The sequence below is a fragment of the Rattus rattus genome, chromosome 15 (genome assembly GCF_011064425.1).
Source record: "Rattus rattus isolate New Zealand chromosome 15, Rrattus_CSIRO_v1, whole genome shotgun sequence".
Taxonomy (NCBI): domain Eukaryota; kingdom Metazoa; phylum Chordata; class Mammalia; order Rodentia; family Muridae; genus Rattus; species Rattus rattus.
Window position 1 is genome coordinate 9,523,701 of NC_046168.1, and position 141,574 is coordinate 9,665,274.

At 45.7% G+C, this 141,574-nt stretch overlaps 5 protein-coding genes and 1 non-coding gene across 7 annotated transcripts; 2 read left to right on the forward strand and 4 right to left on the reverse strand.

The window, feature by feature from the left end:
* Positions 1-1,435: 1,435 nt before the first annotated feature.
* On the reverse strand, positions 1,436-56,830 carry Kdm3b (lysine demethylase 3B). Its single transcript, XM_032885330.1, has 24 exons — positions 56,575-56,830; positions 41,187-41,354; positions 39,776-39,889; positions 38,104-38,209; positions 36,987-37,111; positions 34,898-34,972; positions 30,465-31,064; positions 25,664-26,912; positions 24,828-25,029; positions 22,610-22,824; positions 21,635-21,787; positions 17,726-17,833; positions 16,572-16,699; positions 15,353-15,632; positions 14,330-14,586; positions 11,781-12,047; positions 10,818-10,989; positions 10,380-10,470; positions 10,116-10,246; positions 9,634-9,753; positions 8,117-8,256; positions 6,505-6,681; positions 5,436-5,570; positions 1,436-2,852 (listed from the first exon to the last, which is right to left on the reverse strand). Exons 1-24 carry the CDS (start codon positions 56,767-56,769, stop codon positions 2,772-2,774), a joined length of 5,289 nt encoding a protein of 1,762 aa, XP_032741221.1. The 5' UTR covers positions 56,770-56,830; the 3' UTR covers positions 1,436-2,771.
* A 5,214-nt stretch (positions 56,831-62,044) lies between these two features.
* Fam53c (family with sequence similarity 53 member C) lies at positions 62,045-73,875 on the reverse strand. Its single transcript, XM_032885672.1, has 5 exons — positions 73,659-73,875; positions 70,521-70,729; positions 70,100-70,157; positions 65,000-65,784; positions 62,045-63,268 (listed from the first exon to the last, which is right to left on the reverse strand). Exons 2-5 carry the CDS (start codon positions 70,596-70,598, stop codon positions 63,017-63,019), a joined length of 1,173 nt encoding a protein of 390 aa, XP_032741563.1. The 5' UTR covers positions 70,599-70,729; positions 73,659-73,875; the 3' UTR covers positions 62,045-63,016.
* Positions 73,876-74,787: 912 nt separating this feature from the next.
* LOC116884537 (oocyte-specific histone RNA stem-loop-binding protein 2-like) lies at positions 74,788-82,398 on the reverse strand. 2 transcript variants are annotated; one of them, XM_032885673.1, is made up of 7 exons: positions 81,798-81,922; positions 81,584-81,686; positions 78,349-78,450; positions 78,137-78,241; positions 76,906-77,058; positions 76,658-76,778; positions 74,788-75,021 (listed from the first exon to the last, which is right to left on the reverse strand). In XM_032885673.1, exons 3-7 carry the CDS (start codon positions 78,411-78,413, stop codon positions 74,956-74,958), a joined length of 510 nt encoding a protein of 169 aa, XP_032741564.1. In that variant the 5' UTR covers positions 78,414-78,450; positions 81,584-81,686; positions 81,798-81,922; the 3' UTR covers positions 74,788-74,955. The 2 variants fall into 2 exon arrangements, with proteins under 2 accessions (XP_032741564.1, XP_032741565.1); XM_032885674.1 differs by lacking the exon at positions 81,798-81,922 and adding an exon at positions 82,199-82,398 and having other exon boundaries at positions 74,829-75,021.
* LOC116885077 lies at positions 79,231-79,337 on the reverse strand. The gene has a single exon (XR_004385950.1). It is a non-coding gene; the product is annotated as a U6 spliceosomal RNA (small nuclear RNA).
* A 39-nt stretch (positions 82,399-82,437) lies between the features above and the next one.
* Positions 82,438-102,259, forward strand: Cdc25c (cell division cycle 25C). The gene is made up of 14 exons (XM_032885675.1): positions 82,438-82,578; positions 82,730-82,955; positions 84,473-84,567; positions 86,118-86,163; positions 88,204-88,237; positions 88,484-88,573; positions 91,265-91,363; positions 92,404-92,553; positions 96,381-96,482; positions 98,012-98,074; positions 100,201-100,299; positions 100,798-100,931; positions 101,572-101,683; positions 101,853-102,259. Exons 2-14 carry the CDS (start codon positions 82,765-82,767, stop codon positions 102,003-102,005), a joined length of 1,368 nt encoding a protein of 455 aa, XP_032741566.1. The 5' UTR covers positions 82,438-82,578; positions 82,730-82,764; the 3' UTR covers positions 102,006-102,259.
* Positions 102,260-111,756: 9,497 nt separating this feature from the next.
* On the forward strand, positions 111,757-139,095 carry Gfra3 (GDNF family receptor alpha 3). Its single transcript, XM_032886076.1, has 8 exons — positions 111,757-112,052; positions 118,802-119,089; positions 124,982-125,074; positions 133,034-133,346; positions 137,399-137,502; positions 137,637-137,771; positions 138,136-138,224; positions 138,413-139,095. Exons 1-8 carry the CDS (start codon positions 111,767-111,769, stop codon positions 138,500-138,502), a joined length of 1,398 nt encoding a protein of 465 aa, XP_032741967.1. The 5' UTR covers positions 111,757-111,766; the 3' UTR covers positions 138,503-139,095.
* The last annotated feature ends 2,479 nt before the right edge of the window (positions 139,096-141,574 follow it).

The following is a 141,574-nucleotide window of genomic DNA, read 5'->3' on the forward strand; positions in this document are numbered from 1 at the left end:
AGGCTGGAGTCCCGGCGGGTTCCCTTTTGGTTCCATCCTTTGACATCAGCTTGGGCCCACCTCCCGCCCTGCCCACATCAGGTTGAAGGTTAACTATCCCACGAGGAGTAATGGTTGCTTTGTTGCTTAACTGTGGGCCGGGCCCCTGTGCTTAGAGCTTCGCGTGTTTCATTGAATCTTCACAACTACCCTATAAGGCAGAAGTTATAATTATCCTCATAGTGAAGACGGGGTTTATTGGTTTCACTACCATGCTGATGGCCGCAAAACCATACTTAAGCTACATCCTCCAAACACCAACTGTCAAATTCTCCTCCCCGTTATAGGCTCCTTAAGGATGTCCACCTGGACGCCTGAGGCCAGGTTCGGCTGCACCTGTCCCCTCCAGTCCTCATCAAAAACTGCTAATTCCCAGTTTAACCGGATGGTTTGATCCGACTTCCGGTGGTAAATTGTGTGTGTTTGTGTGTGTGTGTATAGAGTTTAGGGAGATGTGAAGTTTTAATTCATATGGGAGGTTAGGAGAGAGGAGTGGGTCTCAAGTCAGTGGGTCTCAAGTCCAGAGACCTCAGTTCCACCCCCATCAGCAAGCACCATTGGTAGTGGATGTCCTAATTCTGAAGACATTTATATCCAGAATGTAGGCTAGGCTGCCTCCTGATTTTCAAAGCAGCCACATTGCGAAGCATCCCTCCTCCACTGTCCTCCTTCTCTGTCCCATTTTAAAGCTGCTGTATCCTGGGCCTTCGTGTTGAGATCTAATCCTTTTGGCGACCACACTGTTAACCTGTTCTACTCAGGCTGAAAGGACATGCTCTGAGTTCTGTATTTCAGAGAGTTATGATCATATTCAAACCTAGCATCCTTGAAAAGCACCAATGGTCTGTTTCTAGCCTGGTAACTATCTTTCCAGGATCAAATGCTTTGGCAGGTGTTTTCAAACAGATTTCGGAGAAGCAGCCTCTATGACCCTCCCACTCTCCTTTATAGTCTCCTTCCCAGAAGGCCTCTTTAAACCAGAATGTAGTCTGTCCTACCCAGCAAGAACACTTTAATTTTGCTTAATAAACAAAACCCCAACTGGGTCTTTCCGCCATTTCTAAAGCAACCTAGGGCCGCACACTGTAAGGCAGGAACTGCGGTTCCCACAACCTCGCCTGGAGCTCTGCAGCCAGGCTGTACATTGAGGCGCTTTTCTCTCATCCCACACCTACCCACGAGGACTCCAGTCCCTCCATTTGTTCACTGTGGGAAAACCCCTCTATCCACTCACCAGCTCACAGGGTTCTGTCCCTACTGTCTGTCTTTCTCCCAACGGAGCACCATTCAAACAGCAATGACCGGATGCAGGGCAGTAGGAAAACCTGAGATCAACTCCTACCTCCCACCCATGTGTGGTCAGGTTGGTACAGAAAGAATTTTGTCTACTCCAAACAGATTTGTTAAATTTTTAATAAGAACATGGAAATCCCAATCAGCCCTTCAATAAAATTAAAATACAGAAAGTGAAATTAAAAGTATTCTACAATAAATGACTTTTATTTAAAAAAAGGAAAGAAAGTAACTGTGAACATATAAACAAGGCTGCAGGGTAGCACACCTGGAAAGAGACACATTTCCCAATGTACCTATGGGCCAAGGAATTCCATCATTTCCAAGTAAATTCTTAATAAAAACTTCACTGAGTTGGAAAGTTTTGCTGAAAATATTCTAGACAAAACTCCAAAAAAAACAAAAGCAAAACTTCTTTATATTGGAAATCAAACTTCCCACCCCATTTGGACACATATGAGGAGTTCCAAGGGAACGCTGGTAGCCAGTGACTCAGCTCCCAGGGTCAGCAGTGCACGGGCAGGGAACACTCCGCAGCTCAGACATGACGCAGTTCTTTCTCAGATGACTGCCCCTCAAGATAAGACTGAGAAGGATGGGGAGAAACTAAAAGAATTCTAATAAAAAGCCAATTCTTTTAAATTACGCTTTGGCTGATTTTGTGCTATAAGGGGCAGCTGATTTCTAAAAATCATATTTCTTTTCAAAGAGTTTTATTGAAAGGAAGACTAAATGTAATGTGCCTTTCCTCATAGTCCAGGAAAACAACTGTGTTATTTCAAAAGTTCTAAAAATATCTACTTTCATGAAATAGTAACTATTTCACTACAAACCTATTTTTCACTAAATACACATGTTTCCTAATCCTGGAGCCTCCTGGGAAAAGCAGTGGCTCTCTCTCCCTGGGTCCTGAAGACTCCAGTGTTCAGGGAGAGTACGGGAAGGGCTACACCCCCATCTCCTAGGATGGGCCAGGTCAGAGGTCATGTGTGGAGACACTGCCAGGCTTCCACCAGGCACATTAAGTCATCACCTTACTTTACCAGTTATGACTTCCTCTGCCTCCAAACACATTCTTAGTTAGCTAGGCACAAGAGGAACAGAAAAGGAAGGTGTGCCCACATTCCTGGTTTCCATGGTCTCAAACCAGGAGAATGTGCAGGAGAGCCCAGCGATGTTCAAGCAACCTGGATTCCCAAAAGGCCACCGGATGGGAATGTGGCACACTCGGCTTCGAGTCTGAAACTGTGTGTGTGAACAGTGCGACTTTCTTGTGTCAACCTTCAGTGTTGAGGCAGCATAGAAAGAGTGGCTGGAGAGTTTGTAATACTGACCACACTGGCTGGGGGAAGGGCCTCTGCTCCTGCAGAAAGCCCTGCCGTTCCCTGGTAAGTGTTGTGAGAGGCCTGCTTGACAGGAGAGCCGGAATTCTCCATGCTTTAGGACCTTGCCAGTTTGGACTCGTGGGCCTTGAGAGTGCCGACAGCATCTTTCACTGCATGGTATATGATGTTCTTCACCTGGGGAGCAATCAGCACGGTCAGCTCACAGCAGCGCACAGATGCACAGCCAAGTCCGACCGCTAGAGCTTACTGAGAAGCTATGGGGACACCACAGCTCTAACTGTGTGCTTCCTAAGTCAAGCCCCACAATGAATTACCAGTCATGCAGGATGTGAAATCCTCACTCATGAAGGAATGAGTTGGGAAAGAAGTCATTGGGAAGGCTACACAGCCATTACCCCTGTGCTCACTGGGTGCTGGACGGTGTTACTAAGGTATTATGTGGAGTATTAGTTAATCTTTGCCATGATCATGGAGTACATTTTACCATGAGTCTTCTTTACAGACAAGACTGAGAAAATCAAGTTCCAGGGAATGGAAGCTGGGCACGGTGGCACATGTCTATAATCCCGAAGGCTGATGCCGACCTGGGATAGACCCTGGCTCAAGACCTCAGAGCAACACTCAGTGGAGTGGGTGGCTGAGAATGGGCTTTCTCCCTACTGTGTGAAGGGTTCTAGTGACTAGACCCATCTTGCCAGCTCCTCCTCCCCCCTTTTAAAAACAGGGTCTTACTACTTAGCCAAGGCTGGCCTCTACACTCTCTACGATCCTTCTGACTTAGTTCCTCAAGTAGTGGGATTTCCAGAATGCGCCACCAGGTCCAGAGCTTATGTGCTTTTTCTAATTTATCTAAAAGAAACATAGTTTTCATGTGATGTTCTACGACATGTTGAAAGACACATCAAAACAGACAGCTAAAGACCCCTGTTAGAAGGGCTGACCTGAAGACTGTTTTCTAGGGAGGGACACTGGTGCTTTACTAAGCTGCTGTTGTGGACCAGATGTGCCTATGTGCACTGCATTTATACATATGACACTTACTTCACAAAACACAGGAGGCTTTGTGATGGCATCCAAGATGCCTTACACTTCTACTGATCCTTTATTAACAAAAACACACTGGGTACCATCAGATTTGTGCTAGGGAAAGTTGTCAACGAGACAAAGCTTAATTCAGCTCACATTCTAGCAGGGGTAGCAACAAACAAGTCAAAGAATACGGCATGTCAGATGGTGAAGTCGTTACAGATAAGAACAAGAGACCAAAGGGACCTGGAGCATCAGCAGAGGTGATGTTTTTCGAGACAGGGTTTCTCTGTGTAGCCCTGGCTATCTTGAAATTTACTCTGTATGCCAGGCTGGCCTCAAACTCAGAGAGATGCCTGCCTCTGCCTCGCAGGTGCTGGGATTAAAGGTGTGCGCATGAGTTCTTAACCTCTGGGCCATCTCTGTAGCCCAGACACTATAAAAGGGAGTGAAGGGGTGAAGAGCTGGCACAGTGTTAAGAGCACTGGCTACTTTTCCAAAGGACCTATGTTCAATTCCCATCACCCACAGGACAGCTCATAACTGTCTGTAACTCCAGCTCCAGGGGATCTGGCACCCTCATACATACATACATACATACATACATACATACATACATACATAGCAGGCAGAATGCAATACTCATGAAATACAAATAAACACATCATTTACAAAAGAGCAAAGAGACGTCTGCAGTTGAGAGCTGCAGAGGCAGGGAAGAAACAAGTCTGCTCACACTGCTTCCGTATTAACGTGATTCTACTGCGTCTATCTGCACCAATCTGCAGACTAACGAGCAACCTGTCTGAGGCCCTACAGAGGACCAAGTTCAAGTCTCATGACCACCAGAAGATCCACTTGTCAACGCATGGCTTCACCAAGTTTAGTGCAGATGGATCTGGGGAAGTGGGGTGAAAGCTGAGATGCTGCTCACCCCCAAAGGCTGTAAGGCCCCCGCTATGGTCTCTAGGCAAGTGCAGGGGTGCCACCCATGGAGCCCTCCACTGTAATGATGATGAGTACCTTATCCTATCAGTGATGCTTACTAAAACCTCATATCCAATTAAAAACAAGGACTTTGACTAAGCTGCGCCTGCCAGCACAGGCAGGTTCAAGCTGCTCCTGAAGCTGACGTAGGAGGGTCACAAGTTCTAAGTCAGCTTGAGCCACAGAAGTACAAAGCCAGTCTGGATAACTTAAGAGCCTGACGTAGCTCCATTGCAGAATGCCCGTCTACCATGTACACAGCTGCACGCTTGGGCCCCGAGCTGCCACAAACAAGTTCAGAGGACAGGTATCCTTTCTCAACTGAAACCTTCTACAGTATTGTCCCTGACCAGGAGTAAGTCTACTCAGTTATCAACATGAAACGACACCCAAGGACAGAGAAACGACATCACTACACTGGACATGGGTAGACCCTTACACATAAACAACACTCCAGGAGCCCAGGTTGGCCTGCCCTGCTTCAGGGGGGCATCAACTAAGGTGAGCAGAAGAGCCGGAAATAGGAGAGTCAGGAGTTCAAGGACAGACACTGAGACATTTGTTTCAAAACCAAAGTAACACACCAAACTCAAAACCCCCCAACAAGTGAAATGGCTTGGTATCTCTTCTGAAAGGAAGCCTTAGATGGTCAGTTTCTCAGAGTCCTTTCTCTACCAGAAAACACCCTGTAAGGAGACTGTGATGTACGCTCTATGAGCATCAGACAGAGGGGACATAACGTACCTGTAGCTTATCTTCATGATTCGTGTGAGTGTTGGAGAGATGCCTGAATTCCTGAGTCAGGCGGAAACAGTGCTTCACGTGCTCTGGAGAGACAAAGTCTTCCGCTACCTTTATGCAACTATATAGATTGTGAACCTGGGATGAGAAAATGTAGACATTAGATGTAGCAACTCATAAAAATGCCCACCAGAAGGGGGTTGGGGATTTAGCTCAGTGGTAGAGCGCTTGCCTAGAAAGCGCAAGGCCCTGGGTTCGGTCCCCAGCTCCGAAAAAAAGAAAAAAGAAAAAAAAAAAAATGCCCACCAGAGTAAAGCAGACACAATTTGCCTTTTTTTTTTCTTGGGGGGGGGTGAGACTTGTTATATCTCCCATAATGGCTTTTAACTCCTAGGTTTAAGCAATCCTACAGTACATGCCACTACATTCTGTTAATAATACAAAAACATTATGTGTATAAAATTAAAAATATGGGCTAGTGGGGCTGGAGAGATGGCTCAGAGGTTAAGAACACTGCTCTTCCAGAGGTCCTGACTTCCTTCCCCAACAACCACATGGTGGCTCACAGCCATCTGTAATGAGATCTGCTGCCCCCTTCTGGCATAAGGCAGACACGCAGGCAGAATACTATATAAACATATAGTTAACCTTTAAACATAATAAACCTTTAAAAAGAGGGAGGGGCTGGTAAAATGGAGATGGCTTGGCAGGTATAAATGCATGCCCCCAAGCCTGGTAGTCTGACTTTTATACGCACTTGATACACAGAACCCAATGGTGGAGGAGATCATCCAACTACCATAAGTTGCCGTTGTACTACCACACAGACAGACAGACAGACACACACACACACACACACATACACATTTTAAAAGGCTGGGTGTGACACACACACCTTTACTCCCAGTATTAACAAGGCAGAAACAGGCCATCTCTATGAATTTGAGAGGCTTGCCTGGTCTCAAAAAAAAAAAAAAAATTGAGATTGGATCCTGACATTTATAGCTGAACTAGAAAAGGGAAACATCGACGTCCACGGAGCAGAGGAGCCAGTCTTGACCGCACAGCCCACCTGGTGTGGAGCTCCAGCGGGTATGAAGACAGCATCACCCAGGAATTGCACAATGGCCCAGCCTTGCACACCATACTCTTCGAAGAGTCGCTTTCGAAGGATCTGGTCCAGATACCAACTTTGGTCATGAATGGGGTCATGATCTGGAGGATTCTCTTGACCTTGCTCTTCTCCAACCTGTAGTCATGTGCAACATCCAAACACGGAAGAATTAAGAGAGTAGCCCTTCCGTGCCCAGTTGCTACAGTTTCATTTACACAGGCTACTGTGCTCTAAACACACTACATAGAAAAGTCCAGAAAGGCCTTTTAAAAGTGTGTGGTGCTATTACGGTAGTGTAAAAGACTCATACTGTCCAGCTCCACCTTATGCTAAAGTATCATCCTGACCTAGGGCAGCTGTCCCTCGGGCCCAGGCTCTTAGTCACCTAACAGCTATTCCAGTAAAGAGGGCTACCACAGTTTCAAAGAGCACACGTTCAAGTACCCTCTATGTCATTGTGGCTCCAGAGGACAAAGCTTGATGGCAAACCAGAAGCTTCATGAGCCAGATGACACGGAACACACTGAGAGGGGCGGGGTGCTGAAGAAGGTGGAGGCAGATCACAAAGGCGAGGACAGCCTGGGCTCTATGTAGTTGGGCACTTGTAGGGTGTACAACCTTAATCCCAGCACTTGTGAGGTAGAAGCAGGTGACTCTCTGAGTTCAAGGCCAGCCTGCTCTACAGAGTGAGTTCTAGGACAGCCAGGGATACAGAGAAACTCCACTTCAAAAAAAACCAAAACTAAACAAAACCCCCAAAAACCTTTTTTTTTTTTTTTTTTTTGTCTGTATGTTTGATACATTGCAGTGCCATTGCTGTTGATCTCTTCCTGTACCTTATTATGTTAAAATTGACTACCGGGCTGGAGAGATGGCTCAGTGGTTAAGAGCACTGACTGCTCTCCCAGAGTTCCTGAGTTCAATTCCCAGTAACCACATGGTGGCTCACAACCATCTGTAATGGAATCTGATGCCCTCTTCTGGTGTATCTGAAGACAGCTACAGTATACTTACATATAAATAAATAAACCTTTTTTAAAAAAAAAATTGACTACCAGTATGCGTGTATGGAAAAAATAGAGATAGGGCACCTACTAGGGGCCACAGAATATATTATCCTCTAAACACACAAAGAATATGAGTATCTTCTTTATTCTGTTGAACATGTGTGAGCTCAGGACCCTTGGGCATTCTGCAAAGAGGTTTCTTGGCCAATCAGTCCTTTCTTTTTCCTTCCTCAGTGCTGAAGACTGAACCCAGAGCCGTACATGCTAGATAAGCACTCGACACCTTTCACTCGTCTTACTCATTTTTTGTTTCTTTCCAAACAAATGACTGCGAACGTTCACGTGGTTGTGGGAACCAAGGCTGGGCCCCCCTGCAAGAGCACGAATACCCTGTTTCTCCATCCTCATGCCCTGGCTTTTTTGGAGATGGTCGGTCTCTAACTATGGTCTTCCTGACACAAGCTGCCAAGTGCTAGAATCATCGGTGCGCACGACCATGCCTTGTGCGACGAGGTCTTTACTGCTAACAGACTCGATATCAAAGACCAGCCCAGAAGGCGTACCTTCCGGAGCAGCTCTCGGATCTTCTCGGCATCCTTTGCTGCATAAATGTGCCATAGAGCCCCTGGCTTCTCTTTGCCGTCATGAATCCTCTGCTTGGTCACCTCATCGGCATCCCCCTCGTCAATCGTTCTGAGAACTTCTGAAAAGAACAAAGCGTTGCTGTCTGTAACTAGTCTGCCCAGCACCTCCAGGTTGGAAACAAAAAGTCTAATTAAAACAAGTGGTCTTCATCCTTCTCTGTCTGTAGTAAGAGCATAAACAATCAAGAGTCAAAACTTTCTAGGCTCGGTGGAACACACTCTTAATCCCACACCTGAGGCAGAGACAGGCAAATCTCTGTGAGGAGTTTGAGCTCAGCCTGCTCTACATATGAAGTTTTACAGAGAGACTTTTTTTTTTTTAAATAATTTTTTAAAGATTTATTTATTATATATAAGTACACTGTAGCTGTCTTCAGATACACCAGAAGAGGGCATCGGATCTCTTTACAGATGGTTGTGAGCCATCATGTGGTTGCTGGGAATTGAACTCATGACCTCTGGAAGAGCAGTCAGGCGCTCTTAACCGCTGAGCCATCTCTCCAGCCCACAGAGAGACTTTTTAAATCACACCTTTTATTGGGGCTGGTGAGATGGCTCAGCAGGTAAAGGCTCTTGCCGCCATGTTTGATGACTTTAGTTCCAGGGACCCACACAGTAGAAGGAAAGAACCAATAGGGCCTTAATATGTAGCCTTGGCTGGTCAGGCTCTCTCAGTAGGCCAGGCTGGCCCTAAAGTGTCAGAGACCCACCTGTCTGTACCTCTGTCTCCTGAGTATGAATGTTAGAACTTAAATGTGCGCAGGAACACTCCTGGCTTCTTATGGGAATCAAACTTCAGTTTTCCTGCTTGCCTAACAAATGCTTTACCAACTGAACTTTGTGTGTGGTCTCTGTGCGGACGACCTGGTTCTATCACCTGTCCCTCTATGGCTGTTACAGGGAACTAGTCCAGAAGAGCCAGTCCTTTCTTAATTTTTAAAAAATTATTTCTACTTCATTATGTGTGTGTACCTACATGAGCTCGTGTGCACCACATGCATGATAGTGCCTGGGGAGGCCAAAGGGCATCAAATTCCTTAGAGCTGAAATCATAGAAGGCTGTAAGCCTCTTTCTGTGTGTTCTGGGAACTGAACCCCAGTCATCTGCAGAGGTTGTGCCATGGCTCAGTCCTCTCTGCCCTGTTTGCCAGGCTATGTACTTTGTAGAAAAGGAGAACATTTCCCCAGGCAGTGATCTGCTTAGAGATTCAAAGCAGCACTGCACTAGAACGTCAGCCCCTTTGCCTAACAATCTCCTCCAGGTGCTAACCACACATGAGACTGGGAAGAAGGAACTTAAGCAAAACCCACTAGTGGGATATAAAGAGTGAGAAAGAAAAAGAAGTCGTCATTGTGTCTTAGAGGCCTGGGGAGGCAGCCAGTTGCTACACTTCTTAAAGCTAGCCACACTACAGCGATTTTTCTAGCAAGCATACCTTCATCGTGAGCACCCTCCCCGATAGGGATCCCAACATACACCATCACATTGACAGCATCAGACACATCTAAATGAAGATTCGTTGTACCAACTCTTCTGTCTTCTGCTGTTATCAAACCTAAAGTTGAGAGGAAAATATGAAAGCTAAAGACAGGTATTCCAAAGGACCCACAGCACCCCTGAGAGCACTCCAGCATGCTCTGAAGTAAGTGTCACCGAGAGAGGGAGGGATGTGTGTTTATCAAGAAGTTAGCTCATTTTTTAACTTAACAGAGCATAGGCCTGGACTTGGTAAAGCTAAAGAATATATCTGCTTGAGTAGAATTTGAGAACAAACTATTTCTAATAGATACACAAGCTTATGAATGTCACACAAATCAGTCCTGACGGAGGAAAGTGAGTATGATTTTCTCCAGCACCTATCACCTGCCCCCAACCAGCTCTCCATATAAAACGAGGACACTGTCTTTTCCCTCATACCATAGGCGTTGTACATCTTGGGGCCCAGATCAGGCCTTACAAAGTAGCTGGGTAGCCGAGAAGCCAGATTGAGCCTGCCATCTCGTTTGGTGTATTCTGGCAGAGGAAGATTCTCCATCAGATCTTCAAACCTAAGAAAGGGCAAGAAAGATGACTCAGCTTACTTACTACAGGGAGAAGAGCGAGCTAGAGTTCACTTCTCTCTGACTGTTGTGCTAGATTCACCCGGCACAAGCCTCTGAGGACAGCTCTACATGAAATCACCTTGTAGGCATCATGTCCCGAAAATCTTCCCCAGGGGGCCAGTCTTTGAGTTTGAGCACCATTGGCTGCCCATCTTCTGACCGTAGTCTCTCTAGAAGACAGACAGCATTCTCATAAACCACTTCTGCTTAATCTTCTAGGTGTCAAGTGCCAATGCAACCTCTTATTTCCTAATGGACCAGGTAAGACGAGCCTTGTTTCTCCACCCACGGCTGTTATTGCGTTTCACAGTTCTCGCTCCTTTCCTTAGAGCACTAGACCTCATACAGCCTAAGTCCTCCATGAAGTGCAGGCTGCTCTGGGATGACAGGAGTGTCATGCAGCTTTATGCAGCTGCTGTCAAGACAGAAGGTTCCTCCCTCCATAGGGAAATGGGTTGTTATTTCAGGGGCAGGACTACACTCTGTCTCCGCTTAACCAGAGAACCAAGCTACTTACTGCATATAATCTCAAAGCCATCCCAGAAATCTCGAACTTTAACATCGGAAATTATAGCACAGTTCCTGCAGTTCACCAGGTCCACATCCTGGTCTCCAAATTCCTGGCTAAAGGCTTCTGGCTTCCAGAGTTCAGACTTGAGCTTTTTATGTACCCCTGAAACTAGCACTGGCTGTGGAAACAAAGACAACACAATCAGAACCATCTCTACAGCACTGCTCCCATGAAAACCTGCTGTCTTCTCCAGTTCATAATCTCTAGCTAGGAGAAGGGAATCTGCCTCTACTCTGCTTTTATATTTATACTGTGTTCTTACTCTGGGGACAGCCACTAAATTTCTTTTCTTTTTGTGTATTCTCTGTGTAACAGAGCCCTAGCTATCTTAGACTTGCTTTGTAGACCTGGCTGGCCTTCAACTCCCAGAGATCTGTCTGCCTCTGCCTCCCAAGCACTGGAATGGAAAATCTTACTTGGTATCTACAGTATTTTGAGGTGAGGAGACAGCTGGCAAATGCTGAGAATTCTTCCTCACAATACAAATGCAAACGAGGAAACTCCCCTGAGTTCCTCCTTCCTCAAGCTAAAGCATAAAGCTCACAGAGCACCCTCACAGCATCACATCCACTAACACTCAGGTACTTACCTCGAACCATTATTCCAGCTCACACCTTTACCCTATCAAGCCCTACACTCAGGGATTCTCCCCCAAAGGTGTCACCAACAGCAGCTCAACCCCCAAGAACTGCGCCCTCACAAATACAAAGCCCAGCCTGGTTTTAAAGAGCAAAGTCAAGGTGAAACCACGAGGATATCTCCGAACCATTTACTATGTATGTCCCCCTAGCAAATGATCTTCCACTTGGGCCTGCAATTATCTTAGCCACAGTGACTTCCGGGCAAACAGTAGGCAACAAAACAAAACAAAACAAAACAAAACACCCAACCCACCTTGGCTTTGCTTACCTGGCCTTGTTTCCAACATTCTCGGAAGATCTTCCAATTGTTTTTGTTGCTGGGGTCATGGAGACACAGAAGCCTCCCATCGCACAGCCAGGAATGAGAAGTGTGGGGGTCTAGCACGTTCAACCCCATCACCATCTCCTTCACTTCCTTCTGGGTATCTGTCAAGTTGCAGGACCGCTTTGAAGAATCTGAGGTTTTCTTGTTTTCTACCACCGAGGCAATGATGTGGTCCAGAAAGTTGGGTAGGCTGGCTTTGCTCTTCGCTCCCTTCACAGACAAACCCTCAGGTAAGCTTGACTCAAGCACCACAAGAACATTACAAAAAGAACTGTCTCACAATTATATTTCCAAGTTCTAATCTATCTGATTAAATCTGATAAAAATTAACGTCTTCTGTAATTGCAGAAAGACAAAAAAATTATTAATTTTTAGTATAGTAAATTCCTTAACCTTTGGATTTTCTTACATTTATGAAAGTACAGAGGGAGACCCTGTTTTAACACAAAAACATATACTCCCATAATGTTCTAAAAAAGAAACTTCATGAAAGTAAATGGGGGTATAACAAGTACTTATTTAAAAAGAAACAACCTCTTATCATATATATTTAACCACCTATGGATTCAGACTGCACCCATTAACCATAAATATAATAAAAAACATGTTTGCGTTCTATAAGATAAACACACTGAGAAGTAGAAAGTGACCTGTAGAGCCAAATGTGTACACAGGAAAACTATATACAGTCAACATCTCGGAGATGACACCCAAGAAATAATGCTGGGCCAGTTAGATAGCTCAGCAGGTAAAAAGACACTTGCTGCCAAGTCTGATGGCCTGAATTTGATTCCTACCTACTCCGTGGAAGCAGAGAACGAATTCCCATACTGTGACACCCGAACTGCTCCCCACCCCCCACGTAATAAATGGTGATCTGCACAGAGAAGGGAGGCCTGAAAGACAGCGTCTTTGCATGCATGTTGTTCCTGTACCACGTGCATGCCTGACAGCCTCAAATCCCCTAAAACTGAGGTTACAGCGCTCGTGAGCTGCCATGCGGACACTAGGAAGTGACCCAGGCCCTCTGCAGGCAGTGTTCTTAACCCCTGAGCCATCTCTCTAGCCCCTCCACTCCCTGTTTCTATTCTCTTTAACTTTTTTTTTCTTTTTTTTTTTTTCCGGAGCTGGGGACCGAACCCAGGGCCTTGCGCTCGCTAGGCAAGCGCTCTAACGCTGAGCTAAATCCCCAACCCCCTCTTTAACTTTTGTACTCTGAGAATTCACACATTACATCAATGCTTACTAAAAATGACTACTGCACACTGTAGCACAGAGATATGTACTGGTGAATAAAACATCTTTGGTATGGGCAAGAGAAACAGAGTAGATTACAATTAAGTGCTATGAAATCAATTCTGTGTGGAAGACGAGGGTCCCATAAACCCAGGTGTGCTGGCACAGGCATGTGCTCTCAGAATTTGGGAATCAGAGACAGGAGGATCATGAGTTCAATGTCATCCAAAGCTACACATTAAGTTGAGGCTAGTGTGGTCCACATGAGACCGTGTCTCACAGAACTGAGGTGTAACCTACGACAGAAGCCCCCTGAGTGACTTGTTTCATTTAAGAGGGGCATCAGTGCTGAAGCAAGCCTGTGGACACACAGGAAGGATCTAGGAGCAAGAAACAAATATGAGACCCACAAGGGAAGCTGTATTCAAGGACCACAAAAAGGTGTGTGTGGCTGGAATGTCTATGAGGGGAAAAAGGCCAGAGAGAGGAAGGAAAGAGGGAAAGATGGACCAAGGAGGATGATGGTTGCACCTGACAATCATGAGTAGATCTGAAGATGGAACAGAAGAACTTGCTGACAAGTTACATATGAAATGTAAGAGGGAATGGCAAAGGATTCGAATTTTTGGACTGAGGAGTCCTATGATACAGAACCACTGACAAAGGGAAGAACACCAAGAGAGCAGGTACACAGGTAGAAGACCGGAGCTGTCCTGGACGTTTTAAAGACTTGAATCCAACAAAGCACTCTATGAATGCACTGCTCAGCTTACAAAAACCTAGCGTTTGCAAGGAAATCAAATGAATCAATGTAATAACCTTTCTGCTGAAGGCCAAAAAGGAATGTTTCCATTTTTACTGACTTCCTTAAAAAGTGTGTGTGTGTGTGTCTGTGGGGGGGGGGGGAGGGAGGGAGGAGGAGCGTGTGGCAGGTCTGTATGCACGTGTGCTTTTCTATGGTACCACACAGAAGTGAGAGAACAACTTCAGGAGTAGGTAAGTTCTCTTCTTCCACCTGGGGCCCTGAAGATTGAACTTAGGTCATCACACTGAGCCTCAGTTTTTACTGACTTCAAAAATGGTACCCAAGGCTCACAACTTAAGATGACCTCAAAGAATCCAAGAACCCAATGTTAAAGATTTGTTAGCTTGACCATGCAACCAGGAGACTCTCACTCGATCATCTATATCTGTGATGGTTTTGTCATAAAACAAAACCAAACACCAAAGGCTAGAGCTGTGGAAAGGACACTTACTGCTGAGGATGAAGAGAAAACAGGGGGGAAGGGTATGCCTGTGTCCAGAGGGGTTTGAGGAAGCTTTCCGGGCCCGGAGTGAAGAAGGTCTCGAAGACTGGAGCCTTCCGTCTTGCTGTTGGAGGCAGTGGGGCCCAGCAGCAGGCTGTTAAAAAGCTTTGGAGTCAGCGGAGAGCCCTTTGCAGTGGAGTTGAGTGAGTCCAGCCCAAAGGGCGAGTGGGACTCTTTACTGAGCACCGACCTCAGCGACCCTGCATCTGCGAGAGCATAACAGACAGCATTGGACAGGAGCAGCAGACACCGACTCTGTCAACACGGCCGGGTGGAAAGGGAGAAAGACCTTCCACAGTGCCCGCCTCCAAACTATGTGGGATTAGTAGGTGTTCAGGCTGAGAAGCTCTGTACACAGGTTTTAGGGACACAAAGAAAATTCTCCATTTCTTACTTCTTGCCTATATTTGGATCACAAAATTTCTTTTTTCTCACCTACCTTTTATCTTCTAAGACAGTTTAAGTGGGTCTCCAGATCTCTTGGACTGGAATAATTTGTGATACTTGTTAAAAAACGGAGATCAGTCTTTATCTCAAGAAATTCTAACTAATGGTTCTCAGTGGGGTTAAAGAAAAATAATTTCCATGTGGTTCTCAGGCCCATTTAAAATGGCTTCTCTTTTCAAGCCCAGATGAGACCCTCTTCAAAATAAAATTGCTATTCTAAGTCTAGCTGTCAACTCTGGCTGCAGAAACAACCCAGGGGGAAAGCTCACTCAAAACTGTTTCAATTCTGACCAAGGAGCTAGGGAAGGACCCAGCAATACTCCACCTTCTTAAAAAAAAAAAAAAAAAAAAAAATCAACCAAATAGCCAAAAACACCAAACGCCCTGGAAACAAACCCCTGATTGTATGTTATCAACCAGAGAAAGCAGGCAGCACCTCTCTGAGCGCACGGTAGCGTGTCCGCTTGAACAGCTGCTTGCAGACTTACCCTCACCCTTTCCACAGCTGGGCACAGGTCAGCTCACCTTTTGTTTCTTCTTTAGCCTTCTGAGTTGCTAAATCCGCCAGCCAATGCAGAGCGGAGGAAGGGGGGGCCGTGTCAGGGCACGGGGGCCTGATGGCTTTTAGTTCACTATTGCTATTTGACGCGGAGCCTTCTGCTTTCAGGGGCTCCTCAGCTCTGCTGTCGGCGCCAGCACCTTTGGGAGCTTGCTCCGGCTCTGGGTTTGTGGTCGCCACAGTCCCGCCTCCGCTTGAGAAGGTAGTTTCGTTTCCAGAAGAGGCACTAGGGGTTATACTGGGAAGCTAAAGCATGGAAGGTTAGGGAGTGAGGAGGACTGCAGAGGGCAAGCCTAGGCAGAGAACACTGACCATGACTACTGTGGCTGCGGACACTACACAGGTCTAGGAAGAATAACCTGGAGCTGTTTCCATGTTATTTCATGCCTTCTGTGATCCACAGACATTTATTAAATCTACAATGTGCAAGCCGTTCATGAAAATCAGGTAAACAAGACTTAGAATTTACAATTTAAAGAATGTCTTAGACTGTTCTATGACAGGAAACTAGTGATTGAAGTTAATCCACAGGGGCTGGAGAGTCGATTCATTGGTTAGGAGAACTGGCTGCTCTTCCTGAAATCTCGAGTTCGATTTCCAGCACCCACAACCACCTATGATGGGACATCAGCACACTGATGCTACTGAGGACACAATCTCCAGAGCTCTCCGCACCCACACTTGGGTTTCTAGTAATCAACCCAGGCTAGCGGTGCCAGGAGGTTCAAATGGAAGCTGTGGACCGTGGGCTCTTAATGTTTCCGTTTTGCTTTTGAGATGCGATCTTGATATGCTGCACAGAGGGGCCTCAAAACTAACAATTCTTTCACCTCTGAATCCTGAGTAGTTCAGACTAATTTTCATTTTAATTGGTACACGGGTAACAGGTCCTAATGGCATTTTCCTACATACTTAATTGTGGTTGGGATTCCCCCACCATTCTTGCACTTTTACCCTTCTACCTCAGTGTTGCCCCTTCTGGGAATAATTCTCAAATAAAATAAAAATTTAAAAAGAACCCAGAATAGAAGAAGGAAGAGGAGGAAGAGGAGAAGAAAAAAAGAAAGGAGGAAAGAAAGAAGGAAAGAAAGAAGGAGAGAAGGAAAGAAGGAAAGGAAGAAAGGAAGAAAGGAAGAAAGGCAGGCAGGCAGGCAGCCTCTCTTAGTTGTGGCCCACACATCTTACCTGTGATATCCCATTGGTGACAGCAGGTCTCAAAACGGATTTGCTTTGCCGACTTATACAAGGGCAGTTTGCTTTAATTCCCCACTTTCCCCGGGCAGCGTGTACCATGTCTCCAATATTATAAAGCGCTAAGGAGAGGAGACAGTAAGCATCATTGGAACATTTGTCTGTTTTGAGACCAGGACCCCTGGGCCCAGGTTTCCTTTGAAGTCCTGAGGAAGACGTGGTGCAGAAAGCTGGGATTATGACAAACACGTGCAGCTACTCCTTCCCTCTGGTAGGCTAGTGCTGTCTTCATGGATTCAAGGGTTTGGTTATGCTGAGCTGGATATCCCCATCACAGGAAGCTGAGAACTGAACCCAGGGCCTTGCACTGAGCTACATCCCCAACCCCTTAGCCAGATATTTTTATTATTGTTTTCATGACCTGGAATTTACTCTGGGAACCCACTGCAGCCTCCTACCTCAGGTCCCCAGCACTGGCCAGGCAGCTTTGAAACACCATGGCAGTTCTCAGTGGGGTTTTAAACATATACCTCTAACATTATTGTTATTATGATTGAGACATGTTTCTCTGTGTAACCCTGGCTGTCCAGAACTCACTCTACAGAACGGGCTGCCTTTGAACTCAGAGATCCTCCTGCCTCTGCCTCCTGAGTGTTGGGATTGAAAGTGTGCACCACCACACCTGGCAAAACACATTTTGTTTGTTTTGATATTACTTTACTTGAATGCCCACACACACGTGTGCATGGCTGCCCTTGAAGACCAAAGAAGGAATTGGATGTCCTGGAACCAGAGTTACAGGTGACTGTGATTTTCCTGTGAGTGACTGGAGCTGAACCTAGGCCTTCGGAGAGAGTAGCAAGTGTTCTAGCGACATTTTATGAGCCTAAAACCAGAAGTCTTTCCTAATGTCCGGAGTGATTGGCTTATCATGGTCACCTTGCCTGAACCAAACACACACACACCATCCCCCAAACACACAGCCCCCCTCTCCCCAGTAAACCAATACACTGAGGCTAGGGATGTAGTTCTGTGGTAGAAGTGTTGACCTGCCGTGTAAAAGGCTGAGAATATAATACTCAGCACTACAAAATCAAAACAAACACACGACACTTTTTCACCCACTCTCAAAACAGGAGTTTCTTTACCTGTGCCAGGGATGATCTGTGTGGGCATGAGGTTCTCTGGTTCATGGGACTGCCCCTTTGCACACTTCAGCCAGGAGAAGACCTCCTCATCGCCCATCTCTTCTGTCTCTGAAACAGAAATTAATTTCTGATTTTATGGGGTCACCATCTTTCAGTGAGTCAAAGTTTTAGAGCCTCAAAGTCCAATTTTTTCATGGCCAAAGAAAGCAAAAGCTTACTCAAAAACTGAAACTACGATCTGTTCTACTGCTTTACATTATAAAAAATAAACCAACAATCTAAAGTAGATTCTTCATGTTTCTCCAAATCAACCATGACAAGAACAACCCTATCCCTCTGCAAACTTCAGCTCTTGGCACTTGATATCCTTCCGTCTCTCCTGGCCAGCATTGTTTTTGTTTTGTGCTGTACTGGACAGATTCTCCTTGTATGGCCAGTTGGCCTCAGACTTGCTAAGTAGCCAAAGACAGTTCTGGATCTTCCTGCTTTCTCCTCCTGAGGGTCGGGACTATAGGTGTTTGCTGCCAGATGTAAAGTGTGTTGGTGAATGAGTGCTGTATGTGTACGGGTGCCCGCCATGGTCAGAAGAAGGCACTGGTCTCTTGAGTCTAAAGTTAAAGGTGGCTGTGAGCATCAGATATGGATTCTGGGAAGGAACTGCCTCTGCAGAGGCAGAAAACACTGACAGTGAGTCCTCTCCCCAGCCCCCATGCTCTGACTTCTTAGGAATTGCTCTGGGGTTAGCAGTACTAATGTTTAACTTGTCATAGTCTATCTCCAACCATTATATTACCACTCCATATTGGGTGTGTCACATGTCATCATCCATGCTAGTTTTAGGCATTTTCTCATTTGTCATTTTGAGTTATTGGTCAACTCTGCCTTTTTCTCTTTTCCTTTATTCTTGACTTTGTTGATTGAATGCAGAGTTTTGTCAATATATATCTGGATACTGTTTTGTTTGTTGTTTTTAAATCCTTTGAACTCTGTTAAACCAATTAGTGCAAGAGTCAACAATCAGTTTGAGTCTTCTAAAGCTTGCTTTACAATTCTTGATGGCAGTTCTAGAGATCTGATCTTATATGCACAGGTCCTTTGCCTGCATGTGTGTATGCGGACCATCTGTGTGCCCAGTGCTAATGGAGGCCAGAGAGGGTGTCAGATCTCCTGAAACTGGAGTCACAGACAGTTCTTACAGACAGACATATGGTTAGACACCCAGATGGGCACTGCGAATGAAACCTGGGTCACCCACTAAGCCATCTCTCCAGCCTCCAATTAAAGAAGACTTTAACACTCAATCCCATGACACAGAAGTGATCCTTCTAGACTCTAACAAACATCTCTTTCTGTTGTTTTTATTTTTATTGAAACACTATCTTTTTATATAGTCCTAGAACTTGCTATGTAGAGCAGGCTGGCCTTTAACTCATGAAGATCCACTTGTGTTTGCTTCCTAAGTGTTGGGAGGCCAAGCATCTCTTTACAATTGTGATTCTGACCCCAGGCATGCGGGTGCACACCCCCTAGTACTCAGGAGGCAGAGCAGGCAGAGCTCTGTGATTTTAAGGACAGCCTTGGTCTACAGAGTAAGGTCCAGGGCAGCCAGGGCTGACAGAGAAACCCTATCTTGTGGGGAGAGGGAGGGAAGAAAAAAACAAAGATTTTTTTTTCTAAAATTATGAATTCTGAAAATTACTTGCTGGGCTGGAGAGATGGCTCAGAGGTTAAGAGCACTGACTGCTCTTCCAGAGGACCTGAGTTTAATTCCCAGCAACCACATAGTGGCTCACAACCATCTGTAATGGGATCTGATGCCCTCTTCTGGTGTCTGAAGACAGCAACGATGTACTCATATTTATAATAAATAAATAAATCTTTTTTTTTAAAAAAAAAAGGAAAATTACTTGCCAATTATTCTCTGAAGATCAGTTTTGGGCCTCAGGGAGTTTGATCTAATGCTCATGTAGATCTGTTACACAGAAAACTTGGGACTCTGCATAGTCTCTGCTGCTCCATGTGTGCAGCCCTTTGCTTTACCCAGGCATTCTACCTGACTGTCTGTCTGTCTTAGCCCAGTGGGGCTGCCAAGCTAATTTGGTCTCCTCTGTGCCACAGTTAGAAGCACTAACAGGCAGTGCACAGGCCACTGTAGAAACCAGATTGTTTCTTCCCATTTCTCAGAGGTCACAGTCCTATGTTGCCTGCTGCAAAATCTGGAAAATTAGTTTTAAATGCTGTTTCTTTCTGTTTATGGCAGAAAAGCAATTTCTATAGTGCCAGGGTAAAAAGGCCCACTGTTAACTGTATGCCATGCTTAGGTGTCAGTCCTGTGTGAGCCCTTCAGATATAGTTCATCAAGTTACCTACAACAATGGTAATGCTAATAATATATTTTTCTTTTATAGAAAAAGGAACTGAGGCTTGGAGCGATTAAGTCACTGGCCTAAGATACCACAGTTGGTTTATGACATGGGTACAGGTTTTCAAGTTCTAGTTGCTTAAGCTTAGCTTATACCCACGCCCACCAGGCCAAGAAACAAAACAAAACCCAAACGAACAAACAAAAAATAAAAAACATCTACGGGCCCTGCTGACACCACCATAACACCAGATCAGGTATGGTGATAGAAACCCAAGATCTCTATGTTCAGAGTGCTCAGGAGGTACAGAAAGGAAGATGGAGAATTTGACACTAGCATTGCCTATGAAGGGAGGCCATTTTAACAAAAACCAAAAGCACTACCAAACAACGCAGATGCCTGTTATATTGGATCTCTGAAGGATGAAAGATGAGGACATTAAGGGACGGGGGATTCCTAACCTAAGCTAGAACCAAGGGAAGCAAATAATTTAAATATGTATCTTTAAAAAGAGGAAAACAGACGGACAATATCCTAAAAAGATATGCAACATCACTTCACGCAGAAAAACCAAACCCACGGCTGTAGCTGGGTTTATAACTGTAAGGCCCTTTGGAGAATACTCTGAAGTTCCTCAAAAGACCTTTATTTAGCCAGGGAAGGTGACCGAGACTGGCAAACTGACTGCGTAGCTGAGGCTAGTGCTAATCTCTGCATCCTCCTCCTCTAACTTCCAAGTGCTGGGATTACAAATGTTTATCTGCTACACCTGGCTTGACCCAGAAATTGTCCTCCTCGGTATAGAACCAAGGGAGAAGAACAAGCATCCAGCCACACAAACACTACATACAGTGGCAGTATCCATACAGCCAAAATGAATATAACCCAGATTACACAAAATATACATAAAATAGAGCATCACTAGACAGTAGGAGACATCAAAGGCTCTGCACTGTTATAGACAAGCCTGAGACAACTTTTATCTGCTTGCTGTTTTGAGACAAGTCTCTATAGAGCCATGGCTGTCCTAGAACTTACTATGTAGATCAGGCTGGCCTTGAACTCACAGAGACCCTTCTGCCTCTAACCTCAAGTGCTAGGATTAAAGGCATGTGTCATCATACCCAGGCAGACTTTCTTTTGTGGCTTCTGAGAGCACTGTAGTCATTCCTCTTAGGGTTTCTCTGTGTAGCTGTGGCTGTCTTAGAACTCACTCTGTAGACCAAGTTGGCCTTGAGCTCACAGAGGGCCTCTTGCCTGTGTCTCTGAGTATATGGATTGAAGGCATGTGTCACCATGCCTGACTTTGCTCACAACTATCTGTAGCTCCAGCCCCAGGGGAAGCCATACCTTCTTCTGTAAACCCTGTGCTCACCTGTGCACATATTCCCACAGACAGACACAGTCAAGTAATTAAAAAATAATAAAAACCAATCTTTAATAAAAAAAATGTTATGTGTCTATAAAAGTTATGACAAAGACAAGTGAAGCTAGCAGCTGATTCACCTGCCATGTTTAGAATTACCTGAGAGACAGGATTACTTACCACTCCTTGGACGGCTTTTCCTGAGCCGGTAACAGTCAAGGCAGACCCCAAATCCGCATTTTCGACAAACCCAATGGATGTTGAAGAGTGTCGTCTCACACACATCGCACATTTCCCGCACTCCACGCACCGCTCGCTTCCATGCCACTTTCTCTGGGGAGAGAAGAACACTCTTGGTAGTGACAACTGTGACCAACAGCATGAAACCCATTTTATTGACTGTTACTCATGCATGGCATTTGTCCATAGATAAAAATTTTAAAAATAAAACAAGTGTGTGTTTCTACAATTGTAAGAGAAACAGATGTATGGAACACTGAGTGTTCTTAGGGGGTAGAACAGTAGGTAATGAGACTCCTATTGTCAACAATTAATGCTATACGTTATCAACTGAGAAAAAACGTTTCAGTTGGGCTGTAATCCCTACGTTGGAAGACGGAGGCAGGAAAAGGCCAGTCTTAGATATAAGGAGTCTGAGACCCTATCTCAAAAACAACCCAGACAGTGTAAAGTCTCTGACAAAAGAAAAGAGACTTTTCCTCTTGAAATGTAAAGTATACATTCACAGTACAGTTCCCTTAGTGTGGAAACTGTACGGAGTGTATCTGCATTGTCTCAGTAACAATGAGGACTCTAGGTGAGAAACTAAGCCTTAAACAGCACCGTGTCTCTCGGTGAACCATAGGACACTGGCACTGACGTGAATTTGTTCAAAGCAAACTGAGAACAGCTCAGCCCCACACGGCAGATGTGTGATGACGGACACACGGCAGTGAGGAGGAGATTCTGTTCACTACTTGTCAGATGGACAGAATGGCACGTGCTGGGACAGTGCATCGCTTACAGGATGCTACAAAGACAAATCTCAGTCCTGATTCATCCACAGCAGATGCCTTTCTTCCCAACCTTGCTTTAAGTAAAAGGAAATCAAGACTGCAAGAGAGGAGCAGCTGGGAGCAGTGAAGGGCGCCTTACGGTGTGGCTCCACCATCATCATGGCCTCTTTCTCAGACATTACAAGCTGGCAGAACTGGTCCCCAACATTGGCCAAGATGTATTTTGAGGTTTCTAGGTCTATTCCTTCTGCTAGGGAGGAAGAGGGGATCCACAAGTTCATGGCATCCGGGTCACTCTGCTGGGGGCTCAGAAATCCCTCCACACGGAGTACCCCCTTTCGAGTGAAGACCAACCTAAGACAAAAAAAGGACACAAGTCAAATACAACCATCCCTTGGGGTATGAGGGAAATGGCTAGAGGCCACACTTCCTACCCATTTCCCACATCCCTATCAAAATCTGGGGCAGATCAAGTCCCCCATAGACTATGATACTATATTTATACTACACATTTTTACATGTTCTTTTAAGTCATCAGTAGGTTACTTATAGCAGTTAACACAATGCAAACATAATATTTATATATTTCCTGTAATACTTAAACAGTCTTGACACCGTACTGACTAAGGACTTGGGAGGAAGAGGTAAAGGGATGGACCAGACAGTGCGATGGCTCAGTGGGTAAAGGGACTTCCTACTGCACATGACAACCTGAGTTTCATTCCCAGTGAACTCCTCTAAGTTATTCTGTCTGCCAAATGCTGAGTGCACATGTGCATAGGCACATACACCTCAGAGGTCAGGAAAGGCATCAGATCCCCTGGACTGCCATGTGTATGCTAAGAATCAAACATGGGTCCTCTATAAGAGCAGTCAGTACTTATCCATTGAGCCATCTCTCCAGCCCCCAAACCCATAAATAAATAAGTGTAAAAAACAGAAATGAGAAAAATAAACATCCCGAGACTCCATCTCAAAACCAAGCAGCAAAAAATAAAACATAGACCCTTCCTGAATTCTCTGCCCTTTCCCACCCTAGTCTACCAACTCTGGTTCCATCAGCAACAGTGCAACCTTGAGGACGAGCTCAGGGTGGGCACAGTGCACACACCTTTAACACCAACACTTGGGAGGCAGAGGCAGGTGAGTTCAGAGCCAGCCAGGGATACACAGTAAGACCCTCTTCTCAACCAACCCACCCACCCACCCACACAGAGAGCAGCAGATCCCCTGGCACTGGAGTTAGAGAGCTGTGAGGCTCCTAACAAGTGTGTTAGGAACCAAACTGGGGTTCTCCGAAAGAACTGCAGTCTCTCAAGAGCCACTGTTCTAGCCCCTTGACATCATTTTTTTTTAAAAAAACTTCTTTCTCTTTAAACCGTGTGAGCTAAAATTTGTTTTCTTTGCTTCTGAATCCAGAGGAAGGGAGGGGGCGTGTATGTGTCAGGGGAGGGGGTAGTTGACACAATTAGTGGCCTAATAAATATTTGCCAAATAAAAGAAATTGAGGTCAAACCAAAAAAAAATTTGGGTTTCTTTACTTGATCTTAGTTTTAAAAGCTGAGAAGTAACTGGATTTCTTTATTCAACAAGATTCTTTTTTTTCTTTACAAGTAGAGATTCTTTTTTTTTTTTAATTTATTTATTTTATCTATATGTTAGTACACTGTCGTTCTCTTCAGACACTTCAGAAGAGAGCATCTCATTACAGATGGTTGTGAGCCACCATGTGGTTGCTGGGATTTGAACTCAGGACCTCTGGAAGAGCAGTCAGTGCTCTTAACCGCTGAGCCATCTCTCCAGCCCACAAGTAAAGATTCTTAATCAAGTGTGGTGGCAAACCATGTATTCCCAGCACTTGGAAGGGCTGTGGCAGGAGTGTTTGAGTCCACTAGTTCAAGGCCACACTGGCAATACAAATCAGATGCTGCCCCCAAATCAAACCAACAGAGAAACAAAGGAGGGAAGAGAAGGTTCGCACTCTGTCCTATTCCCACTGCCTACCCCTCAGCTTACTCTAGTACTGAGGAAATGGAGGTGGTCAGGTGATCCACAAAAGGAACTGAGTTTTCCTTATACAACTTTAAATGGAATCAGACTTGAGAATAACCCAGGGGCAGCACAGGGCTACAGCTAAAACTATTCAACTTACATTTTCTAAGGACAAAGCCACAGGCCACTTCACAATCCAACTGAGTGACTGACTACTCTGACAGTCTCAAAACAGACTCTAAAGAGCAAAGGTTAGGGAAAGCAAGAGAGGTAGCAGGACACATCTGTGGATCCAGAGAGCGCGTGCACTGCAGTCACTTAAAGCCAATGAGAGCTGGGAGCTGAGGGGACAGAGGACGCAGTACCTCCGGAAGTGGAAGAAGCGGCAGGCTACAGTGGAGTCGTCCTGCTCCTGCTCCTTGAACTTGCGGTACCTCTCCAGGCGGCACTCTCGGCACTTGTGCAGGTGAGGCGCCACGTTGATGCAGGAGCCATCCTGCAGGAAGGGCTCTCCAGACTGCTTCAGCTTCCTCACTTTACTCACGTCCTTCAGCACTGACTGGCCAACTGTGGGGAGGAAGGGAGGAGAGAGGGCCTTCACCAGAGGTATGAATCGGGTTCAGCATGACTAGACACACACCCTGACCTGAGCATTTCTCTTTGGGCTACTTGGAAAGGTACCTAGAAGAGTGCATGAGGAGAAAAGGCTTCAGTTGGGGATGCAAGCCATGGAGAACTTGTATCAAGTAATCAAGTATCCTCAAGTCTATCAGAGCCTGAAGGAAAGAGCTGCTTTTATCACTAGACTCTGAGTGATGTCCTATCACAGTGCTGAGCTAGGGTATGTCTTGGGGAAGGACAAATAGAGGCTGTGAATCTCTGCTTCATCCAATCTACCAAAGGTTGCTATGGGAACAGTGACTATTTCCTCCTATCTCCCTAAAGCAAATTTAAAGACGGTCTAGTCTTTAAACGAGAAAGGAATGGGATTCTGAAAGAACTTAGTTCCTGATGTTTAAAGAAAAGTTAATGAGATCAAATTTTTTCTTTGTGGCCAGACAACCCTTATAGTGGCAACAGAGAAGCAACACTGCCCAGAACCAGGTCCAAGGAGGGTATGGTGTCATTCTAGAGATTAAGACTTTTCCATCCCAACATTTGATGTCAGTGGAAAGCCCATCGACGGTCCCTGCAGGATCACCTTTCAGGGGAGCAGTCCGGGGCCGGCCCTTAGGGGCCTGCTTCCCTTTGCCCTTGCCCAGCAGCAGCTCAGCACTGCGTTCCCCATCGGGGCCTAGCTTCCCCATCAGGTGCTCTGGAATCCCCTTCAGGCCACTCTTGGCCTGCAGCTGCTCCTCTGAGTCGCTCAGATCTGACAGGTCACTGTTGGTGCTGGAGTCCGAATCCTGTCTGCAAGCCAAGCTTCGCTCATCCAATGAGAACCTTTTGACAGCTTCAAAAGGAGCTTTGTTCTCCTGGGCGAACTCTGCTGGGGAGGACAGAAAGCTGCCTGCGTGCCTGCCAAAGACCGTACTGAATGTTTTGAGGAGAGGATTGTCCTGCTGGCCAGGCCCCACAGTTGGCCTCTCTTCTGTGGGACTGGAGGAGAGAGTAGGCATCTCAATAGGTTGGGTGAGGCTGCTGGTGGGTGAGCTGGAGCGGCCATTCCCCATGGCAGAGAGGCTTGGGCCCCCAGTGCTGAGAGCTGAGCCCAGAACACCAGACACCAGTTTGGAGGAGTCCGTTGTAATAAAGAGGGGTTTTTTCTTTGCTAAAGATGCAGAGTCTGCAGAGGAGTGGGACTCGGGCCAGCTGGGTGTTGCCTTTGAGGTGACCGTGGTAGCAGAGGAAGAGCTACCTGATGCCTGAGACGCAAAGCTGCTGAAAGGGCTGTGTTCCACTTTCTCCACAAACGCCAGGAAAGGGTTAGAAGGTTCTTCTCGGGACAGTTTAGGGGGCTGTAAAAATAGATTTTCATGATTCTCTGAGGTGCGGGTGTTCAGGAGACTCCGTGGGAAGGCTGGAGTAAGGGTGGGCATGGACTCTGCAGGCACTTTTCGGTCCACAGAGCTGCCAGCCTTGGGACCTGGCTTAGGATCTGCTCCAAGAACAGGTCTGCCTTTACCCAGGCCTGAGCTCAGGCTTTCCAGGCTCTGTCTGAACGAGTCCCTGCTGGAGGAGTCATCGGCCACGCCCTCTGAACCCGAGGTGAAGTAGTTACTGCTGGGCAAGTTTTGGGACATGCATTGAAAAAACAAGTTCTTGGAGAGCTCTGAGTCTTTCTGAGACTCCGATGCAGAGCTGCGGCTGAGAGAGAAGCCCAGAGGCTTGTTTTCTGTGGCTAAAACTCCATTGGACTGGCTCCGTCCACTTCCAAAAGTCAATGGTTGTGACAAACTTGGGAGAGACACTCCAAATCCAGAAGAGGCCAGACTAGAACTCCTTGAACTCTGGAAGGAAGGAAGATTTTAGCTTCAGTTAGTGGTGCTAGCTACAACCCAATCACCTTTCTTTATCACAGATATCACATTTCTCTAAGCCACAAATTTTCCGCTCCTATATTTCATGAACCTGCTCTTATGACTGGATTTCACCAGCTCTGGTAGGGAAACAACTAGCCACAGGCTACAGAAGTCATCTTACTTTAGAAAGGTGAGCCAGAGAGAGCAGGATGTCGTCTAATCTGCTGCTTAGTTGGTTATTATCTACTTAATCGGGAGGCAGTGTGATGCTGGGATGTGTGGATGTCACTGGAGGTCTTGGGCATACAGCAGCTGGAAAGAGCTGCCATCAAGGACCGGGTTCTTTGTTATGTGAACAGACCTCGCCAACAGGCATCCACTTCCTTGATGGCCTATTACAGAGAGGTGTTGCTTTTCGTTGTCTTGGAGACAAGGTCTCGAGTAGCCCAGGCTGGTCCTATGTAGTCCAGAAGGACCTTGAACTTCAACTGCTCCTGCTCTACTTCCCAGAAGCTGAGGTTACAGGACAGGCGCACGCTTACATGGCTACCTTATGAGGTAATGTGTGTTCCAGGCAAGCACTCTACCAACGAGCTACATTCTCTTTTATTTAGTTAAGCTGCTGTAAACAGCCCATGTTACAGTCACTTCACTTTCTTACAACTCCCTGTACATTAATGAAAAGAATTTTATTAATTTGAAATTTCATAACGTAGATCTTTTTTAAAAATCAGACCCCTAATGTCATGTTTATGTCAGTTAATCAGTTAATTTTGAGACAGGGTCTATGGACCCCTGGCTGGCCTTGAACTCACACTTAAGTTGAACAGATGCTTCAACTGTGCTACTCTTCAACTAACAATGAACCTAAAGATACTAAATTACCCGAGGCTACTTAGTGAGCCCTCTTGTAATAATCAGCCTCTATTAAGGCTTCCCAAATAAAATTGTACATTGAAATATTTGCCAAACACAAATTTTTAGGGCAACAAATTGGAATGAAAGAAACCTTTTGCTATTTCTTCCTTTACTTTGAAAAGGCTTAACTTCTGTATGTGAATGACTTTAGGATACTTTCATGTGCATTAGGCACCTAGACCCAATATATCTGTAAACAGATATACTCATAGGAACCCTTTTTTATTATAGGCTTAATTTTGTAATCCTAGCACCTATCTTGCAAATCATGTATTATTAAGAAGAGGATACTATACCTCCAAAATACTGAAGAGAAAAATTATCCTATAACTGAAATCTGGTGTATTCTTTTGGTATGGGGGAAATCTCTGGAACTAGTAAGAGTCCCAGCCTTATAACACTGTGAATGTACTAACCACCAGAGAACTAAACATTTTCATAGTTACAGTGGCAAATTTTAGCACAGAAATCTAAAATACAAATATGGATTGTTTCCAACTGACACTGCTACCCAGACCACTTTCGGACATTTCAGAGTTAAAAGTTCATTTCTTCCCACTAACTCCACAGCACTGACACCCCCCCCCACCCATGCGTTAAAGAGAGCAGGCCTACAGCATTGGCTCTCCTGTTGTTTTACTAGTGATATCTGCACCACTGTAAGGAACTCCACCTCAGTAGCTCGTCCTTCACTACTAATGCAAATAGCACACGAGTGAGAAGTAATTTGGCTGTTCTTTTATTTCCCTTCAAATAACTTTTCTACTCCAAGAATAGAAGCTACAGACATCACTTATGCAGCACATAAAACTTGGTTTGTTTGTACGCTCATTTACACTCATACTGCTTTTGACAGTGTTAATTTTAAACAACTCAGGTACTATGAAGACGTATCTGCACTAGAAATCACTAGAGCCACCTGGTTGCTTTCCTAATATTAGCTACCTAACAGGAAAGCCATAAACTGCATTACTTTTATAGGCCTTCTCTTCTGCCTGTACATTTCATCTCCCTCCCTATTCCTGAATACTAAGGATTAATAAATTACATTTGGTAGGAAAGGAAAGAAGTCAGATAAAGTCAAGTGCTTCCCACTGAGCGTCGTCGCTCTCAACCGATTGTCATTTTTATCTGCTATTCCTGTACTTGAAATGATTCCACTTTATTTAGTATGTGAGCTCCTCCTGCAAATAGGGTTTTGTTTTGTTTTGTTTTTAAAAAGACAGGGTCTCATGTAGCCCAGGCTGGCCTCAAACTTTTTTTTTAAAGAATAATTTATTTTATATATATTTAAGTACATTGTAGCTGTCTTCAGACACACCAGAAGATCCCATTACAGATGGTTGTGAGCCACCATGTGGTTGCTGGGAATTGAACTCAGGACCTCTGGAAGAGCAGTCAGTGCTCTAAACCACTGAGCCATCTCTCCAGCCCTCAAACTCTTTAAGTAGCTGAGAATAACCTCTCTAACTTCTCCCTCCAAAATGCTGTGACTATAGGTATACACACACCTCCATGTCTGGTCCTCATATACATTACACAGTACTTAGCACACAGTAACTTTCTGTACACAAGGTTTTGTTTAGGTTTTCTTTTGTTTTGTAACAAAGTCTTAAATCCCCAGGCTAAGTTGTCTCAAACTCCTGCTTCAATGAACTCTTCACTCAGTTTCTGTATCAGCTGAGACTACAAGACACGATATCCAACTTTTATATTTTTAAAAAAAGATTGATTTACTTTTATGCCCATGAGTATGAGTGTTTTGCCTGCATGCATGTCAGTGTATCACATGTGTAGGCCTGCAGAGGAAGGTGTCAGATCCCCCAAACCAGACAGAATTACAGTCAGTTGTAAACTCCCATGTAGGTGCTGGGGATTGGAGCCAAGGCTCTAACTGCTGAGCCGTCTCCCCAGCTCCCAGGCTTTATATGTTTATAAGGTCAAGGGTTATTTCACATTCTAACACGAGTTAACAGCCTGTTTGAAAGAAAATGTGACTTAACACTTTGGTGATCAAACTTGGTTGATTAATTTTTATATTGTCCATTTCAGCAAAAAAAAGTATGTGTATCATAAATTAAGAATACAGTAAACTTGATGCTATTATGACTAATTGTATCAAACTTTATAGTACTGCTCTTTAAAAGAACAAAATTAGCAAGAAAAAACTATAGCCATGTCAAATGATTAGAAGCAGGCTACCCACGAGGAAAACTATCACAGAAAATGAACTGAGAACAGCAATGGTAGGTGGAACACACAACCTTGCTTTGGTGTTCACTGTCATCAACACTGTAGATTCATTAACTCTGCCTCTCAGACTGCTAGCTGGAGGCTCGACTACAAACAGGGAGCTGAAAAAGAAGAGCCCCATCAGATCTTTTTCATATCTCATTAAACTGAACAGTCTACTGGTTTTTAATTAGCTAAACTGTCAGGTGACTTTTAAGAGCTGATAGTTATTAAAAAATACACATTTGCCAAAATGAGCACGAATGGCCCAGAGAGAGCACGACTTAGGTCTGTATCAGAACCCTTCCTTCCTGGGGCATTTTTCAATGATCAGCAATGAAGGAGAGTGGAAGTTAACCCAAATCTGCAGTCTGCCCTGGAGCAACTCACCTCTCCTGGGGCCTGCGACCAGCTGCCTTTCTGTTTTTCCGGCCCAGTCCCTGATGCAAGGCCAGTGTCTGAGATCCTCACCGTGGTTGGGGTGGAGCTGGTGGTAGTGACTACAGCTGCTGAAGCCACCATGCCCTGGCTAACTTGTTCCAGTGTTTTTCCTGCCTCTTTGTTTTCAGCTCCACCTACCTCTGGGGCCACAGGTGTCTGAGCTGTGGCTGAAGCATATGGAGTGAAAGGTACAGGCGTGTCCCCACCCATAGGCTCATCCTGCACCACCAGAGTTCTGCCGTTTTCTTTGGTGTATGTGGCAAAGCGAATGCTGCGGTTAATCTGGGGAGCAAATGTAGACGGCGGCTGCTTGGCTCTTTGTTCCAGCCCTGGCTCTCCACTGGCATTACCTCCTTTCCAGGGCCCTCGGCTTGCCTCACCTCCATCACTCCCATTACTGTCTACTTCACCCCTGTCTCCTTTTAATTTCTTTGTAGCAGGGTCACACCCAGAGTCCGAAGCACTTTTTCTCCTCCGGCCATCTCTCCCCTCTATGCTCTCTCTCTTCTTCTTTCCTTTGGAAGATTTTACTGCTTTTATGGTACCCCCCTACAAAACAAAATTCAAAAAAGGTTTATTGTAAGGGATCTTCCATCCTGTGAAAACATTAGCGATTAATGCTTTCCCATCCTAGAAGCATACGGAGTAGGCACAGCTCTGATGCCGCTCGCTGTAAGACAGGGACAGCTCGTCTCCCAGTGGCTTCCTTCGTATACACCACATCAAGAGCACAGCGGCTGGAGCTTCCTTGCCTTGGCAAGCCCTCACACAGAAGACGCACTACTGCACAGGACTTGATGTTGTTGTTGTTGAGTTTCAAAACTCATGGAATTTCTGCTCCAAAACAAATTGTCAGAGCTGGGTTGGGAGTGCATTTTTAATTCCATTTATGTGTCTGCCACATGAATGCAGGTTCCTTCAGAGGAACAGGAGCCCTTAGCGATGGAGTTACAGACACCTGGAAATGGCCTAATATGAGTTCTAAAAGAGCATCCCTCCAAACATCTTTTCAGGGCCAGGATATTGGTGGTAATAGCTGGAGAGGAGACTCAAGGAAGAGCACTGGCTACTTTTGACTCCCAGAATCCACATGGCGGCTTCGACCATCTGTAACTCCACTTGAAGGGATCTGACACCCTCTCCTCACATCCAAGGGCATCAGGCATGTTCAAGTGTACCAGGCACGTTCAAGTGCATAGACATACATGCAGACAAAACATCTATACACAGAAAAGAAACTTTCAAAAGTTAAAATTTGTTTATTTATACTTATTCTGAGATGGGGGTCTCACTACGTCACCCCGACAGCCTACAAGTCTCTATGAAGACTCAAGTGCCTGCCTCTGCCCACCAGTGCTGGGATTACACGTGTACAACATCTTATCTGCTTTGATACAAGTTTGCATTCCAAGTTCTGAAATACGTGAATCACTCCTAGAAATATGTGAATGGTGACCAAAGGAAACGAACCTGACGAGTGTGAGCACCTTATGAACACTGTAAGACTCCGTTGATTTCTAGACCTTACTTCAAACCATTAGTCAAGGAATGAGAAAAAAATAACAGATTAACACAGGCCCAAACCACAAATCTCCCTGCTGGTATTTCATACTGCCAAAGACATCTTGTGATTTTAGAAGCCAGAACTAAGAAGATAGCAGGTTTTAGGCTGATTCAGAAACACCGAAAGTATTGAGGTGGTAATAGCCTAACTGTGTGTCATGATGAATATTTGCCATTTAATAAATCTACCTTCAGTATTTATAGAGCCATATCTATACTGTGATCACTATATTTGGTATGTCAACTTTTTAAATATTTAAAAATTTCTTAGAGCTATGTAGAGTGGTGCATGCCTTTAATCCCAGCAGAAGCAAGAAGAATCTCTCAGTTGGAGGCCACCCTGCTCTACTGAGTGAGTTTCAGGACAGCAAGGTCTACACAGAGAAATCATCTTGAAAAATAAAACAAACAACATAAAAACAAAATAAATTTTTTTCTTCTTGCTAATTTCTCTCTCTCTATATATATATTTTTTTTTGCTGACTTAATTTTTCCCTCCTTTAATTTCCTTGTAAAACTCATTTTCTAAAAAAAAAAAAAAGATTGGTTTATTTTATGCACACTGCATGTATACCCAAATTTATGTATGTATACCACGTCCATGCACACGCCTGTGGAGGCCAGAAGGGGGAATCTGACCCCTGGAGCTGGAGTTAGAAGGGATCTAGCTGGTGGTTAGAAGTCAGCAAGTAGGTGCTGGGAACTGAACCTAGGGCCTCACAAGAACCACCGTGCTCTTGGCCAGGCACTATCGCTCCAGCTCAAGATTTACTTCTATCTCTCCCACACTTCTGGTAATATTACCCAAGTTTCCCGAAACAAGTAACAGGTATAAATAAATAATAACATACTCATTATGACTAAGTAGCTATTATATTTCTGGTAATATTATCTAAAATATTATCTAAGTTTCCCAAATCTTTTATTCAAGAATTGGAAACACTTTGTTGAACATTGTTTTTATTTTATCCTCATTTAAAACTATTCTGCAAGTTTTCAGTCTAAATGCAGATGAATGTTCACTGAGATATAGTCTTTCATGTTCAATCATCCACACACTTTCTCATCCTCAGTCAGATAGGAGGGTATTATAAAACTTGGCACAATATCAATAATAATTGTATGTTAGTCAAGACTATAGTCACACCGTGACAAAGCCAAAAAGAACCAATATCTTCAGCTAAAAAACACAGATCCAGTTTCTAACACACCTGGCTCAGATCAGTTTTCTACCACTCCCTAAACAACTAATGTGTGTCCTATTATGCTGAGCTGCTCAGATGTGAGCAGACAGACAGCATAGCGCAGAGAGAACTATACATGCTCTCCCGTTTTTATCTAACCAACATAGCAGTGCCAACTAAGTTCTTTTTTTTTTTTTTCTTGGAGCTGGGGACCGAACCCAGGGCCTTGCGCTTGCTAGGCAAGTGCTCTACCACTGAGCTAAATCCCCAACCCCTGCCAACTAAGTTCTTAAGAAAACAAATCAAATCTAGAAAGAACAAAAGGAGAGCTCAACACATCGCTAAAGCAATGGGCATCCTCATCATGCACAGACAGTAAGGGCTTATCCTATTCACAGTAATATAACTAAAGGACTATTCAATCTAATCTGGTGCCTTCCTTTCCTTCTGACCTTGTTTCAACAAGAATGACTCCACAGCAGTGCATGGTGGCATAAACCTTTAAGCCCAACACTTGAGAGACAGAAGCAGGCAATCTCAGAGTTTGAAGCCAGTCCAATCTACATAGGGTAGGTACCACACACACACAGATCCTGTCTCAGTAGAGAAAGGCAGACTGCTTACTTATCCAGCAGGATGGAGAGTGTAACATCTACAGAAGGGTCATTATTTTAAGGACTATGAATGTGGTTAAGTAGACCATGCTGGCCTTGAATCCCTGACACTGCTCGGTGTCAGCGTGCTCAGACTATTTCAGTTCACTGTCGTGTCTAGCTAGCTCAGATTTTTAACACAAACTTTTTAAAAATGATTTATTTATTTTATATGAATACACTATAGCTGTTTTCAGACACACCAGAAAAGAGCATCAGATCCCATTACAGATGGTTGTGAGCCACCATGTGGTGCTGGGATTTGAACTCAGGACCTCTGGAAGAGCAGTCAGTGCTCTTAACCATCTCTCCAGCCACAACATAAAATTTTTTTGTTTGTTACGATAATTTTGAAGGAACCAAGAGTTAGCCTGGTTCATAGTAATTATAAAACAAACCACTGTGTATAGAGTACTGAACCGGGCATTTGTTTGATTTGATCCCACTACAAAATATAGAATTTCCAACTACCTTGGAGCTCAATGGGACCTGACTGGGGTTCAGAAAGACATAGCTTTTCCTTTATTTCCTATTATTAGCATTGTTCATTCCAGTTTTAACTATCTATTAAACTTGTCCTGGGATAATATAAGAAAGAGACTGCAGCTTTAATTAAAAGGGCTTGCTCAAACTAGGTCTCTTTCATAAGACATGTCCTCTCTCTCTCTTTTAAAGATTTATTTATTTATTTTATGTATATAACTGCACTGTCCTTGACACACCAGAAAAAGGTATCAGATCCAATTACAGATGGTTGTGAGCCACCATGTGGTTGCTGGGATTTGAACTCAGGACCTTTGAAAGAGCAGCCAGTGCTCTCACCTACTGAGCCAACTCTCCAGCCTGACATATCCTCTCTTAACTAGACAGAATGGCAGAGCTCAACAGCTTAACGGTATCCATGGAAAACACAGATACAAGAAACCCACATAACAAAATAATAACACAAGCTCATGAGTCTACGTAGACTCTATTACTATACCTCACTCTGTGGTGTCGAATTATCCATCAGCATCACATGGATGAGTCTGGGATCTACTGACTTGATCTCACCAGTCTATGTAGCAAGAAAGCAGAACACATGAAAAATAGGAAAAAAGATTAATTAATTAATACCTTGTCAACCAAGATATAATATTAGATATGTTCCTTAACAATATAGGTATTTATTTATTTTTAATTCCCTACAAGATGGAAAACTTCCTAAGAAGAGTGATCTCCAATAACAGCACTGGAAACAACATCTAGAAGAGTGCAAACATTAATATTTGCTAAGTTAATGAATTAAAGAACTGACTGAGTTTAAGATCTAAGTGTATCTTTTGAGAAACATTCATTTACATTTCTATAGCTCTAAGCTAACAATCATTAAAAGAGATACTCAACTATTAAAGAAAAAATAACTTTAGGAATGGGACAATGTGATCTAAGTACAAATTTATTGTATTTTCTTTGACCTAGCAATTTCACACTAAGGAACTGACTTACTTTTCATTATGTGCACACCTGTTTGTGTGTACATTAGTACAAATGGCCAGCAGAGAACGTGGGGTCCTTGTAACTGAGCTACAATTAGCTGTGAGCCACCTAGACAGGTGCCAGGCACCAAACTCAAGCACCGAGTGCTCTTTGCGGCTGAGGCGTCTTTCCTCCTCCCAACACCAAGGAGTTCATTCTTATAAATAACATCTGTGAAGGAATATTTAACTGTGCTAACGGTGCCCATAGCTGTTAGTGAAAATACTGCACATGATTTAAAAGTCCCCAATTTTAGACGAAATAGTAATATTTCCACTTAGAATATATATAGGTATTTTGAAAGGATGAGTCAAGTTTTAAGTATCTATACTGACACACACACACACACACACACCACACCAAACATACAATCACATTAAAAAAATGTATTGTGCCTATGTACTATATCATACTAATCACTAATGTATAACTAACATAAATAACAATGTACCATGGACATAGAAAAGGAAAACATGAGATTGATGTCCCCACTGTGGAAGTGGGTCCTTGGGGGAATGGTATACATAGATATAATACTTGAAATTAAAAAGAGGCTGGAGTGGGGACTGGAGCAGAGGGACGGCTCTGTGGGTAAGGACTGTTTCTCTTTCAGAGCAGAGGGCCTGGGCTGACACTGGGCTTCCCCACTGCCCACATGGTAATCATAACCGTCTGGAACTTCAGTTCAAGAACTCCTACTCTCTGCTGGCCTCTGTGGGCACAGCAGGCACACTGTGTGCACACATACATAATTTTTGCTCTTTTTTCTCTTTAAGATCCAACTGCCTAAGCTTTTCATGGGCCAGTCTAACTCCATCTCAAGGATGAATGCCATTTTGTTATAAGGTCAGAAAAAGGTTATTTAGGTTTGCTGCAAAATTTCAGCTTGATTGTGTTTTAACCTGTTTCTGGAATTTGGCATGCTCCTCACCCTACGGAGTTGACTCTGATAATCTGGAACATGCTCTGCTAAGTAATTTTGAAATCTTCAGCCAAGGTCCTACATAACCAAAACTCCTCTGGAAATTCCCGAATCCTTGGAAACCTCAAAGCCTTGCACTTTGGGGGGCTATATAAAATCCTAACTTCTCCTATGCTCAATGCTATCTGTTCAACCTCTCATTTTAGGGAGACAGTCCTGTGTGACAAAAAAAGGAAGCCTGCATAATTTGACCAAAGAATTTTTTTTTTTCGGAGCTAAGGACCGAACCCAGGGCCTTGTGCTTGCCAGGCAAGCGCTCTACCACTGAGCTAAATCCCCAACCCCTTGACCAAAGAATTTGGGCAGTGGCCTTTAACCTCATTAGGTGGGATTAGCACTTTCAGAGCGCTGGCCCACATGTATGCACAGGCACACTCAGCTTACAAGCACTTTCAAAGACACTATCCCAAAGCTATGAAATCAATGGGGTTTTTGCATGTTTACCTCTAACTCAGTAATGAAGGAAACAGGCGGAAGTAGAATCCGGTCTTCCTGTGGATCCTATGCTGAGGTAGTTATGTTCTCTATGTCATTTTTAGTTATGCCTCTTACAGAATAAGTTATGCCTCACCTCAGTTAAAGACACTTCCATGAGACGGCTGATTGAGTCCTGGCGGCTTACAACACCACAGAGCCATGCCTCTTCTCCTTCTGGTTGGTAGACCTTGACTCTGTGGCCCTGAACACTATAGGGACCTAAAGGAGAGACCAATCAGAGCTGAATGTTTCGGGCTGAGCTCTAGTCCCTAACCCGAGATAAAAAGTTGGCACTGTCTGTGCAGAACTGAAGGGAGCAACTCTAGTTTTCCATACTTAGCATAAAAATAAAACACATTTTTTCTAATAAGTTTTATAAACTTCTATTTCTAAAGAATCTCCCAAGCCCAATTTTTTTCTCAATCTTAAAAAAAAAAAAATTCTGAAAGGCCAGCCTAAACTTCAAAGCAAAGCAAAGCAAACCAGGCCACTAGACTGAATGTGCTATTAGGTAAAATGGCCATGGGAATGTAAGTGATCATTCATGATCTGCCACCTCCACTTCCGTACCTTTGGGGGGAAAGTTCAATTGATGCTGAAATGACTGGACCCAGGATTCTGTGCATTTTACAGACGCACCCACTTTATCATTGATGACTTCTAGCACATACCTCCCCCTTTCTTCTGCCGTTAATGTACAATAGGCCTATGAACGGATTGCTTTATGAAAACACTTTGTTGGTATTAGCAAGCTTGTAGCTCTTGAAAACTTTGCATATGGTAAGTATAAATACCGCTTTCTCTAAAGGCAGTAACCTTGTAAACAAAGCTGAACATTCTGTTTAGTATGTGGTTAACTCCTTGATAAACACTTAAGAAAACACAACAAAACTTTTTGTTGTGAAATGCAGAAAGAGGAGCTCGGGGTGCTGTATTTGTTGGCTCTATTAACTAGTGGAAAACTGAGTAACTTCTTAAGATGAATCCTCTATCCAGTGGGAGAAAGTCACATAGTAGAATTCCTAGGGTCTGAGTAAGAGCCTTTTTTTTTTCAATTGGTTCTAGAACTATAGCTAACTACAGATAATCAAAAGTTTCCTCAAAAAAAAAGAAGCCCAGAGGAAATACTAAAGTTGCACAGTGCTGTAGTCCACCAGCACTAACCACCCACCTGATCTGGAATCCAAGGACAGAAAACCACTTGTTCTTACCTCGGCTGAAAATCTCTTGTAGTTTTTGGTCACTGACCAAAGCATTAACTGTTTCTCTTAATGCAGCATGTTCTAAAAGAATCTGGTTTTGAACATCTGTTCCCATCTGGTAGAAATAAAAGCAAACACCTGAATATTAAAACGAATGGTAATAAAACTTAACTAGATGAGAAAAATCATACACTAAAAAGCTCTTTAACACACACACACGCACGCACGCACGCACGCACGCACACACACGCACACACACACACACACAGACGCACAGACGCGCGCGCGCAGCATAGAGATGAATAAAGTAAGGATTCTTCTTGATAAGAATAACAAAGAAGGGGGTTGGGGACTTAGCTCAGCGGTAGAGCGCTTGCCTAGAAAGCGCAGGCCCTGGGTTCGGTCCCCAGCTCCGGAAAAAAAAAAAAAAAGAATAACAAAGAAAGAAGCTACCATTAATAAAAAAACATGGAACATAGTTTAGGAAATATTGGTCTCTCAATGTAAGAGTAAAATTGGGGGCTGGAGAGGTGGCTTAGTGGTCAAGAGCACTGACTGCTCTTCCAGATGTCCTGAGTTCAATTCCCAGCAACCACATGGTGGCTCACAACCATCTGTAATGGGATCTGGTGCCTTTTCTGGTGTCTGAAGACAGCTACAGTGTACTTACATAAGAAAGAGTAAAATCTTTACAGTTTTAAGCTTTCAGATAGCCCTTATGACAAGCATGTGCATGCAGTGCCCTCGGGGGTCAGAGGATGACATCAGATCCTCTGGAACTGGAGTCACTTCATGCTGTGGGAACTAGACGTCACTCTTTCCTACTCACCTGACACTAAAGTGAATGGAAGCCCACTAGGGTCCAGCTATATGAGCTGTATCTAAAGCCATCTTAGAGAAGCCCCTTTTCTCTTGTGTCTGTTTGTGCAAATGTGTGCAGGTTCCCCAGAGGCTGGCCAGAGGAGTGCACTTGTTCCCTTGTAGCTGGGGAACAGGCAGAAGCCCGAGGATGGACTTGGTAGGAGCCAAAGGCAAGGTCTCCGGAGAGCAACAAATACTCTTCAACTGCTGAAGCTCAGAAGCCATTTTTTTTTCCTGAAGAAACCCTCAGAATCATGGTAGTTTTAAGTCCTGGGTGGCTTTAGAGTGTGTGGGGGAATATGCAGAAGAAAAAAAGAAGCTCCAGTCACTGAATGTACTTTTAAAGAAGCAGAAAACTTCAAAATGCACAGGGTGATTTATTAAACGAAGCAAAGCAATGCTAAAAGAAGAGAGTGAGGGGTTGGGGATTTAGCTCAGCGGTACAGCGCTTGCCTAGCGCAGCGCAAGGCCCTGGGTTCGGTCCCCAGCTCGAAAAAAAAAAAAAAAAAAAAAAAAAAAAAAAAAAAAAAAAGAGAGTGGGCTGGAGAGATGGCTCAGCGGTTAAGAGCCCTGACTGCTCTTCCAGAGGTCCTGAGTTCAATTCCCAGCAACCACATGGTGGCTCACAACCATCTGTAAAGAGATCTGATGCCCTCTTCTGGTGTGTCTGAAGACAGCTACAGTGTACTCATATATAATAAATGAATAAATCTTAAAAAAAAAAAAAAAAAAAAAAAAGAAGAGAGTAAGCCCCATATGTGAATCAACAAGGAAGTTGCAGGAGGTAATCATGAGCCCAGGATTAGGTAGAGACAAGTACCTGGAACAAATGCAACCCATTCGCGTCTGACATGAAGCGAAGCTCTCGATCCACAAGGTATTCAACCGGCACCACAGACCCCAAACCCAGTTTATCCACTAGGGGGGTGAAAGTCTGTGAAGCACAATGACAAGACACTGATTAGAACTTGGAGATAAAAAGTTAACAACTCAGTCTTTAGCTTCAGAGAAAGCACCCATCACTACTCTCTTCTCATCCCAATGGACAGACAAGCTCAAGAACAAGTCCTTGTGAACATTTTCAACGTAGCCTCTGCTCCTCAAATGACCACAAGGAGCAAACCATAGGACAGTTTGTTCAATATTTTGGTTTGTTTGATTTTTGGGTCAGATCTCACCCTACAGATCAGACCAGGATGGAACTGGAAGCAATCCTCCTTCCTCAGCCACCCAAATGCTGAAATCAGTGGTCTGAGCCACTACACGTGGCCTTAGTGCTCTTGTGTCTAAAAAGGACGTGTGTAATAAATTGCCGCAAGAGACCTGACTAATCCTGCTGGGCTGGCTTCCTAAACTAAACTGTAAAGGTCTAGAGTGAGCGCTGTAGTAAAGGTGCGCTAGCCCACGCCCATCCATAATCCTGGCACTTGGGAGGCAGAGGCAGGGAGATCTCTGAGTTCAAGACTAGCCTGGACTACAGAGTGAGTTCCAGGACAGCCAGGGCTACACAGAGAAACCCTGTCTAGAAAAACAAAACAAACAGCTTTTCTTCCAGAACTCAGAAAGAAAAGATCTGTTGAATTTTTGTGTTGGTAACTTTAGAAATAAAATCTGTTAAGGACACTGCCTGTAGATTTCACAATTTCTGAAGAGTAGTTATGAGTTTATATGAACACATAAGAAAAAAAATGGCAGAGTGGTTCTTCCTCCAGGCCCTGGGTGGGGTCCCCAGCTCCGGAAAAAAAAAAAAAAAAAAAAAAAAAAAGACTATGGGGTTAACAGTGATCCAGATCCCCAGCTCCGAAAAAAAAAAAAAGAAAAAAAAAAAAAAAAAAAAAATGGCAGAATCTTCCTATCCAATAACAGTGATCCAGTCACTGCGTAGCAGGATATAGCTCCGTGGTAGAGCCCTAGCCTAGTATGAAAATGGCCCCAGGAGACCCGAGATTTGATACTCAACACCATAAAAACAAAGAAAATAGAACAACAAGAACAACAACAACAAGCCTTTTTGCAGATAAGAGACATGGATCAATGAGAGGGTGCTTGCCTAATGTGTACAGTTGTGGGTTTAATCACCAGCACCTGTACTCCAACCCTGGAAGGCAGAAGCAGAGTAAGTTCAAGGCAAGCATGGAGTACAGAGATTTGGAAGCCAATCTGGAGAAAAGATCTCGTCTACAACCCATCCAATAAAAGAGACAAGTAAAGATAAAATTAAAGCTACTTACCAGGGCTGGCCACTGTGCAACTGGGACTCGGGTGCCCTGCAGAAGGACCGGGTCCTTCCGGGGAGCCCAAACAAGTGAACCTTCCAGCAGAAGTGCAAGCACTTCTTCAGCATGAACCTTCACCCAGGCGTGCTGCTTCCAGTTACAGCCATCAAATTCTACAAAGATCTGTGAAAGTATTAAAGCCAGTTCAAATATCACACCTTATAATACATAAAAACAATTTTCCTGGGGTTGGGGATTTAGCTCAGTGGTAAATCCCCAGCAAGCGCAAGGCCCTGGGTTCGGTCCCCAGCTCCGAAAAAAAAAAACAATTTTCCTGAGGCGCTTCAGACTAAGAAAATTTCTATAAACTTATTTCTAAGGTCATTTTTTTATTGCTATTTCTTTACTTAAATGATTAAAACAAAACAATGTATTTGGAGTATATGCTGCAGGCTGCATGCATGTGGGGGTCAGAGGACAACCTGTGGAGATGCTCCTCTCCTTCCACTGTGGGTCCCAGAGATGGAATCCAGGCTTGGAGGCCAGTGTCATTACCTGACATTTCACTGTGGCTTTTATTACACTCATTTACTTATTTTGCATGTATGTACAAGTGCCAGAATATCACATGGAGGGCAACTTGTAGAAATCACTTCTCTCCCTCCACAACGTGGATCACGGGAGACAGAGCTCAGGTCAACAGGCTTGGCACAAGTGTGTTTTATCAGCTGAGCCACCTGACTGCTCCAACGTTTCCTTTTAAAAAAAAAAATTATTTTATGTATATGAATGAGTACACTGTAGCTGTCTTCACACACCAGAAGAGGACACCGGATCCTATTACACATGGTTATGAGCCACCATGTGGTTGCTGGGAATTGAACTCAGGACCTCTGGAAGAGCAGCCAGTGCTCCTGAAGCTGAGCCATCCCTCCAGCCCCCAAATGTTTCCTTTTGTCAGACATGGTCTCAAGTACCCCACACTGACTTCACTTAGATTATGTGTGTTGCGGTTTGCCCTGGAGTTATCTGTATTTTGATGCTAATTCCACTGCCCCAAGGACAGTCACTATTGTGGACTCAGGTGACTTCACCAGAACCTTCTCCCCATTGAATTTGTAAAGTACAGGTGAGGGCAGGTACAGGATAGGGAGGCCTGTCATTGGAGGAGAAGGAAGGATGGGGAGAGAAGTTTGAAGGAAGAGGAGACAGGAAGGGAAAGGAGGAGAGAGGAGGGAGCAGAGAAGGCATGGGAGGACAATGGAGGCTGACCTAAAGATTCCGCTCTGTGTATTTACAGGTTGTCATTAATGTTAAGGGATGGATGGTACCGGGCTTGGTATGTTTAAGTGGGCAATTATATCTTATCAATTGGGTCAAAGATTATTGTCTTGTGTGTTCTTTTATGTTTGAGTGTAGGAAAGTGTGTGGCGGCTGGAGACACCGGGCCACCTCGGAGTTGGGATATCTTGGGGCACTGTGGGCAAACCTAGCGGGATAAAAGACACAAAACAAATACTTTTTAAAAATTTTTTATATTTTTACAACAACATATATGCACATGTTGTCCGTCACTCCTGGCTTTTTGTAGCACAGGGGTCCAACTCAGCTTTATGCACGCTAGGTGGAAAAATCATCATAAACCAACAAATGAGAGCTGGAAAGATGTTCAGTGGTTAAGAACTCATACAGGGCTGGAGAAATGGCTCAATGGTTAGAGCACTGACTGCTCTTCCAGAGGTCCTGAGTTCAATTCCCAGCATCCACATCATAGTGGCTCACAACCATGTGTAATGGGATCCAAAGCCCTCTTCTGGTGTGTCTGCAGACAGCTACAGTGTACTCATATACATACATACATACATACATACATACATACATACATAAAATGAAAGAAAGAAAGAAAGAAAGAAAGAAAGAAAGAAAGAAAGAAAGAAAGAAAGAAAGAAAGAATCTCTCCCAGAGAACCTGGGTTCAGCTCCTAGTACTGGGTTCACCTCCAGTTTCTAGGGACCTGGCACCCTCTCTCAATACACGTGTGGCACATATACATACAAAAAGGTAAGCACCCATACAAATAAAAATAAAAAGAACCGGGGTTGGGGATTTAGCTCAGTGGTAGAGCGCGTGCCTAGCAAGCGCAAGGCCCTGGGTTCGGTCCCCGGCTCCGAAAAAAAGAAAAAAAAAAATAAAATGAACCTTAAAAAAAAATTCTGGGTATGGTGGTGCACTTAAAACCCAAAACTTTGGAGTCAGAGGTAGGTAGGTTTGAGGCCAGTTTGAAATACAAAGTGAGATCTCATCCTCCAAAACAAAAAACCCCAACCATGAAAGAAGACAAAGAATCAATGGTGGTTTACATTCGCTTCAGTAACCTTAAATCCCAATTCTAGAAACTCAAAATCAACAATAGTAAGGGATGGTGAGGGGGTCAGTGGGTGAAGGATGCTTGGTGAAGGATGTTTGACCTGCAGGGACATACTGGGTACTAGGAGAGAATCAATTCCAGCAACTGTCCTCTGACCTCCACATAGGCATTACACAAATCTTACCCCATACACAAATAAATATTTTTAATCTTAGCACTTCGGAGACAGAAACAAGTGGATCTCCAAATTGGATTCCAGCCTGCTCTACGTAGCAAGTTCCACATTAGCTAGCCAGGAATACAAACTGAGACATGTCTTAAACCAAACAAACAAACTAAAATAAAATTTAAAAAATACTTCAATTCTGATTAACACTGGTAATAATTTGACTTCATGTCTGTCATGTAATCATCAGTTTTGATTCTGGCAGTCTCCCAGAAGCTCTTTTACTATAACTGATAAGATTGTAGCCTGGAGGTGGTGACTGTTGGTGGCACACACCTTTAATCCCAGAACTCTGGAGGCAGAGACAGGAGGATCTCTGAGTTTGTGGTCAGCCTTGAGGACAGAATGAGTTCCAAGACACCTAGGGCTACACAGAAAAACCGTGTCTTGAAATCATCAAAAACAAAACAAAAGAACAACAACAAACAAAACAAACAAACAAAAAAACACCAACAGAGAGGGAGTAGTGGGGAAGGAAAGAAAGGAGAAAATTGTGTTGTTCTTTTATTCACTAACTTGCCAGGTCCAAGAATATCAAAGTGTAAGATAGCCAAGAGTGGGTGACAGGAATGGTAAGCCTTAGTTCTGTAAGGACAGCACTAGAGACCAGTGACACTGCGCTAGACGGGACAAGGCATCTGTCCAGCCTACAACAGTTTCATCCAACAACTATAGTTCAAAGATGAGGGAGGACGATGCCAACTGCTCCACAGAGACAAGCCGCATTCGTCCACTGACAAAGACTGTCTAGCTGGTAATATCACAGAGAAGCACCAAAGATCCACTGTTCTGGAGAAAGGGGGACGGCAAAAGCATGGCACAGAGGAATGAAGACAAAATGGAATCTGTCCTTTAACTGACAGTTCCTTTTTTCTAAGATGTATTTCTCTCATTCTTAATTGTACTAGTATGAGTACAGGCACACGGGAAGACAGAAGAGCTGGAGTGGTAGGCAGCTGTGGGGGACACCAAGCTTGGATCCACTCCCAGTGCAGTGCATGATTTCTACCAAGGGAGCCATTTCTTCCTCACTATTTTTATGTGCCTACCACCACCAACCCAACCTAACCAACCTATCTACCCACCACCCTAACCCACCTACCTAACCCACCCACCACCTAACCTACCACATAACCTACCTAACCCACGCATCCAACTACCCAACCTACCTACCTAACCTATCTAACCCACCCACATAACCCAGCTCCAACCACGTGACCTAACTAACTACCTAACCCACCTACCTAACCCATCTACCTACCCAACCCACCTACCTAGCCCATCTACCCACCTAACCTACCCACCAACCCAACCTAGTTACCCAACCTACCCACCCCAACCCACCTCCACCCAACCTCACCCAACCAACCTACCTAACTAACCTAACCCACCCAACTATCCTAACCTACCTAACTAACCTAGCCTATCTTTGGTTTTTTGGGATGGGGTCTCTCTATGCAGCCCTCCCTGGTTGGCCTCTGAGCGTTAGGATTAAAAGTGTGCATCCCCACCACCTCCCAGCGTGCCCCACTTCTTATTTTCCATCTGTGTATCTTACCTGAATATGTCTGCACACCACGTGTATGTCTGGTACCACAGAGGCCTAAAGAGGGCAGCAGCTCCTCTGGAACTGACATCACGAATGGCTGATTCCCGACATGACTGTTGGGAATTGAATCTTGGTCCTCAGTGCTCTTAACCACTGAGCCATCTCTACAGAAAGCCCCACTCCCCTTTTATGATTTTTTTTTAAATTTAATTTATTCATTTATTATATATAAGTACACTGTAGCTGTCTCCAGACACACCAGAAGAGGGCATCAGATCTCTTTACAGATGGTTGTGAGCCACCATGTGGTTGCTGGGAATTGAACTCAGGACCTCTGGAAGAGCAGTCAGCAGTCAGTGCTCCTAACTGCTGAGCCATCTCTCCAGCCCTGTTTTTTGTTTTTGTTTTTGTTTTAAATAAGATTTTACTTTTTAAAAAAATTGGTGCCTTGGGGGTTGGGGATTTAGCTCAGTGGTAGAGCACTTGCCTAGCAAGCGCAAGGCCCTAGGTTCGGTCCCCAGCTCCGAAAAAAAGAAAAAAAAAAAATGGGTGCCTTAAAAAAAAGTAAGTGTCTTAGTAGGATGTGGTGTCATCCCAGCAGTTGAAGGCAGGAGCTGGATGGTCTCTTTGAAAAGGCCAGCCTGATCAATCTACATACAGATCAGCTTCTGAGACAGCCAGGAATGTTGCTCACAGAAACTGTCTGGAAAACAAAACAAAAACCAGGCAAACAAAGAGCAGGGGATGGTAGATGGGGTGTGAGTGCAGCTCCCCTGGAGCTGAGCTTACTATACTCAGCTGTGAACAGCCAGTGTGGGCACCGAGAATGAACTCTGGTCCTCTGCAAGGGCAGCAAGTGCTCTTAACTGTGCACTGAGCAGTCAGTCTCTCCAGATCTCACTTTCTGTTTCGTTTTTTCCTTTTGGGGCTATAGAGATGGCTCAGTGGCTTAAAAACACTGTTTGCCCGTCCAGAAAAACACTGGTTGCACTTCCAGAGGACCTAAGTTTAATTCCCAGCAACCACATGTCAGCTCACAATTGTTTGTAACTCCAGTACCAGAGGAACCTGACACCCTCACACATACATACAATGCAGGCAAAACACCAAAGCACATAAAATAAAAATAAAGTAAAAATCATAACGTGTGTATGTGCAAGTTCCTTGAGTGCAAGTGCGTGCCTACAGAGGATATCTAATCCCCTAGAGCAAGAGCATTTGATTGTGAGCCACCTGGTGTGGGAGCTAGGAACAGAACTCAGGTCCAATACAAGAGGCTCCTAACCACTGAGCCATCTCTCCAGCCCCCTTTTTAGTTTTTTTCAGAGAGGGCTTTTCTGTGTAGCCCTGGCTATCTACTAACTGTAGACCAGGCAGGTCTTTAAGATATCTGCCAGCCCCTGCCTCCGGTGTACTGAAAACTGGGCATCACCATACCCAGCTTAGCTTCCCTCATTTCTTCTAATGTACACTTGCATGTTTTTACTGAATTATCAGTAGTTGTTATCAGCTGCTGAAAACTACTACACCCTCTGCTGTGTCATTTGCATTTGTTTTGAGACAAGGCCCCATGTGGCCCAGTTGTCTTAACCTTGGCCTTAACCTCACTACTTACTAGAGGCAGGCTTTATACATTATCTTCCTGAGTCCCACCTTCTGAGTGCTGGGTTGCAGGCCTGAGTGCCAGCACATTCAGCTGTATGTTTGCTTATGTTTTATTCTTCTTTACCCATTTTTCATTTTAATATTTGATCTTTTGAAGGATGCATTATTCTATTTAGTCATCCTTTTTGTTTTTACTTCCCAGCTAAGAAGTCCCTAGATGATTCTAAGGGTAGGTTGCTTGTTTATAGAACTTCAAAGAACCATCATTCTCCTAGTTTTAAAGTTAGCAAGGGAGACATCACAAAATAAATTTTGAAAAGACAATGCTACCTGGTAAAATAAATTCAGTTTACAATGAATCTTATAATTAGATGACTAAAATACAACAGATCCTGTGAAGTGTTACAGAGAAGGTATACCAGAGTTGTGGTACATGCACTTAATCCCAGCATTTGGGAGGCAGAGGCAGGTGAATTAAAGGCTAGCCTAGTCTACGAACAGTCAGACTAAACAGTGAAACCCTTTCTCAAAACAAAACAAAACAGTCACTAACTAAATCAATCTGAGTTTTAGAAAGTGGTATCTACTTTCAGACTACTGTGAAACTCTCAAGACATGGGGATAAAAGAAAGTTGCAGATTATTTGAAGGCAGGTAGATACAAGTATGAGTGGGACAGAGTGGGTTCACATGACTTTTTTTATTTGTTCTGATATTTCATCCATGTATATAATACAGCCTAACTCCTCTCCCCAGACTTACTCTCCTAACCATCCCTATCACACCACACACCCCCCACCCCCAAGCAATGTTTTCCAGATTCATGACTTTTGTGACCCTTTCATTTTAACCAGGGCCAGCCCTGTGACCTCTGGATTGGAACTATCTGGTGGAGCCTGGTGGGTCACCAGTGGGTATACAATTGAAAGCCTAAGACTTTCAGTAGCCAACAACTAACAAAGAGTGTGTGTGGTCTATAAGCCTAAGCCCCTCCTCCCTCTGCACCTGACTTCCGGGGCAGACCAGAGCAAGTATCTGAGGACTTGCCCTGGACCTTGTTACTTCCCCCACTCTGTGCTTGCTTGGTTCCCCCAGCTCAGAGGGGAGCGGATAAACACATGTCTAGGGATGGACATCACCTTTATTCTCAGCACCTTGTGCAGCCATGAGTTTGTACATTCCCAGCAGTTCATTAGAGCGGTTTCTCCGACTAAGGCTGAGACAAGTAGTTATGGGTAGAAGACATAATTGTCGTCAGATGCTTTTTTTCTCTTCAATGAGTGTGTTCACTTATTTACATAACCAATTTTTAAGGGAAAATTAAATTTGGCTTAGCCTTAAAAGATAAACTTTTAAGGGAGTGAACTATAGGAAAAAAGATGAAAAAAATCAGTGAGACTATATGAATGCAAAGTATACTTGAGAATACTAGAGATAAGAATAAAAAGATAGGGGGTTGGGGATTTAGCTCAGTGGTAGAGCGCTTGCCTAGCAAGTGCAAGGCCGTGGATTGGTCCCCAGCTCCTAAAAAAAAAGAAAAACCAAAAAAAAAAAAAAAAAAAAAAGAATAAAAGATAGGATGGGGGTGGGAGAAATGGCACAGTGGTTAGGAGTGTGGACTGCTCTTCCAGAGGACATGAGTTCAAATCCCAGCAAGTTGCTGGGTGGCTCACAACCATCTGTAATGAGATCTGGTGCCCTCTTCTGGTGTGTCTGAAGACAGCTACAATGTACTTATACATAATAAATAAATCTTAAGGGAAAAAAAAGAAAAACTGGGTTGATGATTTCAGAGGGTAAAGGAAATAAAACATTAATTGCTAAGATTCCTGAATTTCTCCTTCTAAATATGAATTATATACAATTTTACAAAACTGTAGGATCTGTGGACAGCTAAAGTGGGTGATGAAACAAGTCTACAGACTGCTATTTTTAAGTAAATATTTTCTCTTTATAGTTTCTTTGAATTTTCAAGAGATATTTTTCATTCCCATCTAATACTGAGTATATTAAATGTAAGGTATTTGGGTGTAACAGGGATAATCTGAATAAAAATTCAAACATGTACAACATCCTGAGAAGCTGTGAAATCAAAGTTGGGTAAGGATCTGCACCCCAACTCCCCCATGTCTTTACCTCAGCCTCTTTGACTCATTTCCCTTTGCCTATAAATAGAAAGAATAAGGGCCTCAAGGGATTGCCTTGGGATTAACCCTCATTCCCTAAGCAAGTTTGTATTACTTACTGGTCATGGTATAAATTGGGATTAGTTTTAAGAAAGCAAATGTTTATTTTATTTTTTGAGGCAGGGTCAAGTAGCCCTGGGTGGCCTTCAACTCCATCTGCAGCTAATAACGCCTTTAAGTGTCTGCTCCTCTAGCCTCTAGCCCTAGTTCTGGGAGCACTGGAGCATGCTACACCTATGTGGGGTCGAGGATGGAGCCCAGGGCTTCATGATGCCAGGCAATCACTCTATCAGTTTTAGTTACATCCCTAGTCCCAGAAAGTTCTGTTTGCATGCAAGGTCAATATATGGATAGTGAACTCACTAGCAGTGAGAGCTGACTGAACTTGAAATGACCCTTTTGGAGAAGCCAAGAGGAACAAAACAAAACAAAGCTGGGCACGCCTTTAACCCCAGCACTTGGGAGGCAGAGGCAGGCGGATTTCTGAGATTTTTAAGCCAGTCTGGTATTTGGAGTTTCAGCCAGCCAAGTCTACATACAAAGACAATGTCTCAAAAGACAGAAAAAAGAGAGAAGGGGAGGGCACATCAGAGCCAGAAAGAAAAAAAAATTTAAGCCCAGACTGAGCATACGGGTGCTTATCTGTGATCCCAATATCAGAAGCTGGAGGGGAAGGCTGTTCAGGGGTCATCTGGGCTACATACCAAGGCTATCTCAAAAAGGAACAGGATTAAAGCACTGGGAGACAAAAGCATTAGGGAAAGAGAAAACCACAGAATGAGGGCTGCTTTCTATAAACATCTGTAAGACACACCCAGTCTTCCTGGTCTATTCTTCCCAAGGCAAAGATCCTTCTTATTGAGCAGATGAGGAGTCTCATCTCTATAGGTATACCCTCTACTGTAAATTAATAACCCTGCATATGGATTTTCAAATCAGTCTCCAGAGAGTTTGGTTAGTGAGTCAGTCCCCTAGAGCCTCATTACCCATCACGTCTCTAAAAATATGGAGCTTAAGGTCTTGGAAAACTCAGAGGCCACACCACGTGAGTCACTACTAACAATCAGGAAGGTTTTACCCATTTGCAGAACAAGAGTAAAGTAAAGAACACTTTAGCAGAGGGCATGATGGGCTTAGAAGGGCTTAAAAGTCACCAAAGTGTCAGAGGCAGTGAATGACAGGTGTTAGTTAGGTGTGCTCAGACCTTAAAGCCAGTGTTAAATCACCAACAACAGAGTTTATTTCCCATTCTGGTCTATTTGTGAATGGAAAACTAAACCAGCAGAACAGCTAGAAGAATATAGAGTGCATACAAGTGGCCAGCAGACAAAGAGTTAATGACATGACTCTCTGATAAACAAAAAAACAAGATCTAGCTTGGTACCACACACCTATAACACCAGGCCAAGACCAGCCCAGGCTCTGACTGTAAAAACAAAAGCAAAACCTAGCCAGGCAGGCACAGGTCGGTTAAAGCAGGTCAGCTCCAGGCCAGCCGAGACTTGGTGAGGGAGTCTAGAAGGAGCCCACCCCACCCCACACAGTGCACAGAGGGAGGGAAACTGTGATGCTGTGCAAGGGGGATGAGATGGTCGCTGCAGGGAGTGGGCAGGCTCGCTCTAAACTCTAAAAAATGGAGTGCAGAGAAGGCAGAGTACACCTGGTATCTATCCCAGCACTTGGGAAGTTAAGGAAAGGGCTTCTCAGATTCCAGGATACCCTGGGCAGCCCGGCAAGATCCTTGGCAGTCTTCTTTTGTGGGCCTACAGTGCACTATAGTTCTGACTGGCCTGAATTCTCCCTCCTCCGGCCTGGAGCAATTCACCACTACACCACACCAGGCGAAAGAAATGTTCTTTAAAAATGAACAAGGGTGCTGGAGAGATGGCTCAGCATTTAAGGCCACTGACTGCTTCTGAGTTCAATTCCCAGCAACCACATGGTGGCTCACAACCTTCTGTAATGGGATCTGATGCCCTCTTCTGGTGTATCTGAAGGCAGGAACAGTGTACTCAACACATAAGGTAAATTTAAAAAAAAAAGTCTAAAAAGAGAAAAGGGGTCATTTAAAAGAAATATATTTAAAAAAAAAAAAAAAACATAAAAAATGAACAGAAGCCAAGAGTGGTGGTCCCAGAACTCAAGGCAGCAGAATCTTTGAGCTCTAGCATGGTCTACACAATCAAGTTACATCCTGAATCCTTGTCCAAAAAAAGAGTAGATCTGGAGTTAACATGATAGGCATTCTTAAAGGGGACCCAACTAAACAGTCTATATTCTTATTAAATGAGAAGAACCTTGTTGCACTTAAAGCTACACTCCAAAATGTTGGGAAATAGAGGCACGAATCTCCTCACCCAGTTTATCTAAAACTCTCTAATCTAGGTGTGGTGGCCACACCTGTATTCAGAATATTTACAAGGCTAAGGCAGGAGGATCTCTAACTTCATAACCAGCCTACATATCAAGTTCCAGACCAGGGATGAAAAACAGTAGGGGTGGGAAACATGAATACACTTTCAAGCCCCATAGACGACTAGCGGATAGGAATCACAAGGAACTAGCCAGAACGAGGCTACACTATGTATCACAAAGGGATTACTTAGAGCAATTCTTACCCTGAAACAGGAAAGATTAAAAATTAAAACAGGTTGGGGATTTAGCTCAGTGGGAGAGGGCTTGCCCAGGAAGCACAAAGCCCTGGGTTCGGCCCCCAGCCCAAAAAAAAAAAAAAAAAAAAAAGAACCAAAAAATAAATAAATAAATAAAAATTAAAACATTGGGTTGGGGATTTAGCTCAGTGGTAGAGCGCTTGCCTAGGAAGCGCAAGGCCCTGGGTTCGGTCCCCAGCTCCGAAAAAAAAAAAAAAAAAAAAAAAAAAATAAAAAAAAAAAAAAAAAAAAAAATTAAAACATTAAGGCAGACACACTTTGCAATGCTACCTTTACAGCACCAGTGCTGTGGCAATAAAGCTTTAGCTAATAAAAATGGTGATGCCAAAAAAAAAAAGGTGATGCCACAACTCATTAGTAGGAAAAAAGGGTAGACTGCCTATTTTATATCCAATGAAAAAAATATCAGGTGAATGGCAGATCCAAAGATTAACAGAAGCAGGGAGTACTGGAGAATGACTTTAATACTAACTAGCACTTAAGTTCACCAGCCTGGTTTACCTAATGAGTTCCAAGTATACCACTGAAACATGGTGGGAATGTCTCAAAAAAGAAAATGAGGGGAAAAAAGATTAAAATGAAAATATTAAGAATAATTGTAAAATCTTAAGGCTTAGAAAGTTCTAAGGAAGGAGAGAAAAAGGGAGAGAGGGAAAGAGAGATGGGTGGGGTGGGGAGCCAGGTGGTGGTGGCACAAGCCTTTAACCCCAGTATAAACTAAGGAGGCAGAAAGAGGTAGATCTCTGTGTTCGAGGCCAGTCTGGTCTACAGAGTTCCAGAACAGCCAGGGCTACACAGAGAAACCGGTCTCAAAACAAAACAAAACAAAACAAAAACAAAACAAAAACAAAAAAAAAAAAAACAAAAAACAAAAAACAAAAAACCCAACCTAACCAATATACTAGAAGGGTTAATAACAATATGAAGAGAAAAACACAGCTCATTTGTCAAGTAAGGGAAAGATGTATAAACAGGACAGAAGCAAAGAGATGAAACACATCCAGAAAGAGACCAGCAGTCATGAAAACGTTAGATACTGTTTCTCACTGCCTAGACTGGCAACAACAATAGACTGATGATGTCTCTGACAGAGAAGGAAAGTAAGACCTCCACCACTGTTGGTGACTGGAAAACATCCATGCATTACTTAATAAAAGTACACACATTGCACCTGACAATCTCACTCTTGGATGCCTATAATCACAAAAGAAACCTGGATCACAAAACTAAATCACAAGAATATACAAAAGACATGTTAGAATATTCCCTATTCCTCCAGAAAAAACAAAGACAAAAAAATTAAATAAAGTGGATTCTACCAAGAGAAATAAAAATAAATCACTAAATAATGGCACACCCATTCTGTGAAGTATGAAGTAATTATTAAATGATAAAGATTTGGGAGTGTTACTCAGTAGTACAGCATTTGCCTAGCATGTGTAAATCCCCTGGGAGGGTTGAGAATTGGGAAGAGTTTACAATATATATAGCTATTATGTCCATGATATATAATGTTCAACTAAATAAAGCAGGGCTGGAGGGGCTGCTTAGTGGCTAGGACCACTGGCTGCTCTTGCAAAGGACCCAGTTCTGTTTCCAGGACCCACATGGTGGCCCACAGCTGTCTATAATTACAGTTCCAGAAGATCATGCACCCTCTTCTGACCTCAGGCACCGGGCCTGCACTGCTGTATATGTACATATGCAGGCAAAGACACTCATTTAAAGAAAGTAAAATAGGCTTGTTTGGTTTTAGAGCTGGTGGCAAATATTGTGTATTGAGCTAGCGTCTGTTTAAATGTGTGCAGAGAATAATTTCCCAGGTGTGCACCCACCCCAGTGTCAGTCTCTACAGCAGGACTTATGCACAGAGACAACCCCCCCCCCCCGCCACACTGATCCAACCCTATCTTTGTCCTCATTTTTTTTTTTGTAAGTAGAAGTTATTTTTTATAAGAAAAAAAATCATACTCTTCCTTGGTAAGTTGAAGCTGGCACGGTGAAAATACACTGCTCTCAGGGCTACAACTGACATTCTGTAAATAGTTTTACTATTATAACCAAGAGAACAATCCATGGTATTTTTGTCTATGTGTCTATTACCCCTATATATGTAATAATCTCAAAAGACTCTGGGACTTACATGGACCAATAGTGACTTAGGAACTCAAAGTGTACAACTAGATTAGAAAATAAAATAAATGCAAAAATTCAATAATCTTGCAACATAACTTAAAAAACAAAACACATATTTTGAAAGACAAAGTCAACAGTCTGAAAAAGGGGAAAATTGCGTTTGTATCCGGATAAAAATATCAGTAGCTGCTTGTCAAAGGGAAGCTCACTGGTGAAGACACCCACTCTTAAGACCCTCAAGAACAAAATTCCCAAGAAATGGAGTATTGATTTTCTTTTTTTTCACATCAATTCTTAAGGCAGCATACGACATTAATAATGAAATTTAAAAAAAAAAAAAAACAGGTTCATTAAATGTATAACTAGTATACTCTTAAATATTTCTGGGTCAACAAGTATTTAGAAAGAGGGTATTAATGGAGCCTAAAATTGAGCAATGTGTTTTCAATCACTTGAGAAACTCATTCATCCAACCCTCAATTACTCATCCTTAACAGGGGGCGCCCTGCTATGCATTACTCAAAACTAAGCACGCCTGAAAACCTCTTAAACATGACTGAAAGAAAATCTGCCCAATCACCGGCCAGCAGCTGGCAAACTCCACCCTTGAGTACAGGAAGAACACTTTTGATTGGAAGACAGTTGTGTTTACTACAATGTGGTGCAAATTGGAAAGGTCCACATGCCCAGAGTCCAAGACATTCTCGTCAATGAAAACGGAAAACAAGCCGGCAAATTCAGATCCCTCGCTAGTCACTGCCATTAAAAGAACCTCAGAACAGTTCTGCAAAATGGCTTTAAAAAAACCTTAAAGGCCCAGACTTTTGTTGTGACTTTTCTTATATATGTGCCTGGATAAAAGTACAGGGCAAGAACAAATGTACCCAACCCGAAGTTACCTTTACTTCTGTATTCACATTGCGTCATACAAGACCTCAATACATTTCCCAAGAACCCCTGCAAGTTTTTAAAGGGTTAGGGAAGACCCACTTCCTACTGGTCAAGAGGTAAACTTATTGAGAACTTAGCCATAGTAGGTGTCCAACTCTATGTGAACTTCAAAACCCTCTGCCCTCAGGGAGACCAACAGCACCAAAGTGAATGGGTAGCCATTTCAGGTGCATAGCTCATTAGCTCAACTCATCTGATAGTGGAAACACGGAAACAACTATTCAAAGAATTGGGAAGTAACTCCCAGTCTAGAAGCTAGAATGACAAAGCCTCAGGTCAGAGTATGCTCATATGGGTGGATCTGAAGAAGGGTTTGCTCCGGAGGGTGAATTTGTTAATCAGAAAGAAACCGCCTCGATCTGAACACAAGGGCAAAGTAATTTGGAGTCAAACGCCATTTTACTACATCCTGAACCCCTTATATCTGCGGCATCTTTTAAAAAATTCACTTCACTAAAGCTTCATAAATACCCTTAACAGGCCTTCCTCATACACCCCGGAGAATGAGCCAAGAAAGTCAATTGAAGCAGGGGAGGTAAACTTGATCCAGGGAACAAGTCGTAAAACAAACACCCCAAAGACTGCTGATCAGAGAGAAGACAGTCCAGAGAAACCAGCAGCACTCAACTACATTAATCCTAAATCTCACAAAATACGTTTCTGTTTAGTGAATAAAATGTCTACTGAATTCAGTTCATCAAGAATATTCACTTTCTGTTTACTGATCTATAGATAATCCCAAAACACCCTCCCCGCCCCGTTTTTCATAGCTCTATTTCACCAGAGAAGCTAGAGCCGCTATCAGAATGAGGAGAACATAAGAGGCCTGGCAAAATTCAAAGGTAGCATTTTGCCGCCACATTAACAACAACAACAAAAAGCTCAGGATCTCGAATGCTAGTTAACTTCTTACCGAGCAACTTTCACCACAAAATATAACGAGGCAAGCGTCCAAACCCTAATACAAAGTTTCAAAGCAAAAGCTCTCAAGGTTAGTTAGGGGAGTAACCAAGTTAGAAGCCAAAAGCACCACTCAGCAGCCTCACTAGGCTAGCACAGACCTCAAACTTAGCAAAAAGCTAAAACTGCAGCTCGAAGCGCCAAAGAAAAGGGCGTTCGAAATCAGACCACAGAACTGGTCTTTCTGGGGATCGTCAGGCCGAGCACTGCTCCAACAAGAAGGAAGTAAGTGCCAGATTAGAAAAAAAAGCCCCGAGCAGCTTTAACTGCAGCCTCAGTGCCTCCCGCAACTGCCCACATTCCGGCCGCTCTGAGAGCTCCGGGAGGAGGGGAACCCGGAGCGAGTCCCCGGAGACGGCCTGGGGATCACAGTCCGCGTCTTCTAGCCGAATTTTGCGGGACCCGGGAACCCAGGGTTCCAGAGCCTGCTCCGAGGGCGTGTAGGGGGTGGGGGGGTGCGCGGAGCAGGGTCGCCCAGGAGGCGGGGCCTGCCGGCTAGAAGCAGCAGCAGCAGCTCTTCGCACCCCGGCCGCCCCCCAGGAGAAACTGGGGCGCGCACCCCGACGCGGAAGCAACGCCGGCCAGAGCCCGAATGCCCGGGCGCCCAGGTGCCGGCGGGGGGCGCTCAGGAGAGCCAGGGGCGCGGAACTGGGTCACCCCCGCCTCACCACCCCCTCACAAAGGCCCCCGGGGAGGCCGCCCACAGGCCCCGCAGCCCCGGCCTCGCGTGCCCGCCTCGGCCGCCACTCACCGCTAGGTCCTGGGGCACCGCCCCGCTCATGGCCCGCACCGTGCCGGCCCTCCAGGCCCGAGTGCGCAGCGCAGGCCCAGGATCTCCGCTCACCGTCGCCGCCGCCGTGGGGGCCGAGGCCGAAGCTGAGGCCGTAGGGTCCGCGAACAGAAGCAACAGCCGCTTGCCCACCGGGGAGGCCGCCGCGTCCGCCATCGCCAGGGCCGGACGGACCCGCGCTCCCGCCCGCCGCCTCCCACCACCTCCGCCGCCAAGCGCCCGATCCACCCGCAAGGCCTCCCTCCGCACCACCCGCGGCCGCCGCTCCCCCCCACCCCCCCCAACAGCCACCACCAACCACCGGCGCCGCGCAGCGCCCCCCGTGGCCGGGAGCGGAGGCACAGCCAGGGCGGCGCACAGCGCCCCCAGCGCTCCGGAGCTGGGGAGCAGCTCTCAGCCCCTCGCAGCGCTCCGCCCTAACCTCCCCGGGGCCTGCAGTGCCCCCTGCGATCCGGAGGGGAATTGCAATTTCCGCTGGGGGGCGGGAAGGTGGGCGGGTTCTCATCGCCCTTCCCTCCAGTCCCACCATTCCTAGTCCCAGTCTTTCTTCGAGTGGTCCTGTGTTGAGTTTAAGCTTGCTCTCCTCAGACATCACCAAAGACTTTTAAGAAGGTGGGGAGAGGATACAAGGTACCTAGAAGATGGATGTGTTGAGCGAAAACTACTAACCCCAATAAAAGAGTGAACTACCCTAAAACGAGTTACCCACCCTGGATATTTTAGGAAATATCCACCCCATTGTTCCATATGAGACATTATCTTCCTTCTCCTTGGCCCATCAGTAATTCAGTACTGGATAGGTTCCTTTCCCATTGACCAATGCTTAACATCCATTGGATGAGATTATGGTGATTTTCATTGGCTAAAGACCAACAATGTGCTTTTAACATCTTAGTGTTCTGCCTTGAACCTGTAGAGCTTCTTCCCTTTTCTAATGGGCCATCTTTACTGGGTTTTGAAGATTTATTTTAGCTACGTGTAGCACATGTTCTTAACCCCAGCAGAGGCAGGAAGATCTCTTCGAGTTCGAAGCCAACCTGATCTAGGAAGATTTAGGCCAACCAGGGGTGACAGAGTGACAGCCTGTCTCAAAAAACAACACACACAAACAAAAACCCCTTTTACTTACATGTTGTCTCTTAAATATTTCCCCTGCCTGATGTGTGTGTGTGTGTGTGTGTGTGTGTGTGTGTGTGTGCGTGCGTGCGTGCGCGTGCGCGCGCGCACGCGCCCCCGACTGTGGAGGCCACTAGAGGGTGCTAGATCCCTGGAACTCGAGTTATAAAACAGTTGTCATGTGGTGCTGAGAACTAAACCCAGATCCTCTGCAAGAACAATGCAGCAAGTTCGCTTAACCTCTGTGCCGCCTCTCTAGCTCATCTTTCAATGTTATTAAGCTCAGATGTTACTCAACTTGTAGGGAAATGGGAAGGACACCTGATTTGGTAGCATTTCATTTTGCCATGGAAATGACGGCATTGCAGGCAAAGAAAGCACAGTCCATGGATTAGAATTATTTCAGGTGTGAGATACTCTTCATTCCCATTAGAAAAGGAGGGGATATAGAGGGAAGTTGCTGACTTTTGGCTATGCTAATTCACAGTATGCAGTAGAGACCCTCCAGCATTTAATGTTGGTGATGCTAGCCTACCTTCTTTCTAACAGTCTCTTGAATGCACAGACTAAGGCTATACAAGCCAGAGACAAGGTCTAGTAATAAACCAGGACTGTTGCTAGTTCTTCCATGAGCCCAAAGCTTCTGTGACTACCTAGTCATCTCCTTTTCCATAACCTTGTTTGTACCTTTGACCTTCTTTTCAAGTAAACACTGGGATGGGAGACACCAACCACCAACTTTATATCTAGAGAAGTCTTCCTAACACCAGCCTTGTGGAACTCTCCAAGGAAACAAAAACTCCATCCCTATGCTTTGCAACCGTTAAAAGGGGAGATGGGGGAGTGGGGGGGGGAGGTGGGAGTGTCTCAGTCTATGCCTCAGACTGGCCTGGAATTCGGTATGTAGACCAGGCTGTTTCTGGGATTAAAAGCATGCCCCAGCCCCTTATTCCTTGTAACTTCTATCTCCCACAGCAAACCTAAATCCTTAGAGCACATGGTCCATAAATTATTCATAGAAGGAAACTGGTGAATCTATGTAGGACCTATCTGCCTTGCATCTTTTCTACCAAAATTAACTACTGAAGGTTTTTCCTCCCATATGGAGCTTTAATCACCCCCCAGTATCTAAGGCTGGTTTTCCACAGCACCAGTGACAATTATATTTAAACTTAGGATGGGCTGAGCAATGGAGAAATTCATCCAACAAGCAAAATATGCCAGAAAATTTCCAAAGCATTGAGGCCACAACACTGAATAAAACAATCCCTGCCCTCATAAAATTTACTTCTTTCCTATAAGAGACTTGAGCAGTGAGCAATGAAAGTGATTAACACATTTAACCTCACAGAAAATTAACAGAAAACAGAACCATAGAGCTGGGGATATAGCTAAGTGAGAGAATATGTGTATTCCCTTTCTTGTTTTTGTACACACACACACACGCGCACACACACACACACACACACACACATACAAACACACACACACACTCCCAAAGAAAAAAATTAAAAAACCAACTATAAAGCTAAAAGTAAAAAAGAACAGGGGCATGTCCATCTCGTTTTGGTTGTTCAGATTTTCCCCCTTGCTCAGGCGAAGGTGAGATAGAACAGTCGTAAAGAATAAAAAGGCTGTAATCGACGATTTTTAAACCTGTAAGATCATCTCCCAAACCCCTCCTCCTTTGTTTCCAGGGCAAGAGGCAACTCCCACTCTAGGGTATATTTTCATCCAAAGGTTCCTGCACCAGGTCGCAAGGTCAACTGTGCCCTGCACACTTCACTGGTATTGCAAGATGAGTACCATAAATGTGAAGCAGGAAGGTAAGATGTTAAGCTAAGCACCTTGTCTCCTCCTACAGCCTGGTAAGGAAGGCAAAACTTTACGGGCAGAGGCCCTTGCTTGGCTAAGAAGCTCTATTTCATCCATTCGCATTAGGAAACTGTTAAAATAAGAAGGGTGGACTAGGAATGGTGAGGCAAGGCTGCAGCAACTCTTTCAGGAAACAATACAAGCATGAAGAAGGGTGTCTTTTTCTAGGACCAAAGAGCTTTGCAAACAGGAGTAAGAGGGAGAAGTCACTCACCCAGGTCTTTGCAATCTGAATTCTATGACTAAATCCCCATCTCTCCAGCATATAGCATGTGAAGAGACTTTCCCTTTCTCATCCAAAGCCTATGAACCAGTCCAGTCAGGTTTCCCACTGCTCCATGAGGCCTATCTCAGGGAATTGGAATGTATTAGTACTTGACTCTTAACTAGCTGGAAAAGGGAATGATGATGTCCAAAGAGACAATGTATGTATGAGGAAAACAGGGACCAAGGCTTATTGACAGAATCCCAGGCAACAGGGGCTGATCAGTGACCAGTGGTCTAGTGACCAGATTACTGCCCTTTTGGAAAGGCCTGGCCTTTAAAGGGATTGGGAAGTTAAGTGACCTTCACTGTTTCTTCCTCTCCCTCTTGTGTGTGTGTTTGTGTGTGTGTGAGCTTGTGCACGTACGTATGCACACATAAGGGAAAAAGACACTATAGTACACAAGGTTGCTTGGGAAAATGGATTATTCTAATAAAACTTTATTTTTTTCAAACACAGCCACAGAGGCAGAACCTCATGTTTTAACACACACAGACTTATGGATTTTTTAATATAAAACAAAGTTTACAAAAAAATTTTTCCACTTTTTGTTTCTGTAATCCCATGAGCACAGGGACTTTGGCAGCAGGTGGGAATGAAGGGCAGCGGGAGCTGCCACTGGGCACACCGGGCACAGGAGGAGAGCATCAGCCTGGGAGTGGCTTCACTCACACACGCAGTAATACTCACCTGCTGGCCAGCCACACCACACACGCAGCACAGATGCAGACATCTACAGAGCATCAGCCACAAGCCCAGGAGGTGTGCTCCACTCTGGGTGAGCCCACCATGGGAACCCAAATGATGAGACTGGCTAAAGGAGAGGGAGGCTGCTTGCTTTACAAAAGAAGCAATCATAGGCTGCTTTTACATGGTCAGCAGTCCAAATGCATTAAAAAATAGCGTTTGGTTTACACAGAACTGTTGGAACAGATCTACTGTGTAAAACAAATGATTCACGTCTTGAAAAGGCTTGTTCCAGGGCCAAAGGCATTTAAACTGGGAAGCAAGATGATAGTTCTGCCGAGTTTAACATTCCAGACTTAAAGTAATGGAATTAAAATATGACAATTGTAGGCCTCCTTCCCTAAGGGTGGTGACCTAAGGGCTTTGGGAAAGCCAGGGTGGAGGCAGAATCACTGCCGTCACTTAAACTTAGGGCCTGCAGAGACCCCACTGGCACTGCCAGTGACCTACTGGAGGCTGACACTGCCATCTGCAGCAGAGAACCCAGGGATGAGGATGCCCCAGGTGGAAAGGAAGCTGGCACCAGGGAAATTATGGACCAAAGAGGGAGAACCAGGGAAAGATGAAACCTACAATAACTCCTGGGCTCAGTTTCCCTGGGTTCTCAGGAGAGTCTCTCTTAGGCCCTTAGAGACCGGTAGCCCAGTGGTAAGACGTGGTAACTAGCCAGGAGATAGGGAGGAGCCTTGGAAAGGTAGAACCTCTGAGGGCCACAGGTTTAAGAAGACATGGCTACCTCCCCTGAAGTGGAGGCAAAGAGTCTGAAGCCTCAACAGCATTCCTATTAACATGTGGGAGACATTACACATCAGGCTCAATTCCACAAGGAAGAAAGAACATGACCTTGGTCGTCTTCTGTAACATTAGAAACTGGGCCTTAAAACACCATTGAAATTGAACAGAACTATGCCCTTACTACAATAAATGGGAAGGGCAGGTCCAATTTCGTTATACAGGGCATTCTAAACAAAGCCTCAAAGACTGCAGGAGTGGCAGCTTCTACATGCATGCCCACAGGTGCCAACCTTACGAATGTATCTGCAATCTTTAAGTCCATCACTCTAGTCACTGGGATCTGCTGCACTGGCTGAAGTTGTGGGTAAGAAACAAAAAAAGAAATTCAATCCAACAACAACAAACTCCCAGCTGCTTCCCATAGCCTTTGCTTTATACATCCCCAGCCAATCCCTCAGTGAGCCCCAGCCTCTCTGTGGTCTCTCAGGGCCAATTAGAGGCAAATAAACATTTCCTGGCAAGAGTGGAAGACAAGCAAACTATTAAATGCTGAACACCCTTCCTCTTTTTCAAGCAGATCAGAAAGAGACTGGGCCTAGATCTTGCAAGAATAAGTTTCCCTACAGCCAGCTTCCAAAAGGCAGTGCTGGGGTGGCCTCAAGGACATGTGGAGAATGAATGTCACTGCTCCTGCTGCTGGTCTGCCTCAACATATTCTGGAGATCAACTTTGTCTCTGACTTGTAAGATCAGAAAAGGAAAGGTCCACTTGGTGAAGGAAAGAGAGCTGGAGCTCCTCAGTCTGCCTCAGTTGTACATCTGTTGGCACCTTCTCAGAGAACAAGAGAGGCAGGCTACATACAGCTTAGAAAAGCTGATGAAAACAGGAAGTGTGGTGACTGCCTCACAAGTCCTCAATATGAGATTCATCTAGGGGAGGAGGGCGGGACTTAAGAAAAGACCATTAGCTGAAATCACAGTACTCAAAAGATCCTGCTAGCTAGACCCCACAGCAGAGCCATGTGCAGAGCAGTGACACTATGAACTTCAAAGCCGGCCTCCAGAGCTATTAAGACCCAAAAGAAAAAAAAAGCTCTCTCCTCATGACACCTTGAACAAGCCCCATGTTATAGTAAGAAAACAAGAAACCAAGATTCTTGGGGCATCCTGATGCTCTGCTGTTAAAGGAGCAACTGCCTTCCTCCCCTAAGGCTACACAAACACACCTTTCCTCAAGTACACAGCCATGCACACACACACACACTCACACAATTTCTCCAAGGAGGCTGACTGAACCCCCCACCCTGGCCAAATTCTAAGACACAAGTGCCCTTTGAAGCAAAGGGGCTAGTGAAATTCCCCGAGCTGGGGTCAGCAGACCCCTTCCTTCCCTGCCCATCGCTCTCAGTGGCAGGGATACTCACACTCAGGGCCGCCATGGGGAGGGTCTGCTCTGGGGCTGTCCCTCCCGCCACCAGCTCCGTTTATCTTGTCCCGGCCAGTCTCTTGGCATGGTCGAGTTTGCTGGAGCAGGAAGACTTGGGCTGCCCTGAGTCGGAGCCCTCCACTCATCCCCTTTCCCAGGCTGGGCCCTCAGCCTTGGGGCCTTCACATGTGTTAGTAGCCATTAGACAGTCTGCGCGGCCCAGGAAGCAGCCTCTCCCTTTTAGTTTTCTTCAATCAGATTCAGGTCCAGGTCCCCAAAGTCCTGCTGGCACACTGTCCGCTTGTCCTGCCGTCCCCACCGCACAGACCCTTCTTCCTCCTCTTCGCTTTCGCTCAGCACCTGGGATGAACCCTCAACGGGACTGCAGGAAGCAGAGAGAGGTGGGGGACTACAGGCCATGAACCACGGTGGAGAGACGCTGCTGCCTTCTCGGGCTGTTTCTTGGAGACAGAGACCTCCTGAGTATGGTTTCTGTCAACAAAGTTAAAACAAAGAGAGTAATTTCCCAAAGTAACTTAAATTAAAAAAAAAAAAAAAACCAACTTAGATTTTCTTCTTCCTGTGTATCTGTGTTCTGCCTACATATGTGTGCTCCACACGCTTGCAGAGAGCAGAGGGCATCGATCCTCTGGAACTGGACTTAGCCACTATGTAGGTGCTGGGAAGCAAATTCAGGTTCTCTGGAAGCGCAGCCTATGCTCTTACCACTGAGTAATCTCTCCTGGCCTTCCAAAACGTAAAGTTTCTCAGTTACACTTGAAATTCTAGGTTTTAGAGTAAGGTTCCAAATCATAAAATTTGGAACATTTAGTATACATGTACATTCTCTGGGGAAAGAACCCCAGTTCCCACCTTTTTGTTTTGTTTTTAAAGATTATATATAAGTACACTGTAGCTGTCTTCAGACACACCAGAAGAGGACATCAGATCCCATTACACAAGGTTGTGAGCCACCACGTGGTTGCTGGGATTTGAACTCAGGACCTCTGGAAGAGCAGTCAGCGCTCTTAACCACTGAGCCACCTCTCCAGCCCTTACATTGTTTTTTTTTTTTGGTTTGTTTTTTTTTTTTTTTGGAGCTGGGGACCGAACCCAGGGCCTTGCACTTGCAAGCGCTCTACCATTGAGCTAAATCCCCAACCCCCTTACATTGGTTTTTAAGGCAGGGTTTCTCTCTGAAGCCTCAGCTGTCCTGGGACTTGCTCTGTACGCCAGGCTGGTCTCAAACTTACAGATATCCGCCTGCCTCTGCCTCCCTGAGCAGAATTTAAAAGGCCTGTATCACCACCTCCTGGCCCAGTTTCCAGCACCTGTGAGGTAGAGGCAGGCAGATCTGCAAGTTTAAGGGCAGTCTGCCTACATAGTGCATTTTGGGTCAGCTAGGACTGTAACTATGAGACCCTGTCTCGAAAAAGCAAACCAAAGCAACAAAGTACAGTTCCAGAAACTCAGCAGCGGAGCATGCGTAAAGACACAGGCTCACTTACAAGTGCCACAGAAAAAGAAAAGAGGCTGAGAGTGACATCTCAGCTGAAATATCTGAAATCTCATAGTTTAGAAGGCTGAAGCCAGCCTGGGCTATATAGAAGGACCTTATCCAACAACACAACAAACAGCAGCAAACCCCTCCTTTATCAGCTCCAGCGTGGCAACACCACCATCGGCCACTCTGTCTGCCAGTGCCCAAGCAGACTCCGGTACATAGACTTTGCCGGGAATGATTCCTGAATGGCTGGATACTAACGGAACAAATTCCCAGAGCCCTATGACCAAGGGAGAAGTGGGCAAGTGCGTCCACAGCAACTGCTGCTCTCAGCTTCGGGCTTCAGGAAAGTGCCTTCGAACTCATTTAAGCTCCCAAAGGCTTACCTGAGGCAGGGACGCCAGGAAGGGAGCAAACCCAGCCCTGAGCACACAGGGTAGGCACTGAGGACAGGAATTCTGTGGCTTAGACTTCTTAGAGAGAAGGCAAAGAGCCTCTGGCAGGACAATTAGGGATCCCTGTGTGAAGGTTAATGCCTCAGCCTAGTTTTTTTAGAACACCAAGGACAAACCTGACAGGGCAGAGACATTAAAGGCTAAAATCCAATAGTTCAGGACGGTTTTCTTGTATAACTCTGGACAGAAGGGTTCCCAGGGAGGCCTTGCCAGAAGGTACAGAACTAGGAGATGTTTAAACCGTTTCTGGTCTACCAGTCCCACCTGATTCATCTTGTCAAAGTCCAAGGAAGGCCGCAGGCGCCTGGAGTCCTCCTCATGACGCCGCTTGACACCAGTTTTGCGGGCATCCAGATCACAAGGCTGTGAGCGGCTTCGGGGAAGGTTGCGGAGACCTCGGGGTCTCCAGGGCAGCTCTGGGGAGGATGCAGGGGAGCTCCGGGCAGAGGGCAGGAAGCGGCTTGCCTGTGGGCCCAGGCTGGGTGACAGGGAGAAGCGGCGCTGGGGTGGGCAGGGTGACAGGGACTCGCCATCACTCTCCCAAGAACCACTCTGAGGGGAGGTGGCGCAGGGTTGAGAGGAATCTTGGGCCAGGGCCAGGCTGAAGAAAGGAGGGCTGTAGGGTCTGTGGGCGGGGGCACACTGAGAAGAGGCACTGGGAGCTTGGAGGAACCTGAGGCTGGAGACCCGCTTCGGAGGGCTCTGGTGAGGCACCTGCGGCCCACCCCCTCCAGCATTGCCCCGGTGCTTGATGGGAGTCCACAGCTTGGAGGGGGCGGGCCGCCACACTGGCTGCCAGCGAGACAGGTCCACAGGCACCGAGAGTGAGCGGCAGTGCCTCTTGGATGGAGGGGCAGGGGGCACAGGAAGCTTCTCTGGGTCTGGGGGTTCAGGGCTCAGTACTTGGGAGAGGGGCTGCTCCTGTGGGGAGTTTCCCCGACTGGGTGGTCTGAGGTGCAGGCTTAGGCCTGAGGGATGGTAGCTGAAGTTGAGGCTGTCCTGGAACTCAGCACAGGAACAGTGGGGCAGGCCCCTCCAGGAAGCACCTTCTGAAAGGCATTCATAATGAGAAGTGTTAATGGCTAACACGTTATAAGATCTTCTGTGCCACAGAATGTTTCACAAACGTCTCCATGAGGGACGTATTATGATTGTGCTTGTCCAAGGTTAACAGGCACAGCTATTAAAGGAACAAAACAGGCTCTAAACTATGCTACCCTCATCCTAAGAACCCAACTGGCACAAAGAACGTTTATACACTGTCTGTCAAGAAATGCAATCAAGAAACCTGTATAATCCAAGCACTTGGGAGGCAGAGGCAGTGGATCTCTTGAATTCTGGGCCAGCCTGGTCTACAGAGTGAGTTCCAGGACAGCTCAGATTATACTGAGAAACACTGACCCAAAACAAACCAACCAACCTGTATGTCTGTGTCTATTCCCACTTACCCCCCTTCCCCACCCCCAATGTCCTAGGTCAACCTACAACCTAACCTTCCCCCTCCCAGCCTGCATTCTGAAAAGCAGGCCCATGTTCTCCTCCTCTGGCCCTTTCCCTTCTCCTGTGTCTCTAGGGTAAGGCGGGCAGCGCTGTCTGGAGAGGTGATCGAGCGAGTAAGAAAGGCAGAGCGTGTGCTTGAGAAACCCTGAGACTCTGGCTGCCTTTGTTCCTCTGTACTGGTTTGTGCAGACTCTGGTTCCCATCTCCTCAGGACTTCATTATACATTTTTGAAAATTATTTTTTGAGTCTATGTATTACTATATAACCCTTGTTGCCTTAAAACTTACCCTTCAGACCAAGCTGGCCCTGAACTTAAGAGATCTACCTTACTTCTGCCTCCCAAGGGCTGGGATTAAAGGTGTGCACCACACTGCCTAGTTTGAGGCCTTCTTTTAACCAAACTTGGAGGAAGCCAGGCAGGGCTGAGGCCTATGATCCAGGAATCCAGAGATGAAGGTTAAAAAAATGAGTTCACAGGACTTGTAAACTACAGACTGAATTAAGGCCAACCTGGGCTACATAAATAACACGCGGCAAACTCCCTGTGCCTGCCAAAGGTAAGGAAAACAAAAGGAAAAGAAAAGGGCCTAAAGGGAGGGTTGGGCTTTACTGCACTCTGACCAGAACTGCAGCTTTTGGAGTATGTGTGAATATTTTTATTCACGTGTGTGTACATGTTCATGTGGGTATGGACAAGAGCCCACGCATGTTGAGCCAGAGGTCAACATCTGATGTCTCTCGCTCAATCACTGTCTACCTCGTTTTATTTTTCACATTACATTTATTTTTTGGTATATGCACGCGTTACATGTACTAACATCACAATAATGTATGTGACAGAGGGCAACTTGGGGAAATGTCTCCAGGTGGGTCCTATAGATGAACGTGAGGTCACCAAGCACTTTAGGACATCCTGCCTGCTCCTTTTTTCTTTTTGAGATAGAGGCTCTCACTGGACCTGTTGCTCATCGATCTGGGTAGGCTGACTGGCCAACCTTAAGGTGCTAGAATTACAGACTCTGCCACCATATCTGGCTTTTATGTGGATGTTGGGGACCCACACAAATCCAAGTGCTTACAACACAAGCACTTTACCAACTGAGCCACCTTCCCAGTCTCCCCATGTGGTGACCTTTTTTGAGACAGAGTCTCATGCAATCCAAACCAACCTCAAATTTGCTTTATAGCCTCTACTCCCTCTACCTCTCAAGAGTGGCTTCAACCTCTTGCCTCCACATTCCCACACAAGACTGATTTAGGGAAAATAGTGAACTAGTTTCTAGTTCTTTCAAGAATTCTCTAGAAAAAGCACAAATCAAAGTAATAAGTGAAACTTGATGGCTGAAGTACGTGGTCAACAGCTCCTCACCTTACTAACCTTCCTAAGGCAGGGATCATGGGTCCTCATGACATAACACCTGGCTGTCAACAAGTACTTCGGAGACAGAGCAACCATGGTGGCGTCTGCCCTCTCACCTCCCTTGCCAGGTACCCAGGAAAGGGTTGTGTAGAAGCCCCGCAACAGGGGCCGAGATATGTCTTAGATATGCTCACGACCACAGGCCTTGGATTAATTCATAATCAAGGACCTGACATTTCAGATATATTTTCACATATCAAAAACGACCCAGGGAAAGTTATTCTCTGCAGTTCTGAAGATATGGCGAGGCAGGTGACAACCCTCATGTGTAAGCATGAGGTGCAGAGTTTGGATTCACTAAAGGTCTCTGTAAAGAATAGAAAATGTGTCTGTAAGGTGGAGACAGGAGGCTCACAGCCCTGCTGACTGCTAGCCTCCCTCCAGGGTCAATCAAGACTGCCTCATAGGAATAGGTGAGGGATGGAGCAGACCATCTGGAGCGCTGCTCTGGCTTCTGTGCTTGTTTTGTATCTATACATACACATGCATTAAGAGGGAGGTAAGTAAACTAATGCAGAGCCACGGTGCACTAAACTTTAATGAAACACAGACTAGTAAAAAACTTTGTGCCAAAAAATAAATAATGAACATAGACTCATATTCGCTTCTACTTGTATATAAATACCCGGGGGCTAGCCATGCTAAGTTTGATGACCCGAGTTCATCCCTGAGGCATACACAGTAGAAGGAAAGAACCAACCTGACCCCACAGGCCATGGTACACACATGCCTGGCCCCTCTATAACTTTAAAAACTAGAAACTCTAAGCTAGGCCTGGTGGCATCGACTTGTAATCCCACAGGCCAATGCAGGTGGTTACGAATTCAAAACCAGTCTGCAAAATTAAAAACAAAATAAAACCAAATCCTATTTCAAAATAAAAAAGTAAGCCAGCCACAGGGGCTCACGCCTATAATCCCCGTCCTTAGGAGGTAGAGGCAGAGGATTGGGAATTCAATGCCAGCCTCAAGTACACAGCAAGTTCAAAACGAGGTAAGGAGAGCTGGAGACGCAGTCCTGTCATAGGGCCTTGCTCGGGATGTCTTAGTCCTAGGTTCAATCTCAAGTGCTACCAAAAAAGAAAAGAATTCTCCTTGGATCTGTTTAAGAGACCAGTTAACAGAGCCTAGGCAAGACGTCTCAACAGGTAGATATCCATGCTGTGAAGGCCGATCACTTCACTTAGATCCCCAATCCCTAGTATTAAGAGAGAAAACCTGACTCCACAGGCTGTCCTCTCACGGTGGCATGCAGATTCCACATCTGAGCACATACACAGCTTGTCCACCCCACCCCACCAATGTAAAAATAAGAAAGAAATGTATAGGTCAACAAGATGGCCTGAGGGGAGAATGCTTCAGCCAAGTCTAATGACCTGAGTTCAATCATCCCTGGGACCCACATGGTGGGAGAGAACTGACTCCTACAAATTCTCCTCTGACCTCCACACACTGCAGCTCACCTGTGCATACGTTTTACATAATAAATGTAAAAACAAAAAACTAGTAACAGGTGTTACCTCTCCATGCCACACACAGGTCTTAAGAGCCAAGGAAGGGGGGCTGGGGATTTAGCTCAGTGGTTAGAGCGCTTACCTAGGAAGCGCAAGGCCCTGGGTTCGGTCCCCAGCTCCGAAAAAAAGAACCAAAAAAAAAAAAAAAAAAAAAAAGAGCCAAGGAAGGGCCTCATGGTGGCCAGATGTCCTTTCACCAAGCTACTGCTCTCAGAAGGCACTTTTAGGGAAGAGCTAGGAGCTAAGGGGACTGGTAACACAGGAGGGTGACCTTTGTCAACATGGTATTTTTGCTCTTTGTAAACTACATAAATGCATTACCTCCTCGAGCGAGTACATTAGGAAAGCTGAACTGTTCTGGGTTCACACTGTAACCTAGCACTCAGTAGCAATACTGTCTAGAGTTCTAGGTTAGCCTGGGCTACAAGATCCTATCTTAAATGCAAAAGAACAAACTAACAAATGATTTTCCTACAGGACAATAGAGATAAATAGAACTCAGAAGTTGGCACTGACAAGAACAAAAGATTAAAAACAAAACAACAAAACCAAGCTGGTGGCCAGGCAGCGGTGATGTACCTTTAATCCCAGCACTTGAGAGGCAGAGCCAGCCTGCTCTACCATGCACATTCTAAGACAGCCAAGGCTACACAGAGAAAATGTCATGAAAAACAAACAAAATAACCCAAGCTGCTGTGAAGGCTGGACACCTTCAATACTAACACACTGGAGGAGAGGCAGGAGATCTGTAGAACTCAAGGCCAACCTAGTCTACATAGTGAGAGCCTGTCTCTAAACAAAACAAAACAAAAAGACCATCAGAGAACTAGAGCTAGGCTCATCAGGTGTGGTCATTGAGAATCAACAAAAGGCATGTGTGGACAGAAGCACAAACAAACATATAGTATATAGAAACCGCAGATTCCTTACCAGACACAAGCTGGAAAGGGTCCCCACAGTTGGGTATGTCTGCATGATCAGGCAAAGGCTGAGAGAGAGATCATCCATCATTATTTGGGTTCAAGACAAGGACATTTCTAGAGAGACCTCTTACATTCTTCCTATATAAGTCATGGGCTACAAGGACTTAGACTTCTGTGTTGTTCTCTTCCTACAGTCTTCCCCAAGTTAGTGAGAAACAAGCCACACCTCAAACATCACAAAGCCCCTTTCACCCAAGTTTTAGTGTCCCTGCCCCCTTCTTCCCTTTTGGGCTGGGTTTTGAGCGGTTAGTAGGCTTTTCCACTACAAGCAGGTTTCATACAACACAGAACATGGGTAAAATTATAGCAACACACAGCCTCCAAAAAAGGGGGTTAGATGATGGAGCAGAAGAAATACTGGTCTTTACCAGACTGAGGCTGAAGCGTGTGCATTTCAGCTCATCCAGCGTCTGCTTCTGTAGCTGCTCAGTGATCAGGGTTATCATGTTTCTGCCCGGGACTTGACTCGCACACTTGATGGATGTCTTCCCTGTGGTTCTTCTGGATCTCACTCATGAGCCACCTTCTGCCACTGCAGCACCATTGGGACCTCCCTCTCCAGTCATGCCTGCGGCGTCTGCCAATTACAGAGGGGTCAGCCCCCAAGTAACATTAGATGGAGAAGGCATGGCACACATACCACAGTGTTCCTATGCCAGGCCTCTGGCAGACATCGTTAATCGATCATAGTACTTTCCTGGTGAGCTTAAAGACAGCCTCAGAAACACTCTGAACTTGGCACTCTTGATATCCAGTAAAATAAACTGGAGTTGGCAAGCAAAGTGAAACCTACTTACCATTTCTAACCTGGCTTAAGTTCTGTTGTGTCTACCTAGAATATCAGCACCACCTAGAAAACGGCTCAAATGAGAGAGATGCCCAAATGGTTATTTCCACACTGAGTTAACACAATATTTTCTTTATCTTACAGCCAGAAGCCAAGAAAGAAACCCTTCTAAACCACATGGGTTTAGTACAGAGAGAGGAGCAAAGGCTGGGCTTTCGGTTTCAGATCAGGATAAAGAGGATTTTAAATGAACAGCTGATATATCGCTATTTCCCAGTAGATGCTGCTGGCTATTCTCTTATCCAATGAGAAAGAATGGTCAGGTAGTCAGATAGTTCCAATCACAATCACATTTCAACTCTACAGATATTAAAAACAACTCATGACTTCATCCAACCAAGTTTTTTTCTTTTCATGAACCCACTCGAAGACCATGGATATAATTAACAAAGATTCTTCCTTATGACTGAAGCAAACTGATTTTTAATCTGAGCAGCTTCTAAACCCCACACGATTACCTACCTAAGGGACTTTTGCCTTGTTCAAAGAGGGAAGCAGAGGGGAGGTCAACAATGTCTTTTCTACCTCTTCCCATAAATGACCAACAGGCAAGACCAGAGTATATGGAGCATTAACTGGTACAGAAAACCATCAACTAAGACAGCTAACTCTTGAGCAGACGCCTGTAATCCCAGCACCTGGGCAGTGAAAACAGGAGCCTAACAGTTCTTGAAGGCCAGCCCGGAAAGAAAATGCTGCTACCGTCACCGAGTCTTAATCCACTCTGCTCAGGCAATTTTGACTAAGCACATAACGTTCCTGCTTGCCCATACATAAAATGGGTATAACGATCTTACTCTATCACAGGAATGAGGCCACATGAAATATCAAAATAGCTTACCAACTGGCCTATATAAGATAGTTCACACAGACTGTTGTTTCTTATCTCTCCCTTTGCTGTTCTTCAAAGCCTTGGTATGCCTAAAGAGGTGGTATCACTACAATGACGAAAGCTATGTGGCTCTCTCTGGCCAGATGCCAACCTCCTTCACTTGCTCACTGAGTTGGAGCCTAAGGGCTCTTCCTCCTGTGACCTTTTGGAGAAGCCCACCCCTTGCAAAAAAAAAAAGAAAAAGAAAAAGAAAAAAGAAAAAAGAGGGTATCAGAAGAACATGACAGAGAAGAGCTAAGTTCCTTATGATGCATATGGCGTTCTTTGGAAGAAAGGCGCAGACGTCAATCATCACTATAGTTAACTATCGTTTCCACACATAATTATTACTACCACTCCGAACAAAGTTCCAGCTTCCTGAGAACTCCCTTCAGCTGCTTCCCCTGTGCTGTGCTCTAGTGGGAGAAGCGAAGAAGCTTGAATCACTTCTACTCCTATTTTCTAACTCTGCCCTCAAAAAACCAACAAGAAGGGAACTAAGTGGAGAATTTACCCTAGAGAGACCCCAGGCTCTAAGCTGACCAGCCATGAGGAGCAGGGAGAGAAAAAACTTTCAATCTTTTCATGAGGCATTTGGACAAACAGCAAACTCCCAGCCCTCTCCAGGAGCAGCTGAAGAGGGTGATTTTCTATTTTTCTGCATTTTAATTGTTGGGATGTGGCCACACACAGCGGTAATTGGAACAATGCAACTACCACCACGCAACTGATACTCTCAGCCTGGGTTTCCTAAAACAGGCCAGGCTGAGAGGGGCAACAGAACGGAAGCCATAAGTAATCAAACCAGGACACAAAAGAAGGCAAACCAGCTCTGCAAGGGGCCTCCTCTTTCTCAAGCAGACATTTAGAAAAGTGTGAGAAACCCTCTCTGGCGGCCTTCCTTCCCCTTCCATTTTGTGTATCTGAGAGGTAGACAGCTCTCAACATTTCACTAAACAAGTTAAAACTTCTCAGCTGAATGTTACTGGCACAAGGCTCAACCCTTCACTGAGCAAGCAGGCCGCTCGGCCCTCCCAGTAACCCCACCAGGCCTAACTCTCAGCCCAGGATCTCCCTCCACCACAACCCCCTAAGATAACGACTAGACACCCCCCCCCAATCCTATTGGATGGAAGCAACCCCTGACACTTGCGTTTCAGATATTTAGGTTGTGTTGAAACCTGGACAACCTAAGATCCAGTCAGGCCAGGGGAAAAAGAAAGTCACAAATCCCCTGGGGGCATTCCCCCAGGTCTCCAGGTCCCACACCTCTGGGAGAAACTGAAGGAAAACATAAGCGAGGCAGGGAGATGCAAGAAAAGGTAAGTGGGTATTAGAATGCTCTTCTTCCATATGGTTCTAGTGAAGATAGGGGTGACAAGTGGGGTGCACCCATCCCCCCACCACGACGAAAAAGCAAACGACTAGGCTCCCTCTAATCTTCAACCTCTCCCTCTGTTGCCCTGCCTGTCCCCGCGGGGTGGGGCATGGGGCATCTACTGGCCCCCGGGGGGGCACTCCGGGGTTTGCTCAGAGAGACTGTCGCTCTCCTGTATCCATTCTGGTTTCCTCATCTGACCGCGGGAAGCGAACTCAGGACGCAGGGGATGGGAAGGGTCTGGGACATGCACTCTGCCACCCCCTCCCCCACCGGGTCCCGTGCTCTCCCGCCGAGACGGCCTGCAGGGCTCCGCCGCACTAGCGGCTGGACTGGGGGAGGGGAGAGAGGGAGGGACAGTCGCGGTGCCCGCCCCGAGGCCCCAGCACCACCTGCCCTCCGCTACCTACCGCGGCTCTTACAGCTCCCTGGGCCGCGGCCGGAGCAGCTCTGAGCGCTCCGTTCGCCCCACGGTGCCCTTAAAAGGCGCTGGCAAGAACCAACCGGTCTTTGAGGAGAGTCGAGGGGATCGCGTCTAATCGCAGAATCCCCCGGAACCTCCCGAAGAGGCCCGAGCCCTACGTGGTGTCTCACGCAACCTTTCTCAGTAGAGTGCTGTCGGAAAGAAGCCTAGAGCTGTGGTTTGGGAACCGGATGGTTTCCTCACTAACTATTCCCCCCCTCCAAAATATCGTAGAAAGTGGACGGGCCCAGTTGGAAGCACATCACGAAGCCCATAGGGGAAGCCATGTCGGATAAAGGTAAACAAAGCCATTGTCCACTTCTTCCATTACACCATCCTCCCAGCTGAACTGTCTGACTCAACTCAGGCCACAAAACAGTATTAGCCACAGTCTTCTCACCTGGACTCCTGTCCCTTTCGATACAGCCACCTTTCTGTAAGCATCCCCCCACCTTCCCCCGGCAAGGACTGATCCTCGGCGTGAAGGCTGCTGGGAAATGTAGTCCAAGCGCCGGTCAGGGCCTGCTCTGAGTCCCCGAGCCCCTCTTCTAGCTGCCTGATCTGCTGGAGCTTTTATAAATCTGAGATTTATAATGGTTGCGGAGCTGTGTCCCCTTGCTCTGTAATTTGTTCTCAAAATACTTTGTAAAGCTGAGGCGGGCCCGAAGCTGTTCACTCCCTCCCTTCCCTATCCTCCTTATGCCCCCCCCCAAGCAGGATGAGGTAATGGGATTGTGATTATGACATCATAGGTGGTTCAGTTGCGGGGTGTATAGGGGGTGGAGCAGGATGATTATGGCTGGACCACTTAAAGACAGAGGGAGGGAGGAAGCTGACATATGAGGAACCGATGTCAACAGTACTGTATTTCCTCTCCAGGAACTGGAAACCACCTTTTTATTAAGTTTACACCACTATTACCACCTCCCACCTCAGCCAAAGTTTTAAGTCCTTTTTCAATAGCCTGAATGTTGATGTAAGTAGAGAAGAAAGCCCATAGAGGTTCCTGGCCTCTTCTGTAAATTGGAGGTCTCAGCTGAGAAAAAAAGTTTTCAATAAATGCTTTCATGCGCAGATGGAGTTTTAGATTCCTTTTTTAATCGGTTAAAGTGGTAATTAAAAAAAAAAAGTAATTCCAGTCATTTCATTATTATACAGTTGTAGCAGCAAATCCCTAAAAATCAAGTGTTCGCTGTGAATGCTTTGAATCCCCCCTTGTCTGGGATAGGTAAACAGCAGCAGACTTAGTGATGGAGAAGTTCATCTTTGAGCTGGGGAGGGCAGGAAGCAGGAACCTTCAAGTATGCAAACTGAAAAAGAAGAGTAAAAAAAATTATTAAAAAGTTGAGGTGGGAAGCCAGGAGCAGCGGTACACATCTAAAATTCCAGTACTTAAGAGGCAAAGGCAAGAAGGCTGCGTCTGCTTCCAGGCCAGCCAGTCAGCATTTCAACTGCAGAGGCCAGAAAAGGGTTACACAGTGAAACAAACAACTGTGCCCTGCACAGTTTCCTTTGACAAAGAGTAAAGGAGACATGGTTCCTGCAACTGCAAGGAGCTACATTCTTTGTTTGCTTATCTTTGAGACCGGGTCTCATTTAACTCTGGCTGGTCTCAATCCTACTATGTAGCTAGAGACGTCCCTAAACTCTGTTCTTCCTGCCTCAGCCTCCTAGGTCCTAGGATTACAGACAAGAATTACCATGTCTACTTGCACTATATGCTTTAAGTAAACATATATATTACCGTTCTCCTTTCAATTACCAGATGGAAACTGTCAATAACAAACCCTCTGAAAGGTTAAATAACTGCCCAAGTGGTAGGTAAAGTTATATCAAAACTGAGGACTCTTAACCCCTTGGTTTGGTGAGGGGTTTTTGTTTGTTTGTTTGTTTGTTTGTTTGTTATGAGACAGGCTCTCATGTGAACCCCGGCTGTCCTGAAACTTACTAACTATATAGATCAGGCTAGCTTTCTGGTCCCTGAGCTCCTGACTCTGTCTCCCCAGTGCTGAGATTATGGGCACGGGTCACCTTGTTCCCTTCTTATTACTAACCATGCTTACTAAAGTTAAATGGCTGTGTGAAAGTTAAGTTGGCATTGGCTTATTTGCTAAACACTGAAAGAAACTGAGTCAGGCTTTTTGGTTCAAAATTCTAATCCCAACACTTGAGACACTGAAGGAGGATTGCCAAGGCTCAAGGCCACCCTGGGTTACACTGCATTCTAGGCCAGCCTGGACTACGGAGTAAGGTGCACTCTTACCCCCTCACTACCACCACCAAATAAAATAAAATAGAAAATAAATAAGAAAGAAGGAAAGAAGGAAGGAAGGAAGGAAAGAAGGAAGGAAGGGAGGAAGGGAGGAAGAAAAGGAGGGAGACTAAAACAAGGGCAAGGATTGCTATATCTCACTACTGCAAAAGAAAACCACTGCAAGTCATGTATGAGGACTCACTTGAAAGGCCCCAACTGTTTCCTGTGTGTACGATCTCAGACGGCCAACTGTACAGTACAACGCTGCCTGCCCATAGTTATGCCTCTCTTTATTTTCAAGGACGTTTTGGATTGCTTTGCTTTTTTTGTTGTTTGTTTGCTGGTCTTGTGTTTGTTTGGCAAGCAGTTCTCATGTAGCTGAGGTTATTGGCTTTAAACTCCTGACCCTGTTAACTTCTGTAATGAACTCTGGTTTTAATATTTTATTAAAAATCAGCTTTAAATGACATAAATTAAACTCCTGCTCCTCTTGCTTTCACCGTCCGTCCCAGTATGGAGCTTACAGGAGTGTACCACCACGCCCAGTTCCTTCATCTGCGGTGAAAAGAGATCAGACCCAGGGAGGCTGTATAGCTCTGGCCCCATCTCCTTTGGACTATATCTTACTTGTGCCCTCACAGGCCAGACCCCATCTATTTTCCTGATCCAGTGGTTTTGTCAGAGGTCACTACCTGGGCCTCTTTCTCGCCTCTGTTCCAATTCTCTGAGGATTCTGGGTCCTGGGGCCAGTTATTCAGGAGATCATCTAAAGGAGCAGAATCCACTGGCCTTAGGAAGTTCCCTGCTGCCTTCCTAGAAGGGCAGCAGAAAGAGAACATACACTCATGCAGATAGTGCCCCCTCCCTCCACCCAATAGTACAATCTAAATGTTTGCAGGGTGGACCACGCCACTCATAGGAGCCGGATTAGTGAACACACCCTTCAGCCTGTCTGTCATGGAGAGGCTGGCTTGGGGGGTCCCAGGTATGCAGGGCTCTTCTCCATTGCCTGATCTGGGCATCCCAGGATCTGCGGCTGTACCTCCTGTTTTTGTTTGGTGTTTGAGGGTGAAAACCCGGCTGTCGCTGTGCCCTGACAAGGACAAATATGGGTCAGATTGAAGTCAAAGGAGAGGGACGCTGCTCATTGCTTATCAGTGAGTCAGAAACCTAGACAGGATTAGCCAAGGACAGGACAACACTTCATTCCAGCAAACACAAGGAGTCAGGCCTGGTGGCACACAGCAAGGGCCCTGAGATGTTAGTCCTCAGAGAGAGAGTTTGAGGCCAGCTGAGGCTACAGGAGACTAAGAGACATGAAGGAGAGGGTGGGCGGGTCTTCTCCATTACACATTATCATCCACATGTAATGCCCACTTCAGCAGCAATTGTAATGACACGGAAGCTTATACTGGCCCTTGAGTAAAGATGATACCCAACTTTTGATACATTTCGTGTGTGTGTGTGTGTGTGTGTGTGTGTGTGTGTGTGTGTGTGTGTGTGTGTAGGGCATGAAAATAGAACAGGAACTACAGAAGAAGAAGAGGGGAGAGGTCTGAAGGGAACAGAGGAGAGAATAAGAGATTTTTGGAATGCATGGAAAATAGAAGAGGGGGGCTGAGATGCTCGGAGGACCTGGGTTTGATTCCCAGCACCCACATGGAAGCTCACAACTATCTGTAGTTCCAGTTCCTGAGAATCTGACGTCCTCTTCTGGTCTCCTCAGACATGCACGTGGTGTACAGACGTACACGCCGGGGAAACCATAATGCATAATAAATGGAACATGGGGGCCAGCAAGATGGCTCAGGAGATAAAAACATTTGCTAGGAAGGCCTGACTGATGACCAAGTTTGATCCCCAGAAGAGCCTGTCCTGGAAGTAAAGACCCCTTGACTTCCACGAGCATATCTGCACTCACACAACACACACACATTAAATGATTAAAAAGAGGGGCAAAACAAAACAAAAACTTTAGGGGAAAAAAAACATGGACAAGCTTTGAAAGTCTTCTGGGCTAAGACTTTCTACTTGAGAGAAATCTCAAATTTATTGGGGACCAGACCGCAGGAGAACCAGTCCCTCTGCACCCAGGTACCTTTCAGCACTTGACAATGTGCTACAGCCATTTGGTTGGCATCCTTGTTGTGGCTGCCCCCAACTGCACTCACCTGGGGACCTGCTGCAGAAAGCTCTGGTACCCAGGTGTGCACTTGCCATAGTCTATCTGCTTCTGCCGTCGCCTCAGGACCACTTCATCCGTCTCAACTTCCCACCTACAGGGAGGGATACGGGGTGCCTCTCAAAGCACATGACTACGGCCGTCAAAGTGCAACACCTTAGCTCACGCTACCTCAGACCCCGGCCTTGCTTCCCAGCTTACCTGGCATGACAAGGCTCTGTGGTGACTCCCACACTTACCATCTCCATCCTAGAGGACAAAGACATTTCACACACCTTCTTTCTGGGGAAGCAGCTTCTGCAGCTAAAAGGGATATTAATAAAGTGACAGGCTGAAGATGCTAAATTTTCCAGCCATTGTAACTGCCAAAATCCTCAGAGTAGAGAAAGGTTATGGGTTTTTTTTTTTTCTTTATTAACTTGAGTATTTCTTATTTACATTTCGATTGTTTATTCCCTTTCCTGGTTTCCGGGCCAACATCCCTCTAACTCCTTCCCCTCCCCTTCTCTATGGGTGTTCCCCTCCCCATCCTCCCCCCATTACCGCCCTGCCCCCAACAATCACATTCACTGGGGGTTCAGTCTTAGCAGGACCCAGGGCTTCCCCTTCCACTGGTGCTCTTTTTTTTTTTTTCGGAGGTGGGGACCGAACCCAGGGCCTTGTGCTCGCTAGGCAAGCGCTCTACCGCTGAGCTAAATCCCCAACCCCTCCACTGGTGCTCTTACTAGGATATTCATTGCTACCTATGAGGTTGGAGCCCAGCGTCAGTCCATGTACAGTCTTTGGGTAGTGGCTTAGTCCCTGGAAGCTCTGGTTGCTTGTCATTGTTATTCATATGGGGTCTCAAGCCCCTTCAAGCTCTTTCAGTCCTTTCTAAGATTCCTTCAACGGGGGTCCTGTTCTCAGTTCAGTGGTTTGCTGCTGGCATTCGCCTATGTATTTGCTATATTCTGGCTGTGTCTCTCAGGAGAGATCTACATCCGGTAACTGTCGGCCTGCACTTCTTTGCTTCATCCATCTTGTCTAATTGGGTGGCTGTATATGTATGGGCCACATGAGGGACAGGCTCTGAATGGGTGTTCCAAAAATATGGAACGCTTCACGAATTTGCCTGTCATCCTTGCGCAGGGGCCATGCTAATCTTCTCTGTATCGTTCCAATTTTAGTATATGTGCTGCCGAAGTGAGCACAGGTTATGGGGTTTTGTTGGCTTTTTTTTTTTTTTTTTTTTTTTTTTTTTTTTGAGACAGAGTCTTCTCCATAGCCTTGATTGGTGGTTTGAAAGGAACTAGCCTCCAAATTGTAGTGATTTTACATCAGCCCCCCAAGCTCTTGGATTACAGGAGTGAGCCAAGTCCAGGTTCTTCTCCTTTTCATATGTGTGCTGTGTAAGTCTGTTCACATGTATGGGTGCATGGGTGTGACCGTGCATTAGATCAGGTGTCTCAATCTCCACCTTCTATATGGGCATAAGTTCTCTCGATTGATCCCAGAGCACAGTTAGGCTAGCCAACTTATTCCAGGTAGCCATTGTTTCTGCCTCCTGAAGGCAAAGATAACAGGCAGCCCATTATACTATCCAGCATTTATGTAGGTTCTAGGAATCCAAATCTAGTCCTTCTGCTTGCCTTTATCCACTGAGCCATTTCTCTACTCCCGAAGTCCACCTTTAAAGGTTGTATTTCTGGCTGTTTTCAAAAAGTGGTCTGCAGGGGTTGGGGATTTAGCTCAGTGGTAGAGCGCTTGCCTAGCAACCGCAAGGCCCTGGGTTCGGTCCCCAACTCCGAAAAAAAGAAAAAAAAAAAGTGGTCTGCAAACTATTAGCATGAGCAGCACCTCACAGCCTCAATCATTCCTGGGCCTCTATAGATCCATTAGCCGGCATTTTAAACAGTAAAGTTTTAAATTAAAACATTTCTTTTGTTTGTGAGGCAGGGTTTTGCTAGGTGGCCCAGGTGATATAGAATTTGTGATTCTCCTGCCTCAGCTGCACAAGGTTTTCGACTGCAAGCTCTCCCCACCAAGTTCCCACCATTTTCCTTGATACTGGGTCTTGCTATGTAGCTAAGACTGGTAATTATCCTTCCTTAGCCCCTGCAATGCTGAGATTATAAGTAGGCATTACCATACTCAGGTTAAATGTTTTTAGCTATGAAAAATTTAGGTTAGTGTGGTAACACATGCCTGTGATCCCAGATTTTAGGTGGTTAGGGCAGGAGAATCATGAGTTTGGGGCTAACCAGGGCTATATTACAAGACCCTGCCTCAACTCACCATGGAAGGAAGGAAGGAAAGGAAGGAAGGATGAATGAGAGAGAGGGAGGGAGACTGGAGAGATGGCTGAATGGTTAAATGCACTGGTTGCTTTTCCCAAGGGCCTGGGATCAATTTCCAGCACTCACATACATGACAGCTCATAACTGCCTGTAGCTCCCACCCCCTTGCACGGACATTCATGCAGGCAAAACATGAATGCGTATGAAATACAAATAAAATATTAAAAAAGGAAAAAATTAAAATGTATTCTGAAGTAGAGTACAGGAAACTGGGTGGGTGTGGCATTACCCCTGTAATCCCAGACTTCAAGAGGCCAAGGGATTTCAAGCTGAAGACAAGTTTAGGCTACATAGCGAGACCATGTCTCAAAACACACAAGAAGCGTATCATAATGCTTTGCTACTCATGATTACGGTCCTGGGACCAAAGACAGCATCGTCAACGGAGAATTGCTTACAAATGTAAAATTTTAGGTCCAAACCCAGACCTACTGAATCAGAGTTCACATTTTTTTTTTAAGATCTCCAGGTGGTTAGTATGTACATTAATTGAAAATTCGCACCCAACCACAGTCCCACACTCACAGCCAATTACTTCATCTATACTCACACCCACGCTCCAAAGCTTTGAAAAAAAAAATACCAACACTAAGAATTTCTTGGATTTCTTGGAAGAGATGGTTCAGTGGTTAAGAGCACAGACAGCTCTTGCAGAGAAATTGCTCATGGTGGGCAGCTCACAACTGGCAGTAACTCCAGCTCTAAGGGATTGCCTCTGGCCTTCTAACTGGCACAAATGTTCATACATCTAGACACATAATTAAAAATAAATCTTAAGGGCTGGAGAGATGGCTCAGCGGTTAAGAGCACTGACTGCTCTTCCAGAGTTCCTGAGTTCAAATCCCAGCAACCACATGGTGGCTCACAACCATCTGTAATGAGATCTGATGCCCTCTTCTAGTGTGTCTGAAGACAGCTACAGTGTACTTATATATAATAAATAAATCTTTAAATAAACAATTCTTAAAATTTTCTTGACTGGGAACTAACAGCTAAATGACAGTGCTTGTCTAGTGTGCTCTGGGTTCCATACCAATTACCACCACCACCACTACCACTACTAGTATACTCGCCGCCTTCTTCTTCAAGCAGGGTCTTACTCTAGCCCACGGCGATCTGGACTCACTGCGGGATGTCCTCAAACTCACGGCGACTCTTCGATTACAGTCTTCTAAGTGCTGGGATTATAGGCATGAAACCCTCCTGTCATAAAGAATACGTCAAAAAGGTTCCGTTCCTCTACTCTCTAAAAAGGAGTTTCTATCCAGAAAACCTCTTGGGAGGGACCAGTGACAGCTCAACATCAACGCACACCTGTCATGCCCCAACCACTGTCACACCGGTGGCAGGAGCTCCATTTCCAGCCGAAAGGTAACAAAACCCAAGAGAAAGAAGCAAGGAGAAGCGAGCACTGGACTCAAAAACAGTTCCTCAAGATTGGCAATATTAAGGGGACTCAATTTAAATCTCCCGGGGTTGCTGGGGCGGAGACAATTGAGTGCAGGAAAAATGTAATGATTGGCCAGAGGGAGAGCCAATGTGCACCAGAGGCTCTCTCCGTGGCGGAGCCAACTAGGTACAAGCCTAGCGATTGGTCAGGGGGCGGGGTCTGCTTCTGATGCGATGATTGGCTGACGCTGCTAGCAGGAGGGCGATGATAGGTTATTGTGAGAGCGGAAGGTTTGAATGGTCAGGCCTATGGCTGTTGGTTTTACCTTCAGGCCATTTCCGGAGAGGAGCAGCAAAGCTGAACCTCAGGCTACGTGGATGCAGTTTTAACCCGAACAGCCGCGTCTGTTCCTCAGATTCCTTGTCATTCGGTGGAGTCTTCGCTTCCATCCAGTCCTGCAGGATTTTTTTTTTCTCTCACACAATTCAAGTCGGCCTTTAAACTTAAGGTAAAACCGGGAGCTGTGTCAGTCCGGGAATCTCGGATACCCGATTGTCCCTGCAGGGTTCATTCGGGACCGGAGGTCCGAATAGCCTTGTTTTGTTAGATCCGTTTCTTCTGGTCAAGAACGTGAAAGTGGGTGGTCCGGATCAAGCCAGTCTTCTCTGCATTCCACCTTTGAAGTCCTGAGCTTGCCGGAAGTCTGTAAGTTTTCGCCCTGAGCAACTGCAATGTAATATAATATTCCAGGAGATTATACTTCATCCTACGGGGATGCTCCTCCACCCGTGCTCAGCCGGGCACTGAAAAGGGTGGAGAGAGGAAGTGTTGACTCTCTGGAGTGTTCTTCTCCTAGATAGCTCCACCTCGCTCGGTGAAGACGCTGAGGTCATGTCTACAGTACCTTTCCCATCTGCAAGTGAAGAGGGGAGTTATGTCTCAGCACCCAGTTTTAGGTCCAAACAAAGGAAGATGTTACACCTACTTTTGGAGAGAAACGCTTCTTTTACCGTTGGTTCAGATTTCCCCGAATCTCCGGGTGACAAACTCCATGACTCGGCAAACCTAAGCCTTCTGTCCGGGTAAATTAATTTTTAAAAAAGATTTACTGTTAATTTAGGTGTGTGTGTGTGTGTGTGTGTGTGTGTGTGTGTGTGTGTGTGTAGTCAGCATATGGGAACATGTTTGTGCTTGTAGGTGCCCTCAGAGGTCAGAGGCATTATATCCCCGAAGTTACAGGTGGTTGTGAGTGGGGGGAAGAACATCATGATCTTAATCACTGAACCATCTCTTCAGTGTGTAAATTAATTTCTATTTTTACACCTTATCTTTGATTTTATGAACAAGTTTGTTTGCTGAATTATCCTGTTTCAAGGCTCAGGGTCTGAGTCTCAACTATGACCTGGATGAACTATATGACTCTGAGTCTTGGGCTTCCTTTCTATGTAACAAACAACCAAAAATTCTCTTTCTAAATGGGGCTTGGTTTGTGATCTCACCATTCTGCAGGCTGAGAAAGGGATGATCAGTAGGTTGGCGGCCAGCCTGGGCTACTAGTAGTGAATTCCAGGACAACTAGTGGGCTGTATATAGCGTGACACCCTATTGCAAACAAACAAATAACAAGAAGAAAAAAAATTAATTCTCTTTCTTACCAGGAATAATCTTTCCCTGTAATGTGGGACTTGATGTGCTGTGTAGGAAAAATTGTAAAAGCTCTATTAGTGTGTTATAGGAGTTGTCACTTAAATTGTATCAGTGTTAGTGTCATACTTTAAATTCTGGTAATGCTGTCTTTACACCTCATTAGCAAACAAGTATTTGAGGAGTAGAGATTCCAGGGAGAAATTTGAGTTTATGTGTTCAGGGTGAACAGGCTAGACAGTCGGAGGTAAGATTCTATTCACTGGCCAGGTAAGATGGCTGGCTCAGCATAAAGGCACCATCACCAAGCCTGATGGCCTGAGCTAGGGCCCCTGTCTATTGCAAGCAGTCTTCTAACCTTCACACACAAGCACGTGTTCACACCATAAATAAAATGTGGTAAAAATTCTTAAAAGTGATCCTTTTAGATTGTCATCAAATAAATCCTATCTCAGTATATTAGTGAAAAGGAAGCGAGGTTCACACTATTGAAATAGAGAAAAAGTGTGTATGTGTGTGTTTTGGGGGAGGGGTTTCTTCTCAATCCAGTCTGAGCTGATCTGTTTGGATACTGTTTAGTTTTTTTGTGATAGTAATTGAGAGAGATTCAGATAAAGGCATGGTCTCTCTCTCTCTCTCCTCTCTCTTTTTTTTTTTAAAGATTTATTTATTTATTTTATATGAGTACAACTGCTAGGATTACAGGTATTTGGCACCACACCAGCTAGGAATTATATTACTTACTGAGCCCCTGTCTTCAGACACACCAGAAGAGGGCATCAGATCTCATCACATATGAGTTGTGAGCCATCATGTGGTTGCTGGGATTTGAACTGAGGACCTCTGGAAGAGCAGTCAATGCTCTTAACCACTGAACCATTTCTCCAGCTGGTTTCTACCTTTTAAGGATAGTATACCCTAATGGGAATCTTGATATATTCTTATGTCTCAACAGAGGAACCCCAAAATGTTGCCTTGACCTTTCGAGTCTTAGCAATGGAGAGGTGTCTGCTTCTCACCTTTCTACTTCTGCTGACATTGAGGAAAACGGTAGGGGTATAGTCTTTAAAAAAAAAAAACCTAGCTTTTAACCTAAAAGTTATATTTATTAATTTCTTCTGTGTATGAATGTTTTGCACGCATATGTGTATGTGCCCTACATGTGTGCCTGGTGCTGGCAGAGGCCAGAAGAACTAGGTCTTCTGGAACAGGAGTCACAGACTGTTGTGAGCTCCACAGGATGCCGGGAAATGAGCAGCAGGCACCGTGTGGATGCCGGGCCCTTTAAGAGCAGCAAGTGCATGCACCTAACTGCTAAACCATCTCTTGGGCTGCAGAGATGGCTCAACCTTTAAGGCTAAAGTTACAACTTAAGGAAAAATAACTTTTCAGAGAACCACGCTAGAAATGGAAGATGGAGAACGTGAACAATACTACATAGTATGTTCGCTTATATAGATCCAGCCCTTGGCAGGCTGAGGCCAGCCAGGGCCACTGTGTACCAAAACCCTGAGAGAACACTGCCTAAAACTAGGAATTTTGAGGTAAGAATTTTTTTTTTAGTTAAATGATGAATGGAAGGAGAAAATATCAGTAATAGAAGAAGAAGGAATATGTTTTGTTGACTGTGTAGTGTTGGGAATGAAAGTAAAGTTTTTATCATTTATCATTATCATTATTGTTGTATCCCAATTTAATTAATCTCAGTAGAAGCAAAGAAACTGGCATAAAAATACAAGGCCCTACCTTCAATCCTTAGTACCTTCCACATATAAAAGAAAAAGAAATTACTTGTGTATGTATGCACGTGTGTGTGTGTGTGTGTTGTCAACACTATCTCTTGTCTTTTTTCCCCTTTGTCTAAAACAAAAAGCTTTGCTAGTAAACCATTCTACCATTTATTCTTAATTTCCGATTTCGTAGGTAACCATTTTCTTTTCTGTTTGTTTTCTTGGGGAGGGGAGAAGTTGGGGGCCTGAGACAGTATCTTGTGTAGCTTCAAACTCACTGTGTAGCCTTTGAACTTCTGATCTACCTAATTTTACCTTGATGGTAAAATGAGGCTTACTTATTCTTACATGTATAGTGACTGCACGTATGCTTAATGTGTACTTGGGGCCTGAAGAAGCTAAAAGGGATCAGATTCCCTGGGACCTAGAGTTAAAAATGGTTGGGCAGCACCAGTGGGTGCTGGAAACCAAACCTGGGTCCTCTCTGAGCCATCTCTCTGGCTCAGTTAATGTTTTAAAAAAAATTATTTATTAGCTGGGCGGTGGTGGTGTACGCCTTTAATCCCAGCACTCTAGATGAAGAGATAGGGAGATCTCTGTGAATTCAAGGCCATCCTGGTTTACCATCTGGTTTACCAAGCAGGATACCCAGAGCTGCACAGAGAAACTGTTTTGAAAAACCAAACAAACAACAAAAATATTTATTGCTAGTGTGTGGTCAGGTAACAAACTATGGGAAACCGATGTGTGCCTCCATGTTTTTACAGAGGTAAGGATTGAAGCCAGGGCTTTGTGCATGCCGGGCAAACACTACCAAGTAAGCTATGATTCTTCTATCCCCAGCCTGTGAGTCTTCATATCTGATTGCAGGTTCCTTGGACTCCTCAGGACCTCAGGATATTCACTTACCTGGCAAGTAAGTTCTGCTGCTAAATGGTCTGCATGCTGTAGCCTTTCTGTATGGACCACAGGGGTGTTACCCTGTGTGGGCTCTGCACACTATAAAGGACTTTGGGGGGCTGGGAGATGGCTCAGCGGTTAAGAGCACTGACTGCTCTTCCAAAGGACCTGAGTTCAAATCCCAGCAACCACACGGTGGCTCACAACCATCTGTAATGGGATCTGATGCCTTCTTCTGGTGTGTCCAAAGACAGTGACAGTGGACTCACATACATGGAATAAATAAAATCTTTAAAAAAAGAAAAAGAAAGTTTGGTGGGGGTTTTTTTCCCCAATATTTAAAAAAAAAAAAAAAAAAAAGGACTTTGGATAATAGTGAACTTGGAGGGCTCCATTCTCAATTGACAGCTTTTAAGTTTTCCAGTTCTAAATAGTATTGTGAAATCTAGACTATTTTAAACCAGCATTCCTGGAAATACCTTGTTTTTTTTGTTTTTTTGTTTTTTTTTCCCCGGAGCTGGGGACCGAACCCAGGGCCTTTCGCTTGCTAGGCAAGCGCTCTACCGCTGAGCTAAATCCCCAGCCCCTACCTTGCATTTACATGAAGGAAATGGTGCCCTGCACTCACGTTAGGGCTTCTCTTTGCACGTGAGAAGTGCTGTATTTTAGTGGCTAAGGATATGGGTGGAAAATGAGTCTGTCTGGGTTTTGGTGGCTTACTATTTCATACTGGGACCCACAGTTTTTTGGGGGTTTTTTTTGTTTTTGTTTTTTAAGATTTATTATTTATTTATTATAAGTACACTGTTGCTGTCTTCAGACACACCAGAAGAGGGCATTGGATCCCATTATAGATGGTTGTGAGCCACCATGTGATTGCTGGGAATTGAACTGAGGACCTTTGGAAGAGCAGTCAGTGCTCTTAACCACTGAGCCATCTCTCCAGCTCAGACCCCAGTTTTTTTTTTTTTTTTTTTTTTTTTTTTCAGAGCTGGGACTGAACCCAGGGGCATTGCGCCTCTAGGCAAACACTCTACCACTGAGCTAAATCCCCAACCCCAGACCCCCAGTTTCTTGCACTTTCTTTATTCATATGAGGTGACAAAAGCACTTATTAAGGACAGCTATTGCGGGTTGGGGATTCAGCTCAGTGGTAGAGCGCTTGCCTAGCAAGCGCAAGGCCCTGGGTTCGGTCCCCAGCTCCGAAAAAAAAGAAAAGAAAAGAAAAAAAAAGAACAGCTATTGCAAAGACTAAGTAAAAATGAGAGGTGGACTACGTGGGACGTTGTCTCAAACAAAGCAAAACACCACCTAAGCCAGAAATAAAAACATAGCCAACAAGAACCAGGTAATATGGTTTGCATCTGTAATCCCAGGACTCAGGTGGGAGAGGCATGAGAATCAGAAAGTCAAGGCCAGCCTTAGCTACATAAAAAGCCTGAGGCCAGCCTGGGCTGTGTGAGACCCTACCTTAATGCCATCTCCCACCTCCATCCCCACCCCAAAAAAGAAGGAAATAAAACAAAACATGTATCTTGCACATACTAGACATTTTATGTTTGTTGTTAGAGCTATCATGAAGTCTCTTCTGGAGATCTTAAAGTAGTTAGCCAGGGGGTATACATAGAGTAAAAACTGATTTGACTCCAACTCTTTCAAAATGTGAATAGCCTGTTTTGTACAGACTAGATAAAAATTTGGGAGGGAAGAAGAAATTAAAAAAAAAAAAATGTAAGCCAAGAGTGGGAGGCGCCCTTTGGCGAATGTTCACCTAGCTTGTACAAGGCTCTAGGTTCCATCCCTAGCACTGAAACTGGAACAAAAGATGTAAGACAAACTCCCCTTTGGTGCATGTTTATCTTGTAGAGTTAGGCTGGTGAATTGAGGGCCTTTCCCCCAGGACACCACTAAGTCTTAGATATCCCAAATATTGTTGGAAGACACATAGAATCACGAAGACTGGGGCCCCTTAAGCAGAAGGAACTGGGGAGCCCCCAGCCACTGAAGAACCAAGGTGTATGTGGTGATTAGCTGACTAGTGCTTGTTTTTGTTCAGGGATTTTCACCAGGACCTTATGAAAGGCATCCCAGTAAGTAGACCTCCCTCCCTCCCTCCCTCCCTCCCTTTCTTTCTCTTTGCCTTTCTTTTAAGAGAGAGCCTCACTGTGTTTGGCTAGCTGGGCTAGAACGACTGTTGAGCACTTAGACTAGAGGCATGTGTCACCAAGTCTAGATTTTCCTTCTTGACTTTGGTTTGTCTCGGGTGGGAGGGAGGCAGAGCCAGCTGGCCATGTGGCCGTGCCTGCTGGGTGCTTCCTGTAGACAATGTCTTTTAGGCACAGCTTCTCTGTAGTACTCCAAATGCTTTGGATCATGGCCACAGAAGGAAGGATGCAAAGTGTAGCACATCTGCAAATAAAGAAAATGTGAGTATTGCTTCCTGAAATGCGAGCTGTCGGTTATGTTCAGTTTATCCGCTTAGATCTCACTCACTTTACTGTCGTGTACATAACTGTTGGGAAGTCTTCATCGTGCTGTGCATGAGTGCAGGCTCCTGTGAGGGCTGCTGGGAACCAGTACTGGCCTTTGCTTCTGGGTCCAGGGGTGGAATCAAGGTCATTAGGTCTCTTTCCCACCAAGCACTGTCTCCCACTGACCATCTTGCTAGCCCTAAATCACTTTGCTTTGTGAGAATATACCTAACATAATATGTTTGCAAATTCTTTGGGGTTTTTTGTGCTTTTATTGCTAAGTATTGAGTGTAGTCCTCATTCAAGCAGCCCTCTGACGTCACTACGCTGTACTCCTGCCTCTGTACTTTTTTGTTTCTTTGTCTTGTATTCCTGAGGATGGAGCACTGTATAGCCCTAGGGCAATGCCAGGCAAGCACTCTACAGCTCACTTTTTGTGCATGTTTTTTTTTTGTTGTTGTTGTTGTTGTTGTTGTTGTTGTTGTTTTTGTTTTTTGTTTTTTTTTTTCGGAGCTGGGGACCGAACCCAGGGCCTTGCGCTCGCTAGGCAAGCGCTCTACCGCTGAGCTAAATCCCCAACCCCCCTTGTGCATGTTTTTAAGACAGAGTCCATGGGGCTGGAGAGATGGCTCAGTGGTTAAGAGCATTAACTGCTCTTCTCAAAAACCTGGGTTCAGGGTTGGGGATTTAGCTCAGTGGTAGAGCGCTTGCCTAGCAACCGCAAGGCCCTGGGTTCGGTTCCCAGCTCCGAAAAAAAAATAAAATAAAATAAAATAAAAACCTGGGTTCAATTCCCAGCACCCACATGGCAGCTCAAAACTGTCTGTAACTCACAACCTCACATAGACATACATACAGGCAAAACACCAATTTACATTAAATAACAAACAAACAGGGCCCAGTTACCCAGGCTTCCCAAGTGACTGGTGTTATAGGCCTTCACTCGCAGGCAAAGCTAAACTTTGGGATTGCATGGAAGGCTTCAGCAAACACTGTGTCACTGGACTGGCTCTATGTCTGGCCTCCTTTCGCTTTTTATTTTGAGACAGAATGTGAATTAAGTTGTGACCTGAACTTGAGGTTCTGCCTCAGCCTCTTAGGTGGGAGTACAGATGTGCACTAGCAGGCCCATATTACTTTGTCTGATCTCTCCTTGGTCTAACTCTTTTGACACTACCTAATGGTCCTTTTAATATCGGCTTTACACCATCCCGACCGAGGTGAAAGTGCCCTTTGCTGAGCTGCCCACTCACTACGGTGATTCTTTTTTTTTTTTCTTTCTATTTTTCGTAGCTGAGGATCGAACCCAGGGCCTTGTGCTTTCTAGGCAAGCTCTCTACCACTGAGCTAAATCCCCAACCCCACTACGGTGATTCTTTAATCCGTCATCTAAGCTGCTTGTCTTGCCATCTTCTGTCTTCTGATCCTCCCCTAGATTGGTGTGCATGCTGTAGCTGCTTTCTTTTTTCTTCCAGATTCATGTATTTTTATTTTGTATGTATGAGTTTTGCCTGTGTGTGTTTCTGTGCACCACATTAGTGCGGTGCCCACAGAGCTGGAAGGGGTCACTGGACTTTCTGGAACTGTTGCAGGTGCTTGCTGGCCACCATGTGGGTGCTGGAAATTGATCCTGGATCGTCTCTAAGAATAACACGTGCTCTTAACCACTGAACCATATCTAGCCCCCAATATTTTATTCTTTTCTTATACTAGAGAAGATATGCCTGTTTTTAGCTTTTTATAATCAAATTTTAAAAATTACTACTACCTCTGCCTCTTTTTTTTTTTAATTTATTTTATTTATTTATTTATTTTTTTTTTTTGGAGCTGGGGACTGAACCCAGGGCCTTGTGCTTGCTAGGGCAAGCGCTCTACCACTGAGCTAAATCCCCCAACCCCACTACCTCTGCCTCTTAAAATATTTTTTACTGCATTTATTTATTGTGTGCGTGTGTCTCTGTGTCTCTGTGTATATTTGTGTGCTCATGTGCCCATAGAGGTCAAAGGACAAGTGACCTCTTTGAGTCTGTTCGTTCCTTCTGTTCCTTCTACCACTTCAGTTCCAGGGATCGAATGCAAACTGTCAGGCTTCGTGTCACGTGCCTTTGTCAGCTCAATCATCTTCCTATCCCTGTTATTGCTGTTTTAATCTCCCCGTTAGTCACTCTTTAAAATGTCACCATCCCGGGGTTCAGTGGTTAAAAGCACTTATGCTTTTCCAGAGGATGCATTCCCATCACCCACATGGAGGTTCAGCACCATCTGTAAGTCTAGCTCCAGGGTCTAGTGTCCTCTGGCCTCTGTGGGGACCAGGGGCACACATGGTACATACATATACGTGAACAAAGCTCATATACATAAAGTAAACAAACTTTAAAAACAATCAATATCTCAGATAAGGCTGCAGACCCCTCCCATGCACACTTTCTTTCATCCCTGTCCATTGCTTCTGATGATAGAATTTGTGTCCTCCAAAGCAAATCTGCGTCAGACATCAAATCCACAGCGTTATTGATACAGATACGATTTAATGTTTACGCTTATGTGTTTCATGAGAGTTACTCATGGTTTGATCAGATAGATAGTTTTGGCAGACAGCATTGCTTCTCTTCCTCCAGCTGGTTGATGCAGGTGTTTCTTGTGCAGATAAACACCACTTTTAAAACATTGGAATGGGAGGCACCTAGGACCCCGAGGCTTCAAAAAAAGCCTGGCGATCCTCTGGCTTCTCCTCTCTGTGAGCTGGTGAGTTACTATCATCAAGTGGTGGCGGAAGTATCTTGGGCTCCTGGTTGACTTTTCCTAAGCTGCCTTAGCTGAGAAGAGGGTGGGGATGGTAAACTCAAGCATAGAGGAGCTATGTGTCTCTGACCATTTTGGGTGTTTAAACTGCGGGGGGGGGGGATTTTTCTTAGCCTTTGGTTCCTTCTTTTCCTTTCCTTTCCTTTTGGGGATTTCAGGTAAGGTCTTACTCTGTAGTCCAGGTTGTCCTCAAGCCCAAGCTTTCTCAGACTAGGTGTTAGGTTAACAAGCATGCGCCACAGTGTCTCTCTCTGGTTTTGAAATCTTTCCTCTGCTCGGCTCAGCCTTGAACTCCTTTCTTCTGGCCTCCTCCTCTCCTCCTCCTCTCTTTCTCCCTCCTCTCCTCCTCCTCCTCTCTCCCTTCCTCCTTCTCTCCCTTCTCTCCTCCTCCATCTCCTCCTCCTCCTCCTCTTCTTCTTCCTCCCCTCCCTCCCTTCTCTTCCTCCTCCATCTCCTCTTCTTCCCTTCTCCTCCTCCTCCTCCTCTCCTCTTCCTCCTCCTCCCCTCCCTCCCCCTCTTTTCTTCTTCCTCCTCTCCTCCTCCTCTCCCTCCTCCTCCTCTCCCTTCTCCTCTTCTTCATCCTCTTTCTTCTTCCTTCTCTTCCTCCTCTCCCTTCTTTTCTTCTTCCTTCTCATCCTCTTCTTCTTCTGTCTCCTCCTCCTCCTCTGTCTCCTGAGTCCTGTAGGTTTCTGCCTCTGCACGCAGCTTATTCTAAGGGTTGTACAGTTTAATTCGTACATTTATATTGCTGCTATATTTTGAGTCAGTCTTTGTACATGATGTATGAGTTCTGAATAAGGTAAGGATTTCTTATTTTTTCTAATATTTTAAATTTCATTTCTTTTTTCTCTTATTGAGTCAGAATTTGAATGTGTAGCTCAGGCTTGCCTGAGACTCCGGATTCTTTTATGTCAGCCCCTGGATTAGTGGGATTGTAGACATGCTTTCATACTGGGTTTTAATCTTGTCAGTATACTTGACAGGAAAATGGAATCTTGCTGGAAAGTGAAATGAAGAATCTGGGCAGTCCCATTACTACAGTTCCAAAACTGAGTAAAAATCTCAAGCTAGGAGACCAAGAAGGGATTTCAGAAGACCCAATGGAGTGTTCCCTGGAAGACCACGATACCAAGGTTTAGTGTTCTGTTACTTTTCAGTTTTCAACCTTTCTTTTGCATTTGCTCATGCATGTGTCTGTTTCTGTGTGTGCATGCACACGCATGGCATATATGTGGTGGTCAGAGGACAATTAGTGAAAGTTAGTTCTCTCCTACCTTATGGGTCCAAGCATCAAACTCGGTCATCAGGCCTCACAAGCTGAATCATCTCAGTGGCTTTTGGATTTTTGTTATTGTTTTTGTTTTCTCTTTTCTTAAAAAATTAGGGTCTAATTGTGTAGTCCAGGCAGTTGACATTGCTGTTTAGGCTTGAGTGGCTTTGAATGACCATCTTCTGTCTTAACCTCTTGAATACTAGGATTATAAGTGTGAAGTTCTGTACTACCATACCAACTTTAACTTTTCATTTAGTTTGTTGGTTTGAGGTTGGGTCTCACGGTGAGGCCCAGGCTGTCCTGGAGCTCACTTGTAGCCAAGGCAGTTCTGGAATTCACTGTGGTAGCCTAGGCTGCCTTGAAACTCTTGGAAACCCTCTTCCTTCCGCCTCCCAGGTGCTAGGGTTACAGGCATGACTTCTGCACTTGATCTTAAGTAAACAATATTGTTTGCCTGTTGGACTAGGGCTGTGACGAAACAAAACAAACAAAGGGGCAGAGTCTTCCTGGTGATGCATACCTGTAATTCCTTTGCTTTGTAGGTGGGGGCAGAGGGCTGGGAACTAAAGGCCAACCTTGATTCCGTAGTACGACCTGGTCTCAGCAAGGACAATGGGGTTGGAGAGATGACTGCAGTAGCGAGCCCTGCTCTTCCAGATGACCATGGTTTCAGTTCAAATTTTTTTTTTTTTTTTACTTAAAAAAAAGAAAAGAAAAATCTTTAGACTCTGAAGAGATACCTGACAGACAGTGTCTTATCACCATGGAGATCATCCTGTTACTGGGTGAGAAGTTTTGGTCAGGAATTTTAGTCACTATCAAAGCAGTTGGCTGGAATAACCTAGCAGGTTCTTGCCAGTGTCTTCCGAGGCACAGGGAGACGGTCTGAAGCTGTGTGTGCCTTGTCGGTGTGTGATGGCACCAGAGGTAGTTTCTGAGGTGTTTAGCACTTGTGAGTCAGCTTTGCTTGTTTGAAAACAAGGTGCACAAAGATGGCTTTAAATGCATTCATTTAAATGGAGGGAGTTGTGAAGGGCACAGAGCTGACTGATGGAGGTGTGAGAATTAGAAATAAGTGATTTGCCAGCCTTGGCAGTTGGTTCATACTGAGAATGCTTGCACTTGGTCCATTAAGGCAGGAGAGTTCAAGCTTGAAGTTACTCGGGGTGACAGGAATGCCTGGTTCCACACAAGGCAGGTGTGGTCTCGTGGAGTTAGCTGTGGGCTCCAGCTCTTGCCCACTACTAGTGCAGACTATTTGCCAGACTACTGCAAACTTGGACTTTCCCTGTTAAGTTGGACAGCAGGGCTGGGCAGGAGGCTCAGCTCAGAGAGCACGGGTTACTTAAGCAGAAGGCCCACTTCAGGTCTTCAGAGTCCACCTAAATGCTGCATGGGCCCACCAGTAATCAGCTCTAGAAAGGCGAAGCCCGCAGAGGGGGAGTGGAGCACGCTGCCTAGCTAGACTTAACCTTACCAGCAAGTTCAGTTGACAGGCTCTGCCTTAGTGACTAGGAAGAGGAGTGACTCCTGGTGTTCACCTCGGACCTCCACACACATTTGCAAACATACACACATGCAGATGGATTACATGAATACACGTGCAAAAAAATGAAATGGAGAACACGATAAACCTTTCATAGAATCGAGGTCCATTTGGTAAAGTATTAAGAGCAGTTTGTGGAATTCCAGCACTCAGGAAGCTGAGGCAAGAGCGTCCAAATTCAAGGCCAGCCTGGCGACATAGTAGTGCCCAACTCAGTCTCTGCTTCTCCCTGAAGTAAAACAGGTTCTCCTCTCACCCCTCTGCTGTCCGTCTGTCTCTCTCTCTCTCTCTGTCTCTCTCGTGTGTGTGTGTGTGTGTGTGTGTGTGTGTGTGTGTGTGTTATGTGGTGTGTGTGAGTGTGTGTGTAAACACAGGGGAGCAATGTCTGATGAAGAACATTGATTTTTATTGTATATCTTGAATGTTTACAATTTTTTTGTTTGTGAAATATAATAAAATAGGTTTGGGTTTTTTTTTTTGTTTTTGTTTTTTTTTTTGGCTAGGAGTGATAGCACATGCTTTTAATATCAGCATTTGGGTAGTAGAGGCAGAATGAGCTGGAGACTAGCCTGGTCTACATAGTTCCAGCCCAGCCAGGGAGGGATACATAGTGAAACCTTCTCTTCTCCTCCTGACCCCCCCCCCCCAAAAAAAAAAAGAGAAGAAAGAAAGAAAAAGAAAAACTTAAAAACAGTTTGTAACTTTTATTTATGTGTCTGTGTAACTATCTGTGTAGGCTAGAAGATTGTGTCAGATCTGCTGGAGCTGCAGTTACAGGCTGTGGTAAGCCACCATGTGAGAGCAGCAAGTGCTTTTAACCACTGAGCCATCTCTGCAGCCCTACTTTATTATTGTCAATAATAACCGATGAGGGACCACATTCAGAGAGCATTCTGTACCAGGGTGAGCTGTTACTACAGCCAAAACAGTCATAACTTAGAGAGGATCTCGTGGGCTAGAAAGAGAGTTCCGTTTGGCCTGGAGATAAGGCTCTGTGGTTAAGAGCACTGGCTGTTCTTCAGGAGGATACAGGTTTGGTTCCTAGCACCTACACTGGTGGTTCACAACTACCGGTAACTCCAGTTTCAAGGAATCTGATCACCACTTCTAGCCTCTGTGATCAGCAGGCACAAACATGGTGCACATACTTACATTTAGGCAAAATATACATAAAACAAAAATGAAATAAATCTTTAAAAAAAAAAGATAGCTCAACTGGTAAAGCACTTACTGTGTAAGCATGGGGGCCCCACCGCCAGCCTCAGTACCCACATGAAAAGCCAGATGTGGTAACCCTTACAATCCCAGTGCTGGGGATGCAGCCACGAGAGGCTGGCCACCCTTGCCTAGTCAGCAGGTCCCAGACTTCTTTGCAAAACCCAAGGAGGACGACTTCTGAGAAATGACACCAGCGTTGACCTCTGGCCTCCACCCCAGGAGCACTCACATGTACAAAGAGAAGATCCATCTCATACAGGAGGTCCCCAGTTCAGTCCCTGTCATGGGGTGGGGAGGGAGAAAGGCACATTTCTCTCTGGAGTGTCACCTTTACTGCTGTTTTTAAGGCAGAGCCTTATTATGTAGCCCTGATTGGCCTTGGCATTCTAATTCTAAATGCTGGAATCACACGTGTGTACCAACATGCCGGGCGTGTAAAGAATGTCTTGACACTGGTCAGTTGAACGCAGGTCCTAGCAGACGTTAGGTAACTGCTGAGCCCTTGAGCTTTACCCAGTCTACATAATGTTCAGACAGGACAGTTTTATACCTAGATTCAAGGACCTGCCCCGCTGTGGTTCATCACCTAACAAAGTTACACTTATTTAAAACTTCTTTTAGATTTTTATTTTATTTATATGTATGTGCATTTAGGTGTGTGTGTGTGTGTGTGTGTGTGTGTGTGTGTGTGTGTGTGTGTGTGTGTGTGTGTGTGTGTAGGCATGCACGTGTATATGGAGGTCAGAGAACAGTTTTAGGGATTGGCTTTCCCTTCCACATTTATGCATTTATATAGGTTCTGGGAATTGAACTCAGATCGCCAGGACCCAGCAAGTATCTTTTTTACTGAGCCATCTTGCCCGTCTAGTTCTTTACATGTTTAGCATGAGAACTGGGAGTAAGTGGGAGTTTTGTTTTTTCAGGGCTTAAGTCTGAAGAAGACGGTCCCTCTCTGTGGCATGGATGCCATTGAGATGGAGGAGGAAGATTCTGACTCAGAGCATCTGACTGGTGATTTCTCAAAGGTGAGTTTGGTTGTACATCTCTGCCTCTTCCTCCCCTTTTCCCTCCTTTCCTCGCCCCCTCGTGTGTGTGTGTGTGTGTGTATGTTGGTTAATTAAAAAAAAATGGTAGAAAATGATACCATTTATCCCAAACCTTATCAACCAGAAAAATTATTTTTTGTATGTATTTTTAGACTTTTCTACACAAATACACACAAACAAGTGAGTTTTGTTTCCTCCACCCTGCAGCAGCAGCAACAAGAAAGCCTCTTACCCACTGTGGGTCTGTCGAGGTTTTGTGTTTCTGTGTTCCTTTGTATGTCTCACCAGATAAGACACAGTAGTAGAGTGCATTTATTTTTTAGAATAAGTGTGTGTGTGCATGAGAATGTGTGTGTGTGTGTGTGTGTGTGTGTGTGTGTGTGTGTGTGTGTGTGTGTGTGTGTGATCATATTATAATACAAAAGGAAAGCTTGTGGGAGTTGGTTTTCTCCATTTACTGTGTAGGTCCTGGGGATTGAACTCAAGTTTTCAGGCTTGGTGGCAAGCACCTCACCAAGGGGTCCTATCTCTGGTCCTGTGGTCCTGTTTTTTAAAGATAGTATTTCATAGCTCAGGATCTTTCTGCATCAACCGCCCAGCTGCCAGGATTGTGGAGGTATTCTGATGTGCTTGCACTTTTACTCTTGGTTTGGGGTATGTGGGGTGCTACGTGTGCTTCAGTGTGTAAATGCTTGTGGACACCATAGGTCAGCCTCGGATGGAGCTCCTCAGGAGCTGTCACCTTGTACTTTGAGACAGGGTCTCACTGGGACCTAGGGTTTGAGGTAAACTAGACTGGCTGGCCAGCAGCCCCAGGGATCCTCGTGCCCACGCTTCTCCAGCTCGGGGTTACTAATGCATGCCATCCTACCTAGGTTTATTTGTGCATGCAAGGATCAAACATAGGTCCTCAAACGTGCATGATTTACCAACTGTTTACCCAGTTTACCCAGCCTCACCATGTTATCATTAACAACAATAGTAAAAAGACTTGTTTTCACACACACACACACACACACACACACACACACACACACACACACACACACACACACACAGATATATGAGTGCACATTGGAAGAGGGAATCAGATCCCATTACAGATGGTTATGAGCCATTTCTCCAGCTCTTTGAATATATGTATGGGCAAGTGAGCTGTAATGAGGTGCTGAGACGTGAACACTGGTCCTTCAAAAGAGCAGCAAGAGCTCTTAACCACTACAGAGGTCTCTAGCCCCTCATTTCACCACTAAAGAAATAAAAAAGATGTAGCCAGACATGCTTGCCTTTAATACAAACACTTAGGAGGCAGAGGCAGGCAGATCTCGGAGTTCAAGGACAGTCTGGTCTACAGAGCTAGTCAGGAAAGCCAGGGCTACACTGAGAAATCAAATAAAAAAAAAAAAATGAACAAGAAAAGAATCGCTTGGAAAAGGCAGTTTGGGAGTGTCTGTTGTGATGCTTGGGTGGGAAGTTCCTGCAGTTATTTCAGTCTTGCTTCTTTGTAGGCGTGTGTGCTGCCAACAGTGCCAGGGAAACACCAGGATCTGAAGTATATCAGCCCGGACACGGTGAGCATGTTTCTGGAGATGGTACCTGGTTAGATCATATCATCAGAACTCTTTCACTCCGCCCACTCCCCTGGGCCCTTACTCAACTGGAGCTGTATTGAAGGCTCCTTTCTATTCTTTCTTTTGTAGACAGGGTCTCTCGGTGTAGCCCTGACTGTCCTGGAACTCATTCTGTAGACCAAGCTGGCCTTGAACTCAGAGATCAGTCTGCCTTTGCCTCCCAAGTATTGGGGTTAAAGGTGTGCACCACCACTGCCCAGTTCCAATTTCTATCTTTTTAAAGTTTTTAGTTAAGGGGACGGAGAGATGGCTCAGCAGTTAAAAGCACCAGATGCTTGTCTAGAGGTCCTTAGTTCAGTTCCTAGCAACCACGTGGTGGCTCACAACCATCTGTAATGGGATCTGATGCCCTCCTCTGACATGCAGGTGTGCAGATAGAGCACTCATATATATATAAAATAAGGCTTAAAATTTTTTTTTCGTTAAACAGATGATGTATTATTGTAGATAAAGGAGAGAAGGGAAGGAAAATATAAAAAGAAAAAAATCACTCAGTTGGGTTCTCAGCAGCTACGAATCCTGATTTATATGTTAATTCTCTCTCTCCCTCCTCTCTTCTCTCTCTCTCCTTTCCTCCTTCCCTCCCCTCTGTCTCTCTCTCCCTCTGCTTCTGTCTTTTTCTCTCTCTCTACACACACACACACACACACACACACGATGACTCTCCTCTTGAGACAGAGTGTCTGATTCTCCTTCATCCTGACTGGCTGTAAATCACAGTGTATTTGAGATGGCTAATGATCTCAGAGTGTGTGCCTTCTGCCTCGACTTCCTGAGTGCTGGGATTATGAGCAGGTGGCACCACACCTGATATAAGGAGTGCTGGGATTATGAGCAGGTGGCACTGCACCTGATATAAGGAGGGCTGGGATTATGAGCAGGTGGCACCGCACCTAATATAAGGAGGGCTGGCAGTGTTGCAGGGTAGGGGAATAGGCTTGGTGTGTGTACTGTACCACCTGAGGTACTCCAGCCTCCTACTCTCCTCCTTCAGACAGAATCTGGCCTGGAACTTACAGTGTAGACCAGACTGGTTGTGATTATTGAGATCCGCCCACCCAGCTTATAAAAAATGAAGTAACGAACTTGTAGTGTTGCGGTTAATTTGGTGAGATAATCAAAAGCATCCGAGATGAGGCCAGCCAGGGCTACATAGTGAGGTCTAGTGTCAAGGAAAAAGGTCAGGTGGTGGTGGCCCCACATACTTTTAATCCTGGCTCTTGGGAGTGAGAGGATGTCGGATTCTGTGAGTTTGAGGCCAGCCTGGTCTACAGAACAGATCCAGGACAGCCAGGGCTACACAAAGAAGTCCTATCTCAAAAACAAAAAGTCTATGTTGTCTTAATAGCTATGAAATCTGTTATACCAGAATATGCAATGTTTAACTAAACCCTCTTAGTGAATGTTTGAGTGGTTTGTAACATTTCAGTATCCTAAGACATTGCTAAGATGAGAATCAATTTGTGTACTTTTACTTAAGGGGTTAGAAACTGGGCACGGTGGTACGTGCTCAGAATCCCAGCAGTTAGGAGTTGGGGCCAGGAGGATCAAGAATTCAGAGCCATCCTCTGGTACATAGTGAGTTTGAGGACAGTCGGGCTACTTAAGACTTTATCTCACAAAACAAAGATTTTAAAATAGGAAATATAATTCCATGTATTTTGTATGTCCTTACAAAGTTCTTTCTTGAAAGGCTGGACAAGTTTATTCTTCGGGACTTGGTGACTAGGGAACTGTCCCTCATGTCCTCTTACATTGGGTTGTCTAACCTCTGCTACTGCTCTACTCCTTAGCTGTCACCTGAGAGGCTGGTCTTAGTCATGCTTTCTTCTAATAGACACCCTCAGTATCGGCCATTTGGGTCGTCTGCACAGGCCATTTCCACGTGACGCTCATGTGGGGTTAGGCTTACTCCACTGCCCTGTTACAGCAAATACAGGCTAAGTTTGGAGGTTGTACATATAGTGCGATTCTGGGTGACTAATGGAAATATTGCTAGAAGGAGCTGTGTGGCTCCTCTCTCAGAGCAAAGGTGAACAGGATATTTAATCATTCTTTGTGTGCAGGTGGCTGCATTGCTGTCTGGGAAGTTCCAGAGTGTGATCGAGAGGTTTTATGTCATTGATTGCCGTTATCCGTATGAGTACCTGGGAGGACACATCCTGGTGAGGTTACATCGTGGGCATGGGAAAGGAGAGGCTGCAGAGAAGAGTGTGAGGGCAAAGTCCGTGAACTCTAGCACTAGGACAGAGATGATTGATACATTCAGACCCCATCAAAGGAAGCCCTTATTCCCATTGTCATCCTGTGTACCTTGAGCAACCCCTTTCCCTTCTTGACAGTCTCCCTCTTTCCTGTGGGAACCTATGAAACCTAAAATCCAGGAACCAGGAAGTACTTTGCAAACATTTAATGTTCATAAACAGCTCTCGTGGTTTATCCTGTACTCTGGGTGGCTCTGTTCTGTGAATATTTATTGAGCAGCTACACACCAAACTGACAAATCCTGGCGTAGGTACAGAGGGAGGCTTGGGTTCTTAACCTGGAACTCCTTGTTGCCTGTTTTTTCTGGCCTCAATGTCCCAGAAAAGTATCCCAGTCATTCCCGAGTACTGACTGTACCCAAGTCCTTGAGGAATACTTGCTAACATTCTTTTCTGCAGGGAGCCTTAAACCTGTACAGTCAGAAGGAACTATACGAGTTCTTTCTGAAGAAGCCTGTTGTCCCTGAGGACACCCAGAAGAGAGTCATCATTGTGTTCCTCTGTGAATTCTCCTCAGAGAGAGGCCCCCGAATGTGAGTGTCTGCGATGATGGGAACAGACCTTGAGTGAGATTTGGCACTTCAGTTTGGACAGAGATGAGCCTGAACGAATGCCTTCCACTGCAATTCGATGGGCGCTAGGGTGACTGAAGGGAGGCGCTCCTACAATTCAAAAGTTTGAGCGCTAAAGCACTGGGCACTGAAGATGTAGCTCAGCTGGCAGAGCGCTTGCCTGGAATAGAAACTCCTTGGGTTTGATCCCCAGTGTTGCATAAAAGTGGGCATAGCTATACACACCTATAATCCCAACACAGAAAAGTGGGGGAAGGGTTGGAGATTTAGCTCAGTGGTAGAGCGCTTGCCCTAGCAAGCACAAGGCCCTGGGTTTGGTCCCCAGCTCCGGAAAAAAAAAAAAAAAAAAAAAAGAAAAGTGAGGGAGTCCTGGTGTTTCAGGGATACACAAGTGGGAAAATGAGAAATTAAGGTCATCCTGGGTTCTAGATCAGCCTGGGCTAGAGACCCCGCCTCAAAAAAGATCCAGATGTGGTATTCCATGTCCCTAATCCCAGCACTCAGGAAGCTGTTCTTTCCCTCCCTCCCTCCCTCCCACTGAAGGACCATAGAGTCCTGACTTTGCCTCCTTCATCCGACCCATCTTGGACTTTCCTTACAGGTGCCGTTCTCTGAGAGAAAAAGACAGGGCTCTGAACCAGTATCCGGCATTATACTACCCCGAGCTGTATATCCTCAGAGGGGGCTACAGAGATTTCTTTCCAGAATATATGGTAAAAGGATGTGGAAGGTCTCAGACATGGCGGGAGGGGCTTCAGTGTGCAGTCTCCAGGGGCTGGAAGCCGCCTGAGAGAAAACCTGTTCCTCAGCCTCAGTGAGCATCTCTTCTCCTGAGTAGGCAGAGCTCCGGAGTCTGAGAAATCTTTGTCCCCTACCTTTCAGGAGCTGTGTGAACCCCAGGGCTACTGTCCTATGCTTCACCAGGACCACCAGGCCGAGCTGCTGAGCTGGCGCAGCCAGAGCAAAGCCCAGGAAGGGGAGCGGCAGCTGCGGGAACAGATTGCCCTCCTGGTGAAGAATGTGAGCCCTCAATAGTGACTGACGGTGGCAGTGAAGACACTACAGCCCTGAACAGGGGTCCTCGTCCATGTTGCTAAGCCTATAATTGTATCTGCAAACACATGCATAGCCGGGCATGCTGCAAGGGCCTTTAGTCCCAGCACTACGGAGGCAAAGGCAGGAGGATCTTTGAGTTTGAGGCCAGTCTGGTCTACATGCAAAACAAAGCAAACAGCAAGCCCATTAAACAAAAACCTCGAGATGTGTGTGAGCCACAGCCTGTCATGTGCTGAAGCCCTCCTGAACGGGCTTGGTTCCTGTGGAGCTGCTGGCTGGATCCTCGATGATGAGCAGAGAGGGCTGCATGGCTTTAGAGGTTCATAGAGTTCTCCATGTCCCGCTATAGCCAAGCAGTTCCTTTGCACGGGCCTCTGGTTTTTCTTTTTTTTTTTTTTTTTTGGTTTTTTTTTTCGGGGCGGGGGCCCGAACCCAGGGCCTTGCGCTTCCTAGGCAAGCGCTCTACCCCTGAGCTAAATCCCCAACCCCATGGTTTTTCAAGAACATTGCTGACCCTCTTTGTGTTTTCTTCCCTTTTCAACCTCTACTCAAATGGGAGAGTAAAATCGAAGTGGCTGGGAACCCAGGCTCTGCCTGGAGGATGTGCATGAGGAGAGCAGTCATGAGAGGAGGCTCCTTTAAGGGCTCGTCTGTTCACAAGAGCCCTGACTGAGGCAGAGCTTATACACTATGAACAGTTAGGAAATAGTCAGTCTGGGGGGATGGATCATTGGCTGTGTGAAGGTTGCATGAGGGTTGGGTCCCAAACCTAGGAAGCTAATATAAAGCTGACCACTCTACTGTAATCAGTAATCCTAGTCCTTACCATGAGAAGGGAGCTGGGGACAGAACCGTGGGAACTCTTAGGCCAGGTAACCTGACCCACAGAAGAGATCATGTCTTAAGTAAGGGGAAGACGAAGACCAACACCTAAGGTTATCCTGACCTACACATACACACACACGGTCCATGGTTCAACAGCATATATACTCAAAGTGGAACAGAAGCATGACCTCTGCAAGAATCATAATGCAGATTTGTTAAGGTGTGTGTGCGCGTGCATGCCTGAGTGCCTCTGTGTGTGTGTGTGTGTGTGTGTGTGTGTGTGTGTGTGTGTGTTTTCCTGCGTGCGTGTTTAATTCATGGCTCCAGATTTTAAGCGAGAACTGAGATTCTGAGTTTTAAAACTGTCTGCCAAGTGTGGAGTAAGTGCCTATAGTGAGTACTTGGTGAGTCAGACCCTGTGGTTCAAGGTCACACTCAGCTCCCTGCCAGTGCAAAGCCAGCCTCAGCTTTGTGAGGCCCTGAATTACAAAAGAAAACCAGATCCTCCCTTTTCAGGTAATTTGATGCACCTTGGGACATAGTAACAATTGCTCTGGACCTAAGGCTAAGTCTGTGGCTGTACTGGCTGGCTTTGTGTGTCAACTTGACACAAGCTGGAGTTATCACAGAGAAAGGAGCCTCCCTTGAGGAAATGCCTCCATGAGACCCAGCTGTAAGGCATTTTCTCAATTAGTGATCAAGCAGGGAGAGCCTAGCTCATTGTAGGTGGTACTGTCCCTAGGCTGGTGGTCCTGGGTTCTATAAGAAAGCAAGCTGAGCAAGCCAGTAAGTAACATCCCTCCATGGCCTCTGCATCAGCTCCTGCTTCCTCCCCTGTCTGAGTTCCAGTCCTGACTTCCTTTGGTGATGCACAGCGATGTGGAAGTGTGAGCTGAATAAACCCTTTCCTCCCCAACTTGCTTCTTGGTTGTGATGTTTGTACAGGAATAGAAACCCTGACTGAGACAGTGGTGAACTTTTTTATTTTAAATTTAAGATTATGTGTATGTTTTCCCTGTGTATATATGTGGTTGTGTGTATATGTGTATGTGTGTTACATACATACATACATACATACCATACATACCACTTCCATGCCTGGAGAGACCATCATAGGACACTAGATCTCCTGGAACTGGAGTTAAAGATGACTGAACTGCCATGTGAGTGCTGGGAAGGGCAAGTGCTCTTAACCGCTAAGCTGTCTTAGCAGCCCGTGTTTCTCATTTAAATTTTGAAATGATTTCACTCTAGTTCAGGCCAGTCTGGAATGACTAAGTTGGTGAGTGCTCGCCTAGTGTGTGTGAATCCCTGGTTTGTCTCCATGCACCATAAAAGGGCATGCTGGTCCATGCTTTTAGTCCCAGTAGTCTGCAGACAAAGGTAGAGAATTAAAGTCAAGATCATTCTTGGGTACATACCAGTGTAAGCTGTATAAGACCATGGCTCTAAAATGGCAAGGGGATGGAGAGGTGGCGTGGCCGTTAAAAGTATTTGCTGTTCTTCCAGAGGACCCAAGTTCATTCTCAGCACAGTCATAGACAAGCCCACAGCTAACTGTAGCTCCAGCTCCAAGGATCTAACGCCTTCTTACAGCCTCCATTGGCACTTACACATGGCAGACACTTAGAGTGTTTTTCTTTGACTTACCTTTTTTTAAAATATCTGGGGAGGTGGCTCGTGTTTAAGAACACGTGATGCTCTTACAGAAGGCCTCCACATGGTGGCTCACAACCACCTTTAATTCCAGCTCCAAGGTATCTACAGCCTCTTCTGTCCTGGGGCATCTGGTGCACATTTGATGCAAATACATACCTGTAAGCAAAACACTTAAAATTCTAAAGTATATAGAATGCATATATGGGCAGTTGCTCGTGTGGAGACCAGAGAGTAACTTGTAGGATTCCATCTTACCACCTGACTGGGAGTTGAATCGGACATCAGGCTTAGAGGCGATGCCTTGACACACTGAGCCACCTCACCAGCTAATTTCTATGTTAACTTGACACAAACTAGGGTCACATGGAAAGAAGGAATCTTAAGTTTTTTCCGGGCTGGAGATGGCTCAGTGGTTAAAGCACTGGCTGCTCTTCCAGAGGTCCTGAGTTCAAATCCCAGCAAACCACATGGTGGCTCACAACCATCTGTAATGGGATCTGATGCCCTTTTCTGGTGTGTCTGAGGAAAATGTACTCATATATAATAAAAAATAAATCTAAAAAAAAAAAAAAAAAAAAGAAAGTTTTTCCACACAATTGGCCTATAGGTAAGGGTCAGGTATTTTCTTGATTAGTGATTGATGTGGGCAGGCCCAGCTCACTCTAGGTTTTGCATGGGTTAATAACAGTAGTCTGAGCAAGCCAGTAAGTAGTGTTCCTCCGTGGCCTCTGCATCTGTCCTTCCTCCAGACTCCTGCCTTGGGTCCTGCCCTGACTTCCCTCAGTGATGGAGTGTAACCTGAGAGTTGCACAATGAAATAAACCCTTTCCAACCCAGTTGCTTTTGCTCATGGTGTTCATCACAGCAAAACCCCAGCGTGACAGCAAAACAAAACTGAACACCTACTCTTCAGCTGGACAGTGATGGTCCACGTCTTTCATCCCAGCACACAGGACAGAGGCAGGTAGATCCCTGAGTTCAAGGCCCGCCCGCCTGGTCTACAGAGCAAGTTCCAGGACAGCTACGGGTCTTCAAAAACCAAAAGGAGGGATGGGTTGGGGAGGGGGAAGAAATTAGAAGTGCAAAGAGAGATCAGTCAGCCTTAAGACTGTTCTGAGCTCCAGGGCCCTTTGAGGTTGGCAGGCTTTCATCTGTGTGGGAAGATACACAGCTCTGGTACTAGTGACGAATGACCCAAGATTAGGGAAGGAGAAAGCACTCTGAAGCATAGACAGTCAACTGGGGGAAATCAATCTTCCCAGATCTGGAATGGTCTAACATTCTTGATGTAAGTGCACAGGAAAGAAGGTTGTAGCCGTGGAGTAGCCCATGCCTGTGGCCAGACTGGTTTCTTGTTAAATGCAAGCTTCACAGCAGAGGGCACTGCTGTATTCTCAAAGACAGCTAGCAGCCTCTACTCGGAATTGCCTTCAGAACGAATGCCACCTTGCTTGCCACTAAACCTTGAGCTCGGCTTCAAAAAGTAGAGAGTGAGGGCAGAGTGGACGATGGCACTGCCCCTCAGTTATACCCACACAGGGGCTGAGACCAAGCAGAAGTACCCAGTTGGCTTGAAGAAGAAAAGGAAAATGCTAGGACTTTATCTGTGAGAAATGGTACTTGTCTAAAAGGCAGCGTTTCCCCACAGTGTCTTGTCACTTGGTGGGCGGGGTAAAACTCAGCAAAGGGCTGGGTACTGAACATTACAGGCTAAGCAGGTGTTGGATGGGTGGGCTTCAGCTGTCTCCTAGGACTTATTTTGTGTGTGTGTTAAGTACCAGATATAAGTGTGTATGCCATACACGCTCCTGGTGGAAGCCCAAATGAGTTACAGCCACAGTGTGAGTCCCAGGAACTGAACCTGGGTCCTTTGCAAGAGGAATCAGTACTCAACTTCTAGCCCAAGATTTCTTATCTCCCACTGTATTGGGCCTGTTTATTCATAGAAATAGTTAGCTTGCAGCTGCTTGCTACATATTTTCTAAACTCATTTACACACACACACACACACACACACACAAACTATTTCACCACAAGACCTTGGGTTTGAGCACAGCTGTAATCCAGTATTATGGGTGTGGAGACAGCATCGGAAGTTCAAGGTTATCCTTGGCTACTTAGTGAATTAATAGGTAACCTGGGCTACTTGAGACATCTCAGGAGCATGCACACACACTAAACAAAAAAGATCACCCAAGTACTAAATAGTAGTTACCCTTTGTGTTTTGTTTATTTGTTTTCAGGTTTTTATGCAGTATTAGAATCTAAAAATCTTGTTCACTGACTTTCATACATACTTATAATACATTGTGATTCCTTTCCCCTTACCCACCGCTTGTATCCCTCTCCTACTTCACGGATTTTGCTGTTATGGAATCCTCATCCAACGACGATGTGGCTTTGGGAGTGGGTAATGTATCAGGCGTTTTAAGTTTGTATTAGATTTATAGGCTCTTGAGAACTCATAGGGGTTTAGGGCACGGGCAGACACAAAAGCATAAGGCTGTGTAGGGATATAGCTCTCACTGGTAGGCTTAACTACCTGATATTTGTCAGGTAGTAAAGAATGGAAATCTTTTGGCCTAAAAATGGAGTAGTTATCAGTCTCAGCTCAGTACCTGGCTAATCTTATTAGGAACATAGAGTGGGAGGCATAAGATATTTCTCATTCAGTTCAGGCAAATATTACCCAGAGTACCACAAGGTGGACAAGGTGATACATGCCTATAATCTCAGCACTCAGGAGGTAGATGTAAGAGAATCTTTGCAAGTTTTGGCCAGCCTGGTCTGCATAGCCAGTTTCAGGTCAGCCAATGGCTACATTGAAAGTCCCTGTCTGGGAAAAAAGAAAGCAATTGCTTCAAACATGTATATATGGAATTGATGATTATTGGTGCTCCTAGTATTTAAATTTGACAGAATCCCTTAGGACGAGGGACAACCCTTAAGGAACTGACAAGATCAGGCAGTGGTGTGCACGCCTTTAATCACAGCAGAAGCAGAGGCAGGTTGAGTTCGAGGCCAGCCTGGTCTACAGAGTGAGTTCCAGGATAGCTAGAGTTGCACATAGAAACCTGACTCAAACAAACAAACCCCCAAATTGACAAGGGGGCTGAACAGGATGCCTCAGCAGGTGAGCATTTGCTATGGAAGCCTGACCAGGATCACTAAGGAAGGAGAGAAAGCCTGAGTGTCATTGTGGTTTAAGTAAGAATGGCCCCCATAGGCCCGTTTGTTTGGATATTAGGTCCCCAGTTGGTAGGATTGTATGGGAAGATTAGGAGGTGTGACCTTGTTGGAGGAGGTGTGTCACTGAGGGTAGACTTTGAGGCTTTTCTTTTTTTAAAATAATTTTTTATTTATTATATATAAGTACATTATATACTGTCTTCAGACACACCAGAAGAGGGCATCAGATCTCATTACAGATGGTTGTGAGTCACCATGTGACTACTGGGATTTGAACTCAGGACGTCTGGAAGAGCAGTCAGTGCTCTTGACCACTAAGCCATCTCTCCAGCCCGACTTTGAGGCTTCAAAAGCCCACCGCATCCCCATTTAGCTCACTGTCTCCTGGTTGTTCTCTCAGTCACTGCTGCAGCACCATGCCTGCCTGCCTGCCTGCCTGCCTGCCTGCCTGCCTGCCTGCCTGCCTGCCTTCATGCTCCTCACCATGATGGTTATGGACTTTAGCCCTTGAAACTGTAAGCCCCGCCAACTCATTTTAAGCCCTTACAGAAGAGCTACCTTGGTCATGGTGTCTCCATAGCAACAAAAAGGTAACAAAGTCAGTTGTCCCTCGTCCTCCACACATGTAATGTGGTACCCTCTCACCCAAGTCCACACACACAATAATAATAGGTAATAGAATTTAAAAGGAAAAGGTAAAGTCAGGTATAACCTGAGCACTTGGGAGGTGGAGATAGGAGAGAACTTAGAATTCAATATCATCCTCAATCACAAATGGAGATGAAGACCAGCCTGAGCTACTTGGGATCCTGTCTCAAAACCAAACCCAACTTAAAAAAAAAATCAGCAGGTCAGGTGGTGTGAGCTATCAAAGTTCATAGGATGACTACCTTCTGGTCTCGAGAGAATACAATTCGTTCAGTGCTCACTCTGTCAAGGGCATTTGCTGAACTCCAGGCCTAATGTGTACTTAACTCTCAGACATTTTATAATATATTGTCTGCGATTTTACACGTGAAGAAATGGACCACGGGAAATTGACATTGTCACCCTGCAAATGCTGGCGAGACCATTGAACACGGGCAATCCTATAATGTGTGCCCCTGACCATTCTCTACACTCTCATCCCGACTTAGAAATTAAAGTTCAACAGGGAGGGTAGATGACAGAAGACACTTTGTGAGGACAGAAGAGGAGAAAATCAACACTGTAAATGGAAAGCAGTAAGACATAGGGACTTTGGACCTCTGGGCGCCATCGGTAGATCATAAGGCCTCCCAAGGCCTTTGTGTCTTAATCACTTTGTACTAGCCAGAGCTGTGCATGTGGTCCGATATTGCATTGAATGCTGGCTGAGTAACATCTTAGAAATGACTGGCTCATTTATCCTTATGTACAAGTTTTCCAAAGGCTAGGCCATACTCAGCAGGTGTTGGCAGTCTGAGTTGGTGGGGAGAGAGTGTGCCGGAGGGCTGTCAATATTGGCCTTAAAGTCGTGTTTAATTGCTTCTTCTAGCCTTGGTTACCGATCCTCATTAAAGCCCAGTGATGGTGAGCTCAGACAGAAATAATGCCTCAGTGCCTTCTTCGTTACCACTGAAGGCTGGACACTAACGTAGACAAGGCTGACACTAAACTCATAGAGCTTTACTTGTCCCTGCCTGCTGACTGCTTGGATTAAATGTGTGTACCACCATCACAGACGACCCCCAGATTCTTAGTTCGGTCTATGGGAACAGTATTGGAAAGATACTTTTTGTACTCTTCTGCAATGAACTGGACATAGCCTGGTCACTGGGGAACAGGTTACCCTTGGACTATCCACATCTTGGTGAGTTCCTAGTAGGTCGCTAGGGAAGGGTTGTCCTCTGACTATTCCACATCTTGGCAAGTTCCTGGCACACTTCTAGCATCCCAACCACCTGAAAATTGTTTCCTTTTGCTTTGTAAATTCTTTTTGAAGTTCCTTCAAGATTAAGTGAAATGTCGAGCCCTCAGCTGCCCAGCTGCACGTTTCTTGATGTCAGTGGAGGGAAGAAGGAGGCTTGGGTACTTAGGGATGGGGGTGGAGCAAACCGGCCCTGTACAATAGCTGGATAGCCAGATGTTCACTTTCACAGCTCTCCTGTAAACTGGCAGGGCAGATATAGATTAAAACGCAGCACAAACTCCATTTAAAGTGCATTACAGATCAGGAGCCAGCTCCCCGCTGGGCAGGAGAAGAGAGGGAAGGGCACAGAGGCCACTTCAATCCTCTCCTTATCTAGGGCCACATGTCTCTCTTCTAGCTTTGTGAAGGGTGATTTACACCCCTGGCTGGAATGACTCTTCTTTCTGGGCTGATTACATCTGCAAATGCCCCCCAGAGGCCACAGCAGGATGGCCATATTCAGACTAAGCAGTCAATAAATCTCGGGTTTAGATTCTACTTCACCATACCCTCCCTGCTGGCCCTCTGCCAGGCTGTGGAAGGTGGGGGTGCTGGCGGTGGAGGGTTAGGGCATGGACCCTCCTCTTGCACCATCCTTTGCTCTCGTCTTTCTTTCTCCACTCTGCTAATTTTTCCAAGTCAGTTTTTACTCTGGAAGCTGGTGGGAATCAGGCCCAGGCCGGATGATTCTCCACGTCCTCACAGGTGACAGGCTGCCACCTGGACACGGCAGCTTCTAACCAGTTTAATCCTGGTACAGTACCTTGCTCACAAACTCTCCTCATCTGACAAAGGTCGGGAAAAGTGGTGTCTTAAGGCACTCTCTTCAGTGACTAGAGGTGGGAGGAGGTAGGATACGATGGGGCGGGGTGTGTTGGGGGCACGGTCTCTAGTCCAGACTGCTTTAGCTTTGTCCTAGCTCCTCCTCTGAGTATTGTGCTGGGCTCTCACTCTACGAACTGCTACATCTTAGTTTTGGTCAGTACTTACTCTGTTTAGCTGGGATTGGGGGAAGAAGTTGCTAGAGTATTCGGAATACCCTTTGGACTGCTCTCATAGGTCAGAGGAGCTTAATTCTGGAGTAGCGGAGTAGCATAATTTAGCAAAACTCCCGAGATCTGCCCTGGTTATGTTCCTTCAGTCATTTCACCAGTGTGGGGACCAGTTTTCAGAATCTTGATTTTAATAATCATAAAATCTTACCCTTAGAAATACTTAAGGGAGTTGGGGATTTAGGTCAGTGGTAGAGCGCTTGCCTAGGAAGCGCAAAGGCCCTGGTTGGTCCCCAGCTCGAAAAAAAAAAAAAAAAAGAACCAAAAAAAAAAAAAAAAAATACTTAAGGACAAATGAGATAATAGATGTGCAAATTCACACACATACACACACAACCACAACCACACACAGACACAACCACACACATACAACTACACACACACAACCACACACACATAATCACACACATACAACTACACACACACACAACCACACACACAGACACACATACACCACACACACATAAGCACACACACACACACACACACATACAAACACACACACACAACCACACACACACACACACATACTCACACACACACACAACCACACACAGACACAACCACACACAGACACAACCACACACACATATAAGCACACACACACACACACACACACACGAGCACACACCACACACACACACACACACAAAACCACACACACACATAACCACATATACACACTAGAAAACAAGATACTCTGGTGATAGTTCAAGGTTTTTTGGCTTGGTTTGGCTTTGGTTTGTTCCCAGACAGGTCCAGAACTCATTATGTAAGTCAGGCTAGGATCAGCTCACAGCAGTCTTCCTGATTTCACCTCCAGAGTACTGAGATTTCAGAAGTGAGCCACTACACCTGGTTGGTTCAAGTGTTGTTACAATATTTCATTTGTAGAGCTTATTGTTCCTGGATGGGCAGAGGGGGTCAGAAAGAGGAGCTTTGTTTCTGACAAGACACTTAGCAGCAGTACTGCCAGGGTTAATTGGCAGCTGACAGTAGGTAGGCAGACTCTAGTGTGCACACTGTTGACCCCAAGCGGCCCTAAAGTCTCGTCCCACTCTGGGTCCCAGAGTAATAGCCGCCCGATGCTGCCGCGAGCGCTTCAGAGTTGGAGGGCGGTGCCCAGGACCCTAGTAGGAGACTGGTGGCGCCGCGAGGAGGGCGGGAGGCAGCGGTGGGAGGTGTCGGCCGAGGGAGCCCAGCTCGCCCGAGTCCCGTGCACCAAGGCAAGGGAACGCGGCGCCCAGCACAGGCAGAGCGCTGCCGCGTCCGGGGCGTCCAGAACCGCCATGGGGCTCTCCCGGAGCCCGCGACCGCCGCCGCTAGTGATCCTGCTACTGGTGCTGTCGCTGTGGCTACCCCTTGGAACAGGTAAGTGTCTCCGGTGCATTCGCTCGGCCAGAAACCCCTGGGGCTGTAGGGCAGATGGTGACCGAACACAGGTTGCTGCTACTGAGAAAGCTACAGCTTTTGGTCGCGTTCCTCTGTCCCTGAGTCTCGGGAACTGAAGTAGGAAGCCCAGAGTGTTAGAAAGGGTCTGTTTTCCAAGACTATACAAGAGTGTGGACTCATGTAGGTAGAACCCTAGAAAATTCTGGCCACCCAAGCGTCTCCTCGCCCCTGTTTCTACTTCTTCCCTCTTTTGAGGTGCATCTAAAGCAGTCATGGGACAACCTGCAACCAGGACACGACCAAGTCAGTACTCCGGGGAGGTGAGGAGAATCTGATCAGAGGCAGCCTCTCGCTCTTAAGTGGCCTTCAACTCTTCTATCCCGCTTAAGGGAAGCAGAAGCTAGGTAGAGGTAAAGAAAGAATTTGCCACAGAAACAGGCTTGGAAATTTCCTAACTTTGCTAATCTCATCACCTGGTTTTATTGTTGAGAAGTTTACTGCCAATCTGCTCTCTTCCTACACTGGGATGTGCTTTTTTAATTAATTTATTTGGAGACAGAGTTTCATTCAGTGGACCTATCCTGGAACTAGCCGTGTCTAAGAAGATGACCTTGGACGCCTGCTTTCTGCCTCCCAAGTGCTAGAATTACTGATGTGTGACACCACACCCTCCTGGTTTATGCTGTGTGGGGATGGAACCAAAGGTGCTGTTGGGTTAACACACAACTGAGCTACAGCCCCAGTCTCACTGAGTACAGGGTGGTTGTTGCTTGTTTACTTGTGGGGACTTCTCTCTTCTTTTCTGTCTTCCTTTGTTTCTTTCTTTATTCTTGTTGAAATCCATTTAGTTGATAATGCTTTTTTAGAATTGAAAACAGATTCTTCTGTCACAATATACAAGCTGAACAGAGTTTCCTCCCCTCTCAACTTCCCCCACCTTTTCTCTTCCCCGAATACACTCCCCCTCCATTTCCTTTCAGAAGAGAGCAGGCCTCCAAGAGAAAACAACCAAACATGACAAAGTATGATGCAATAAGGCCAGGCAAAAGCCTCATATTGAGGCCGAACAAGGCAACCCAACAGAGGAAAAGAGTCCCAAGAGCAGGCAAGAGTCAGAGACAGCCACTCCCACTGTCAGGGGTCCCACAGATTCGGTGTAGGGAGCTCCCTATCAGGTCATATGGCTCCCCCAGCAAGGTGCCCAGTACAGTGCCTTCCCCAGAGCGTAAGTGATATACAGTACCAGGTTTTTTTTGGCATTAAATAGTTCAGGACCTGATGTAGAACCATGTCTACCCCAAGGAAGAGAAGCCTAAAGACCATAATAATCCATGGAAAGACTCTCAAGACTTTAGGAATGAGGAAGGGCACTCAGAGCTGCATTGTGGGTCTCCTGCCAGAGGCCTAGTGGGAAAACAAGGCAAAAACAACCACCCTAGCCTGTATGGAAGGAATCCCAAGCGAGAGAGTGAGGAGCACATGAGCCGTAACTCCAGCCCTCTCCAGGCTAGCCTGGGCTACATTCACAGCAACACCCTGTCGCCAAAAAAAAAGTTCAGGGAGTAGGGAAGGGTAGCATATGTATGTGTCTGGGGAGATGGCTTCAATAGGCAGTTTTTCCTGTGCAAGCATGAAGCCCTGAGTTCTCAGCATCCTGCACCTACGTTAGAGCTGGGAGCAGCAGCTCACATATGTAACACCAGCAGTGTGTGTGTGTGTGTGTGTGTGTGTGTGTGTGTGTGTGTGTGTGTGTGTGTGTGTGTGTAGGTGGAGACAGGGGCTTGCTGGACAGCCAGGCTAGCCAAAGGGGTGAGCTACAGGTATGGTCAGAGCACCTGTCTCAAAAACTAAAACTGGGGGTTGGGGATTTAGCTCAGTGGTAGAGTGCTTGCCTACAAAGCGCAAGGCCCTGGGTTCGGTCCTCAGCTCCGGAAAAAAACAAAAAAAAACCCCAAAAAAAAAAAAAAAAACCTGAAACTGGGGAATCATAAGAGAAAGGCACCTGACATTGATTGTGGCCTCCACAGGCACTTCATGCACAAACACATCCATGGACACCCAGTCACACATTCATACATGCACATATAACATGTACATACAACATTCACACGAGAACTAGATGAGAAAGGATAAAAGGGAAAGACTGGTCTGTACGGCCTGCCTCCGTCAGTGAATGTGGGCAGCAAGAACTCATTAATCGGAGATTCCACTACTCATCACATGTGGCTGCGTGTTGGGGTCAGAGACAAACGTTAAGTATCTTCCTCATTGACTGCTGAAGTAGACTGAATGGCAGGTTCACCCCACAGTCATGTGTAATAATTCTTGCTCACATGGTCTTCCCAGGGCCTGAGGATGGAGCTGAGGTGGAATTGTAATCACTTTATATCATTTATGAGGCCCTAGAGCTTAATCCCCAGCATATCTCTCTCTCTCTCTCTCTCTCTCTCTCTCTCTCTCTCTCTCTCTCTCTCTCTCTCTGTCTCTCTCTCCACACCCCACACACACACATACACGGATACAAATACATATGCGGGCTGGTGAGATGGCTCAGAGGTTAAGAGCACTGGCTGCTCTTCCAGAGGTCCTGAGTTCAATTCCCAGCAACCACATGGTGGCTCACAACCATCTGTAATGAGATCTGATGCCCTCTTCTGGTGCGTCTGAAGACAGCAACAGTGTACTCATATATATAAAGTAAATTAAAACAAACAAACCAATTCACATGCCACACACCACTACCATCCAGTAGCTGCCAGGTGCTGTTTATGAGCAAAGACCAACAGGGAATGCAAAGAACGCCATTGTTCACCCTAAGCCAGACATAAAGGTTCTGACACTGAGCTAGGCTTGACTGGCTACATCCCTCCATGTTCGCTCCTCTTCTTGACTCATTCATCCATAAATGGGTATCCATGCAAGGAACCACACTGGAGAGGAACCAATGAGGCTCTTGTTCAAAGAAGAGGCTGACAATTAATCCCTCTTCAATGAATCCAGTTAGAAAAGGCACAGCATGCTTAAATGGGGCTGCCATCGCTTAATTCTGGATGTGAGATTATAGGCATGGAGCCTGAGTGTACTCACTCTTTCAGAGGAGAAACTGGGACACTGTAGTATAGAACTATGAAGTCATCTGGCTTCTTAAATTTTCTTCTTGGAATAGTGTCTCACTATGTAACCATAGCTGGCCTAGAACTCTCAGAGAACACGTGCCTCTGGAGCCTGAGTCCTGGGAAAGGGTACATGCCACCATGCTATGCAGCATCATACAGTGTTGTTGTTGGAGACAGGGTTTCTATACCCAGCCCTGCTGTCCAGGAACTCACTTTGTAGACTAGGTGGCTGGCCTCGAACACAAAACTCCACCTGCCCCTGCCTCCTGAGTGCTGGGATTAAAGGCATGCACCACCATGCCTGGCCTATCTGACTTTTAAATTGCCACTAATTACATCTCTAAAAGACTTTTTTTTAAAGGTGGAAGTAGGTAAAGAGTGAGGAAAAGTTGGTGTGGTTGCACACATCGGTGATCTCAGTACTCATCAGTCTGGCTTGGCTGCCTCCGGGAGACTCCATTATTCCTAACATGAGGCTACATGTTAGGGTCAGAGATAAACATTAAACAGTACGGTGAATGACAGGTCTATTTGACAAGATCAGCCTGATTGACAGTGAGTTCTAGAGCAGCTGGGCTATACAGTAAGTTCCAACCAGTCTTGACTACTAAGAAGACCCTGTCTCAAAAATAAATGAATAGGTTGGGCAGTAGTGGCACATACCTTTAATCCCCACACTTGGGAGGTAGAGGCAGGCAGATCTTTGTGAGTTCAATACCAACCTGGTCTACAAAGTGAGTTCCAGGACAGCCAAGGCTATACGGAGAAACCCTGTCTTGAAAAACCACAAATAAATAATATTAAAAGTAATATTTAAAAGGAAAGGAAAGAATCTGTGGTAGCACTTGCCTGGCATAGGTGAGACCCTGGGTTCGATTTCTAATCGTCAGCATAGAACAGATAAACAAGAAAGAAAAAAAGAACAAGGTTTACGGCTCTAACCTGAGAAGGCCCTAGATCCAGTTTCCCAGCACCAGCCAAGAAGAGAGAACATATGTGTCAACTAAGACAAACATCTGTGCCTTGTATACATTTATGACCTTGCCAGGAATTAAAGCCCAGGTTTCACAATCCAGGAAGCAACCTCTGCTTTTCCCCCTTGAAATGTAAAATGTCTTCCAAGTTCTTTGGGACCTGAAGCTGGTAAATCCAGGGCTCAGGAAGAGTCCTGAGGGAGCTTTTTGTTGTTGTCGTTGTTCATTTTTTGTTTTTGGAATGGGTTAGGACTCCACATTTGGTTCTGTTAAGTGTTTATTGAGTTCAGTGACTGAAATGAGACTAAAACCTAGATTTCTTTCAATCAGTCACTAACTCGTATTTATTTGTAATAAATAACTTTCTAAAATTCTCAGCTTGCATCCCCCTTTTGGTAAAGATTTCTTTTCTCCCCCCCTCTTCCTCCTCCTCTTCTTCTTCCTCCTCCTCTTTCTCCTCCTCCTCCATATTCCTGGCTGTCCTGGAACTCACTGTGTAGACCAGGCTAACCTCAAACTCACTAAGATCTCCCTATCTCTGCCTCCCAAGTGCTGGGGTTAAAGGTGAGCTCTAATGTGTCTAGCAAGCTTTTTCATCCTTGTTCAACATCCTTGGTCATTAGGAAAGTGCACCACACATTTTTACACACTCACACACACACACACACACACACACACACACACACACAGTGCACATATATACATGAAGGCAAACATATGCACAAAGTAAATAAGAAGGTAAATCTGGGGGCTGGCAGGGTAGCTCAGTGGGTAAAGGCCCTTATCATCCAGGACTGAGATTAGTTCCTGGGACCTACATGGTAGAAAGAGAGACCCAAACCCTGTAAATTGCCCTCTGACCTTCACACATGTGCTGTGGCACACATGCCCTTCATAAATATAATTTAAAAAGTCTTAAAGGAAGGTACATTTTATGTTGTATGAAATGCAGATATCTGATATGCAATAAAAGGTTTTTAATAAAAAGTTTTCTAGTTTACCAAAGGGGTTCACTCAAAAAGATATGCAGAAGGTATGAGGGAGTGGATTTGGAAGATACAACCGGGGAAGCCTACGTGGAGACCTGGTCAAGGAAAATGACAGGCAGGTTCCAGATAGCTTGTTGAACTTATGATAGCACTGGGTGGGCAGAATTAACAATGACTGCTAAAACTTTCACTTAAGTTTTCAAAAGTGTCCTGGAGTCAGGACATGTAACTTTTATATTAGTTTATGTATAGGACAGATTTGCCGCATGTGTGTCTGTGCCCCACATGCCTGTCTGGTGCTGGAGGGGGCTAGAAAGGAGTGTTGGATCCCTTAGGACTGGAGTTACACATGGCCGTAAGCCACCTTGTGGGTGCTGGGAATTGAACCCAGGTCCTCTGAAAGAGCACCCAGCACTCTAAACTACTAAGCCGTCTCTCTAGCCACAAATTGTAACTTTAAACCAGTGGTTCTCAATCTTCCTAATAAATCAACCCTTTAATACAGTTCCTCATGTTGGGGTGACCCCCAACCATAAAATTATTTTGTTGCTAGGTCATGACTGTGATTTTGCTACTGTTATGAATTGTGATGTAAATATTTGATATGCAGGATCTCTGATACGCAACCCCTGTAAAAGAGTCTTTTGACTCCAAAGAGGTTTCCACCCACAGGTTGAGAACCAATGCTTTAAACAGCCATCAGGAAATGATGTGCCCTGATGCATAGTGGGTACAGTAAGTCCTAGAAGCAAGAGCTTCTTCCAGGACTGGACTGCAACTGATCTTGGTATTTCTGAGCAAATCTCCCCCCATGCACAATGTTTGATCTAATCGTGGGTGTGAGGACGCAGGTCACAGCACAACTGTTGAGGGTTGGTTTTCCCTCTCCTCCATGTGGGTCCTAGGGATTGAATTTAGGTCATCAGGCTTGGTGGCTAACACCTTTACTCACTCAGCTATCCCGCCTGCCTACCTTAAGGTGTTCCAAACACAAGACTCAAAGCCGTTGCTAACTTTCGTTCAGAACTCCCATAACACCCTCAACCCTGGCTATAGTGGAAGCCCTGCCGGTGGTATGGCTCAGCCCGGGACCCTCTCCCAAGCCAGGAAGGATCATTAAGTTTATTTCCAAATACCTGGCCTCCTCTGTCCTTAGAGACTGAGCAACCTCTTCCCTTCCTCATCTCTTCTTGGGCCTTGTCTGCATCATGTATATCATGATGTCTGCAGATTGTTCAGTACACACACACACACACACACACACGCATATATATATACACATATATATGTATATATGTATATGTATATGTATATATATATATGTGTATATATATAGCAACTCAGAATGTATATACATATCATTTTTATGTATATAAATGTTTTGGTTGCATGTACATCTGTCCACTACATGTGCCCAGTACCCTTGGTAGTCAGAAGAGGGTGATGGATCCCCAGAAACTGAAGTTATGAGCCCACCGTTTAGGTGCTGGGGGTTGAACCTGGGTCTTCTTAGCTTCAGCACCCTCCCCCTTATTCGTAAAGGGCTTTTGTGGTATCCTAAGGTTTCATTGGAAATCTCCCCTGCCCTACCTCGTGACTTAGGATTCTCAGGCAGACTTTGTGGACTCACTTGATTTCTGCCTTTGCAGGAAACTCCCTTCCCACAGAGAACAGGCTTGTGAACAGCTGTACCCAGGCCAGAAAAAAATGCGAGGCTAATCCGGCTTGCAAGGCTGCCTACCAGCACCTGGGCTCCTGCACCCCCAGTCTCAGCAGTCCACTGCCCTCAGGGGAGTCTGCCACATCTGCAGCGTGCCTGGAGGCAGCACAGCAACTCAGGAACAGCTCTCTCATAGACTGCAGGTGCCACCGGCGCATGAAGCACCAAGCTACCTGTCTGGACATTTATTGGACCGTTCACCCTGTCCGAAGCCTTGGTAAGGTCATTGTTCCACAGTGAGCTAAGCAGGGAGGGTGGGTTTGGGGAAGTCATTTCTGGATGGTGTATGTAGAACAGGCCATGTGGTTAATATTTGGTGGGGATAAATGAGTTCTGCATGTGCCATCAGTGAGAGATGGAGGGAAAATTTGGCATTGTCTTCTTGCTCCTTAACACTTTGCCCTCTACTATACCTATTTCTACCTTTCTTTTACAAATATTTTCAGCTGGGCACAGTGGTACATGCCTTCAATCCTGTCAGTCGGGATGCAGAGGCAGACAAGTCTCTGAGTTCAAGGCCAGCCTGGTCCACAGTCAGGGCTATGTGGGGAAACCCTGATTCAGAAATTTATCTATTTATTCATGTGTGCAGATGTGTTTTTATGTGCATGCCAGGGTGAGCATGTGGAGGTTGGAAGACAGTTTTGTGGAATTGGTTCTCTTCCTCTACGTTGTGGGTTCTGTGAATCAGACGCAGGCTGTCGGGCTTGTGGGTGAGTCCTCTCACCTGCTGAGCAATGATGCTGGCTCCGCTTTTCTCACCTGTGTCGTGTCTGTGTCTTTGTCTTCACGAGATCTAAACCAGGGAGAGGCCTGGCCTGAGGAGTTCCTGAATAGGATACTGAGAGAAAATGAGGAAAGAGGCTAACTCATAATAGGTTCAGAAAACCAGAATCGATTGGTTCAGAGAGAGCAGGAAGTAGTCATTACAGTCTAACAGAAAGACTATCACTAACCAGTCAGGAGACAGCCAGAGCGGAGGCTCATGGAACCAAACAGAAGATTCACATCTGTCTCCTTTCAGAGGCCCCTGTCTCTACTGGTCAGCTTTGTAATTATAAACTAATTAATTAATCAACTTTTGGTTTTTCAGGACAGGGTTCCTTTGGATAGTCCTGGCTGTCTTAGAACTCACTCTGTAGACCAGGCTGGCCTTGAACTTAGAGATCCACCTGCCTCTGCCTCCCTAGTGCTTGGTTTACTAGTCAGCTTTTAATGGACTATGTTGTGATAACAAAAAAGATTGCCATTGTCACGATTTGACTAAACACACCCCACTGATGAGCACGGAGAGGCTTGTAATCCCAGCATCAGAGACTGGGGAAGGAGGATTCCCCACACATTTGAGGATAGCCTATGCCAGTGAGACCCTGTCTCAAACAACAAAATAAAAACTCCAATCAAAAAGAACTAAAAAGGGCTGGGGAGGTAGCTCAGGAAACCTTAGGAACATGAAGACCTAAGTTTGGTCTCAGAGCCCACATTTTAAAAAAACAAACAAACGGGCAAATGATATTTGTAATTCAATAGACAGGCCCCTGGGGTGTGTTGGCCAGACGGCTGAAAGTGCTTGATGGGCCCCAGGCGGCAAGATGTCTTGTCTCCAAAAAAAGGGTGGGGATACGGAGTTGGCTCAGCAGTGAAGAGCAGTGACTGCTTTTTTGGAGGACCTGGGTTCAATTCCCAGCACTCAGGAGGAAACTCAGGACTGTAACTCCAGCTCTGGGGATCCGACACCATGTCTGGCACCTGGACACTTATGTTTTTGCCCAAAGGTCAAGCTCAGACTGGTCTCAGACCTGTGGTCCTCCTGCCCTCAACCTTTGAGTGCTGAGAGCCTAGGCTCATGGAAATTTCTTGGCTGGGTCTGCATCGGGCTCCTCTTGATCTAGAAACCCATAAATCGAAAAGGCAAGTCACCTGCCTTCCATGCCCATGGTAAGGAACAGAATTGAGACACAAATAACTTTTGAAGAAAGGGATGGAAGGCACCAGCACATGCGCCTCACAGCCTCTTCCCTGGACGAGGAGTTGCTCCCTTCGCTCGCAGTGGAGTTGCCCACTCCATTGTTCTCTAGGGCTCTTGGCCCAGCCCTCTGCCAGGTTCTTGCTTTTCTATTATTCTCTTTGGCCATGGTTAAAATGGGCACTAGAGACTACAGCCTCCTTGGGGACTGAGCAGTATTCTCGGCCTGCTTCCTCCCTGAAGGATGTTGGGGATTTTTGTCTCACAGTCTCTTTTAATATGGGTTGGTAGCTCTTGGCTGAACAACACATAATTGCTTTTTATATTTTTGATTTCTGCCATCTCATGAGCCCAGTAGCCTTTCCCACAATTTAAAATATGTACCTCCTTCTGGACCTAAGTAAAAGTTCCTTGCCTTAGCCGTGTGGTGGTGTGATGGCATATGCCTTTAATCCTAGCGCTATGGAGACAACTGCAACTCCGTGAGTTCAAGGCCAGCCTGGTCTACAGTATGAGTTCCAGGACAGCCAATGCGACACAGAGAAATACTCTCTCTCAAAAACAAAACACAAAACAAAAACAAAAAACAACCAAACCAAACCAAAAATGTCTCCTGCCCTTGTCAGACCTCCATGGGAGAATCATTGCTCTAAGCTCTTTATTTTTTTGGTTATATTTGTCCAACTGGCAGAATTTACTGGCTTCCCCTTCCACTGGAGATCCCAGTGAGTGGCAGGGTACCCATAAGGTTTGATTTGTTCTTCCCAGTTGGCTTATCACCAATCTTGTAACTCTGAACCCTTTCCAGCCTTATATTCATCCTATGGCTGAATCTGAGAGACACTGGCACCTCTTAATCCTGTAAGTGTGTATGTGTGTGTTTGGAGGCCAGTGATCATGTGTGTGTGAGTGTGTGTGTGTGTGTGTGTGTGTATGGTATATGGTGTATGATGTGTATGTATATGTGATGTTTATGAGTGTGTATATGCATGTGTGTATATATATGGTGTGTGTACGTGTATATTTGGAGGCCAGCAATCATGTGTCTGTATGTGTGATATGTATATATGGTGGTATGAGTGTATGTATGAGTGTGTTTATGAATGTGTGTACATATATGGTGGGGCGCATGTTTGGAGGCCAACAGTTGTGTGCATGTGTGACTGTATGTACATGAGTGTGAGTGTAGGTGAGTATGTGTGAGTGTATGTGTTAGTATGTGTATGTGCATGTGTGTGTGTGAGTGTATGTATGTGAGTGTGTGCATGTATGTGTGTGTATATATGGTGGAGTGTTTGCATGTGTGTGTGAGTATATATGTATGTGAGTGTGTGTGCACTGTGTGTTTGGAGGCCATTGGGCTAGTGGTGATGTCAGATTATCTTCCCCTATCTCTCTCTACTTTATGTTTTGAGAGAAGGATCTCTTCCTAAATCTGAATGATGTGGCTAGACACACCCCACTGATCTGCCTGTCTCTATACTGCAGCCCTGCCAAGGCTCCCATGCCCAGCTTTTAATGTGGTGCTGGTAATCGGAGCTCAGATTCTCACGCCTGCACTGTGAGCAACTTTTAATTGACCAAGGTTCGATTATTATTGTTCTTGTTATTGGAGATGAGATTGCACAAGTTGCCCAGGCCTGGGCTTAAGCAATTCTTTTGCTTTAGCCAAGTGGCTCATTCTCTACCTTTAGACCAAACTGGACAGTTCTTTTCTGAGCCTCTATTAGTCTTGTAAGACTTGCCAGTCACAGCCAATAACAACCAATACACAGCAATAAACTTCTTTGTCTCAGCTTCTTCCCCAAAAGTACAAGCGCATTCGTAGTCTTCCTCCTGTATCATTTTCCCAGTCACCACAGGTAACAGTGTTACCAAGAGCTTTGCCTTTGTATGGGGACTGTTGTCCTTCAGCCTAAGTAACAGCCTCCTTACCTCCCACTGCCCAATCACAAAGCAAAGCCATACCCTTTTTAAATGTTACTACCTAGAAATCTATTTCTAGATACTAAGTACATTCAATTTCATTTTCTCCCCCTAGTTGAAATTTTTTCCCCTTTTCTAGATCTAGGGATCTAACCCAGGGCCTTGCCCTTGTTATGGGAGCATTGAGACCTCAGCCCTCCCACAGCACTCCCCAGACTACCAGCTTTTGAAAAGGAAAATGTATTTCTTACTCACCTGTCACATCTGATGCCAGCTTTCCATCCACTGACTTTGTTCTACCTTTGGTCCTCATGGAGGATCCAGACTGGTAGAGAGAAAAGAGGAGCACCAGAAACATGAAATGGTTAAAACTTATGCTCCGGGGGGTGGGAGATGGCTCAGAGGTTAAGCACTATCTGCTCTTCCAGGGTCCTGAGTTCAATTCCCAGCAACCCCTTGGTGGCTCCACAACCATTAATCAGGTCTGGTCCCTCTTTGGCCTAAACATCCATTGGCCAAAGTTAAAAAAAAAACAAAAAGTCACATTGACATCATTCTTGCCTAAACTCCATTGGCCAAAGTAAGTCACATGGCCAAGCCTGACACCAGTGGGCTGAGCATGTCGTCTCATAGGTGGCTTGGAAGTTGTGGTGTTTGAATGTGCTTGGCCCATGGGAAGGGGTACTATTAGGAGGTGTGGCCTCGTTGGAGGAAGTGAATCACCGTGGGGGTGGGCTTTAGGGCCTACAACTTAAGCTCTGTCCAGGGTGGGAAAAGTCAGTCTTTTCAGAGCTGTAGTTGGATCAAGATGCAGAACCCTCAGCTCCGTCTCCAGCACCATGCCCGTCTGGACACTGCCATGCTCCTGCTATGGTGATAATGGACTGAACTTCTGAAGCCAACCCCAGTTAAATGTTGTCCCAGTAAAAGAGTTGCCTTGGTCATGGTGTCTGTTCACAGCAGTAAAACTCTAAGACAGAAGTACCATGGCAACAGGTGGGAGGTGTAATGCTCCCATAGGCTTGGGTGACTGGGCAGTCACTGGAAGTGACATCACCATCATTCCTACTTCCTGCTTTCCATTCCTCACCCCAATCGCTTCTCTTTTTGATCTTTTGCGGAGGCATTTCTGGGTTCTTCAACCTCCTGCTTGCCTTTTAGGAGCTCCCAGGTCTTCCTGTCTTAAAGCCCATCCTCTTCAGTTTAGGTGACATCACCCATGTTCCTCCAGTCCTCAAGATGCACATTTACAAAGGCCTCGTGGGTGACACCCAGCAAGCCCACATCTTTTTTCCAGTCTGATTGATTTAGATTTATTATTATTTATTTGACTTATTAATTAGAATTAATGTATTAATTAGCATTTATTGAGCACTGGCCATGCTTATAACCTAATTATATCCCCGGTAGGAGCGTAGAGTCCCAAGGGGTGACTGGGAGAAATGTGTTAGTCGTACGGTCACTGTGGCTTTTCTTCCTCTGGTTTTTCTACTTTTGGTCCAACTCAGTCCCTGGCCTCACTCACTTCCATTTTTGTGCTATATCACATGTCTCCATGGCAGTTGTTAGGTCTAGAACATAATCTGTTCTGTCTCCTCTCTAATGGTAAGAGAGAGCATCTCCTTGCCTGATTGTGTGCCCACAGGCAACGTCTATACTCAGGAGCACTCATTCTGAATGGGTGTAGATTTTTATAGCCCACCTATAGTCCCACCCCTTTTCTTTGAGACAGAGTCTTGCTCTTAAGCTCTGGTGAGCATGCAATGTAGTATATAGACCAGGCTGGCCTCTCATTCATAGATGTGCTGACCTTGTCCCAGAGCACTATGCAGTACCAAGCCTAGCCCAGTTCCCCTTGTTAAGCTGTGATTCAAAGCAAGTCACTTAAACCCCCATCCTGTTTATTCTTACCAACTCAAAGTCTTATAGGAGAGATGAAATGACGTGCGTGTGTGCATGTATGTGTGTGTCTGTGTGCCTGTGTGTGTGCATGTGTGTGTGCCTGTGTGTGTGTGCATGTATGTGCATATGTGTGCGTGCATGTGCGTGTGGACTTTAGATTCCCATCTCTACATGGTGTGCAGCTGTAGGTAAGAAGAACCTGTAGCTTTTCTTTTGCTGTACAATGTGTTAGAGTCTGACTCAGCAGGTTCAGGTCCCCTGCTCTCCTTCCAAGGTCCTTGTCCTTGGCATTCACACACCCCCTATCCTCTCTAGGTGACTACGAGTTGGACGTCTCACCCTATGAAGACACAGTGACCAGCAAACCCTGGAAAATGAATCTCAGCAAGCTGAGCATGCTCAAACCAGGTGCGGAGGACAAGCCGAGGCTGAGGAAAGGGAGGCTGGGCTCTGAGGGAAGGGCGCGTGAGGGGAGCACTGCCAAGGACTAGCCTTGGCTTGGAGAAGGGGCTTCTGAGAGAAGGGGGATTTGGGAGCAGTGAAAACAAAGGACTCACAGTGGAATTGTGGGTCTAAGCTGGCAGACTAGGTTCTGCCTGAGACAGCTCTCCAGCCTGCTTTCTCTCTGTGTTCTGCTCTCTCTGGAGATCTCCAGACAGCTCTCTCACTCTATTTTCTGCTCAGGACAGTTCTGAACAGTTCTCTCTTGCTATTCTAAAAATTTCTCTGGACAGCTCATCTCTCGCAGATCATAAGCCCAGCCCTTTATTTTATATATCGATCCAGACACTGACTCCAGGTTCCCTTTGGATTATCCTGTGGATCAGCAACCCATGGCCCAGCCCTTTGATTCTCAGTAGACAGCAAGCACATTTAAACGCTGCACAGAAATTACCGTCTCTACCAAGCCTAGGCCTAACCTTGCTCTGTCCCAGGCTAACCCTGCACTCAGGAATCTGCCTGCCCTTGTTAGCTGGGTGGGGTCTCCTGCGAGTGATCACTGGTCTAAACCGCCGTTTCCTTCCTTCATTTCTTTCTGATGTGTCGGCTCACAGTGCAGTCGCTTCTGTTCCTTTAGATTCGTGAAGCTCCTCATAGGTCACATTGTACCCTTATTTTTGCATAGTTGAGAAATTCTATACTTTTGAGCTTGTGTTTTTAGAGTTTAAGGGCTGTCTAGATGGTCCCAGTGGTTACCATTTTGCTGAGACATTAGCCACATCTTCGCCTCCCAGACTCCTGCTGTTTCTGACCATCATGGAGTTATTAATGTTAACAAGGAGGACATTCCTCAGGGTTGGGGATTTAGCTCAGTGGCAGAGCGCTTGCCTAGCAAGCACAAGGCCCTGGGTTCGGTCCTCAGCTCCAAAAAAAAAGTAAAAATATGTATATTATTATACAAACAAGCCTTATTCCTACAGAAACCATCATGGAGGCCCACGCCTGCTAGCCCTGTCCCAAGGGCAGAAACCCTGTCATTCTACCCCCACCAAGGCCATGTCAGACCCAACATCTCCCCCTTTTTTTTTTTTTTTTTTTTTTTTTTTTTTTGTTTTTTTTTGAGGGTGCAAATGTTGACCATGAGCGCTTGACTTGCTTGATGCCAAGTGGAAGGAGAAACGAAACCAGTAAGAATAAACCAACTTTGACTCCCCCATTTATCAGCAAAGTCATCCAGGAAGACGAAGCTGTGTGCTCATGCACAGCAAAGGCAAAAAGCTGCAGACATTTCTTCAATGGAGGTGAACCCAATCTAGAGCTATTAATACCCATGATCCTGTGATGTAGGGAATCCATATCAAAGCTCAATTAGAATTGTTCCAAAGCCCCTTTAAATGAGACTGAACTTTAAACCAGCCATCTCAGAGGTGTTATACTCCAAGGAGGGTTACATAGACCCAATGAGCAGAACAGTGAATGGCACTGCACTGAGAGCCTGACCTTAATGTTTTGAATTTGACTTCCCACAAATAGGACTGCTTCCTGTACAGCATTAAGCCTACCCTGGAGTCAGTCCCCTGTCAGTCGTCTCCTGGATCATGGATGCTATTGACTCAGTTTTACATAACTGATCTAAATGACGTGCAATGTGACTCTCTAACCGATGATGTAGTGGATAAAGTAAACCTATTAAGGCTGTGCTCCCCAATATCAAGGCTGCAACAAATCTTTTAGATCTCTTGAGAGCCAAGGGATCCCTATGCAAAGCCTCTATAAACAAATCTGGCTGAGAAGGGCAATCTCCCCTGAGAAAATATGCCATCATGGGTGAGACCCAGCCCAGAGTATACCAAGCTCTGGCTGTCTCTTTAGGCACGCAGTGTGGGTCTCTCCTGGCCAGCGAGCTGCAGGCGATTGAGAGTTTCCATCAGGACAGTTGGAGATCTCCATCCGTCCGTCTGTCTGTATTGCTCTTGATGACTGATCGCAGCCTCCTTTCCTCAGAGCGAGAGACCTGTGGCATAGTCACTGCGTGGTGGAGAGGGGATGCCAATGTGCATGTGAAGCCTGTAACAGCGCGATTGGTAGTGTATCCGTGGTCTGTCATTATAGGTCTAGAAAAGAGGCTAGGGTGTTAAGGGAATCTTGGTTCTGGAAGGAATCCTTTAAGGGGGAAGTCACCTGTACTGCATTAAGGAAAGCAGAGGGAAGCTGGGATATTTATCTCACCTGCTGAAGGAAGAGGACCTAGCTAAGGAAGAAGCGACCATGTTAATTATGTATCTGGGATAAGCAGAAACAACTTGTCTGTGAAAAAGAAACTGGCTTGGGTTGGGGATTTAGCTCAGTGGTAAGCAGCCCTATGAAAAAACAAGGCCCTTGTTGGTCCCAGCTGAAAAAAAAAAAAAAAAAAAAAAAAAAAAAAAAAAAAAAACTGGCTTAAGTAGATACTGTTATTTTATTAGTAATAGATTAAGTAATGGTTATTAATGTAGTCAATTTGGCCTGTGGGAGGGAGGTAGATTTGAGAGGAGTCCTTGAAGTTTATTAAAAAAAAATTTAAGTTTTAAAAGGTAAATCCCTTTCCGTTACCATGTAAGTTTTTTTAATCCATGTCCAATATGATTTTCTGAAGCTCAAAAGAAATTTTAAACCAATTGAAAAAATTTTAAGCAGTTTTGGGTTAAAAGGCACAAACATTGTTTCAGGTGTTTCTGTTACCAGGGAAGAACAAGCATTTCAACAAATTTTAGACAAAAAAACAAAACAAAACAAAAAAATAATGCCACTTTTTAAGTTTTGGATGAGAGGTGTTGTTCCAAGTCGACAGCAGCAAGTTGACATTGCTCCCCCTCCGTTCTCTGCCCTGCCCGTCCTTGCCACACAGATGTCACCTGTGTCCTCAGGGTGGGGAAGGGGCCGGCTCTCCCCCGGCTTGCTCTGGCCACTTCTCCAGCTGCTGGCACGGCTGTGCTGAGCAGGTCCCGATTTCCCCGTGTGTCCCTTGGCTGTGTGTCTCACAGCTCAGGGAGTGGCAGGTTGTGCCACCCTCTGCGAGCCCTGGGAAGTAGAGCAGGGAGGGAAGAACCAGACTCACCCGTGGCTCTGGCTCTCCGGGGAGGGGGAGGAGGGGTCGGGGACACTTAGCTCCTTCCCTAGATTTTCTTCGTTGTGGCTCAATGGGCATGAGTGTGCTGTTGCCTTTTGCCAGGGCCTCTGTGAGGATCAAAGCCCGTCTTAGCATCTGCTACTCTACAGGATCTGAAGGACTCAGCAGGAGAGCTCCGGTTTGACTGACCCCACAGTGTAAAGGGAGGGAGGGTAGGTATCACACAGGGCTGGATAGTTCCTCTATTTTCTTGCTCCTCCCAGAGCAAAATGGGCTTTGGGCAGCACTGGAGGTTTGTCCCACACCATCGAGTGTGGAGGGAGAAGATGTAATGGGGCCAAATTGCAGGCCAGTCTTTGCCAACTACGTGAGAGACATTGCTCTGGTATCCAAAAGGCCCCTGGACAACTTGTCCATTTATTGTTGTCACCTTAAAAGGCTTGGTTTTCTTTACCTCTCCCACCGAAAACACTAGATTCCTTGAACCTGAGTTTGTGTGACTGACCCCTCTCACATACTGGCAACAACATTTGAACATCCCTCCGTCCTGCATGCTAAATCCCCAACCCCAAATCTGTAGTATTTTTTGCGGGCAACTGCAACATGATTTTTATTTCTCTTGTGTACTCAGAATCAATGACTCTTGGAATTGCATGTAAACCTTGTAGGGAGATAGTGCTTCTGCCTAAAATTAGCTCTACTGTGCCTGTGAGCGATGGACCAAGTGCCCCCGTGGGCATGGTCACTGGTGGAGAATCGTGAGTTAATGTGACTGAGGTCAAATCCTGCGCTCGCTGGGGTAGCTGACATAGGGAGTCTACTGACATCCTTGGTGGACTGGAGCAAAAGGATTCATGCTGGCCCCATTATTTGGGACCTGAGACTGGACCCTCTGAAAGTTTCCCCTCTGAGGACAATTCCCTTTAATGGGAAGTGGCATGTTATTTTTGTGAAATTTAGATGTACATTCTCTTTGCCAATGGTAACGTTTCTGGCCATAACTGTAGGGGCGGCACCTGCTTGGCCCATAGCGCTCTGCACTGGTTCTTTTCTGTTTTGCCTGTGAAGTTATTAGCGGCTGATGTGCCCAGGCTGTCCACGGTTGAAACAAAGGCCAGAGCTTGGGGCTTTACTTTTAGGTCCCCTTTGAAATGGGACGCCCCTGGAAAGCTGTCACCATTGCAAGACCTCACACCAGCAAGGGTGTGAAGTCAGCACAGAAGCGGACGAAACCTGTAATATTTCCAGAACACCCTGTAGGCCCAAGCAGATCTCTACAGGTTTCACTGGAGTTCCTGTAAGCTAATTGTCTCAACAATACACTTGCTACCTCCTCATTAGGAGAGGAGCCACAAAATCAGCATAAGGCTCTTCTCTGCCAAGGTTTGTGACCCAGAAGAGGGTACCTTCCTCCAGGGAATAGCAAGGGTTGAGATAACCAAATTTTCTTTTGCTATTCTTTTTTTTTTTTTTTTCTTTTTTTTCGGATCTGGGGCCCGCAACCAGGGCCTTGCTCTTGTCCAGAAAGCCCTCAGCCCTGGGCTTGGTCCCCAGCTCCTTAAAAATGAACCCTTTAAAAAAATTTTATTTTTTTTTTATTCTTTTTTTTTCACAATTCATTTCTCCTTCTTGTTTTTCGTTTTTTAAATTTTTTGAATTCTTTTTTTTTTTTTTTTCAGTGGGGACCAACCAGGGCCTGATATGCTGTGTCCCATTTTCCTCCTGAAGAACAATTCTTTTCTGACCTCCTCCTCATACTTCATTTTCCACAACAAAAATTGTCCTGAGAGGCAAGCCACTGCTGCCTGCCCTGCCGCCAGTCCTGTGGTGTCCGGTAGCGCTTATCAAGAGAGGAGGCCACTTCTCGTTATGATGAAGACCAAATCTTCTGAACCTAAAGCACTGTCGGGAAGCGGGGTGGGGAGGGCTCTTCCCATTCGGTTCCACTTTCAGAAATAGGAAGATGAGCTTGTGAAGCCTCCAGCATCAAGGGGGCTGGTGGCGATCAATCGGAGCAAGCCGATTCCACCGAGGCAGGGCTGGAGTGAGGCAGATCACCAACCCCCTCCATCCCTGAGGCTCGCTCACCTGAGCTGCCCTAGGAAAGAGCATGTGGGCATTTCCTCAGGCTGTGGGTTTGTATCCACTTGTGAAGGTCTTTACCAACCTTTCACTATGTGTCAGGGATCCTTGGCCCTTCTGCAGGGAACAATGGATTAACCTTCTGTATAAACTGAGAGAAATCTTGCAAAAGCCTTGAGTGCAGCTTGACATTTTTCTTAGTAACTGCTTGTTTTAAAACCTTAACATCTATTTCTCTGCTTTTTTAATTTTATGTTTATTTACCAAATCTTTGTTCCTTTACCCAACTCTATGTTACATGGCAGAGGGGTGTTACAGCACCCTAAGTGAAATCCATTCCAAACTAAACTTGCCCGATATACTTACCTACCCTCTCCCTGTCACTGTTTGAGCCTCAGCTTGGAGAGGGGCTTCTGAGAGAAGGGGGATCTGGGAGCAGTGAAAACAAAGGGCCCTAAGTCAAATGGTGGGTCCAAGCTGATGGACTATGCTCTGATGGAGACAGCTTTCTAGGTTACTCTCTCTGTGTTCTGCCTTTTCTGGAGATCTCCCCTGTGGACCAACTTGTCAGAAAGATACTAAGGAGAAAAAGAGATTTCGGGATCTCAGGAGATCCCATCCAGCTAAGGTTTTTGTTTTTGCTTACAAGGGCAGGCAGATTCCTGAGTGCAGGGTTAGCCTGAGACAGAGCAAGGTTAGGCCTAGGCTTGGTTGAGATGGTAATTTCTGTGCAGTGTTTAAATGTGCTTGCTGTCTACTGAGAATCGAGGGGCTGGGCCTTGAGTTACTGATCACAGGATAATCCAAAGGGAACCTGAGAGTCAGTGTCTGGAACTGATATGTAAATAAAGGACTGGGCTTATGAGAGAGAGAGAGAGAGAGAGAGAGAGAGAGAGAGAGAGAGAGAGAAAGTATGGAGGGAGGGAGAAGGAAGAGACAGGCAGAGAGAGAGGAGAGAGAGAGAACTTTAAGACCGAGGGGCTTTAAGGGAAGTTTCTGGTCTGCTGCATTAGGATGGACGTCTGAGCTCTGGTGTGTGGTCCACTTTCACAGGAGTCATCCAGAAGCAACCATCGCTAGGAGAAACCTCCAGAGCCTCTTAGGCCCTGGTCTTCAGAAATGGTGTGTTGGAGCAGTAATGGAGAAAACACACTGAAATGGAGTATTTACCACATTGGAGGTGGCCAGTAAAGTTGTTTTTCAAAAGTCCCTAAGGACTATGAAATTGCTTCTTATCAACCATTCTAATGGGGTGGGTGAACTGTTGGGCAGAAAAAAAGAAGCAAGCGCTTCATTCCCCACAGGGGTCACTCAGGGTGGGAGCCATCAGTCCAGCAAGCGGGGAGATGCATTTTCCCCAGGACAATAAGGCTGTGAACCAATTGAGAGAGAATGCATAGTGCCCAGCTGGGTGTGGTGGGCCACGTTCTTGAGAACATGAGAGTCCGAGTTCTTGAGAAGTAGAGGCAGGCTGGTCAGGAGTTTAGGGTCATCCTCAGCTACAGTGTGAATCCTGGGCCAGCCTGAGCTGCCGATCTAAAAACAAAATACATACAGGCACTAGATTTTAAGATTTTTTCTGACTTTTTGTGACAGGGTCTGGATATATAGTCCAGATTGAGTTCCTGTGCCTGGGTGAAAATGACATACCAGCATCACCAGACGCCGCTTAGAGTTTTACAGTATTGTCAATTATGTATATTAGAATTGGTATTTTGAAGGAAACCCCATATATTTATACATGGTGAACTGTTAGGAGGAATCAGTAAATAGCCTGTTAAAATCACAGCTGCTGGAATATTCGGGGTTGGTTGATTGTTGGAATAGTGTGTTAATTGAACTATCATCAGAAGCATGGGGCTGTAGCTCAGGGGTGCGTGCACAGCATGTACAAAACGTGTTTAAAACACGTAAAAACGGGTTGGGGATTTAGCTCAGTGGTGGAGTGCTTGCCTAGCAAGCGCAAGGCCCTGGGTTCGGTCCTCAGCTCCGAAAAAAAGAAAAGGAAATAAATAAATAAATAAATGAAGAAGAAGTTCAAGGCCGATCTGGGCTACATGAGTCCCTGTCTGCACAAATGGCGGACAATGAGATGGCTGGGAGAACGAGGCACTTACTGCCAAGCCTGACCTCCTGGGACCCAGATGCTAGAGGAAGAGAGCCAACTCGCTCAAGATATACTCCAGCCTCCACACCCCTTCATAGCAAGCATCACGTGCACACACACACACACGCCCAACACACACTCACACTTACACATACACTCACACGTTTAACACACAAACACAATTTTAAAAAATACTCCCCTCCAAAACGAATAAACGAAACAATCAAATAAAACCCTGAACAGACTAGAAGGTAGAATTTGGTCATGTGCGTGTTTAGCAGTCGGGAAGTTCCCTGGAAAATCGCGGAACTTCTGAGTTGTGATTCCCACCATCAGGTCTCACTGCATAGGATCCCGGAACCCGTTTTGGTTTTCTGAGCTGTCAGCTGCCTGCATGCCAGATGTATTAGATGTATGTGGATGGTGATGATGGTGGTGGTGGTGGTGAGTTTACCAGACAAGATGAAGACAGGGAACCAGATAGAATTTCTGAGAGACGTGTTAGGTAGGAATGGCTTAATCCAGGACAATCCTTCCTCTCTGCCACCTCAACAACTTGTCAACATCAGGGGCTTGCTCGGTTTCCTAGTGAGACTCTGCTTGGTGACTGGTGCTACTCTCCCCACAGACTCCGACCTCTGCCTCAAATTTGCTATGCTGTGTACTCTTAACGACAAGTGCGACCGCCTCCGCAAGGCCTACGGGGAGGCGTGCTCAGGGATCCGCTGCCAGCGCCACCTCTGCCTAGCCCAGCTGCGCTCCTTCTTCGAGAAGGCGGCAGAGTCCCACGCTCAGGGCCTGCTGCTGTGTCCCTGTGCACCCGAAGATGCGGGCTGTGGGGAGCGCCGGCGCAACACCATCGCCCCCAGTTGCGCCCTCCCGTCTGTGGCCCCCAACTGCCTGGATCTGCGGAGCTTCTGCCGTGCGGACCCTCTGTGCAGGTGCCCCGCGGGGGTGGGCGAGATGGGCAGGGATGCGGCAAACCTCTGCATCTGGGTCTGGCTGTCCTTCTGCAAAGGCTGGATCTGATTCCTCCACGGAACCCTGAGCCTACTGGCTGTTTTTCCTAAGATATTTTGTGAAACTCATCCTCCTGCCCCCTCCTTCCTTCCTGCAGCACCGGCTGTCCACTATATTATGTGGCCTAAGCTTTCCCCTCAGTTTCCTGAGTGTGTATGTATGTGTGTGTGGGGGGTTATTAAGATGCCCCACCCCTTTTGGCCACGACACTATACTATTTTATTTCACTATATTTTCTGCTTTTAGACGAGGTCTCACACAGTCCTGAAGTCTTCTGATCCTCTTCCCCTACCTTCTAAATGCTTGGTCAACCTCATGAGTTCCACACCATCCAGGACTACAACATGAGACCCTGGCAAAAACAAAGCCCTCTGCACTTAGTCATTCATTCATTTAGTGGGGTGAAGGAGGAGAGTGTACCTGTGGAGGTCAAAGGTCAACTCACTTCTTCCACTGAGAAGGCTGCGGACAGAGAGGGAGAGAACTAGGTCTTCAGGCTTCTGGTGATAGTGACCTTATCTCACTGGCTCCAGAAACTCTGTGTTCTTTCTTCCTTTCTTTTCCTTTTTGTTGTTTTTCTTGTTTGTGAGACAACATAGCCCAGGCTAGCCTCACACTCAGACCTCTGCCTGCCTCTACCTTTTGCTAGGAGACGCTGGTTTGCTTCTGTAACCCCAGTAGTCCTAGGGCTGGAGGCAAAGACAGGAGAATCCTCAAAACCTTTGGGGACAGCCAGAAGTAGGCAGCTACAGAAACAAGACTCTGTCTCAACAAGGGGGAAGGTGAGACAAACTCCAGAAATCTGTGTACTCATCCCCACTGTTGTGTTTTATAAAAAAAGAAAGAAAGAAAGAAAAAGAAAAAGAGCCAAGGATGTGTTTGATAGAGCCAGGTATGGTGTGGGGGACGGGGAGCCTCTGCGGGCCCACGCTGAGGCGTTCCTTACCTGAGAGACCAGCCACAGGACGGTACAGTATAGAATAGGGTTTATTTAGGGTGTGGGGAGGGGAGTTGGAAAGGGAGTAGAGATAGAGAGAGGGAGAGAGAAAGAAGAGGAGAGAAGAAGAGAGGCTGGGGGTAAGGAGAAAGGGAGAGAGGAAGAAAAGGGGTCAGGGAGAGAGGGGCAGAGAGTAAGAGTGCAAGGGCCAAACAGCCCCTTTTAAGGTAAGCCAGGCAAACCTGTTGCCAGGTAACTGTGAGGTAGAACCTAGAAGGAATGCTACCATACATACGTACATGGTGACACCCCAAACACCCCCATTTGTGTAAATAAGGCAAAAAATTAACTAAAAATTAAAACTGAAGGCTGGGCATAGTGGCGCACGCCTTTAACCCCAGCACTTGGGAGGCAGAAGCAGGCGGATCTCTGAGTTCCAGGCCAGCCAGGGCTACACAAAGAAACCCTGTCTCAAACACCAAAACAAGCAACAACGCTAAAAATTTAAAAAGAAATAAAATTCCCAGCCTGGATATCGGCGTACATCTCAACTCTCAGCATTTGAACGCCAAGGGGAAAAGATCAGGAATTTAAAAAGTCCTCATATATATTCTGAACTCGAGACCAACGGGAGCTAAAAAAAAAAAAAAGAAAAGAAAAGAAAGAAAATCAGAATAAAGTTCTTTTATTTTTTTAAAGATTTATTTATTTATTTATTTTATGTTTGTGAGTACAGAAGAGGGCATTGGATCCCATTAACAGATGGTTATGAGCCACCATGTGGTTGCTGGGAATTGACCACTCTTAACCGCTAAAATCAAGTTCTTAACAAGCACGGCATTCACTGAGCTCATGGTCTGTCCTCCTCACTTGGCCCTCTGAGCAATGTAACTCTGACCAGAATCCCACGGGGTCGGTTTGTCATCCTAGTTTTTGAAGAAAACCGGATAGAACTTTAGAAGCCCGAGGCAGGAGGAAATTTAGGACCATCTTGAAAACACAGCAAGATTGCCTGAAGACAAAATTAGAGGTGTAATAGGAATGTCAGTGCGAGCCCACCTCAATGCATGATTGACATATGTAATAAAAATGCAGAAATATATATGCTGACACATCACTCAGCATTCTGTCACTGAGATCTGTGCATCACTTCCCGCTAGACAGGGTGAGATGTCTCAAAGTCAGACAGACCTCACTTAAGTCCCAGGTTAGGTGCTGGGGAGATGTCTAGAGGTAGAGAGACCTGAGGCTGTAGAGGCTGAATTCACTTCCCGTATGATGGCTCCCAATCGTCTGTAACTCCAGGTCCAGGGCATCCAACTCCAGATTCTGACCTCCACAGGCCCAGGGCACACAAGTGGTGCACATACATACGGGCAGGCAAACACCCATACACGAAGTCAGTACATCTTTGTTTAAAGCCTACACTGGGAGCTCTCAATACTAACACTAACATTTCCAGCCATTCCTTAAGGACTTGATGCTGTTTTAAATACCTTGTCTGCGCCTCACAGGAAACCTATAAGACAGTTGCTTTTACTATTTTGTATCCTCTTCAGTTTACAAATGAGCAAAACATAGAAGAAAGAAGTGAAACAGTGAATTCCAGGTTTTTAGGTAGAAGGTCTGCTTTCTTTTTCCTATTCTTTTCTTTAATTTTTTTTTTTTTGAGATGGGACCTTTCTATGCAGGCTTACTGACCTGGAACTTCTACGTAGACCAGTCTAGCCTCAAACTCATAGACATGTGTGCTTCTGTGTGTCTGGCTGGAGTCAGATTTCTAAGTTGGCTTTCGGGGACAGGATCGTGGCTTAGTTGTTACCCATTCTGCCCTCCCAGTTCTAGTAACCATTACTATCTTACACATTTTAAAACGAGTAAAACGCCAGCCCTGCCTTTAAGGTACTCCCAGTTGAGCGTGAGCAATAGAGAAGTAAACAATTAATTTAGCACGAGACAAAATGTAATTTAAACTGGAGAAATACATACAGAAGGGCATACTCATAATTTTAGCACCTAAAGATAACTGATATGATAAGGTGGCTGTGTTTGCTTGCTTGCTTGCTTTAAGGATTTACTTATTTTGATTTTATATGTATTTCATCTGACTGCATGTATGTATGTGTACCGTGTATATGTTTGGAGCCAGAAAGGGCATTTTACCCTCTGGGACTGGGATTACACATGGTTGTGAGCCGCCATGTGGTGTTAAGAATCCCTGTCCTCGGGGCTGGGGATTTAGCTCAGCGGTAGAGCGCTTACCTAGGAAGCGCAAGGCCCTGGGTTCGGTCCCCAGCTCCGAAAAAAAGAACCAAAAAAAGGAATCCCTGTCCTCTAGCAAAGCAGCTAATGCTCTTAGCTGCTGAGCCTTCTCTCCAGCCCTGGGGATGATATTTAATTACAGTAATTGGAGGACCCCCCATTGTGAGTCTTCCCCAGGCTTGGGGTCCTGGGCTGTGTAAAATGAGAGTGATCCAAGTCCAAGCAAGCTTAAGTTCACCTCTCCCTCCTCTGCATGGTGAATACAGCTAACCTCTGTGAGTCACAGTTTCTGCTGCCATGGGTTAGGCTGGATTAGAACCTGGAATTGTGAGCTAAAGTAAACCCCTTCTTCCCTCAATTGCTTTGTTGGGTTATTTTCTCACAGCGACCGGAAGAGAAACCAGTTTACCTAATATAGGATGAATGTTAATGATCACAGGATCTTGCATTCGCTAAACACTGAATGTGGGCCAGGTGCTGTGCTGAACGCCATATGTGCAATCTTGAAGTTCGTCTTCCTGAAAGTCAGCCTGGTCCTGCTGTTCTCTGTTTCATGGTCAGGGAGACTCGGAAAAAGCTGTTTGAGATCACGTAACTAGGGATGAGGAACTCACAAACATAGGGATGGTCTGTAGAGCAGCGGCAGCGCTAACGGAACTGTGCCGGGGTAGCTGAAGGAAGAGGAGGAGCTGGCACGAAGGCAGGCGTGGCCAGCTGAAGGACTGGTGAAGTCCAGATCCTCGGTGGGGACCCTGGAAACCTCCTTTCTTCCAGATCACGCCTGATGGACTTCCAGACCCACTGCCACCCTATGGACATCCTCGGGACTTGTGCAACTGAGCAGTCCAGATGTCTGCGTGCATACCTGGGGCTAATTGGTGAGGCTGGGGAATGTGTAGAGAGTCAATAGACCAGTCAGCTCTGAGACAGAACCCAGGATGGTACAGTCCTGAGATGGCGGCTGGAGTTGGACTTTGTCTAGCCCTTGACGGCCACTCCCTTCCCCCAACAGGGACTGCCATGACCCCGAACTTCATCAGCAAGGTCAACACTACTGTTGCCTTAGGCTGTACCTGCCGCGGCAGTGGCAACCTGCAGGACGAGTGTGAACAGCTGGAAAAGTCCTTCTCCCAGAACCCCTGCCTCAGTGCGTATGCTCCCCTACACCCATTCCCTGTACCAGGTCATCTACTGTCAGAGAGAGGAGTAGCCAGCTAAGCCGTCCCCATGGGCCCTGTCCACCTCTTCAGTTGTGCATCCCTCTTCTGGGCCTAGCCCTCCATCCCTGCAGCCTGAACCTTTCTCCCTTCTGCCACTTCTCCCCCTCCCAGAGTAGCCTCCATGCTACTTGCTCAACTTCTCTAAGCCCCCAGAACTTGAAGTAGCAGGCAGATTGAGTCAGTATCCACCCTCACTGTATCCCAGGGATCCTTGGTATTCCCCTCCTTGCCTTGGGAGTCTGAGAAGCGTCCTGACACATTGTTCCAATCTTCTTTTTCTCCTCTACTTAGTGGAGGCCATTGCGGCTAAAATGCGTTTCCACAGACAACTCTTCTCCCAGGACTGGACGGACTCTACTTTTTCTGTGATGCAGCAGCAGGTAGGGCTTCCTCTGTCGCCTCAAGCTTTTGCTGTTCTGCTTGGAGAATTCAAACCAAGCAAAGGGAGAGACAAGGTAGGAGGGTTGTCATATTCGTGGGATCTGGAGACCTCACGTCACGGCGTCACGGGAAGGGGACATGCTGACCGGATGTCCTCCAAGCTGACACTATTCCACTTCTTCCACAGAACAGCAACCCTGCTCTGAGGCCGCAGCTCAGGCTACCCGTTCTGTCTTTCTTCATCCTTACCTTGATTCTGCTGCAGACCCTCTGGTAGCTGGGCTTCCTCAGGGTCCTTCGTCCTCTCCACCACACCCAGACTGACTTGCAGCCTGTGATGGGAGAGAAAATGCCGGCCTCTGGAAGAAGATGCAACCAGGCTCCCTGCACATCCTGTCTGCTCCAGATGAGGTCTTGGAAGAAGTGAGGGCTGTGACCGTTCAGAATCATGAGCGGCCGGCTTTCAGACCTCTCCTACTTACTCCTGCTTGGGCTGCTCCTCCCTAGGACCTTGTACTCCAGTTTGGCTGTATATTGTGGTGGTGATTAGCTTCCCACCTCCAGCCCTTCTTCCTGTTTCCCAGGACCACCCAGGGCTAATGACTCACTCATCTCCTGGTTGCCTTCTCCAGGAAGGCAGGTTGAGGGTTCTGAGGCAGCTGAGAAAGATGGTCCCTTTGTGAGGAAGGCTGGTGGTCCAGCTCCCACGTCCCTCTGAATGGAAGGCGAAGACCTTCTGTCTTGACTGCTCTGCCAGGCCATCCTGAACACTTGGGCAAGAAGAGCTAAAGCCTTCGAGTCTTGCTTAACTCCTAGCACTGTCTCCATGTCCCCCAGTCCCTCAGGTCATGATTAAACATTTTGACTTAAGACTTTGGTCTTTACCCATTTCCTTAAATGGTAAGTTTTTACAGAAATAGTGGTATGTTACAGATACAAGGGGACTAACGGGGTGAGGAAGAGACCCAGTAACCCTACTGCTAACTGCTGTGTGACTTCAGGCAAATCTCTCGACTCTCTCGACAGAGCTGGAAGAATAGTACAAATAAAAGATGGTGTTTATCCCAGTTCTAGGTGATTCTGGGATCCTGCCTTGACTCTGTCGCTGTAGCTGGAGGAGGGAATGTGTGTAGCCCACCACAACAGTTATTGGACCCGCACGTTACTGGTCTGTTTCAGATCGTAATACGTCCAGAGGGAAGCAGAGGCTGTTCCTTGCTCTCAGGGAATTTAATCCTACTGGAGGAAAGGAATATCTACCCATGCAGAGTAGTTGAAGAATATATTTATAGAGCTGTGAGTTTGCTCTTTCCCCCATTCACTCTTTCACAGGGCATCAAGTCAGCCCTGTCTCTGTAACACGCTGCGCAGGATGGAAGAGGTTCTGAGCTAGCAGGTCTCGAACTTCTCATACACAAGAGTAGAGACACAGAGAAGACAAGGAAAAACCAACAGGGTGTGGTATGATAAATACAGCAAAAAGAAATTATAACCCGCATTTATTGAGCTTATACGGATTCATTTAAACCCTCTGTTGTAGTTTAAAGTTTATGTTTATGAATGCTTTGTGTATATATACCAATCCCAGGTCCTCTGCAAGAGCAACAAGTCCCCTTAACTGATGGGCCAACCTTTCAGCCCCACTGGGTTGTGGTTTAAGTATGAAGAGCTCCCCCCAAAACACAAAAGCCATACTAGTTTGTATGTGCTTAATCTCTGAAATGCCCCCCATAAATTTATATAATTTTTGTTCTGTTTTGCTGTTGTTTTTGACAGTGTTTCTCTGCATTGTCGACTGTCATAGAGCTCAATCTCTAGACCAGGCTGGCCTTGAACTCAGAGGTCCCCCTGCCTCTGCCTCCTGAGTGCTAGGACCAAAAAAGCATGTGCTACCATGCCTGACTTGGTTTGCTTTTGAGACAGGGTCTGTGGTGGTTTAAATGAGAATGGTCCTGTAGGCTCATACATTTGAATGCTCAGTCCCCATTGGTGGAGCTGTTCAAGAAGGATTAGGATGTGTGACACTGCGGGCTGGGTTTTGAGCTTTCAATAGCTCACACCATTCCCTTCAGCTATCTCTGCCTCCTACTTGAGATCAGATGTAAGCTCTCAGCTAGTGCTCCAGCGCCCCTGCCTGCTGCTGCCCTGCTCCGTGCCAAGATGGTCGCAGACTCACTCTCTGAAATGGTAAGCAAGCCTCCAATAAACCCTTTCTTCTGAAAGTTGCCTTAACCCTGCAGTCTCGTCTCAGCAGTAGAAAAACATCTAAGACAGGGTCTCACATAGCCCAGGAGGCCTTAAGTTCACAATATACCCGAGGATGACCTGGAACTCCTGATCCTCCTGCCTCTGCCTCCCAAGTGCTGGGGTTATTGGCGTGCAGAACTATGTACAGCAGTTTGTGTCTTATTTTGTTTGAGACAGAACCTCACACCATGACACAGGCTGGTCTGAAGCTCACTATGTAACCCAGACTGGCAACGAAGTCCTAACAATCCTCCTGCTTCAGCCTCCCGTGTGCTAGGATTGCAGGTGTTGATCACTAGTGCTCTCTCTCTCTCTCCCCTCTCTCCCTCTCTCTCACTCACTCACACACACACACACACACACACACACACACACACATCTTCCCCCTGTCACCAATATTCAATCATTCATCTAATCACCTTTCAAAGGCCCCACCTCTAAATACCAAAGTTGGATTGTTTCCACTTTCTTTTGGGGGGACAGGGGGCGACACAGAGTCTCAGTATGCAGACCTAGCTGTCCTGGAATCCATTATATGGACCAGGTTGACTTTGACTTTGAACTTCCAGAGATCCTCCTGCCTCTGCCTTCTGAATCCTGGGACAGGTGTGCATCACCATGCCTGGCCCCTCCACTTTCTGAAAACCTCACAATGAGGATTAAACTCCTACAAAACTTCCCGTGGAGATGAATCAGATTCAAGCGGGAGGAGCACTTCCCATTTATCTCTGATATAGGAGTGTGAGTGTGTGTGTGCGCGCGTGTGTGTGAGTGTGCGTGTGAGTGTGTGTGAGTGTGTATGTGTGTGAGTGTGTGTGAGTGTATGTGTGTAGTGTGTGAGTGTGTGTGCGTGTGTGCGTGTGTGTGTGTGTGTGTGTGTGTGTGTGTGTGTGTGTGTGTGTGTGTGAGTGTGTGTGTGTGTGTGTGTGTGTGTGTGTGTGTGAGTGTGTGTGTGTGTGAGTGTGAGTGTGTGTGAGTGTGTATGTGTGTGAGTGTGTGTGTGTATGTGAGTGTGTGTGTATAATTGTGAGTGTGTGCGTGTGTGTGCACGCGTGTTTGTGTGAGTGTGTGTATGTGAGTGTGTGTATGAGTGTGAGTGTGT

Bases quoted from the DNA above. Each gene is read 5' to 3' on its own strand.
- Gfra3 (XM_032886076.1), top strand. From the start codon at position 111,767: ATGCTGCCGCGAGCGCTTCAGAGTTGGAGGGCGGTGCCCAGGACCCTA. The intron at 112,053-118,801 runs GTAAGTGTCTCC...CTGCCTTTGCAG, and splicing joins GTGGCTACCCCTTGGAACAG to GAAACTCCCTTCCCACAGAG. The intron at 138,225-138,412 runs GTAGGGCTTCCT...CTTCTTCCACAG, and splicing joins TTTCTGTGATGCAGCAGCAG to AACAGCAACCCTGCTCTGAG.
- Cdc25c (XM_032885675.1), top strand. From the start codon at position 82,765: ATGTCTACAGTACCTTTCCCATCTGCAAGTGAAGAGGGGAGTTATGTC. The intron at 82,956-84,472 runs GTAAATTAATTT...ATGTCTCAACAG, and splicing joins AACCTAAGCCTTCTGTCCGG to AGGAACCCCAAAATGTTGCC. The intron at 86,164-88,203 runs GTAAGTTCTGCT...GTTTTTGTTCAG, and splicing joins GATATTCACTTACCTGGCAA to GGATTTTCACCAGGACCTTA.
- Kdm3b (XM_032885330.1), bottom strand. From the start codon at position 56,769: ATGGCGGACGCGGCGGCCTCCCCGGTGGGCAAGCGGCTGTTGCTTCTG. The intron at 17,834-21,634 runs GTAAGTAATCCT...TTTCTGTTTCAG, and splicing joins GAAAAGCCGTCCAAGGAGTG to AGACAGAAGAGATGGGCGAT. The intron at 16,700-17,725 runs GTAAAGAAACTC...TCCTCTCCTTAG, and splicing joins ACAGATCATCCCTGGCACAG to CGCTTTATAATATTGGAGAC.
- LOC116884537 (XM_032885673.1), bottom strand. From the start codon at position 78,413: ATGTCTTTGTCCTCTAGGATGGAGATGGTAAGTGTGGGAGTCACCACA. The intron at 77,059-78,136 runs GTGAGTGCAGTT...TGTCCTTGTCAG, and splicing joins TTTCTGCAGCAGGTCCCCAG to GGCACAGCGACAGCCGGGTT. The intron at 75,022-76,657 runs GTAGTGACCTCT...CTTCTTTTTCAG, and splicing joins GAGGCGAGAAAGAGGCCCAG to TTTGCATACTTGAAGGTTCC.
- Fam53c (XM_032885672.1), bottom strand. From the start codon at position 70,598: ATGATAACCCTGATCACTGAGCAGCTACAGAAGCAGACGCTGGATGAG. The intron at 70,158-70,520 runs GTAAAGACCAGT...TCTCTCTCTCAG, and splicing joins CACGCTTCAGCCTCAGTCTG to CCTTTGCCTGATCATGCAGA. The intron at 65,785-70,099 runs GTAAGGAATCTG...AATGCCTTTCAG, and splicing joins CCCTTTCCAGCTTGTGTCTG to AAGGTGCTTCCTGGAGGGGC.